Genomic DNA, 144,179 nt, shown 5'->3' on the forward strand with positions numbered 1-144,179 from the left:
AGAATACACATTCTTCTCAAGTGCTCATGGAACATTCTCCAGGATACATCATATCTTGGATGACAAATCAAGCCATGGTAAATTTAAGAAAATTGAAATCGTATAAAGTATCTTTTCTGACCACAATGCTATGAGACTAGATATCAATTACAAGAAAAACTCTGTAAGAAATACAAACACATGGAGGCTAAAAAACACACTACTTAACAACCAAGAGACCACTGAAGAAATCAAAGAAGGAATAAAAAAATCCCCAGAAACAAATGACAATGAAAACACGACGACCCAAAACCTATGGGATGCAGCAAAAGCAGTTCTAAGAGGGAAGTTTATACAAATACAATCCTACCTTAAGAAACAAGAAACATCTCAAATAAACAACCTAACGTTACACCTAAAGCAATTAGAGAAAGAAGAACAAAAAAACCCCAAAGTTAGCAAAGAAAGAAATCATAAGGATCAGATCAGAAATAAATGAAAAAGAAATGAAGGAAATGATAGCAAAGATCAATAAAACTAAAAGCTGGTTCTTTGAGAAGATAAACAAAATCGATAAACCATTAGCCAGCCTTATCAAGAAAAAAAGGGAGAAGACTCAAATCAGAATTAGAAATGAAACAGGAGATATAACAACTGACACTGCAGAAATACAAAGGATCATGAGAGATTACTACAAGCAACTCTATGCCAATAAAATGGACTACCTGGAAGAAATGGACAAATTCTTTGAAATGCACAACGTTTTGAGACTGTACCAGGAAGAAATAGAAAATATGAACAGACCAATCACAAGCACTGAAATTGAAACTGTGATTAAAAATCTTCCAACAAAACAAAAGCCCAGGACCAGATGGCTTCAAAGGTGAATTCTATCAAACATTTAGAGAAGAGCTAGCACCTGTCCTTCTCCAACTCTTCCAAAATATAGCAGAGGGAGGAACACTCCCAAACTCATTCTACGAGGCCACCATCATTCTGATACCAAAACAAGAAAAAGATGTCACGAAGAAAGAAAACTACACGCCACCATCACTGATGAACATAGATGCAAAAATCCTCAACAAAATACTAGCAAACAGAATCCAACAACACGTTAAAAGGATCATACACCATGTTCAAGTGGGGTTTATCCCAGAAATGCAAGGATTCTTCAATATACACAAGTCAATCAACGTGATACACCATTTTAACAAATTGAAAGAGAAAAACCATATGATCATCTCAATAGAGTCAGAGAAAGCTTTTGACAGAATTCAACACCCATTTAAGATAAAAACCCTCCAGAAAGTAGGCATAGAGGGAAATTTCCTCAACATAATAAAGGCCATATATGACAAACCCACAGCCAACATCGTCCTCAATGGTGAAAAACTGAAACCATTACCACTAAGATCAGGAACAAGACAAGGTTGCTCACTCTCACCACTATTATTCAACATAATTTTGGAAGTTTTAGCCACAGCAATCAGAGAAGAAAATGAAATGAAAGGAATCCAAATTGGAAAAGAAGGAGTAAAGCTCTCACTGTTTGCAGATGACATGATACTATACATAGAGGATCCTAAAGATGCTACCAGAAAACTACTAGAGCTAATCAATGAATTTGGTAAAGTAGCAAGATATAAAATTAATGCACAGAAATCTCTTGCATTCCTATACACTAATGATGAAAAATCTGAAAGTGAAATTAAGAAAACATGCCCATTTACCATTGCAACAAAAAGAATAAAATATCTAGGAATAAACCTACCTACAGAGACAAAAGACCTGTATGCAGAAAATTATAAGACACTGATGAAAGAAATTAAAGATGATACAAATAGATGGAGAGATATACCATGTTCTTGGATTGGAAGAATCAACATTATGAAAATGACTCTACTACCCAAAGCAATCTACAGATTCAATGCAATCCCTATCAAACTACCACTGGCATTTTTCACAGAACTAGAACAAACAATTTCACAATTTGTATGGAAACACAAAAGACCCTGAATAGCCAAAGCAATCTTGAGAACGAAAAACGGAGCTGGAGGAAACAGGCTCCCTGACTTCAGACTATATTGCAAAGCCACAATAATCAAGACAGTATGGTACTGGCACAGAAACAGAAAGATAGATCAATGGAACAGGATAGAAAGCCCAGAGGTTAAACCCACGCACCTATGGTCACCTTATCATTGATAAAGGAGGCAAGAATATACAGTGGAGAAAAGACAGTCTCTTCAATAAGTGGTGCTGGGAAAACTGGACAGCTACATGTAAAAGAATGAAATTAGAACACTCCCTAACACCATACACAAAAAATAAACTCAAAATTAATTAAAGACCTAAATGTAAAGCCAGACACCATCAAACTCTTAGAGGAAAACATAGACAGAATGCTCTATGACATAAATCACAGAAAGATCCTTTTTGACCCACCTCCTAGAGAAATGGAAAAATAAACAAATAGGACCTAATGAAACTTGAAAGCTTTTGCACAGCAAAGGAAACCATAAATAAGACAAAAAGACAACCCTCAGAATGGGAGGTAATATTTTCAAATGAAGCAACTGACAAAGGATTAATCTCCAAAAATTACAAGCAGCTCATGCAGCTCAATATCAAAACAACAAACAACCCAATCCAGAAATGGGCCAAAGACCTAAATAGACATTTCTCCAAAGAAGATACACAGATTGCCTAAAGACACCTGAAAGAATGCTCAACATCATTAATCATTAGAGCAATGCAAATCAAAACTACAATGAGATATCATCTCACACCAGTCCGAATGGCCATCATCACAAAATCTACAAACAATAAATGCTGGAGAGAGTGTGGAGAAAAGGGAACCCTCTTGCACTGTTGGTGGGGATGTAAATTGATACAGCCACTATGGAGAACAGTATGGATGTTCCTTAAGAAACTAAAAATAGAACTACCGTATGACCCAGCAACCCCACTACTGGGCATGTACCCCGAGAAAGCCATAATTCAGAAAGAGTCATGTACCAAAATGTTCATTGCAGCTCTATTTACAATCGCTAGGACATGGAAGCAACCTAAGTGTCCATCAACAGATGAATGAATAAAGAAGATGTGACACACATATACAATGGAATATTACTCAGCCATAAAAGGAAATGAAATGGAGTTATTTGTAGTGAGGTGGATGGACCTAGAGTCTGTCATACAGTGAAGTAAGTCAGAAAGAGAAAAGCAAATACCGTATGCTAACCCATATATATGGAATCTAAGAAGAAAGGAGCAAAGGTCATGAAGAACCTAGGGGCAAGACGGGAATAAAGACGCAGACCTACTGGAGAATGGTCTTGAGGATACGGGGAGGGGGAAGGGTAAGCTGGGACAAAGTGAGAGAGTGGCCTGGACATATATACACTACCAAACGTAAAATAGATAGCTAGTGGGAAGCAGCCGCATAGCACAGGGAGATCAGCTTGGTGCTTTGTGACCACCTAGAGGGGTGGGATAGGGAGTGTTGGAGGGAGGGAGATGCAAGAGGGAAGAGATATGGGGACATATGTATATGTATAACTGATTCACTTTGTTATAAAGCAGAAACTAACACACCATTGTAAAGCAATTATATTCCAATAACGAGGTTCAAAAAAATTCAAGTGGAGTTAGACTATAGTACTTATACTGATTTCCTAAATTTATTTCTAACTTGCTAAAATGAGATTTTTTTAAGACTTTTTATTTTGGAATAGTGTTGTATTTACAGAAAAGTTGCAAAGATAATACAGAGAGTTCCAGTGCACCCCTCATCTCACTTTGGGTTTCCTCGTTTGTTAACATTTTATATTACCATTGTATACTTGTCAAACCTCAGAAACTAATACTGTCACATTTACTATTAACAAAATTTCAGACTTTATTTGGATTTGACCAGTTTTTGACCTTTGACTCTTCTTTCTGTTCCATGATCCCATTCAGGGTGATAATTGCATTTTTATTTTTTAAGTATCTTACTAGCTTTATTTAGATGTAGTTGACATATAACATTATATAAGTTTAAGGTGTACAATGTGTAGATTTAATACACTTCTACATTGCAAAATGATTACCACCATAGCATTAGCTAACACCTCCATCTCATCATGTAATTATCATGCCTTTTTTGTGGTGAGAACATTTATTTTATTCTTATTCAAATTATTTTCCCAATTAGGTTGTTATAGAATATTGAGCAGAGTTCCCTGTGCTATACAGTAGGTCCTTGTTGGTTATCCATTTTAAATATAGCAGTGTATACTGAGTGAAGTGAGTCAGACAGAGAAAGAGAAATATTATATGATATTGCTTATATGCAGAATCTAAAAAAAAATGATAGAAATGAACTTATTTACAAAACAGAATTCAGACTCACAGACTTAGAGAATGAACTTATGGTTACCAGGGGGGAAGGGTGGTGGCGAGGGATAGTTAGGGAGTTTGGGATTGACATGCACACATTGCATTGAGTTGTCCTGTCTCTCTGTCCCCTCTGATCATGACAGTTTCCTCAGTCTATTCTCTTTTCATGACTGACTGTCTTGAGAAATATTAGGCACGTACTCTGTAAAATGTTCCCCAATCTAGGTTCGTCTGTTTTCTAATGACTAAACTGAGACAAAATGAGATTTTTCAGGGAACTAGCACTTGCTTAAGTAGTCACTTTTAGAAGCCCTTTTCTTTGTGTGCCATAAAAGCCTGTGAAATCCTTCTTAGTTTATTCAGCCCCTAGTCAGACCCCAAAATAAGATCCAGCAAGATTAAATCACAATTGCCATTTTTTATTTTAAACAGTTGTTATGATTTATTCAGGCACTCTTTCCAAGTTACAGTAGCTTTGAAAATGTTAGATGTTCTGGTTGTCAATTGGAATGGAATTGGGAGTGCTGCCAGCGCCCCTCAATTAAGCTGAATTGGGGGTGCCCGCCTTTTGCCAGCTCAGGTTGGCATTTTTCTGAGGCACTGAACCCTATTGCCATGCTCTGGGGGGGTCAAGATCAGACTCTGGAAATGTCTTTGGTCATCAAGAATCTGCTGTATGTGCTAGAGTTGCAGGAAAAATGTTATACAAATTCAGAGCTTCATCTACTAAATTTGTTTTCCTATTTAGCCATTTAAATCATTAATCAAATGAGCCACGTAAGCCACCCAAATGAATGTGGTTTTGAAAGAGATTAAGGATCTAAGTAGGGGCTGAATTTAAATGCTAACAGCATTAAATTAAGAGTCGGTGAGAGATAAGGACATTTACCATTTTGCCTGGCTCTACACCATTTACAGATACTTCCATTGCTGTGAGTGATTTTTATAATAGTGAATAAATAGAAGCCCTACATAAAAGTTCTCTTTAAATGCCAGAGAGATGAGTAATCTAAAGGTAAAGTTGTTTAAAGTCATTTTTGCAACAATACGGGGACAAATTTTCCATGGCCTCATTAGGCAGCTTAAGAATAGGACTTAGATATTATCAAGATTCTTTAGCTATATACACAGGACAGAAACACTTATTTAATGGCTTGGTAATCTATGTGTCAAATATGAAAGTAAAAAGAATGTTCCTTATGTTTAAAAATATATTGTATGTTCAGAAAAGAAATACATCATGGGAAGCAGATCCTCCTCTTTACATATTTACTGAAACTACATTTCCTTTAATAACGAGTCATTGATGTTGCACCTAATTTTTTATAATAATAATACTTTATTTTTACCAGGATTGAAGAATCCAAAACAAAACATGATTTGTGGCCTTTCTCTGGGTAGAAAACTGGGATTTCATTTGTAAAATAAGTAACTAAGAACAGATCATGTGCAAAGATTGGAGTATTGCATGTTAACTGGTGAAGAATAACTGAATTCCTTAGGAGTCAGAGCTTTTAGAGACGCTCTTCTGCATTCTGTGCCTTTAATTATATGACCTTCTCTTTTTTTTTATCCCTCCTTACTGTTTATAATGTAAATATTAGCTCCTACATTAAGGTCAGTAAGTTTTTAGAAGGGACCAAAGAGAAAAAATTTTATACTTACACAATGTTGAATTTATCATTTAATAATTTGACTTTATTGTAATATTTATTACTACCTTCCCTAACAATATAGTTTAACAATATAAAATTGTCATTATTGTGAATCAAAGTGATTGAATATATTAATAACTTTTAACTATTAATTCCAAAGGAAGACTTTAGGAAAACAGGGATCAGCTATTTGGTTAGTAAATAAAATTGTCACTTTGAAATCCACTTTACTTTAAAATATATGCTGATACTTGTTATACAAATTGTTTCTGAAAAAGACCTTAATAAAATTCAGTTCTTATGTTTTCTTCTGTGGGGCATTAAGGGAAACTTACCTTGTTTACTGTACATCAAATTAAAAAGTTAACAAAATACTACTTTACATACCGACTGTCAATAAACACAGTATGCATATGTTCTTAAAAAATAGGATTTAGACCTTTATAAACTTAAGTTAGATATTTTGGGTGAAATTTTAAAAAGAGCTTAGAGTCAAAAGTTTGTTTTCTATTTTGATAGTCATGAAATACTGGGAGATAAAAATGCTTTTATTAAAAACCATAATCATGTTATTATTTCTTTTTTACATTCTTGTAACTATTGCTAATTCTACCATCAAAATAGTTGAAACTAAATCTTTTTTATTTCCTCATTGACTTGCCATACTATCAAGCTCTCGATAAAGAAAGTAAAAAAGGGCCACATGGGTGAGAGAACAATCAGGGGCCTTGGAGTCAAACTGAACTGGGTTCAAATCCTGACTCAGCTACTTTGATCTGGAGCAAATCATTTAACTTCTGATTATCATGACATTTTTGAAATGGTGATAACTGCATCATAGTGTGTGACGAAGATTATATGATAAAATATACTGAAAATACTGAGCTCAGTTCTTAAAACAACGCCAATGTATATTGATTGTTTATCTATGCGATTTCTAAACTGCCCATCTGTTCAGCATAGAACTTCTGGGAAGAGCAGGTTAGAGATTTACTGAGCAATTGCTTCCCTGTGTGTCTTAGGGAGAGGGTCCAAGAGTGGAGGACATAGGCAGAACAGGTCTGAAGAGAGAAAAAATGAACTAAAATATTTAATAACTCATTAGAAAAAATGAGACTGTCCTCCACAGATTTTTGAATAAACTCAACCATATAAATATTTACTTTTCTAAAATGAAATAATCGCTGGTAAGAAAGTGAGTTCTAATGTCCATACTACCCAAGACAATCTATGGATTCAATGCAATCCCTATCAAACTACCAATGGCATTTTTCACAGAACTAGAACAAAATAATTTAAAATTTATATGGAAACACAAAAGACCCCGAATAGCCAAAACAATCTTAAAATTAAGAAGAACAGAGCTGGAGGAATCACGGTCCCTGACTTCAGACTACACTACAAAGCTACAGTAATCAAAATAGTATGGTACTGGCACAAAAACAGACACAGAGATCAATGGAACAGGATAGAAAACCCAGAAATAAAACCACACACCTATGGTCACTTATGACAAACAAGGCAAGAATATACAATGGAGAAAAGACAGAATCTTCAATAAGTCGTGCTGGGAAAACTGGACAGCTACATGTAAAAGAATGAAACCAGAACATTCTCTAACACCATACACAAAACTAAACTCAAAATGGATTAAAGACCTAAATGTAAGACTGAATACTATAAAACTCCTAGAGGAAAACATAGGCAGGACACTCTTTGACATAAATCATAGCAATATATTTTGGATGTCTCCTAGAGCAATGAAAACAAAAATAAACAAATGGGACCTAATTAAACTTAAAAGCTTTTGCACAGCAAAGGACACTATAAAAAAAATTAAAAGACAACCTGTGGAATGGAAGAAAATATTTGCAAGTGATACAACCAACAAGGGACTAATTTCCAAAATATACAAACAGCTCATACAGCTCAATATCAAAAAGAAAAAAAACACCAATCAAAAAATGGGCAGAAGACCTAAATAGACAGTTCTCCAAAGAAGACATACAGGTGGCCAAAAGGCACAGGAAAAGATGCTCAGTGCCACTAATTATTACAGAAATGCAATCAAACTGCAATGCAGCATCACGTCACACCAGTCAGAATGGCCAACATTAAAAAGTCTACAAATAATAAATGCTGGAGAGGGTGTGGAGAAAAGGGAACCCTGCTACACTATTGGTGGGAATGTAAATTGGTGCAGCCACTATGGAAAACAGTATGGAGTTTCCTTAAAAAACTAAAAATAGAGTTACCATATGATCCAGCAATCCCACTCCTGGACATATATCTGGAGAAAACTCTTAACTCGAAAAGATACATGCACCCCAATGTTCATTGCAGCACTATTTACAATAGCAAAGACATGGAAGCAACTTAAATGTCCATCAACAGATGAATGGATAAAGAAAATGTCATATATATATATATATGTGTGTGTGTGTGTACACACACACACACACACACATACACACACAATGGAACATTACTCAGCCATAAAAAATGAATGAAATAATGCCATTTGCAGCAACATAGATGGTCCTAGAGATTATCATACTAAGTGAAGTAAAAGTCAGAGAAAGACAAATATCTTATGGTATTGCTTATATGTGGAATCTAAAAAAAAATGAGACAAATGAACTTATTTACAAAACAGAAATAGACTCACAGACATAGAAAGCAAACTTATGGTTACCAAAGGGGAAAGTGGTGGAGGGATAAATTAGGAATTTGGGATTAACAGATACAGGCTACTACATATAAAATAGATAAACAACAAGGACCTACTGTATAACACAGGGAGCTATATTCAATATCTTGCAATGACCTATAATGGAAAAGAATCTGAAAATATATATACACATATATATGTATATGTATAACTGAATCACTTTGCTGCACACCTGAAACATTGTAAATCAACCACACTTTAATAAAAGAATAAAAATTACAAAAAAAGAGTACTAGTTTAATGGCAATCCTTGATAAGTGCTCAATATTTTACTTGATAAAATCAATGCACAGGTATAACTTACAGTCCTAGCTGTCTAATTGGATGCAAACATTATCAAAACCTAGAAGAAAAAATGTGTGTACACAGTTGAGATAAAGACTCCTAGCAACTGAGGGGTTGTTTGTTCCTTGAAGGAGTAGATTACGCCTTACTTTTTGTTATGTCCCTAGCACATAGCATAGTATCTGTCACATAATAGGCTCTAAGTAAATGTTCACTCAATTTGTGAATGACTAAACTTTGAGTCACTTGGTGACTCACTTAAACTTTGGTGAGTCTGAGGGCTTTATTCTTACTTGTTATTGTAAAGAAATAGTGGTCTAGCCTTGGAATTTGGGGGTGGCTTAGAATGTTCTCCATATTATCAAAATATATATATTCTTATAATTATTATGTTGCAATGACCAATGAGTCCTTTTATAATACAATGGGGCAAAATGGAATTTAAACAGTAAACAACCTAAACCAAGTATCAATATTTGTATGGAATTTTTATTTTACAAAGTGCTTTCAATATGTGATTTCTCTTATCACCTGAACATTTCTCTAAGGTAGTCAGATATCTTCATTTTAAAGATAGAGAACTTGAACTACAAAGAAAAGTAAGTGATTTATAAAGCCTTGCACAAAAGTAGCAATGGAACTGAACTTAATCTCTGGCTCAGCCCATGATGGTTCTCCTAACAGGGAGGTAGCATTAATATGTGACAATATACTAATGATCTATAATGGGAAAGAATCTGAAAATATATATACACATATATATGTATATGTATAACTGAATCACTTTGCTGCACACCTGAAACATTGTAAATCAACCACACTTTAATAAAAGAATAAAAATTACAAAAAAAAGAGTACTAGTTCAATGACAATCCTTGGTAAGTACTCGATATTTTACTTGATAAAATCAATGCACAGGTATAACTTACAGTCCTAGCTGTCTAATTGGATGCAAACATTATCAAAACCTGTGCATTCAATATAGCATTGAATCAAATGAATTAAGTATGCACCATGGCACCTTCGTAAACAGGATGGGAAGGAAATGACCTCTGTCTGTCACAGGGGAGGAAGGAAAGAATGAACATGGGAGAAAAGTGCAATAGTTTTCAAGAGGGCATGTAGACATCAGAGTACCTTTTTCATCATAACACTATTTGTATATTTAAACCATTCAGCAAAGTAAGATGGACCAGCTTGACCTGTGTCATTTCACCTAAAAACACATTACTCTGTGATGTTTTCATTTCCTATGTGTATTTGGCTCTCCCATTAGAGTGGAAACTTCATGAGGGTCAGAGGCTAGACCATACCACAATAAGAGTTCCTAAAGCATTCTCTACCCAGAAGGAATTCATTTATTTTTTTGTGAATGGGCAATATATACATTGGCAACAGTATGCATATGGCTAAGAACATGGGACTTAAAGTCAGATCTGTGTCTGAAACCGTGTTCTCTCAATCACTAGCTGTGTGACTTTGGGCAAGTCATTCCACCTCTGTGAGTCACGCTGTTATCTGTAAAAAGGGGGACGGTGATAAGACTTACTCCATAACTTTGTGGTGAGGATTAAATAACTTAATGCTTGTAAAAACCTAGCAGGATGCTGGGTACCTAACATGCACTCAGTAAATGTTTCAATACTGCAATACACTGAAATTTCAAGCTCAGTGAAGTTCTGGGGCTACATGCTGATCTCTGTAGATGTGGAGAAGAGACATTTGGTTGATTCCCAAAAACAAAGGTAGGTGCTAAGAGAACATTTAAAAAAGTGACCCAAAATATATTTTTAAAACAAACTTTTAATTTATCCCACATGCCATCTGGAATAGAGTAACAGAACAAAGAAAAAAAACATAGAAGCAGTGTGACTATCACTATAAATGATTATAAACAAAATCAGCTTGCAGACACAAGCTCACTGACTAAGAAAACCTTGTGACATGTCAAGGTTTACAAAAGAGTGAAGACTTGAGATTTGGCTGGTCACAGAGGGGACATTCAAAAAGAGGAATATGTGCAGTATTCTTTTTTGAGTAATTTTCCTTATTCCTAGAAACAAGTTTCTCACACAGTTATTATTTTAACAAAGTCCAGCCAGCTTATTTTCCAGTGTGTACTTGTTCCGAGATCTTTCATCTTTCAACGTATTTTCAGATCCTAATTGCTCCGATGAACAGGCTAAATGAATGCAATGATAGAGGTCCCTTAAAGTGAGAAAGAGAATACTAATTTGTTAAAAAGAAAATGACACATACTAAATGATCTCTATCATATTTCGAGTGATATTTATGAGAGAAAACTAGAGTCGAGCAACTGAAATGGTTTGTTCTACCCAAAAGTAGCAGAAAAATGAACAATCACAGAGCAAGTACTACAGGTACTACACATCAATTCAGAAGAGAATGTGATGCCAAAATAAGGTAATTATTCCACTGACAGTTCTCCTTTTGTGGCTTTAGTATTTACAGGAGCCAATTCATACAGCCTAAAAAGGCTGTGAACACTTGAATCCTGACTGTTCAGCTCTGGGGCTCAAGCAGAGGGACGCTAGCCACGCTCCTCTGCCACAGCCAGATGGGTCAGCTCCTTCAAGACACAAATGTTGATTCACAGCGCATCCTCGGTTTCTCCTTTGCTTCCTTCAGGGTCTGGGTTAAATTCTAATGGCGTGGACGACTCCTCCATTGGAATCGCATCTCCCTGCCTCCTGTCACTTTCCTTGGTCTCTGCATGGATCAAGTGTGGCAAGCAGTCCTGCTCCGAGTTACTCCAGACGTAGCCGGGTAAAGTCACGTGGTTGTCGGGCTGCCGGCTGGCCGTCTCGGCCGCTTTGCGGGAGATGAGCACCATGCGTGTGCTGGCCGCCGTCTGCGACTGGCTGCTGGTGCTGGGCGTCACGGTAGTGAGCACGGAGCCGTATCTGTGGCCGCCGCATGGGGGCGTCCTTTTCCAGTCCACAGAGAGATTCCACCGACTCCACATCTTCTTCACCTCAGACTGAACCTAAACCGTAAGGACCATATTGTGCATCAGAAACCATCAGAGATCCTGGAACCTTGTTAGATGGATGTCTGCCTGATTTCAATGATAGTAATAATCACTAAGGTTCCACTGTGCGCCAGGGACTTTATATATACAGTTGACCCTTGAAGAACACAGGCCTGAAATCCCCTATGACTTCACAATTGGCCTTCTATATCTGGGGTTCTGCATTGGTGGATTCAACCAACCCCAGATGGTGCAGTACTGTAGTACATATTGAAATGCAGCCAATACATATATCGGACTCATGGGAGAGGAAAAGAGGACATGGGGTTGGAGGAGAAAATGGGATAAATAGTGCCAGCTAAGGCTGTGGAAGGGCATGGAAGGTACTCAGCTGGAAATGTAACTGTAACACCATTCCTTCTGCATGGGCATACTGAAGGAGGGAAATTGAGAAAAGGATTGGATGGTGAAAAGTGGGTGCTGCAAGGGCATTCGTTGTAGGGTAGGGCTCTTGTTTCCATTCTTGCTGCTGAAGATTCAATTTTGCTATTGCAACTTTCCAGAAGGGAGCTTTTTGAAAGTTCCATTGGAAGCAGTGGAAACCTGGTAAGCTGATGTCATCTAAAAGATCGGTACCATTCTTTCTCTCCAGCCAACTCCTAAATGAACTGAAATTGTCCCATCACCATCTTGTAGTTTAAAAAATGTCAAAATGTTCTAATGGATTATTCCCAGGGAAAGTTATATTTGAGTTTCTTATAGAACTTGAAATAAAATATAAGTTGAAGCATTGACTGGAATATGAAGTTCACGGTCCTTCCAAGTATCAATCTGCATTCCAGTTAAGCTGGGTTTTTGATATCAAGGGTTGCAACTGAATTGACATTGAAAAGTGCTGGAAGAGGAAGACCTTGGCTTATTTACATGAATTCTTCCTTTCTCAAAATAATTTATGATTAAAATATCTCCCTTCTCTGTGTCCACTTTGTCCTGTAACCCCTGAGGATTCTAAAGAGATTCCGGTCACATTGCGATGGCCATTTATGAGCTTATTCGGAGCTAGACCTGCAGGAGGTATGAGGTTCCTTCAAACTTACCTCTCCATTGCAGTAGCAGTAGATGATAGACACAAAGAAACCCTGGAGGAGAAAATAGAATGTTTTAATTAATTAATTTTAATTATAAAGATCACAGCACTAAAGTGTCTTGTGCCACAATGCGTAAGTTGAAAAACTGGGTTCTTTTTTAATGATTCCTCCAGAAAATTATGCAAATTATCTCTCCTAATATTTCGAAATCCTTAAATATACATGAAATTTGTCTGAGATCTTTCCTTGGTATGAACTGAACCAAATAACTAAATAAAACACGCCAAGATACATGAAGAACTGGTTTTTGTTACATTTGTTTCATGTGTTGCCACCCCAGGACCACAGAACATCCCCCAGTCAGTAAGTGAAATTTTTACACTGTGAATGCTGGAAACTACAGACATAGGGTCTTATCAGGTGAAAACACACAGAAACTTTTTTTTCACTTGTTCAAAAATATTTATTGAGTTTATACAGTGTGAAATGCTCAGCATGACAGGGATAAACAACTTAATCAAGACAGACAAAGTCCCTGTTCTCTTAGGGCTTACATCCTAGTAGGAAATACGGATGGATAAAATATAAACAAATAGGGGCTTCCCTGGTGGAGCAGTGGTTGGGAGTCTGCCTGCTAATGCAGGGGACACGGGTTTGAGCCCTGGTCTGGGAGGATCTCACATGCCGCGGAGCAACTAGGCCTGTGAGCCACAACTACTGAGCCTGCGCGTCTGGAGCCTGTGCTCGGCAACAAGAGAGGCCGTGATAGTGAGAGGCCCGCGCACCGCGATGAAGAGTGGCCCCTGCTTGCCACAACTAGAGAAAGCCCTCGCACAGAAACGAAGACCCAACACAGTAAAAATAAATGAATTAATTAAAATATAAACAAATAGCCACAGGAGAAAAATGTAAGATGATAAGATAAAGGCCATGCAGGCAAAACAAGTGGTATTGAAAAAGAAGATGGAGAAGATCTATCAAAGGGGGAACTCAATGAAGACCTCCCTGAGGGGGAGACATTTAAGCTGGTTTGAGTGAGAAGAAGAAGCCAGGCCATGTGAATATTAGAGGGAAGAGCATTCCAGGCAAAGGAAACAGCAAGTACAAACCCCTGAGGCAGAAATGAACTTGAGGTACAGAAATTGTGGAAGAGCTAGTGTGGCTCAAACTTAGTGGGCATCAGGGAGCATGGTGTGAGGTGAGGTCACAGCCGGGCAGGCTCCCCGCCAGGGAGGGCTGTGCACACCAGGAAGCTGCGTTTGGATTTTATTCTGACTGGAATGAGAAGCCTCTGGATATGTTCAGCAGTTCAGTGACATTATCAGATTTATTTTTTTATTTTTATTTTATTTTTTATTTTTTTGCGGTAGGCGGGCCTCTCACTGTTGTGGCCTCTCCCGTTGCGGAGCACAGGCTCCGGACGCGCAGGCCCAGCGGCCATGGCTCACGGGCCCAGCCGCTCCGCGGCATGTGGGATCTTCCCAGACCGGGGCACGAATCCGTGTCCGCTGCATCGGCAGGCGGACTCTCAACCACTGCGCCACCAGGGAAGCCCTATCAGATTTATTTTTAAGATTCTTCAGACTATTGTATGGAGACTAGTTGAAGGCAGGAGGTGGCAGCAAAGGAGTAGCAGGAGGAAGAGTTAGGAGCGCCTGTAGCCTCCACGTGAGGGAAATGGTATCATGCTTTCAAATGAGATCAAATATAAGGAAGCAACCTCTTCCTCTTACTTGTCTCCCTTTCTCTTTTTTCCTCTCCCCTGCCTATCCCTTCTTTTGCTTTCATTGACTTTCCATACACACACACACACACACACACACACACACACGCACACGCGCGCACACACACACACACACACACACACACACACACAGATTCCTGCTTTGTAGGTGTCACGTATTTTACAACAATGTGCTTTCTTGTCTCATAGCCCAAGCTTGTCTGTGAGAAACAGCTCCTGCTGTGGTCGGAGGTTAACCTGACTGACCGCTGCAGGACAGAAATGCGCAGGTGCCAGAAAATAGCCCCTTTCCTGGCCCTTGGGAGACAGGTGCGTGAAAGCCAGAGGGAGGGGCAGAGGAAGGAAAAAAGCAAAATACAGGAATCAAATTACTAGTAGCACTCTCTACCTGAAAGGAGTTGAATAAGAGCTCACAGTGCATCCGGATCTCCCACCCAAGCCCAGCAAAGGAGTGGGGCAGGCACACGAACACGATGTAATGCACTCCAAAGACCAGCACCAGCACCAGCGTTGATTTGGCGAGTTTCCTGGAAGAGAATGGCAAGCCTTTTAATTAGTCAATGTAGAGTGCCTTTCCATAGAGACAGCTTGCTGGAAAACATAAAGCTTATTTAGCAGAGCTACCAGGGTCTGACGTTCCCCCATCTCTTTGGATCCACTGCTTCTGCTAGTTTTTTTTTCCTCTCCCTCTTCTTCCTGTCACTTCTATACTAAATCAGGTAGTTTATTCTCACTTCCCATGATTACTATCCCCTAAGTCTCTTTAATCTCATTTCCACTCTTCTTGCTTAAAGGATACTATTTTCATAAAATTGTAAAATGCCTTTTTTTTTTCTCTGTCCTAAGTCTTCTTTAACTTCTATGTTTGAGACTTAAAGAGGTACCACCTCCATCCTCAATAACTGTCTTTACTTTCACAGGCAGCATTTTGGCTTGTTCTGTTCATTTTAGAACCAACTACTTCCTGGTCTCTTCTTACACTTGGATCTTCATTTATCATTTCATATTTTCTTATGAGCTACATGTGGTCAATACCTCTTGCCTTCCCTAAATATTCTCTGTCAAATATTCTGTCTCAAATTATCTATAGTTGTAGGTTTGTTTGTTTGTTTACAAACTAAGCAATGTGACCTTTATTTCCTTTAACTGCTTCTTCATACACATTTTCTTGTGTATTTAGAGGAATCCCAGTTTCCAATATAATGGATTGACTTTAACATGGCCCCTAATGATTCCCAACCTTCTGGTATTTACATCCTTGTTAATCCTCTCTGCTTGAGTGTGGGCAGGACTTGGGACTTACTTCTAACCAATCAGTTATGGCCAAGATGGTGGGATGCCGCTTCTGTGACTATGTTGTCCGAGAGTGTAACATACATTTTAGTAGCAGACTCTCTCCCTTGTTTGATTCAGTGAAGCAAGTTGTGAGCTGCTCTACTGAGAGGCCCATGTGGCAAGGAGAGGTGGCATCTGACCAACCCAGCAAGAACATAAATCCTGTCAACAATCACGTGAGCTTAAGAGTGGATTTTTCCCCAGTCCAACCAACTGACATCCCAATTATATCCTTGTAAAGAGACCCAGAAGCTGAGGACCCAGCTAAGCCACGCCCAGATTTCTGACAAACCAACCATGAAATAGCCAGTGTGTTGTTTTAAAGCCACTAAGTTTGTGGTAATTCATTTTGCAGCAATAAAGAGCTAGTCTATGACGCAAGCACATCATTTTCTAGTTAGGTTTTGGTTTTTTTGCATTTTTTATCCAAGAAACAGCCAAATCAGGCTTCTTCTTTATTTCTCAAATATCCCTCTTTTTCTAAGAATCATTAATGCCCCAGTAATCTCAAATGATTATAATCTTCTTCCTTTCCTCACTAGTCTTTCTTTCAGTTTCTTTCTTCCTTTCCCCCTCCCTCCCTCTCTCCCTCTTTCCCTTTTTCTTTCTTTCTTTCTCTTTCTTTCTTTCTTTTTCTTTCTTTCTTTCTTTCTTTCTTTTCTTTCTTTCTTTCTTTCTTTCTTTTTCTTTCCTTCTCTCTCTCTCTCTCTTTCTTTCTTTCTTTCTTTCTTTCCCTACTTACTTATTATTTTTTTTTTTTGCAAATAAGCTGTCTATTCTGTCTTGGTTTAAAGATAATCCACTCTGTTCTCTCCAGAGTTTCTCAAATCTCTTGAGCAACTTTCTACTGAAAGTATAATTTCACATCATTCGGATATTCTAGAAATTAGTAGCTTTTATTCAGAACTATAGAAATAAGTAGCTTTTATTCAGAATGAGAGAAATAAGTAGCCTTGATTCAGAACTAGAGAAATAATTAGCTTTCAAACACCACTGCACTTTTTCATTTTATGAAGAATGAAAGGCTACTTATATTTTCCATTTTTTATCATCCTTTGACCTTTGTCTTCACCAATGGAATGTGACATGAGACAAGCTATTCTAGTATAGCACAGACCCTTCACTGTAAACACAGGCATGATTTTAATACTACCACTTGCAGCATATTGAAAATGACTGGAGCTAGCAGCTGATGGTTTGCTCATACTGTGCATCCTATTCTAGACTTCAGTCCATCTGTATCTGTACTCTTTTCTCCCTGACAGTAAATGCTGCCTACACGGTGCACGGGAATGATTCCACAAAAGACTTAGAGAACGTTTGTGAGAGAAGATCGAAATGTTGACTATGATTTCTTCCTTTCTGTGTCTGTGATAGCATTTCATGACAATGTGAGGCAAAAAGAAATAGATTCTTGTTTGGGGATTACAAAAACTAATCCACATGCACCTGACTAGTGGTGCATATGTTCAGGTGGATAGAAGCCACTTCCAAAACGATTCAGAACTTCCAAAATGATCATTGGGAGAAATGGACACATTCTTAAGACAGTTTGATAATGATTATAAATACTTAATTTGTCCTTTTCTTCAGCAAAGACTGAATAACAGACCTCCTTCAATCAGTACATTTGAAAGTTCTTAAAAATCAATATTTGGGAGGTACCAATTTGATGGGAAGATTGGAAACAATATAGCAAATACACTTTCTTGATTTTTTTCAGTTATGACATTATTTTAAGAAGGCAAGTGAAATTGTCAGCCAAGATCATCAACAAGAGATTACATAGTTACATAGGTTACATAGTTAATGGTAAAATCCCCGCTGCTAAGAACAGATTTTTAAAAATATACTTAGAATTTAAGCATATTGGGAAGGTTTGTTGTTATTTATATTTTCCTAAAATATATATACTTTTCTGATAAATAGCACAAGCACAGTTAAACCAAACGAAAATACACGTTCACAATTTAGTCTCTTAGAAACATTTCAGATCAACTGATATCTGTCCTTTACTCTAAATAGTAACCAAAATATTTCCTCTGATGGATGTATGTCCTGGAATTACCTGTATTGTTTTCTTGTGTCATGCCCAACCGCATTCGTCTCCCAAATTTTGGTAGCCAGAACTCTAACGGTATTCAGAAACAGAATAAAATTCAGCTGAAAGAGAAGATAATATTACAAAGAATTATTAAGTTAGTCTTCAAGTTGTTTGTAAAAATTTACGTAAATTGCACCTCTTTGTATTCAAAGACTGAACATTACCCATTCTGTAAATGTGAATGAGGAAATCTGAGGTAAGATATTGGAAAGATAGGGATTCTGGATTTGCCCTCATGAAAACACAGAGATAAAAGTTCAACAGCACTAGAAACTAGAAATACCAGAGGATAATCTGCCAGAATCCATGGGGAATTTCCAAACCAAAGTTTAGATGAACTTCTGTGGCAGACTTGCTGGATAAAGGATAATAGTTATTATACAAATGTAATTGACAGCCCTTTTTGAAATGAATTCCCAGCTTCTGTATCTATTTTAGGGAGAAGAATAATAGGGTTGCTTTGGGGATGATGTCTCTATTATGATGTATGAAAAGCACTGGGTGAAGTATACAAGGTTAAAAAAAAAAGCCAGGTAAGATGCTGTATAAGAAATAGTCTCAGTGTAGGCAATTAAATTGAGGTGTGGGAACCACCAGACAATCACATTCTGGCTTTAAAAAGGGGGAGGGAGGGCTTCCCTGGTGGCGCAGTGGTTGAGAGTCCGCCTGCCGATGCAGGGGACACAGGTTTGTGCCCCGGTCCGGGAGGATCCCACATGCTGTGGAGCGGCTAGGCCCGTGAGCCATGGCCGCTGAGCCTGCGCATCCGGAGCCTGTGCTCCGCAACGGGAGAGGCCACAACAGTGAGAGGCCCGCGTACCACAAACAAAAAAAAAAAAACAAAAAAAAAGGTGGGGGGAGGGAAGGGAAAGTATTGGTGGGATAAGACATTTTATGTCCAAGGGCCTCAAGGATCAGTGAAGAGGTCCAAAATGAAGAGGAAGAAAAGATCTCCAGGTCAGGGGTCATAAGGAGGTAGAAGCCCGAACCCCTTGGGTCCCTTAATTCAGGGAGATGTCTACAGTCCAGGAAGCGCTAGTACTTAGGAATAATGGAATTGTGGATTGCCAAGAGTGGCTTTCTGTTAATGCCAGAGCAACAGCTAGAAGAGAGGACCCATCAACTCTGCATTCCTGGGGATAAATTATCCTGCAGAGTCTCCAATCATTTCTGGAATTTGGAGAATTTTGGTATTGGGTGATTCATGTGCCCCACTGCCCAAACTAGTTGATTATCTGCATCAGCCCTTAATTCCAACCACCTTCTTGGCCATCCTACCACTGACTACCCCATAAGCAACTCTCACCAATTTCACAGCCTCCTATAAGAACTGGGGGCTGGCTTTTCAATAAGTGGTGCTGGGAAAACTAGACAGCTACATGTAAAAGAATGAAATTAGAACACTCCCTAACACCATACACAAAAATAAACCCAAAATGGATTAAAGACCTAAATGCAATGCCAGACACTAAAAAACTCTTAGAGGAAAACATAGGCAGAACACTCTATGACATAAATCACAGCAAGATCCTTTTTGACCCACCTCCTAGAGAAATGGAAATAAAAACCAAAATAAACAAATGAGACCTAATGAAACATAAAAGCTTTTGCACAGCAAAGGAAACCATAAACAAGATGAAAAGACTACCCTCAGAATCAGAAAAAATATTTGCAAACAAAGCAACTGACAAAGGATTAACCTCCAAAATATACAAGTAGCTCATGCAGCTCAATATCAGAAAAACAAACAACCCAATCCAAAAATGGGCAGAAGACCTAAATAGACATTTCTCCAAAGAAGATACACAGATTGCCAACAAACACATGAAAGGATGCTCAACATCATTAATCATTAGAGAAATGCAAATCAAAACTACAATGAGATATCATCTCACACCAGTCCGAATGGCCATCATCACAAAATCTACAAACAATAAATGCTGGAGAGGGTGTGGAGAAAAGGGAACTCTCTTGCACTGTTGGTAGGAATGTAAATTGATACAGCCACTATGGAGAACAGTATGGAGGTTACTTAAAAAACTAAAAATAGAACTACCATATGACCCAGCAATCCCACTATTGGGCATATACCCTGAGAAAACCATAATTCAAAAAGAGTCATGTACCACAATGTTCATTGCAGCACTATTTACAATAGCCAGCACATGGAAGCAACCTAAGTGTCCATCAACAGATGAATGGATAAAGAAGATGTGGCACATATATATAATGGAATATAACTCAGCCATAAAAAGAAACGAAATTGAGTTGTTTGTAGCGAGGTGGATGGACCTAGAGACTGTCATACAGAGTGAAGTAAGTCAGAAAGGGAAACACAAATACCGTATGCTAACACATATATGTGGAATCTAAAAAGAAAGAAAGAAAATGGTTCTGACGAACATAGAGGCAGGACAGGAATAAAGACGCAGACATAGAGAATGGACTTGAGGACACGGGGAGGGGGAAGGGTAAGCTGGGACGAAGTGAGAGAGTGGCACTGACATATATACACTACCAGATGTAAAACAGATAGCTAGTGGGAAGCAGCCGCATAGCACAGGGAGATCAGCTCGGTGCTTTGTAACCACCTAGAGGGGTAGATAGGGAGGGTGGGAAGGAGATGCAAGAGAGAGGGGATATGGGGATATATGTATATATATATATAGCTGATTCAGTTTATTAAACAGCAGAAACTAACACAAAAATATAAAGCAATTATACTCCAATAAAGACTAAAAAAAAAAAAAGAACTGGGGGCTGGGTCTTGAGCCCCATACCCTAGGGGAAGGACAGAGCTGTGCTGTGAAATTGTGGAAGAAGGATGTTTTCAGGTTAATAAGAGCTACTAGTTATTGAACACTGCCTAGTGTAAACGCTCACATAAATATGATACAGGAATTTTTATTATGCCTATTCATTATGAATGAAGAAACTCTAGCTCAAAGAGATTAATTGATTTGACCTAGACTACCCAGCTATCAGCTGGAATTTGAACCAGGCCTATGTGAGTCTGTATTGTGAATTCTTAACCACTACCTTTATTTTTTAATTAAATTTAACTTTTTATTTATTGAGGTAACATTAGTTTATAACATTGTATGTTTCATGTGTACAACATTTAGACTTCTGTATATACTACAGCGTGCTCACTACCAAAAGGTAGTTTCTATCCATCCCCTTTACCCATTTCGTCCTCCCCACACCTTTCCCTTCTGGTAAACACTACTGTGTTCTCTATATCTAGGTGTTTGTTTTTATTCGGTTTGTTCATTTATTTTGTTTTGGGGAGATATTGTTTTTGTTTTTATATTCCACATGTAAGTGAAATCATACAATATTTGTCTTTCTGATTTATTTCAGTTAGCATAATACCCTCAAGGTCCATCAGTGTTGTCACAAATGGCAAGATTTCTTCTTTTTATGGCTGAGTAGTATTTCATTGTGTCTGAATAGATAGATAGATAGATAGATAGATAGATAGATACAGATATAGATATATAGATACAGATATAGATATGGATATCATATCTTCTATACCCATTCAATGGGCACTTAGGTTATCTCCATATCTTGGCTATTGTAAAAAGTGCTGTGATGAATATAGGGGTGCATATACTTCGAATTAGTGTCTTTGTATTCTTCATATAAATACCTAGAAGTGGAATAGCTAGGTCATATGGTAGTTCTGTTCTTAATTTTCTGAGGAATCTCTATATTGTTTTCCATAATAGCTACACCAATTCACATTCCCACCAACAATATGTAGAGTTCTCTTTTCTCCACATCCTCTCCAACACCCGTTATTTCTCATTTTTCTTAATAATAGCCATTCCAATGGGCATGGAATGATATCTCATTGTGGTTTTTTTTTTTTTTTTTTTGCTGTACGCGGGCCTCTCATTGTTGTGGCCTCCCCCGTTGTGGAACACAGGCTCCGGACGCGCAGGCTCAGCGGCCATGGCTCACGGGCCCAGCCGCTCCACGGCATGTGGGATCTTCCCGGACCGGGGCACGAACCCGTGTCCCCTGCATCGGCAGGCAGACTCTCAACCACTGCGCCACCAGGGAAGCCCTCTCATTGTGGTTTTAATTTGCATTTACCAAATAATTAGTGATATTCAACATCTTTTTGTGTGCTCGTTTGCCATCTGTATGTCTATTCAGCTCCTCTACCCAACTTTTGTTGTTGAGTTGTGCAAGTTCTTTATATATTGTGGATATTAATCCCATTATTGGGTACAAGATTTGCAAATATCTTCTCCCATTTGGTAGGTTGTCTTTTTTATTGTTGATAGTTTCCTTTGCTATACAGAAGCTTTTTAGTTTGCTGTAGTCCCATTTGTTTATTTTTGCTTTTGTTTCCCTTGCCTGAGGACACGTATTCAGAAAGATATTACTAAGACCAATGCCAAAGAGTATGTTGCATATGTTTTCTTCCAGGAGTTTGTGGTTTCAGGTCTTACATTTAAGTCTAATCCATTTCGAGTTGATTTTTGTGTGTTGTGTGAGATAGTGGTCCACTTTCATTCTTTGGCATGTGGCTGTTCAGTTTGCCCAACACCATTTATTGAAGGGACCATCCTTTCTCCATTGTATATTCTTTGCCCCTTTGTTTTAAATTAATTGTCCATATATGTGTGGTTTTATTTCTGGTCTCTCAATTCTGTTCCATTTATCTGTGTGACGCTTTTTCTGCCAATACCATGCTGTTTTGATTACTATAGCTTTGTAATACAGTTTGAAATCAGGGAGTGTGACATCACCAGCTTTGTTCTTTTCTCTTGGGATTTCTTTGGCTATTCAGGGGTCTTTTGTTGCTCTATACAAATATTTGGATTTTTATATTCTAGTTCTTTGAACAATGTCCTTGGGATTTTGATGGGTATTGCACTGAATATGTATATTGCTTTAGGTAATGTAGACATTTTAACAATGTTACTTCTTCCAATCCATGAGCATAGAACATCTTTCCATTTCTTTGCATAGCCTTCAGTTTCTTTCAGGCTGTCTTATAGTTTTCAGTGTACATGTTTTTCACCTCCTTGGTTAAATTTATTCCTAGGTATTTTATTCTTTTTGTTGCAATTGTAAATGGGATTGTTTTCTTAATTTCTCTTTCTGCTAGTCCATTGTTAGTGTATAGAAATGCAACAGATTTTTGTATGTTGATTTGTATCCTGCAACTGTACTGAATTTGTTTATTAGTTCTAACAGGGTTTTTTGTGGAGTCTTCATGGGTTTTTATATATAAAATCATGTCATCTGCAAGTAGCATCAGTTTGACGTCTTCCTTTTTAATTTGGATGCCTTTTATTTCTTTTTCTTGCCTAATTCCTCTGACTAGGACTTCCAATACTATGTTGAATAAAAGTGGTAAGAGTGAGCATCCTTGTCTTGTTCCTGATCTTAGATAGCTTCCAGTTCTTCCCTGTTAGATGTGTTAGCTGGGATTATGATATTGTCATATATGGTCTTTATTATGTTGAGGTATGTTCCTTTTATACTTATTTTATTGAGAATTTTTATCATAAATGGGTGCTGAATCTTATCAGTTGCTTTTCCTGCATCTACTGAGATGATCATATGATTTTTATCTTTTATTTTGTTAATGTGGTGTATCATGACTGATTTGCAGCCATCGAATCATCCTTGAATCCCTGGAATAAATCTCGCTTGATTATAAGATATGATAATCTTAATGTACTATTGCATTCAGCTTGCTAATACTTTGTTGAGGATTTTTGCATCTAGGTTCATCAAAGATATTGGCGTATAAGTTTTGTTTTTGTGTGTTGTCCTTGGTGTCAGGGTAATGTCCTCATAAAATGAGTTAGAAAGCATTCTCTCCTCTTCAATATTTTGGAAGAGCTTGAGAAGGATAGGTAATAAATCTTCTGAGTGTTCGCTAGATTTCACCTGTGAAACCGTCTGGTTCTGGACTTTTGATTTTGGGGAGGTTTTGATTACTGTTCCAATATCCTTAATAGTGATCAGTCTATTACAATTTTTCTATTTATTCATGATTCAGCCTTGGAAGGTTGTATAATTCTAAAAATTTGTCCATTTATTCTATATTGTCCAATTTGTTGGCATATACCTGTTCATAATATTCTATTTTAATCCTTTGCATTTCTGTGACATCCATTATTATTTCTTCTCTTTCATTTGTGATTTTATTTATCAGAGCCTTCTCTCTTTTTCTAAGTGAATCTAGCTAAAGATTTGTTAATTTTTTTAAACATTTTCAAAGAAACAGCTCTTAGGTTCATTAATCTCTTCTGTTACCTTTTTAGTTTCTATTCATTTCTTTCCACTCTAATGTTTAGTATCTCCTTCCTTCAGCTGAATTTGGGCTTCATTTGTTTTTCTTTTCTAGTTCTTTTAGGTGTAAAGTTAGATTGTTTATATGAGATTTTTCTTCTTTCTTGAGGTAGGCCTGTATTGCTATAAACGTCCCTCTTTGTACCTCTTTTGCTGCATCTCATGGATTTTGGCATGTTGTATTTTCACTTTCATTTGTCTTAAGGTATTTTTAAATTTCTACTTTGATTTCTTCTTTGACTCAATATTTGTTCAGTTGCATGCTGTTTAGTCTCCACATATTTAAGATTTTTCCAGCTTTCTTCTTGTAGTTGATTTCTAGTTTCATCAGAAAGGGTGCTGTTATTTTTTTCAATCTTCTTAAATTTATTGAGACTGGTTTGGGTCCCAACTTTTGGTCTGTCCTTGAAAGTGTTCCATGTGCACTTGAGAAGAATGTGTATTCTGCTACATTTGGGTGGAATGTTCTGTATAAATCTACTAAGTCTACCTGGTCTAATGTTTTACAGCTGCTGTTTGCTTGTTAAGTTTCTGTCTGGATGATCTATCCATTGATGTAAGTGGGGTGTTAAAGTCCCCAACTATCACTGTGTTGCTGTCACTTTTTTCCTTTTGGTCTGTTAATTTCTTTATATATTTTGGTGATCATATGTTAGGTGCATGTTGGTGTTGTCCCCTTTATCATTATATAATGTCCATCTTTGTCTTTTGTTACCTCTTTTGGCTGGAAATCTATTTTGTCTGTTATGAGTATGGCTACATCCACTTTCGCTTGGCTGCCATTTACTTGGAGTATCATCTTCCATCCCTTCACTAGAGTTTATGTTTGTCTTTAAAGCTGACATAAGTCTCCTGGAGACAGCATTTCATTGGGTCATGTTTTTTTAATCCATCCGGCCACTTTGTGTCTTTTGATTGGTGAACTGAATCCATTTTCATTTTGAGTGATTATTGATAAATGAGGACTTAGCACTGCCATTTTATCTTTTATTTTCTAGTTGCTCTGTATCTCCATTATTTCTTTTTCCTTGTGTTTCTGACTGCCATTTTAGTTTGATGGTTTTCTATGATATTTTCTCAGTTTCCTGTTTTTTATGTTTCATGTCTCTGCTCTAGATTTATGCTTTCTGGTTACCATAATGTTTGTTTAAAATTCTCATAGATAAAATTGTTCTTTTTCTGCCGATAGCATCTTATCGTCATTTGACTACATGACTTCTGTACTTTCCTCTTCCATTTTTATGTTTCTGTCATCTCAAATTATCCCTTTATATGTTGTGAGTTTGTGACCAACTTGCAATAGCTATAGTTGTTTTTACTGCTTTTTTCCCCTTTAACCTCTGCGTTATTCTGACATAGAGTTGCAATTTTCTGATTCTACTGATCACTTTACTCAAAGTTTTGCACACTTTTACCTTTTCGTTTAGGAAGAACAGCCCCTTTCAACATTTCTTATGAGGCAAATCTGATACAAATGCACTCCCTCAGCTTTTGTTTGTCTGAGAAATTTTATTTCTCCTTCATATCTAAATGATAACTTTGCCAGAAAGAGTATTTCTGGCTGATAGTTTTTATCTTTCAATATTTTGAGTACATCATTCCACTCTCTCTTGGCTTGTAGAGTTTCTGCTGAGAAATCTGCTGATAGCCTAACTGGGGTTCCTTTGTAGGTTGCCAGTCTTTTCCTCTGGCTGCCTTTAAAATTCTTTGTCATTTATTTTGACAGCTTTAATATAATGTGTTGTGGAGAAGGTTTTTTCACATTGAAGTAATTAGTTGTTCTCCCAGCTTCATGGACTTCTATATCCAGTTCCTTCCTCAGGTTTGGAAAATTCTCTGCTCTTATTTCTTTAAATAAACTTTCTCCTCCCTTCTTCCACTCTTCTCCTTCTGGGATACCCATTAACATAATGCTGCTCTTCCTAATAGAGTCAAATAGTTCTCAAAGAATGTCTTCTTTTTTTAAGATTTTAATTCTCTCTTCCTTCTGTCCGTATCATTTCTAGATTCCTATCTTCAAGCTCACTAGTCTCTCTTCTATATCATCTGCTCTATTTCCAGTGCTTTCTTCATCTCATTTATCAAGTCCTTCAGGTCCAGAGTTTCCCTTTGGTTCTTTCTTAGAGTTTCAGTCTCTTTGGAAAAATATTCCTTCTGTTCATCAATTTTATTCCTGAGCTTATCGAACTGCCTTCCTGTATTTTCCTTTAGTTCACTGAGTTTCTTTATGACAGCTACTTTGAATTCTCTATCAGTAAGATTGCAATATTCTGTGGCTCTAAGTTTGGTTTTTGGAGAACTGTCACTTTCTTTTTGTGATACAGTGTTACCATGGTTCTTCATTGAGCTTGATGAGTTGTTCTTCTACCAGCATATTTGAAGTAGAGGACACCTTTCTTCTTTAGGTAAAGCTTTTTAAAAAAAAAAAACTTGATTCAAAAGATTCAACAGATTAGTAACTAGAGGCCTCTCTTGTTTTCCAGTAGGGGTGATATAGCACAAATTTTTGGTCACTTATCTGAGCTGCTTCTGGTTATATTTGAGCATCAGCATTTTCCACTCTCCACCACCTCTGTCAGAGGTGTCATCCATTGCCCTGGTTGTCGCTGCTTGTGCCTCTGGGGTCATTAATGCATTGCTGCTACTGGCATCACTACCTGGGACATTGGGTTGGTGGGTACTTCTGCTATGTCCATGGGCTCATGCTCCACTACCCCCGGCAGGGTGGGGAGGGTAGGTAGCCAGGGTCCCAGGTGTCCTTACCATGTCCAGGGTTGTCAGGCTCATAGGCACTGCCACTGTGGATAGGGGCAGGCAGGGGGAGCCAGAGTAATAGGCATCTCCATAACTGGAAGGACAGGGTCATAGGGCCACTGTCACTGTTGCCTGGATCTCTTTGGCCAGGGGCACCACTTTGGCTGGAGGGCTGGAGTCATATGTTCTGCTTCCCCTGATATTACCAGGTTCTCTGGGGCTGCAGGCTCAGTTACCATGGCTGAGGGTCCAGGATCATAGGCACCACCTCTGCTGTTCTGCCCAGTTCTGCCTCTTCCATGTGTTTCAGCCCACCCACCTTTAGATGTGTGGGATTCTCTGATGTCCTGCTGTGTTGAGCAAAGGCACCTTTGTTGAGTTATGGATGTTTTTACTGGTTGTAGATCGAAGGGGAAAGGGCACCTTTGTTGAGTTATGGATGTTTTTACTGGTTGTAGATTGAAGGGGAAAGGCAAAGAGAGTGCCACACACTGCCATGATGCTGATGTCACTCTTAACCACTATCTTATACTTTCGTTTCAGGAGGATAAAAACATGAGAGTTGAGGATTTTCATTCATCCTCACCCACTACAACACCTGATTGATGTCCACATAATCTTTTTCAATAAGAAGGTGAGAAACTACTACTTGTCTATCACATGAGTGCTACTTTCTATATGGCCAAACTTATTTCATGCTTCATTAATTCCTCTCTCCCTAAGACTATACTCCCTGGCAATACAAATGCAGCTGGGAGTGAAAATAGTGGGGAGTGATGCTGTGTAACTACTGTGTGAAGGACCAAGTGCTAGGAGCTGAAGCTGGCAGCGCTGTGGAAGCAATGTTAGCTGGGTATTGTCATTTGCCATTCCTTATTCCTGGAAAAAATAAAGAATTACAAATGGCTTCAGATGGGCCAACCTTAAACTCCGTCCATATTAAAATGCCCATGACCAGGGACTCTGTACTCAAGTCAGTAGACCATACTAAGTAAATACTGCAAACTCCCAGAAACTTATTAAAGAAGACACAAACCAATTAGTCCATAGGTTTTGTAACTCAAAGGACAGCAAAGTGGATTATGGAAAGAATTAAGAATTAAGAAAAATAGAACTTGCTGCCTTAAAAGATAGGTAAACAAAATACACACACACACATGCACACACACATATTGATACACGCAGTAACAGTTGAATGAATTTCCAAAAAATTATTATAAATAATTTAGGAAAGTATAGAATATAGGTTAACTAGAAACTAAGCTATTTACTACTTACTTACTATTCTAAGTGTTTTAGGTGAATTGACGCTTAGTCTTCACAGCAGCTCTATGAGATAGGCGTATTGCCCCCATTATACAAATGAGGAATCTGAGTCACAGCTTACACAAATTATGCATGATCACACAGCCAGCAAGCGTCAGAGCCCTAATTAGTCCCATGCAGCCTGGATGCATAGCATGGACTCTTAACCACTGCACCAAACTGCCCATAAAATAGAGTTAATAGCAGATTGAGATGGAGACAGAAAGTTTTTAAAGAGCAGGATGGGTTAAAAAAAGATTGTAAAGAATCTAACTTATAACCCAGTTTTAAAGTCAGTATTAGAAACCTAAACATTAGGTCTAACAGAGTAGGAAAGTGGATTTAGCAATTTAGAAGACACTCGAAGAATCTTCCCAAATGAAGGGATGAAGAACAAAGACCTCTGTGATGAGGGATAGATGCTTACATGGAGAGCATGGAATTCAGAGTCATTATGAAGATTATTTCTCTTTCTGAAGGAAGTGATAAATAGAACAAATCAATGAAGACATAAAAGAAAAAATCCTGCTCTAAAGAAAGATCCAAGTCTGCAGGAGGAAAAATGACTCTATATATGGGTAAATGGAATGAAAAAGAACAACACATTCTCGTGAGATTTTTTTAAAAATTTTAAGTGAAATATCATTCAAAGAGAAAAAAATCATTTAGAGAGTCCTTGCATATCTCAAGTAATCTTCTTGGAGGAAAAATTTTGCTTAAAGCTGTTAATAAGCCAGTAGCACATAGAATAAATTTTATGCAAGGGTGGTTTTAATAAGCCAGTAGTGCATAGAATAAATTTTATGCAAGTGTGGTTTTAAAATAATGCAAATATAAACATTAGAGTCTCTGTCAATTAAATTTTTAAAGATTTATTCAAAGTGAACCACAGATGAATTTCCAAGTCAAAATTTCAGCCATGAAACCTCTGGCTCCTCAGGCCATCTCAGAGACTGCTCCTAGAATCAGCTTTGCCTGGATCATTCGCCCTACTCCCTCCACTCTCTCACCCTTACTAGGACAGCTCATTCTCAGGATTTAAGCTGAATGTCACTTCTCAAAAGCTATTCCCCACACCCAAGCCCCACCACAGCACTCATCACATTTCAATGTCTGTCTCACCCACTATGCTTAAGTTTAAGGAGAAATTGATGCCTGTTTCCCCCATCTCATCCCCACTGCCTCACACAGCACCTGCCATGTTCTTGGTGTTTAATCAAGATTTGTTAAATGAGTGAATGAATAAATGAGTGAATGAAATGTGCACTCTCTAAACCCTACTTATATTGAGGTAAATCAGCATATCCCCCTTCAAGGTAGAATTTTCACTTCTAGGTGTTTATCACAAAAGACATAAGTAGAGAAAGAAGTCAAAATTTATGTACAAGAAATTCCACTGTTATAAAATATATTTAAAACTATCTATTTACACTTAAAAATTTCATCAATGCCTTTGGATACACGATGGGGAAGATTTGCTATCTCCCCTTTCCTGATGTTTCCTCCCAGGGAAAGTAGGTCAACTGATGTGCACTTCTGTTCTCCCTACTCCCTCTTACTGTCTCCAACCCTGGAGAAGATGGATTGAAGTATTTGATGAGTGAAAATGGGACAAATACTGAGTTTGCTTAACTCAGCCCATCCTTCTTTTCTTTGGGAGCTTGCAGTGAGCAGACTTTATCTGCAGCATCTCCAGGCTTAGGAGCCTGCCCCTCAGCAATATGTGCCTGGGTGGGCAGATCCTGCCTAATTATGGGGTTCTTCAACTGGCCCACTTGGCTAACAGACCGAAGATCACAACTTCCAACCCAGACTCTAACAGCTATAAGGGTTTTACTTTGTTTCTCTCTCTCCTCCTTTGTTTTATATCTCGACTTATTGAGAATCTGAGCAGCAAAGAGGGATGCTATGTATTAGCTGCCCTCAGAGATTCTCTGAATACATCACATCTCACCCCATATATTGGTTTCTTTTTCAATATCATGAACATGAGAAACATTTTTGCTTTGTTTATATGTGTATCAATTCTAAATGTTGAACATTTAAGTGATAGATAATAAACTCCTTAATCTATATCAGCTACTATAATTTGATTATCTGTATAATAGATATGAAGACAAAATATGTAGTTCACTTCTTATCCGTTGGAATTCAATTTATAAATTAGGGGTAAATGCTAGAGCTTTAATTTCACTCAAGGTTCTATAGTTGACTGATTTAGAAGAGGAAAGAGATTATGGAGCAGAGATTTTCCTCTGGGTAAAAAAAAAAAAAAATTGTATTTGTAATTCCATCAAAGATCAGAGATTAAATTTTATCCATTTTACTTAAAACTTCTCCCTTACCAGTCATCCCTCTCATGCTCCCTTCTTGTGCTTCATGATCGAGCCTCCTTTAATAACAACTGGGTGGAAATGAATCACTGACTCAACAGCAGCTGAGAAGCTTATGTTCTGTTTGTCCCCTTCTTTTCATATTTTATAAAATGCACTGGATATGATTTTTTAAACATATAGCTTTAGAATTCTTCTTAAAGGAATTTATTAGAAGTACCATCTTATTCCATCTGCCAGAATTCCCTGAGATATCCTTTGACAGGTACATGGAACAAAACATATATAAGAAAAAAATTGAAAGTCTGGAGCTCTCCATTTAATGCACTCTGAGTAGCATGCAGTCTCCTCAGGGGCCACTACTTAGTCATTCAAATTAGATCATTATTCATAGAATGAGCAAGCCCATGACAAACACCACAAACTACTTGTTGACCACAGACATTAGTCCTTAGCTTGGGTACACAGTGGTGCTGTAAGCCATGGTAGACATCTAAAAACAAGCAAATATACCAATAACAAGGAAGGAAGGAAGGAAGGAAGGAAGGAAGGAAGGAAGGAAGAAAGAAAGAAAGAAAGAAAGAAAGAAAGAGAGAGAGAGAGAGAAAGAAAGAAAGAAAGGGAAGAAGGAAGGAAGGAAGGGAAAGAAAAAGGGAAGGGGTAGGGAGGGAGGGAAAGAAGGAAAAGAAAGAGAAAGGTAGGGAGGAAGGGAGGGAGGAAAGGAGGGGAGGGGAGAGGGAAGGAGGGACAGACTATTGCCCTGTATTTTCCTAAAATCCATCAACATATATAAAGCAAACTATAAACTCTCACAGTTATAAGTTCTCTGTAGGGTTATTTAAAGCTCAAAAATCTCTGCAATAGTGTTGCCAGATCAACATCAGGCAAGAGCCCCCCCAGAATGCTTGCCAACATGGACATTTTTTGATTCTATGGCTTACTTTTGAGGAGTTACCAGAAAATGCACTACTGCCTATAGAAGAACAAGTACATAAATTCTAACGTCTCCATGAGTGACTGGCCCTGATTTCCAATTTCAGTGTCTTTAATAAATAAAAGCTTTGGGTTGATTTAAGACTGAATCTTGGATTTTCTATTTTACCACTCCCACGGTATAAACATTGCTTAGATGTATGTACCGTAAGAAAAGTAACTGGAAAAATTTCGACCCTCCAAGTATAAAAGATATATTATTAAATAGTAATACTTTAAAATTAGTAATTAAATTAGTAATACATTTACATTTTTATTGATGATATTTACCTTTTCTTGGCACCTTTAAAAAATAGTTCTTACTGCACATTTGCATTTTAGTTCAGCTAAGATGAAGCAACACATTGTATAGAGAAATATTTTGGGAGTTTGTGGTCTCTCCAAAGGAATGGATTTATATGAATTGAAGATATGGGCTTGACTCCTATCAAAAGAAGAAAAAAACATGGATTGCTGTCACCCTGCTCATGGTCACCAACTGCTGAAGCACTGATGTCCCTTTGTTGCTCACCTTAGTTTAACACTGTTTATGGTTGTTCCAAATTTAAATATTTATTTATTTGGCTGTGCTGGGTCTTAGTTGTGGCACGTGGCATCTTTGTTGTGGCGTGCGGGGTCTTTAGCTGCAGCATGCGGGATCTTTCAGGTGTGGCATACGGGATCTACTGCCCTCATCAGGGATCGAACCTGGGCCCTCTGCACTGGGAGAGCAAAGTCTTAACCACGGGACCACAGGGAAGTCCTGGTTGTTCCAATTTTAATGCAACTCTTTAATTCCTGTATCTTTCTTTGGAAGCCTGCATCAAGAAAATGACCTCTCATATAGAAATCTGAGGACCTTTAAAATATCATAATTGATGTCAGAGTCAGTCAGATAGAATTACGTACTTAAAAGTGAATAGCCAGGACTTCCCTGGTGGTGCAGTGGTTAAGAATCCGCCTGCCAATGCAGGGGACATGGGTTCGAGCCCTGGTCTGGGAAGATCCCACGTGTCGTGGAGCAACTAAGCCCGTGCGCCACAACTACTGAACCTGCGCTCTACAGCCCGCGAGCCACAACTACTGAGCCCACGTGTCACAACCACTGAAGCCTGCGCGTTATAGCCTGTGCTCCACAACGAGAAGCCACCGCAATGAGAAGCCTGCACACCGCAACAAAGAGCAGCCCCTGCTCACTGCAACTAGAGAAAGCCCGCGTGCAGCAATGAAGACCCAATGCAGCCAAAAATAAATAAATAAATTTTTTTAAAAAAGTGAATAGCCAATAGCTCTCTTAGATAGATTGCCATACCTCCAGACTAGATCATTTAATCCCCGTTCCTGATTTTTCCTTCCAGGGAAGGCAGCTCAACTGATGTGCATGTCTGTGCTCCTCAGTCCCCCATACTGTCTCCATCCCTGGAGAGGATGGGTTGACGTATTTGATGAGTGAATGTGGGAAGAATACCGAGTTTGCTTGACTCAGCCTATCCTTCTGCATCTTGGGAGCTTGCGGTGAACAGATTTTCTCTGCAGCATCTCTAGGGTTAGGAGCATCTTGTGCCTGGGGCACCATCCCCATAAGGCCAAAACCCAAATCTAATCAGATCACTATCCTGCTTAAAATCTTTCAATGTCTTATAATTTTAAGGAAAATTCCAATGTCCTTATAGCACAGAATACGAGTCCAATCATGATTCAACCCCCATCCACTTCCAGTCTGATCTCTTGCATTTTCCACAGATGCACCCATCCTTCCAGCCACAGAAAACATGACCTGTCCATTTACATCCTTAACGTTCCTGAACACATGACACATATCTGACCTCCCACAACCATGTGGACACTCACTGGTTACACTGGTCAGGCCTTTTTCAGTAACTCCAAATTTCATTGTCAAAGGAACTGATCTAGTTCAGCGTTTTCCAAGTGGCTTAGGGTGGCACCACAATGATTTTGGCCATATCAATATTATTCATCTACTATTATTTACTTAATACCCTTCTTCAAGCAATCCACTTTTATTAAATTATTAAAATTTAAATTTCATATCATTACCATCAGTGGAAAACCAATAGAAGCTGCTACAAGCAAGAGGCAACTGTAAAAATACAATGGAAACAAGTCATATGAAATTTTACCTAGACTGGGTTGCCTGTCCCCCACCTCCATCCCCCAAAGGAAGACACCACACACATTAGAAAAGTGTTAAAGACCAGTATCAAAATGAGACCTCCAAGATGTGTTCAGAAGGGTTGGAGAGGGACCAATATTCTCAATGTTAATTGATTTTACTTAATAACCTTGCACGTATGCACCAGGGTATGTGCTCTCACCCTGACAAACACTGGCAGAGCTTAAATTCAATTACCACAAACAGGGAAAACTGTGGGCTCTGGAACTACGCTGCCTGAACCTGACTCCGACTACAGCACTTTCTAAATGTATATACCTAAGCTAGTTGCATAACTGCTCTTGGACTCAAACCAAGAATAATAAAAATACCAATCTCAAAGTTGTTTGAGGGTTAATGAAGAAAATGTTTTGAGATAAAACATGAAGCAAAAAATGCACTCCAAAATATTTATTCATCAAATGATAAATAGAAAGAGATTTAACTCTGTCAAGGGACAAAAGAAAAGACATTTTGGTAAAAATGAAATTGAGCAGGGACTAGAAAGACCATTTGATCACACATCAGAGGATGATAAATGAAAGGATGGAGGGATGAAGCCGACTAATACAGGATGAAGGAAACAAGTAAAGACAAATACCACAGAGTTTCTGTTTTTCTTTTCCCTAACCTGTAATTCCAAGATCTCAGATTTCTACTAAGACCAAAGCTCTCTCCACCCCGTATTACTGGCCTCTTCAAAGACCATCTTGTAAATGTTCATGAGCAAATCTGCTCCATTTTACAATCTGTATTTTTATGTCTGTGGTTTTATTTCTCTTCAGCTATTATAGTCTCTTCTGGTTGACACCAGTGAAAACGTAGGTTCTTGGGTGTCAGGGGGCAGTGTCCCACTTGGTCGGGATTTATCACCTCTGCCAACTTCACCTTCACCACTTCTAATCCATTCTGCCCTGCCTGTGGCTTCTCCTGCTCTGTGGGCCAAGCACACTGTTCCTCCTAATGCTGCTCTGGGAGGCCCAGGACCAAAACAATGCTTCATGTCCCGTTGTCAATTAGGAAATATTCCTTTCATATTTTTTTAATAAATTTATTTATTTTTGGATACGTTGGGTCTTCATTGCTGCCACAGGCTTTCTCTAGTTGCAGTGAGCAGGGGCTACTCTTCCGTTGTGGTGTGCAGGCTTCTCATTGTGGTGGCTTCTCTTGTTGCAGAGCACGGGCTCTAGGCATGCGGGCTTCAGTAGTTGTGGCACGCGGGCTCAGTAGTTGTGGTGCACGGGCTTAGTTGCTCCACGGCATCTGTGATCTTCACGGACCAGGGATCAAACCCGTGTCCCCTAGGCAGGCAGATTCTTAATCGCTGTACCACGAGGGAAGCCCATTCCTTTCATATTTTAATGCTATATAGAACTTCAAATCATCTTCAAATCAACAGCAAGATGTTGAGGGTGAATAATTAATTATATTTAGAGACATTTATTTTCAGAACAAAAATTAATGTTTCAAATTACCCTAATTCTCTTAAACATAATTTTACCACATATGAACAAAACACAGAAAACCATCGTGCTACAATTTTAGATTCTATGATTCCAAAATCAAGTTGTTCCTTCCAAATTTGTACTAAAGTCTGTGATTATCTCCGAAATTCAATTCTCTTGATATGATTTCTTCAAGTTAGAACCTATGAACGCTCATCCATACTACGAAATGCAAGACTAAAAAACAAACAAACCTTTTATTCTAAAGTTAACATATAAAAAATTATCAATGTAGCCATCAAATTGAAAAGATTATTTTCCCATAACTTCAAATAAAATTTTGACATGCTTTGGAATGTTAAGTGAAAAGAACATGGTCCAAAAATGCAGGTTATAGTCTTTGTTTTGTTACACTGGCTGTGTGACCTTTATCTGTGTGGGCTTTAGTTTTCTTCTCTAGAAAATAAAAAGGTTGGTAAAATGGACTCAAAAGTTCTGTAATTATACTGGCTTTCTGCTCTTATTTCACTTCTTCCCTCTTACCGTGTCCCAGAATATTTACTTTGTATGCATGTTTTATTTTTTCAGCAAGTGTTTATTGAGTGTCCACTCTGTGCCAGGAAAATTACAAGGCATTAGAATATAGAAGTTGAGAAAAATATGGTTCTTGTTCACAAAAGCCTTTCAGTTTAGTGGGCAAGATGGACATTCAACAAACAATCAGAAGCATTATACTTGGTGATGATCTTGAGAAATAAAAACCTCACCGTGCTCTGCAGATTATAATAGGTGACCTAATTTTGATTGGGGGCAACAAGGAAGCCACAATGAAGAAGTGACATTTAAAGTGAGGAGTAGAAGGAAGCATATCCCAGCCTTCCAGGGGTACAGGGCAAAATGAAGAATAGTCTTGAGAGGGGCAGACATGGACAAGTTCAAGGAACCGAGAGGGAAACAACGAGGCTAAGGCAGAGAGCATAAAGGGGTGCAGGCATGAGTGACAGGGTCTCCTCTGGACTATCAGGGATGTTGGCTTTTATTATAAGTGCGGGATGTAAGCTTTTTATTATAAGAGCTCACATTATTTACTGTGAGCTCACTAGGTAGGGACATTGACCCTGAAATTAGAATCTGAGCTCCACCACTTACTAGCTGAGTGACCTTGGGCAGTTTCCTCATTTAGAGTTATTGGGAGGATTAGATCAATCAATGTAAATGAAGTGTTTAAAACAGTGCCCAATGGTGGTAAGCACTTTGCTGTGTATGTTGTTATTATTAGTATCATTCTTCCTGGCTTCAGGACACAGAAGAGCTCAGAGGAAGGAGTACTACACTCCAGGTGCTGAGACCAGGGCTCCAGGTGCATCTCTTCCCATACAGGCTGTTTCCACAGTAAAGTGAGGAAACCTTAAAAGGAACTGAGATAACCCTGAATTGTAATAAAGAAACAAAAAGGTAACTTTAAGTGAACAGAAAGGTGCTCTTGAATCTCTTCTCTGATTTTTGAGATTAAATGGATGTTGTAATATTGGAAAAATATTTAAGAATTCTTGCTTTGCATTGCTCATAATATTAGTTCTAGAAGACGAAAATGGCATCCCACCTAAGTTTCCTTCAAAATTTATTGAGTGTATCATCATTTCTGGTTCTCTTTCATCAATGGTGAATCTTTCAGAACCTCTATAATCACCTAACTGTACTGTTTCACATTGCAATTTAGAAACCTCAGCAAATAAACTTCTCATCCACACTGCTGATGTGAGTAACTAAGATCTGTAAATAAACAACAAAGCTTTGGATAAAATTAAAACTATTTCAGTGGAAAATGTCCTATGATTTACTTTTTTCTCCACTGTTCTTTGCTTCAATTCCTAATAATTTTACAAGGATCCCTTAGATTTTAATAAGCCCTTCCTTTTCATCAAAAGAAAACACAAACTTAATGTTCTTAAATTTGCCTCATTTTTATAATATTTAATTACCTCTTATTTTTCAATTCAAGTACAAGGTACTGAAGACACAAAAAGTATTAAGACATGGGTTATCCCTTTAAAAAGATGGTAGTAAGAGATGGAGGAGCAAACATAATAAAGGAGGAAGAGAGAGAAAGGAAAGTTAAAGGCCTGGAAATGCAGATAAGGTTAGCATATCAGGGCATAAAAGGGAAATCAGAGTAGTAAACCCCAGTTAATTTATAAAGTTAATTATCTTCTTTAAGTTTATTGATAATCTCTCAGGGATCTAGTTTATCACTAGGTTTGATGGGATGGTTTATCACTACATTAATACAGCAGCACTTCATTAAAATTAATATGAGTTTCTAAACTGAAGTCATTCATTCATTCATTTATCCACAATCCATTTTTTTAAATTTTATTGAAGTATAGTTGATTTACAACGTTGTGTTAATTTCTGCTGTATAGCAACGTGACTCAGTTATACATATATCTTCTTTTTCATATTCTTATCCATTATGGTTTATCATAAGATGTTGAATATAGTTCCCTGGGCTATACAGTAGGCACCTTGTTGTTTATCCATCCTATATACAATAGTTTGCATCTGTTAATCCCAAACTCCCAATCCTTCCCTCCCCCACCCCCTCCCCCTTGGCAACCACAAGTCTGTTCTGTATATTTGTGAGTCTGTTTTTGTTTTGTAGATATGTTCATTTCCACAATCCATTTTTGAGCTTCCCCTAAGACTTAGAATTGGGTCTAATTTGATAACAGGCTGCTGTAGCAAGGGTACAAACTGGCTTCTCTAAAACTTCTATACTTTATTTTCCCCTCTAAATATTTACATCAATGAGCTTCTGAAGTGAAGATTCCTCTTCAATCTCTTCTACCTTGCTATCTGCATTTTTCCTATGAGATAAATAAGCTTTTACCTGACTATCTGGATAGATCTTACAAAACCTCAACCACATTAATGGCTGTCCTTCTGGATCCATCATGCCAACATGCTGACACACCTTGTCCAAAAGAAAACAAAATGAGAAAAGTAAGAAACTGGAGAACAAAGAAAGACTGAAAAAATTGGTTAAAAATCAGGCTGCTACTATTTACAACAGCCAAGACATGGAAGCAACCTAAATGTCCATGAACAGATGAATGGATAAAGAAGATGTGGTGTGTGTGTGTGTGTGTATATATGTGTGTGTGTGTGTGTGTGTGTGTGTGTGTGTGTGTGTGTGTACATATATGTATATATATATATGTATACACACACACACAATGGAATACTATCCAGCCATAAAAAAGAATGAAATAATGCCATTTGCAGCAACAAGGATGGACCTAGAGATTGTCATACTAAGTGAAGTAAGTCAGACAGAGAAAGACAAGTATCATAGGATATCACTTATACGTGGAATCTAAAAAAATGATACAAATGAAAATATTTACAAAACTGAAATAGACTCACAGGCATAGAAACAAACTTATGGTTACCAAAAGGGAAAGGTTGGGGGGGCATAAATTAGGAGTTTGGGATTAACATATACACACTACTATATATATAATGGATAAACAACAAGGACCTACTGTATAGCACAGGGGACTATATTCAATATCTTGTAATAAACTATAATGGAAAAGAATCTGAAAAAGAATAGATAGATAGCTAGATAGACAGATAGATATAGATAGATATGTATTACTGAATCACTTTGCTGTACACCTGAAACTAACATAACATTGTAAATCAACTATACTTCAATTAAAAAATAGACAGAAAAAATCAGGCTGCTATATTACTTTCAAATTATTTAACATTTAATATTGGGACATCAGTCCTTTTTTAAAGACGTATATAATCTTGGGTTAATACATGAAAACCAGGAAAACACAAGGTGGTATAATTTCTTCATCAAACCACAGAGAAGCTAATACCATAAACTCTTCAGGGAAGGTCAAGAGTCAACATTTCTTTTTTTTTAATTTTTATTTTATATTGGAGCATAGTTGATTAACAATGTTGTTAGTTTCAGGTGCAGAGGAAAGTGATTCAGTTATACATATACATGTATCTATTCTTTTTCAAATTCTTTTCCCATTTAGGTTATTACAGAATATTGGTGAGTTTTGTTAGACACAAAGTGTGTGATTTTGTTTTCTTTTGTAACACAGACATAATATACAGGCAGATAAGTCCCATGCAATATGACTGCCAACTCTACTCTTTTTTGGACTAGACAGTCCAAAAGAGTATGGAATCCTCTTAACTCCTTGGGGAAAGTATGTGAAATAAAAGCTTTAGGCAATGTTTTATAATAAATCACACTATCATTTTTCTCTCTCGATAATTCCTCTGCTCTCTTGCTATTACATCTTTGCCCCCTCCTCCTACCTATTACCAGGTGATCAGGTGGTCAGAACTTTATAAAATAATGGCTGAAAAGGGGGAAGAGTTTAAGGACCGCCCCAACTGCTTGAACCTATAAATGCTCATAGATATTTTGAAGTCCCGGAATTTTCCCTACATGTTGGCAGATTAAAGGGAGGGTATGCGCTTTCTTCATGGATCGCAGTGTCAGCCATGAATAAGGGTCTGATCCCCAATCCAGACTTTCCCAACAGCTATTGCTGTAATGTGAGGTTTAGGAAACAAAGTGACAGACAAACTTTCTCTGGGTTTTAGCAGTAGTTTAATTATGCATCTTTTTCTTCTTTATTTAAACTATACAGGTTTTTAAACTTACCCCGATAGCTGCTAAGATTGGGGCTTGATAAATCCACTTGATGTCTCCCGCACTAAGTTCCCAGCATCTGAGACATGAAAAAGAACTTCCATTAAAGAATCAGCAAAGCAAATAAGCAGTGAGAGGTAACATTTTGTTTTACCAAAAATTCCAGACCCAGGTTTTTGATTAAGAAACAAGTAGACAGGGAAAAAAAAAATCTCCTAAAACACCCAAAACAGTAAAAAAAAAAAAAAAAAAAAAAAGTGTAACAGTCCTGGTTTCCATACTATTAGCTACTCCTTGGGGATAAGTAAAGTATTATAAATAGTGGTTTATTATTTTTATGAAAGAGTCAAAACTATGTTTCTAGAGCCACAAAAAAATTAGTCTTCTAAATGTGGTACCACTGATTCTTTATTTTTGTTATCACTGGAAAGATCCATGACAATTAAACCTTGTTGATAGAGAAAGTCCTCTCACTTTCAGAAGTTACTCCATTGGTTGTAGAACATTGACATTAGTACATTCTTATCCACAGAAATGCAACAGAAAACTGACAATCATGCAAATGATTCTTGTTGATAGGAATGTAGAAGAAAAGTGAATGCAAATGATTTTTGTCCATAGAAAGGAAAATTAGCTGTGTTTGGTGGAATGTAATTGCTCAGTGATCTGTGAATATTGACCAGTTTTTACATTTATTTGTAAAATTATTTCAGTGTACATATTACTAGATATAAACATGTAATTCTTTTATTTCTCCTTTGAACAAGTTACAACATCTTACTGGTTTCCTCATTAATTAGTGAGTTAAAAAAATCTTGATAGGTGCTCATTTTATATTTGCATTAGATCATGATTTTATCTTCTATTTTAAAAAGTTAGTTTTTAACAGTACTTAATAAAAACACTATTTGATTTACTTATTTGTTATATTTATTTTCTGCTTCCTGCTCACTCCAACTAGAATTTAAGTTTACATAGGCAGGGATCATTGTTGTTTTTGTTTTCTGTTACAAGTGCCTAGAACAGTACATAGCATGTAGGAGGTCAATAAACATTTGTTGAATTGAATTGAATTCAAAGTAAGTTAGACCCAACCTCACCCAATCTGGTTTGTGGTAAAGGTCTTACACTAGAATAAATGGAACAGAGTTGAGAAAAACTAGTTCCACTTGAAACTTTAATGTAGCACTTTAAATGGTTTTTTTAAATTAAAGATACATAAATAAAAGCCTTCAGTTTCTTTCTCCTTAGACAAAACCTAGCATTGATTGTGGCAACAGTAAATGAAATTTTATAAAGAAATTTTAATGATATAATGATAATTTTTAATTTCTGGATAATAAACTTATTAAGAAAGTTACTTTTAAATTAATGAACAAATTATGGATAATAAAAAGCTATTTCAACTATTCCTTGAAGGTAAAACATTTTCAGTACACATGTAATAACAACATATTTTTTAAATATAATTTTGTACATAGGCAATACATTCTCATTTCAAAAAACAAACTATATAAAAAGATAGACATTGAGACATCTCAGTCCTCCCCATGTTCCTGTATACCTCTGACCTTGCCTTTCTCCTTACAGGTAACATCTTTTATTACTTTATTGTATATGCTTTCAGTATTTCTTTATGCATATACAAACACATACAAATATTATAATCTTATTTTCCCCATCTTACAAAAATGCAATGTACACTCTGTTCTGTAACTTGCCCTTTCCTTTTAATAGTATATTTTTAATTTCTTTCCATATCAGTACCAAGAAGAGCTTAGTAGCCCAGCATTCCATTGGAAAGAGGTACCACAGTTAAATCAAACAGACCCCTAGACCAAAGTGTAATTCTGGTCCAGCCACACTGAAATCTGCAAAGTCAATGGGCTTGAAGTCAATGGGCTTGAAGACTGGAAATCTTGAAGAATGGAAATCAAACACAGGGACATTTCATACTTGCATACACCTTACTTGTTTACACATTATTGAACATTGCCCATATTATTTGTATGCATCTATTTTCCACATTGTTCAGCCAGACAAGAAAGATAAAAGTGTTAGAGTCGTGCAAAACATCTATCACACTACGCTAAAAAGGCTTCCCACTGTAAGGAAGTGGTACATATTGTGAGAATATAAATTGAACATTGATTCACTAAATTTTGGATTTCATAAATTTGGATTTCATAAATTTTCTTTTCAGCTTTGACATCTGGTAATATCTTCATAATCTTCCCTCTTTGCTTCAATGACATTTCATCGTGGTGTCTCCTAACACACTGGAATTCAATTACACAATTTCAGCTCTACAAAATACTTTTATCTGGAAGAAGGTCAAACCAGCTACTTCTAAAAACAGGAAAAACTTGACTTTGATCATTTTCAATGTCAAAGTTTCAAATTTGCCCTTTGATAAGAGGCAACTGAGGTTTCAGATATTTTAAAGAAAATGCTATTAATCCTTATTTTTCATTAATTGTTCAATGTCCCAGCTCACACCGTGTTTGTTAACATGGCTGAGAAACTACCCTCTGTCCAGATTTTTTAAAATAAATTTTAACACTCTAGGAAATGCAGGACTAAATGTCGGTAAAAACGTAGTTCTGAATGGTAGAGCATGAAACACAGTAGTCTGTATGCTGAATGGTAAAGCAGACAGACTAGAAGGTAGGATTTCCTGCAGCCAGGACTGGAAACAGGAAATGCATTGTTCCACCAGAGGGATCCAGGGAATTATATTGATTGAATACTGCATTGTCTCCACAACTCACACTCTGATAAGAGTAGAGGAAGTGAAGTTCCCTGAGAGCCATGCAGATTTCCTAGGAATGACGGAGTGTATCTTTTCTTGGTCCTTTCAATTGCAAGCCCTAAGGTTCCTGCTGGCATCTCTTATCTCCTTTGAATGAGCAGGGAAAAGGTAATAAGGTATCTTGCAAGGTGCTTTTGCTTTTGTAAGTAAAAACAAAATTATTCACTTTTTAAATCATTTGTCCCATCTAAACTACCCAACTATCTTACCCTACCTTAGTCAAATAACACTTTGATAGAATTTTAGAACTGGAAGAGACTTCTTTTGTATATTCTATAGAGTTTAGAGTACCTTCTAAAACTGGGTCTTATCTGCTTATCTCTAAATGTCCAAGATACAGAGAAAATCAGAGTTCTAGCTTTGAAAGGCCAGATCAGAAAAAGATAAATCGCAACTATAAGAGACATGAGCAGGGGCCCCATCTGTCCTTTGGAGGTGCTCCAAGTCTGCTCTCTCCACTTGAACTTTGTGACATGGCACTATACATAGGTCAGATGACGACACTCAAGAAAACCCACAAAAACTTTTTAACTTAGACAAGCTGAATTTCATGAAAAATCAAATCTGGCAATTATAAAATCATGCCATGAATGTGGTAATACAGTTTTATTTTCTATGCAAAATAAATATAAAATGACCCCTTAACCCAATTATCGCACTCAGATCAGGGCACTATAGAATTCAAGATTTTATTCTAACTAAGGTAGGAATAAATATTTTATGCAAAAGAGTCACATGATCTAACTTATATTTAATATTTTTACATTAATAGATCTGGTTTAGAGCAATATTTAGTATCAGTTGTATTTTTCAAAGTATTACGTACCTAATGGATTTTTTCTCAAAAATGATAAACATGTATTTCTTATTTTTTCAGCAAAGACTTATGATTATTAATGACTTAATATCTAGTTTATGATTTTTAAAAATGCAAGATAACTAAGAAAACTAATTAATTCAATATAAAATGTACTATGAATATATTTGCTTTCTTTCCTTGCTCAAGGCCTAGAATAGCTGTTGAATGGATGAATGCGTCAAAATTGCTCCAGGCTAGCTGTAGGCTTTGGAGATGTAACCTGATATCTCTGGGTCTCATTCTATGCATCTCTCAAATGTGGGGATTGGACCAAACAATGCCTTCCGTTCTACCTTCTCTAAAATTCCAAATCTAAGTGATTTGGTTACACATCTCAGGGTAAAATTATTTAGCATTATTTAGCACCTCTTTACTGACTCAACCTCCCTCCCTCCTTTAAGAAATCAAACAGCAATGCTGCAAGTTTTCTTTGAGATTTCCAATATCGCTGTGTAAATGTAACAATAATGATAACAATGTAGATAACGTTAACCCCCAATTGTCAACAAATCCAAATGGCATAAAGAGATAAAGTAAGTAAAAATAAAACCCTGCGGGACCCTACTGGGTACAAGCCCCTCTGTGTCCCCACTTCTTGTTTGTAGAAAAAAGCTCTAGTCTCCAAGGGTTTCCCCAAGTTCCAAAGAGCAGACTCAAACAGTTACTAATTAGTGAAGTGAGAAAATGCAGAAACAAAGGAAAAGCAGTCAAGCAAGAAAAGTAATAATAGCTTGAAGAGCAGAGTCACAGGACTCCTAGTTCCTCCTGAAGGGATACAGGTAACAATCTGATGCATATCTTGCATTGTTCTGCAGAAACTAAGACCCCTACCCTGTGGAGGATGTTGACTACATGCTGACCACAAGCATGTAGACCCTGGACTGGTTGGAACCAGAAAACTGATGATTAAGATTCCTAAAACATCACCTGGTTACTTCACCACCAACCAGTCAGAAGAATGTCCATGAGCTAACCATGCACCTATGACTCTCACTCCTAATGTTGCCTTTAAAAACCCTTGCTCCAAAGCAACAGGGAGTTAAGGTCTTTTGAGCATTAGTTGCCCATTCTCCTTGCTTTGCGTCCTGCAAATAAAAGCTGTACTTTTCCTCACTACAATCCAGTGTCAGTAGATTCGCTTTGCTGCTCATCGGGTGAGTGAACCCAAAGTTCAGCTCAGTAAAAATAATGCAAAGCTGCAACCTAAGTGTCCATCGACAGATGAATGGATAAAGGAGATGTGGCACATATATACAATGGAATATTACTCAGCCATAAAAAGAAACGAAATTGAGTTATTTGTAGTGAGGTGGATGGACCTAGAGACTATCATACAGAGTGAAGTAAGTCAGAAAGAGAAAAACAAATACCATATGCTAACACATATATATGGAATCTTAAAAAAAGATGGTTATGAAGAACCTAGGGGCAGGACAGGAATAAAGACTCAGACATAGTGAATGAACTTGAGGACACGGGGAGGGGGAAGGGTAAGCTGGGATGAAGTGAGAGAGTGGCATGGACTTATATATACTACCAAATGTAAAATAGCTAGCTAGGGGGAAGCAGCCACATAGCACAGGGAGATCAGCTTGGTGCTTTGTGACCACCTAGAGGGGTAAGATAGGGATGGTGGGAGGGAGGGAGACGCAAGAGGGAAGAGATATGGGGATATATGCATATGTACAGCTGATTCACTTTGTTATAAAGCAGAAACTAACACACCATTGTAAAGCAATTATACTCCAATAAAGATGTTAAAAAAAAAAGAGCAAAGCCAGTTAAGTTCTAGAACTGAGGGAAAGCTGATGAATGGGGAGTTCTGGAGCAAGGCTGCACCTAAAGATAATGATCTGTAGACTTCAGATTTGTGGAACAGTGGTAGTTCTTTGTAGAATTCAGGTGCTCACATAATGTGGCATTTTTTTCACTGCACAACTGACAAAATGCTTCTGAAGGAAATACTCAGTGACTCAAAACAAAGGTATGGGCTCAATGAAAAAAAGAAGCAAACAAAAAGGAGTTGCTGTCAGGAAATGTACACGATCTGTGGATATTAAACTGTATTCTGTTAACAGGGAAGAATGCTCAGCATTACTACATCTATAAGTTAAAAGTGTCTCTCTTAAATCGCCTTTTCATGTATCATAAGTGTATTAGTCTGCTCGGGCTGCCATAACGATGTAGTATAGACTGAGGGCTTAAACAGCAGACATTTGTTTTCTCACAGTTGGAGGCTAAAGTCTGAGGTCAAAATGCAAGGCACTGTCATCTTGCTGTGTACTCATAAAACCTTTACTTCATGTGCAGACACAGAGAGAAGGAGCTCCCTCGCGTCTCTTCTCATGAAGACGCTAATCCTATCATATCAGGGCCATACCCTTAGGATTTCATTTAACCTTAATTACCTCCTTAAGGGCCGTATCTCCAAATACAGTCACACTGGGGATTAGGGCTTCCCACATATGAATTTTGGGGAGACACAATTCATTCCAAGCAATAAGTTTGACCATGAAAGCAAAGAGCAGGCACTGAATGCTTCTCCATGCTCTCCTTTTCTTTCTTTGACTCACCATTACTAAAAACAGAAATAATATGAAAAAATGAATGTTTCAGTCTCCATTCATCATGTAGCATCCAAAGAGAAACAGACAACTGGGGGGCTAGTGATTCCCTAGGATGGATTCCACTTCTAATGTGCATTTGTTTTATCATTTAAGAATATTTAATTACGCTATAGAAGACAAGAGAACAAATGGGGTGGATTAAACCTACAGTTTGCATTAAATGTAGAGCACATGCATGTTAAGCACAGGTACTAAATATCTGGGGCAACTGAGCACTAAATATTCACGATGCGCTAAATATATAAGAGGCACAAAGTATCCCCAAATATGCAGGAAGTACTTGATAGTCTTGATGTCTTAATTCAGCCACTGATTGGTGGAACCCATGGCCACATATCCTTTGCCCAAATAACGCAAAAAAAACCCAGAGCTGCTCAGCAGGCTAAGTGGCAAGCTAGAGCCATGGCCAGGTGAACTCGCCCTTATATCTCTCTGAGACAGCAAGTGTGTGTCTCCAGCCCAAGGCACCTTCTGTCTGTGGGTCCCCTTGTTGCAACCACATTTCTGGTCCTCATAACCACACCATCAGTGGGGAAGGCTGATGTGGCAGAGAGAGTGAGAGAGAGACCGAGAGGAGATGTGAGCACTGCCTATCCCAGGACTCAGGTAGTGCAGTCCTTTCTGTGTGCATGGTATCCTAAGTGTGTTAACTTACCCATCTCTTTCCCTTTGCTTCTCACTGTATGTTTCAAATTGATTTCATAAACCATGGAGTTTATGACCATCCTAATCGGGTCTGTGAGTCTTTCTGTCCCATGACTCTGGGATGGATAGCTTGCTGGTAATGTATCAGAGGCTACAAGGTAATTTCCCACATAACGTCCCTAAAGGGCAATGTCATCAAGAACAGCAGCAAGTCTTGAGAAAATCCCAGGCTCTTGCTTTACCTCTTCTTGTTTCCACTCACCTTGCATCAGCCAGAGTTGCTCGTGCCACAGCCCAGGCTGTAACAAATGCCGCTGGGAACCCTGCAATCAGAAAAGGATTCAGACAATCAGAAAAGGATTCAGAGACCATATTTCTTTTGAGATTAAGGGATTTTTTCTTATATTCATCACATAAAAATATACTATTAAAAGGTGAGAGAGAAACACAGGCATGAAAAATGTTGCTATGTGAATATGAAAAGTCCACTTAATTTTCATCTTGTCCGTTTGAGAAGTTAGTGGTACACTGATGTTATTCGTTCTCAGAAGTCTGAAGATGAAGACTGGCTCTATTTTCCTTTGAAGGGTGTAAGGTTAAGCCATGTATGGAGGGGACTGAAGTTCCCGGGGTCAAAGGCAGGTGGTGGTCGGTGCATCCAACTTTGCCTCTTGAAATGCCGAAAGCCACATGCTTTCCAAGAGGAGTGAAGCAACAAGAGGGACTCATGAGAAGTGGCAGGAAGGCTGTTGTTCTAAAATACTCAAATTTTCTCATTCTAAAAGTTGAAGGCATAGAGAGGCTATACTGCAAGTTACAAAATTAGGAAGTTTTGATCAGTTTAGCCCTTCTTTTTTTGTTCGTATCGGCTCCAGACAGAAGCATTTGCAGGCACTGAAAGCTTAGCAAAGGGTGGTGCTATATTAATTTGATGATTTGAGCATGACATATTTGTCCTTCATAAACAATAAACACCTATGAGCTTGCAACATCAACTCTATTATACTGACTTTCCATGAGTCCTTTGCCCCCAGTAAAGGTTGACTGCTCAGTTCACGCTATACCTGGACTCTGACATCACAAAAAATCACAAACCATAACTTTTATGCAGCACTGCAATAGAAGATCAAAGGATTTAATGGATAACTCTTCATTATGTGGCCTTTTAGAAAGAAGTTTTAAAAAAAGGAAGAGAAACCATAGGAAGTACTTTACAAAGAGAGAAAAAAAATTGAACTCAGAACATTTTTTTAACACAATATTCTTTACCTTTTAAAAAACACATTTTTAAATTTTCAGATATATTTTCTAAGCAAAAATGTAAACATAAAAATAGATTCAGATGAAAAAAAAATTAAAATAAGGTGATATCCCACAAAAGGGAATTTCTTTGTTCTCCTTAGTGATCTAATTGAATTTAACCTCAGCCTGCCTGTGTGGCTATTTAATTTTATGACTCTATATTCCAATTTTATTTATTGTTTTTATATAACTCCTTTTTAAAAAATTCTGCTCGAATTCTATGTTCTAGGAAATTTTTGTCAAAAGAGATCTACCCAATTCTGTTTAATTCTTAGGTTCAGCTTGCTATTCTATCTATCTATCTAGTCCACCTATCCATCCATCTGTATAAACATATATCCACTAAGCACTTATTAAATGCCTTTTCATTTGTTAAGAACTGTTATAGTCTCAGAAGATTAAAAAAAAGAACAGAATAAACAATATCTCCATTTTCCTGAAACTTATATCCTGGTATGGGAGGCAAAATTAATAACACAACTTCAGTTATCAATTAGCGCTATGAAGAAAAAACAAGAATGATAACTATGTAATGGAGAGAGCATGGCTCCTTCTGACAGAATGGTTCAAAAAGGTCTGACATGGATCCCTTTGCTGTTCTACTGCCTTCGTTATCTTTAAAAAATGTCTGCCTTTGATCAAAATGTTCACATTTTCTCATTTGCAGGTCTTCATCTTCTGCTTCCTTTACAATCTCCTGATCAGGCAATTTCCTAAATGATGTTCTATATATAGAACATTGATTAATGGTGCTGGATTTGGAATTGTGTCTTAAATGATAATTATAGCAAATACTTTATATCAGACACCATGTCTTAATGAAATTGCTTTTCTCATCCTCTTGGAAGACCCTCATTCACAAGATGAGCACAGAGACAACCATAGAGGAATAAAGAATAGAAACCACCTTGAGGCTTTCTAAGAATTTTTGGTCACCAATCTTAGTATCACATTATTATGTAATTAAGAACATATAAACAAAGGGAAAAATCTTTGAAATCTAGACGTTATTTTCAATTTAAGTGTTACTTTAAGTAAATTTAATGTAAATTGGAATGTTATTCTATATTTGCATTTATCTTAAGAGCTGAGTTATTTTCATAAAATACATCAGTATAAATAAGTGATTCTGAGAGGGAGGCAATCTCTGGTCTCAGAATAAGTAGACTCGAGCTTTGGTGTGGCTTCATTACTATTCTCCCTTAAAATGAAGGTTTGGACTAATAGTAGTCAAAAAAACTTTAGCAATTAAACACTTTCTTCAAATAAAAACTTATTCTGCAGCCCACTGCATAAGCCAGAGATGCCTTGAAGCCAAAGTGGGGTAAAAGGGTCTTGCCATATTGGCCCATGTAATTTTATCTTGTTTTGGACACTTCAGAGTCTTCATAGAACCCAACCTCAGCCTTACCATCCTCCTGAAATGCTACTGTGGCATTGCAAAGTCATAGCTTGATCATAAAGTGTAGAGTTAACCCTAAAAATTAGAAACCCATCATGACATGGGGATTCCCAGATTTGCTACAGACATACAATGTCTTACCAGAAACCTTGATTCCCCTGGGAATCCAGTCTATGTTGACTGGTCAGACATGAAGCTCCAAGCTATGTATTCAGTTCCCTCTCTACTCACTGCAGGATGCTAGAATTTAGTATCTATCACTTGCTGATTCATTCTTTGAGGAACCTAGAAATTCGTCTATATAATTTTGATAGAATTGTTCTCAAGTCTCATAGGACTCTAAGGCCAATACTGAATGAGTCTTTCCTCTCTGTAAGGAAAACTGCAGAGCCTTTAAAGTTTTCCATTGTTACAAAGGTGAGTGTCTATTTATGAAACTTCAGAAGAGTTACCCTCCCCTGAGATGGAATTACTACAGTAAACAAAAGAAATCTTTAAAAAATATATCTAATTCATAGTCTAAAATCTGCTCTAGAAGAAGAGTAAGGCATTATGAAAAAGGACCAATCTAAAACAGAAGAGCTACAATAGAAAAGAAAATGTTTACTGAATTAAATATTGCCAGTGGGCAGAAACTGTAGAAGATCAATTGGTGGAGAGGAGGTGGAATCTTGAAACCGGGTGAACCCACAGAGATAAATCTACATGATGGTTACAAATATAAATTTGACTATAATTTATTTTCTTTTAAACAGATAATAACCTGTAGAATTTTTTAATGATAAGTAGTAAAACCCAAAATTACATCTTGAAGGTCTGGAAAAAGTAATAAGCAGGGAGAACCAAATTCCTTATCTTTCATAAAGTAGGGCCAAAATATAGATCTCTTATTGACTCTAATGGTTAAATATAATTTTAACTTTAAGATAACTTTAAGGTAGAATTAATAGTGACATTAAAAATCATAGGGCAAGGGAGAAACAGTTTTTCTAGATTTTTAAATTCAGCTTAAAGCAAACAACAAAGATTTTTAATTGTATAAAGGTGTCATATTGACTATCATAAATAATTTTATGAAGAACAGATTTTATAAATTAAATATTTTGAATATAATACATATGATGAGAATAGGCCTACAAAAAATAAAATAACCTAAAGGGTCAGACTCCATGCTTCTTGTGTGCTGGGACTTTAACATATACCTTGTATTTCAATTATATATGCTGCCAAATGGATGATCAAAAAACGTTTGCTGGATTGGAATAATTTTATACAGAGACAATAAAACTGGAAGTGTTTTCTGATTATTTTTCTCCTGATTATTTTAAGATAGTACAAAATATGAAAATATTCTACAAGAAAGCTTGGCAACAGGGACGTGACTACGTGGTATAACCAGGATAGGTGTTTTTATATGATAATACATACATTCTGGCATCTCATCTGACAGGTGAAAATTAAGAATGGCTGCTAATACAGAGGTAAATTATCACATTCAATAAGGATAAAGAAGCAAGAATGACACTTTTTTCCTATTATGTTGTATATTATATCCCCAGTACTTATTTACCTTATAACTGGAAGTTTGTTACCTTTTGACTGACCTTTTAAATATAGAATTAAATATATTTTTTAAATATGTAGTTGGAACCGAGAATAAAGTGTCTTATTCATGAGAAAATTGAGCAGGGATAGGAAAAATTAAGAAAATGGTTAGTTGAAAGAAAAGAAGCATAGTCATCATTAGAATTTGCCTTTACTCCTCTATACATCTTGTTTTGTGATAAAGATATACAAAAAGGTCATTTTAAATATCTGCCTTCAATTTACTAAGGCAGACATGGCATATGTTCCTCTTTAGGTGGTAATTTCCTTCCCTGCCAACTTATTATTAAGAACCAGCAAAATCAATGTAAATAATGCAACTCCACATATCATTACAAAGTGAGTAATAAAGTGCTGAGTATTTACCTAGCTGAAGAGAGCTTAAAGTTATAATAATTGGGTCCAAATGAACAACAAAGGAATCCAAGCAAATTCACTTCTCTAGTGAAGCCAATAAATCACTGGAAGAAAGTCTGAAACTGGGTTCACTATGGATTAGTCTAGCAAAGGATCCTCCAAAGCAGCTATAATGTTTTGATATTTATTTTTCTTATAGAAAGTTGGAAAAATGAGTTTGAAATAAAAATGATATTCTAAAATCATACTCTCAGTGTTGAGATAAGAGAAAAGAGTCTATTAATCAAATAGACTTGGATATTTACTTCAGTAGCAGAGAGAAATTCTTAAAAGAATATTACTATTTTGGGGGGCTGCCCTGGTGTCCGCCTGCCGATGCGGGGGCCGCGGGTTCGTGCCCCGGTCCGGGAAGATCCCACATGCTGCGGAGCGGCTGGGCCCGTGAGCCATGGCCGCTGAGCCTGCGCGTCCAGAGCCTGTGCTCCGCAACAGGAGAAGCCACAACAGTGAGAGGCCCGTGTACCGCAAAAAAAAAAAAAAAAAAGAATATTACTATTTTTTAATTATATATGCCCTAGCCTAGAGCATTTATTTTTTTGGAGTTGCAAAGAGAGAAGCCAGAAGACAGACCAACTATAGCACCATAACTCTGTAAATATTACTTGTTACTGTTTTAATTGTGGTTAATTACATAATATTGCATGTAAGATGCTTTTTGTAAAGTGATCTTCCATGTAGATACTACTTGCTTTCATGCATGTTCTTAAACCATTTGGTGAAATGAAGATTTCAAGTTGTGATGCTTCTCTACTGTAATTGTCACTCTTATGACAAAATTTTGTGGACAAATAATTAAAGTTGTAAAGGAAGGTGAGAACCTCATACTTGCATAGAAGCTCACTGGAACCCTCACTGTTTTTTTAATTCTCATTTTCAAAGACAGATTTGAAAACTAGTTTCCTGGGTTTCAGTGAGGCAAACTCCTGATTTTACAGAGCGACAGACTGAGTGATACAGCCCAAATAAGAGCTGACAGGGGAATTTGCTATCAAATCAATATGTAAATAAAGAAAAACAAGTTTATTACTAGTGTGACCAATGTCATAGAAAACCAAAAAATAAAATGGAACTCAGACAAATTCACTGTTGAATTTTCTATCAACATCTTTACTAACTTCTAGTAATTATGTGGGTACACAGATATAATTTTGCCTTGAACGCAAACTACCAAAAACTGTTGAGAAAATTTCCAAAGTACCCTAAACAAATAAAGTGTATCTTTTTTTATTTTAGTAACTGTTAGTCAAAGATAAGGGAGAGCCTAAAAACAAACCGCTTTCATAAATTTTTATTCACAACAATTATTATTTCATAATAAATATCGCTTGACAGTAAATTGACCCTTTGTCTTCTTAAAGGTTATTAACTAACAGGAAATTCAATATCCTTTACTTCATGTTTTCAAATGTTAAGACAATATTAAGACAAAACAGGCCAAAAAATTCTTATTTTGATGTGAAAAAAACCTTCAAATTTAATCTTGAGCCACTTAGTTGATTTTTTTCCCTGTGCTGAGCACGTCATAATTTGGATATTAAAATAGCAATTGTTAATATTGACACTTCTTAATTTTAACCACGTATGAGTTTTAATTTTTCTTAAATTATAACAAACAAACAACATCCTTTCTCCACATCACATTAAGTTAGTGCCTAATTCAGTAATCCCTCTAGTACTGACAAGGCATTTTTGGAATGTGAGCTGAATATCCTTTTTTTAAAATTATTTATGCCGCAAGTAATTTGAATTATTTCCTTCCAAAAGACATCCACGTAATTAGTTTGTAATTTGCATTGTTAAATGCAGTCAAGATGGTCCCATAAATTCCTTTCTGGCATTCTCATCATATGACCTAGAATTACAAATCAAAGGTGCATCATTATAGCTTAGAAATTCAAAAATCAAAATTTTTAGGATGAAATTATTGTTAAATCAAGATATTGACATAAGATACGATGAGCACAGCAGTTCTAAATGTGCATGGCTAACAAGGTATTTCCCCCAAAGAATCCTCTCAAGAATCTGGCCTAAGAACACTAACCCTAAGTTAAAAGTGAAAAGTTTGTTACCACTAGGAGGATTATAGACTTGATCTTAATACATTTCCTGAATAATTAAAGAGAAAGAAAGGATAAAGATAGAATAGGGAGGGATTCTTTCGGGAAAATGACAGAAAGAATGCTAATGACAGGCAAGACAGAAAGCCCTACAACCCATAATCCAGTTGAAAAGGAAAGGAGACAGAAATGCCTTACCCCAGCCTATCAAGGTGAAGCCCCACAGGTACTTGGTGTCCGAAAAGAACGCCACAAAGATTAAACTATGCAGATAGAGGCCTTCCACCAAGATCCAATAGTAGTTTGTAGCCAAGAAGTAAATAAACATCACAACAGCAATCTTGCACCCAATCTGTTACAAATAAACCAACATTGCACCATATTAGAATTCCTAATCGTACTGGTTCCAACATTAGACCACTAAAAAGCAGTTCCTCCATTTATTTTTTTATAATCTAATATCTCTTATACCTGGGAAGGCCAAGACTTTTGAAAGAGACCAGAACAAAGTTATTTTAACATAGCATTTCTAAGACTGCTGGCTTGATTCTATTTTTAAAATAAGATTTTTATTCCTTTAGGAGTTATAAGAAATCACTTTTCCTTAAGTTTTCTTGTTTATAAAAATACCTGATCATCAGAGAAAATTAGGAAAGTAAAGAAAAGCATAAAGAGGAAAACTTAACCATCATTCTACCATGAATTTATTTTATTCTGGTCTTTTTTATGCCCCAAAAGTTAATGGCTTAAAATGATAAACATTTAATATGTCTTATGAATCGATTGATTGGCTAGATGATTCTGCTGATTTGGGCAAAGCTCAGCTAATCTTGGCTAGGCTCACTCATAGAGGTCTACCCGCAACTGACACACCATCACACCTACTTCATTCTAGTTCATTTAAAAAGTCACAAAGCCAATCCAGAATTAGAATCAGCAGAGACAACAACGATCTACAGGGCAAAGGGCAAAGATACCAACAGCATTAATTCACACCATCAATACAATCAATCTATTCTACCTAATTTCCAGATATATTGCTTCAATGGTGATAATGCTTCTCATTAACTGAATTATTGGGTGATTCTACTTACTAAATAACAACAGGACATTTAAGAGCAGAATCAAGTACCATGGAATCTTATTTGGGAACAAGTCTTTGAGGCTACAATAAAGGAACTAAATGCCCTGGGTTTTTAAATCCCAAGCTCCTGGTCTTGCAGGTGGGCTTTTTACTTTTGAAAGTGGTGAGCCATGCAAGGGCTCATGGTGAAAACACTTACATATTGTGATTTGTCCACAGAAGGCACTTCTATGGAACTCTGTAGGTCATCTTGCATTATCAGGGACTGCAGCTCCTTTACTCCTATGTGAGCATGGACCACTCTGTCCTTGACAAAGATGCTCGCAGCTCTCAGCATGAAAGACACAAATAAATGCATGTGGATATAGTTCCTAGTACAATGCAATCGTCTATGGAGAGAAAATATTCAGTATTTAGATTTGAATAAAATTAGAAATGGAGAAAGAAAATACATAAATGAGCTCAAACTCCTCCCAAAAAAGAAGAAATAAATCTGAACAAAGACAGAAACAGTTGGGGTCAAAAACTAAAATGTAGCTTTTTGAGACTTAATTACAAATTTATCCTGATCAGCTACCATGGTTATCCAGATTATGCAGTGTTAAATATTATGCTACATTATACTATAGCATTACATTATACTATATATTAAGGTCATAAATAATCGATGGAGAACCACCTTGAACAGGGATAAGCCTTATTAAAACTGGAATGTTCACATTTTCAATATATTCTCTATATGAAAAAGTAAGATATTTTGATAGAATTACACAGTTTTATTTCCTAGGAATGTTAGAGAGAAAACAAGCTTCCTTTAATATAAAAAGCTTTGGAATTATAAAAGGATCTTAGACACAAGTTAAGTCAGTAACATACTCAGGAGTAGATATAGCAACTAGTACAGAAAGGTAACTCCAAAAAAAAAAGATTTCTTTTAAGTTTGATTAAAACAAAATCAAAAACACCAGGAAAAGGGATGTATAATCTGGTCAAAAGGCCCAGCTCTACCATTGCTTGACTATGAAAAAAGCTGAGCTTTCGTGTACAATGAACACACTGATACTACGTCTCTTCCTGAAAAGACAAAGTACTCAAGTATAAGGAAGTAAGAAATGTTTTAATCCAGAAGAAAAAGAAGAAATGTTTTAATCCAGTAATATATTTTTATATTTCATAATATAGAAAGAATCTACTGTTAAATACTCTGATAAACTATTATGTAAACTGAGGAATTATTACTTAGTCATTTGTATCCTCCTGAAATTTCATGTAACTCTTATTCTCATAAATATCTATCTATTATTTTGAACAACCACAGCTAACTTTGATGTAATGGAATGAACTCTGGATCCGAGTCAGAAGATGAAGGTTCTGTTTCCAGCTGGACCACCTATGACCTTGTGACTTTGAACACTGAGCTTCAGTTTCTTGTCTCTCAAATGAGATCATCCCTGCCAAGCCAACTTCACGAGGTTATTTTGAGGAACCCCTCTACAACCCCAGAAATGTGATCGTGTTACCCTTCTAGTTAAAAACTTCATTGGCTCCCTGTACACTACCTTATAAGACAAAATTCAAAGCCCTTGACAAGAGCCTGTAAAACCTAATGCTACAAAATCTAGTTTCTCCCTGGCCATTCCCATATGGCCACTCCTCCCTAGGCATCAAATGCTGCATTCATATGGGACCCTTCTATATTCCCTGTGTATACTCTGCTCCTTCGTGCCTCTGACCTTTGTACATTCTGTTCCCATCATTTGGAATGTGCCAAATTCCTTCTCATCATTCAGTATCAGCTCACACACCAGTTGTTCTGGGAAATCTCTCTCCCTTATCTTATTAGTTTTAGACTAGTTCCTTAGTATTCCCAAAGCCCTTTATGAAACCTGCATTACAGTACTAATAATATTTTAATTGATAATCATCTAATGTGTCAGTTTCTCTCAATGGTGTATATACTACTTTTCTGGTCTTCAACATATCTTAACTTGGCCTCCATCAATACCAAAAAGGGACTATCACATGATAGAGAAAAACGCTTGTTGAACCAATGGACTAGTAAATCAATAAAGCAAATGCTTTGGAAATATAAACTACACCACTATACCACTACTATATGAGAAACTGTTGGAAGTGGTTGGAATATTACAACTAGTCATTATTTATTAATTCAACAAACATTTACTGAGCACCAGGACATATCAAGTACCACTGAGAGTGCAGCAGTGAGCAAACAGAAAAAAATAAATGCCTACTCTTGTGTGGCTTTACATTCTAGAGGGAGAGACAAAAAATAAAAAGATAAATAAGTAAAACATCAGATAATACATTAGACAGCTATAAATCAGAGGAGAAAAGTAAACTAGGAAATAGGTATGAGAAGTTTCAAGGAAGAGAGGATTGTAAGATAATAGGAAACAAAATATAAAATTTTTCTTTTAGTTATAGTTTCTGTTAATTTCTAAATCCTCTGTTTCCATTTTCTAATGTATCATCTAACCTCATTCCTTCTTTTCCTGCATATAATTTAGCACTAAATTTTTTCAGTTGTACAATCTTAATTTAATATGTCTCAGAACTGTCCATTTCTATCCAATCCCCAAGGCCACTGCCCTAGGCCAGGCAACAGTCTTCTTGTCCTGATGACTCTACTAGCATCTTCCAAATGGGCTTCCTACCACCAGTTCACACTCCACCTTACAATGCACGTTCCATGTCACTCCTCTGCTTAAAATCCTTCATGGCTCCTCTCTGGCTCTTAGGGTGAAGTTCAGATTCCATATACAGGTCTCAATACCTTCCCAGGCTGCTTACCTCTCTAGCCTCAGTGTCCATCACCTGCCTACAGCAAAATTCTCAATTCTCAGATATTCCATGTTTTTTCTTGATCTAAACTTAGGTTTGGAACTCTCTCCTCAGTCTCCTCTTTTGGTTAAATTTTGTGTATACTCATGTGTCATTTGGGAAGTCTTCTCTCTTGTCCCTCCTCTGTCCTCCCAAATCACTATAAGCCACCTGAATCACAGCACTTCTCAAACTGTAAACTCATTGTTTTCTCAGCTATTTGTGTCACAAACCAGCTGCAAGCATCAGCCTATACACGTAGTTCACTGTTTTATCACCATATTGGCTTTCAAAATTCTGTGTTGACTTAGATTAAGTTGAATTGAATTAGACAAAAGTTTAAGTGGATAAAAATTAAACCACAGCAAAAGCAATAAATACTATTTATATATGATATCAAATCAATTAGAGACTATTTAAAATGAATTTCTGTCCTATGGCACCAAAATCACTTGGGAAAAGTGAAATAAGTCTTTACATCATGAGTGAAAATTTTTGTAACTCACTTGACAATAGTCTACATCACTTTGCAAAAATATACTACAATGCAGATCTATTGGCTTAATGGTTTCATACTGCTTTGATGCTTTAAGTTTTTAAACAAACAAACAACAAAGAAGAACCCTGAATTTTTCATCAAAAATAAATTGTCAAAGTCAAATAATTTTACACTACAAAGTCAAATAATTTTACACTAGGCTGAATTCAGAAACTTGTGTTTGGGAAAAGTATTTGGAGGTACAGATTATGAGAGGTCTGTGTCTTTGATGAATAAGAAACAGAACTACCCCTTCATGGAGAAAGTGACTGGGAATCACTCACCTGAAGTAACCAATGATGAGAATAGCCACAGCCAGAGATCCAAAGGAGACAGAGTAACCAATAGTGTACATGACATAGAGGCGTTCAAAGAATTCTTGCTGGAGGGCAACAGATTTAATCAGAAAAGCAGGTTTGAACAAATAATTTGATGTAGATAAACTTAAAAATCATGCTTTTAACCTCTTTAAAGATAGGCAACGTGTGACCACATTCGTATAATATACAGGTTATTTTTCTGGCCTTCCTTTTACTCCCTAAATTCAAGTCAGGGTTAAAGATATAATTAAAATATTTGGCATTTCTTCTTGCTTAAGTGAGGCCAAATTCAATGTTACAAAATTTACTTCATGTATTTTTACAGTGTTCGTTTTAACTAATTGGAACTGTATATCTAACATGTGATATTTGGAGTAAATAAAACACATATTACAGACTATTTTAAAACTGGTAAAAAAAAATATGTCACTTTTGGAATATTAGTTCTAGTTTTCTTTAGCTTTTTTATTGAGCTGTAGTTTACATGAAACAAAATGTGCAGATTTAAAATGAGCAGTTTGATGGGTTTTGACAAACCAAGTTCGTTGTGCCACTTGCTAGTCAAAAATCCACCCACCATCCACCCCCAGGTAACTACTGTTCCAATTTCTGTCACCACAAATTGGCTTTATCTGTTCATGTACTTCATATATTTCTCAACTGTTCTTATATTCCTTGGAATTATATAGTATATACTCTTTTTGTCAATATACTGTTTTGATATTCACTGATATTGTTGCATTAATCAATGGTTCATTCCTTTTTTTTTTTTTTTGTATTTTAAAATAACTCTAGATTCAAAAGAAGTGGAAAAGATAGTAAAAAGGGTCCTATGTACCCTTCACGCAGTATCCTCCAATGCTTACACCTTACATAAGTTCACTAAAATATCAAACCAGGAATTTGGCATTGGTGCAGTTCATGTGTTTACAGTTTTGTGTCATTTTATTACATATGAAAATTTTTGTAACCTTCTCTGCAATCAAGATACAGAACTATACCATCACACAAAGATGTTCCTTGTGCTGTTTCCTTTACAGTCATACCTACCCTGCTCCTCTCCACCATCCTTATCACCTGCCAAACATTAATCTGTTTTCTATCTCGATAATTTTGTCATTTCATAAATGTTATAGAAATGAAATCATACAGAACATGACCTTTGAGATTGGTTTTTTTCACTCAGAGTAATAACCTCAAGATGCATTCAAGTTGTTACACATACCAAGTTTGTTCTTTTTTATTGCTGCATAGTACTGCATGGTATGCATGTGACCTACATATACCATATTTGAAAAGAGTTTCAAACTTTGTAGATAACATACAAAGTTGGGTCATGTTTTTTATAGACTCTTTCAATCTCTGTTAATTGGTATATTAAGACCATTTGCTTTTAATATAATATTGATATGTTAAGGCTAAGTCCATCATTTTATATTTTTATTTTCTGTTATGTTTTTCATTTCTGTGTTTTGCTTTTCCTGCCATCCCTGGTTACTTGAACATTTTGTAGAATTCCATTTTGATTTATATTTTTGTATAGTGCTTTCGGTGGTGGCTCTCGGTATTACATTATGTAGCTTAATGTGGAAGATTTGATCATTGAATTTTCACCTTTCTTCTATTCTAATTAAACATTGAAAAGTATAAATCTTTCTCTACACTCTGCTTTTGCTGTTTCCCACAATTTTTTATATATATTGCGCTTTCATATTTATTCAGTTCAAACTTTTGCCATTGGTCACATAATTTCCAACTATTTATGAATTGTATACATATTTTAATTTATTTTCAATTAATTCTTTTGTGGTCAGAGAACATACTCCATAAGATTTTAATCTTGAGATTTACTGAAACTTGTTTTATAGCCCAGCATATGTTCTATCTTGATAAAACTTTGGTGAGTACTTTAAAAGAATGTAAATTTTGCAGTTATTGTGAATACTAATCTATAAATGTCAATTTATTCAAATTGTTTGAAATATATTCTATAGAAGGTTTTGTCCAATTGTTCTATCAATTACTAAGAAAATGGCATTCTTTAAAATGTCAACATGCTGTAATTTGGTTATTTCTCCCTTTAGCTCTGACAAATTTTGCTTCATGTAATCTGAAGCTCCTAAATGCATGTATATTTAGGATTATTTCCTCTTGGTAAATTGATTCTTTATAATTTGAAATGTCCCTCCCTCTTGGTAATTACATTTATCTGTATCTTTATAGTTAGAGTACATTTCTCAAAGACAGCAAACTACTGATTCATACTTTTATTATCCATTCTGACAACCTCTGCCTTTTAAGCGAAATGTTCAGTTCACTTACCTTGAATACAATCATTGCCATGGCTGGGTTTAAATCTAACATACAGGTATTTGCATTCTAAATGTCCTATCTCTTCTTTGTTCCTCTGTACCTACTTCCTTACCTTTTATTGGGGGGTAGGGGATGGGGAAATCAATCAAGTATTTCTTAGTATTTCACATGTGGGTTTGTCTTGTTTTGTTTTGGGGTGGGGGGCAGCTTAAGGGATCTTAGTTCCCTGACCAGGGGTTGAACCCTGGCCCTTGGCAGTGAAAGCTTGGAATCCTAACCACTGGAATGCCGGGGAATTCCCAAAACTTGTGTTATTTTTTAGCAGTTACTATAGAGACTTGGTTATGCATCTGAACTTATTAGAGCCTACATTTAAGTAATATTGAACTATTTCACCATATAAATAGAACTTTACAATCATGTACTCAATTTTGCTCCCCTAGCCTTTGTCCCTTTTAGATTTTGTTCTGCATAATTTATAAACCCCAGTAAGAGGCTATTATGTTTGCTTTAAGCAGTCAACAAATTTTAAATGAATTCAATTACAGATATAATGATAGATATAAACATAGCCATAAATAAGGATAGGTATATAGTTTTGTTTATTATTTTAGTCTGCTATTTTTATCCACATATACACCTGTTCTGGTACTCCTCATGCCTTTCTGACAATCTATGCTTCCATCTGGTATATTTCTCTCCTGCCTAGAGAATTTTTTTGAGCATTTCTTATACTGAAAGGCTGATGAAGATAACCTGTCTCAGATATTTTCTGTCTGAAAAATATCATTATTTTGCCTCTGTCTTAATGAATATTATCACTTTAAAGATATCATTCCATTGTATTCTGGCCTCCACTGTTTATTACTAAAACACAGCATCTTTTTAGTTGTTGCTCCCCTGAATATAATGTGCCCTTTTTCTCTCACTGCTTTTAAGATTTTCTTTTTACTTTGATTCACAGCAGTTTAACTATGATGTGTTTAAGTATGGTTTTCTTTTTATTTACCCTGCATAGGGTTTGCTGAATCTCTGGAACCTGTGGATTGATTTATTTCATCCACTTTAGAAAATTATGGGATATTGCCTTCTCAGATATTTATTTTGTCCTATTCTTTCCCTCTCTCTTTACCTCTAATTTCACATATGTTTAGACAATTACATATTATCTCACAGTCTCAGATGGTTCTGTTTCTTTAATTTATTTTTTCTCCTAATGCTTCAGTTGGGTAATTTTTACTGACCTCTCTTTAGGTTCACTGATTTTTATCATGCTGTGTCCAGTTTGCTGTTGAGCATATCAAATAACTTCTTCATTTTTTAATTGAATATTTCAATTCTACAATTTCCTTTTTCTGTAAGTTTTCATTTCTCTGCTGATTTTCCCACCTGTTTTATGCACCTTTTTCACTAAATCATCTAACATATTTATAATAATTATCAAGTCCTCATCTGCAAATTACAACATCTGGATCATCTGTTTCTTCCTGCTTTTGTTTTTACTCTAGATTTTGGGTCCTTACCTTGTAATTTTTTATTACACTACAGGCATTGTAGGTAAAAGAAGAGTAAGGACTGGAGCATGTAATATTAACAGCCTGAAAAGGGCAGTCCTCTTCCTCTACCAGGCTTCTTGGGTTGGGAGGACGGATTACTTTGTTTTTAAACTGGGATTGGGTTTGCTGTAGTGCTTTGGTTTTTTTGTTTTTATGATTCCCTTTATCCTGATTTTAGGTTTTGAGAGCAGATTCGAGACTTTTCCTTCAGCAGATTGTGGGATCTGAGCACCAGCAGCCTCTAGTGGCCAGTATATGGGTTTTAGTCCATCTGACAGTTTTCCAAGCCACAGAAGGACTCTTTCTGCTTTTTGAACCATCCATCAGCTTTGGAGCTGCTGGAAATTTCACTTTGCTCTCCAGCTCTGCCCTGGGCTTTCTGCATCTCAGAAGATGTCACTCCATTATGCTGCTCTGCTCCAGTTCTCAGCTAGCCACTGCCTTGCTTTGGAGCTGCTGGAAATTTCACTTTGCTCTCCAGCTCTGCCCTGGGCTTTCTGCATCTCAGAAGATGTCACTCCATTATGCTGCTCTGCTCCAGTTCTCAGCTAGCCACTGCCTTGCTTTGGATGAAGACATCATGTGCCTAGGAAAGATCTTTCTCAGCTCTCTTTTGTCAGGCTGCTGCCTTTCACTTAGTGAGATTTGTCATCTTGGGGGTCTGTCTCAGCTTTCCTGCCCTCCCCCTGGTCTATGAGCTGCAGCAGTCATGCACTTAAAGAGAGCCACAGATACTCCAAGAGATGTCTCTTAGCTCCTCTGTTCCATGCCATGCCTTCAGCTTACAACTCATTTTTATTGGAGTATAGTTGCTTTACAAGGTGTTAGTTTCTACTGTACAGCAAAGTGAATCAGCTATACATGTACATATATCCCCTCTTATTTGGATTTCCTTCCCATTTAGGTCACCACAGAGCATTGAGTAGAGTTCCCTGAGCTATACAGTAGGTTCTCATTCATTATCTATTTTAGGGCCTGAAACATTTTGATATTTTCTTTAGGTTAGAGTGACCTGGCTGAGATATATGCATATATACTTATAAATATGTGTCTGTTATATTATGTTTACATTACACTATATGATGCTACATTATTTATGTATAAAAATTCAAATTGGTAGTCAGTAACGTGATGCATGATTTTTTTCTTGGTTACCTATGAATGGCTACATCTCATCTCACTCTCATTCTGTGAGGGTCCTACGCACATCTTGGGAAATTTCTCTTGGCCCACCTGCTACACCCCAGCCTTTGGCACACTGGCTCTAGACACTCAGTGAAGGCTTATGGGAAAGAATTGGATGATGGGTAATAGCTCACTGTGACTGGGGTTCATTCCTTGGAATTCTAAGCCCTTATTCCAGTCCTTGTCTGATAAAAGTTGTTTTAAAAGTCTGGTTCTTTTCTTTTTACCCCCTTCCATAGCCTGGTTGCTCCTATTCTGGCGCAGAGCCAGGGATAAATGCAGCCATAGGTCTTTTCTCTCATAAGAAGGGCTTTCCCACTTCTGCAATTAGGTTCATTTAGATTTCTTGGCATCCTCAGCTTACTGATAGGTTTTTACAGATTATTAATTTTGTATCTTACTCAACTTATTCTTATTGTTGCAACTTCCCACATCCTGACTTTGTCTCTTGTTTCTTTTTTAAAACATTTATTACATATTATTTTCTCTTAATAAAATGTTAAACTTTTTATAGAACATATCTGGAAAATGTGTAAAATACAAAAAAGAGAAGGAAAAAAATTCCCTAATTCCCACCAAGCAAAAAGAAACACTGTATTTCATGTATTTCTTTTCACTCTATTTCTATGTATCATTTCCTACTGTTTTGAATATTTGCATTCCCAATTTATATACAAATTTATTATCTGATTTTTTTTTCCAGGTAACTGTATAACAAAGGAATTTCCCAAGACCACAAACTCTTTATACAAAATATATATTTGAGCTTATTTAACCATTTCTTCATTGGAAATTTAAATTCTTCAGAATATTCACTATAATAATTAATGGTTCAATGAACATTATTCCATTCAGTTCCCCCCACTTCAAATCTTTATGCTTGAATCTTAGAAGTATAATTTTAAGATCAAAGGATATGACCCCCTTGAAATTTCTTAATATATCTTGTTAAATTACTGTCCAAAAGTCCATATAACCTTTAGACATGAGATATATGGTAATTTCTACAGTATGCTACTATTTAAAATATCATACTCTAAAGAATTTAACAACCTCATGGCCCAGCATAAGAATTTTCTTGCTTTTTTTATTGAAAGTAATTAGCTCATTTTGTCAAGTCAATGATATGGAAATTATTTAAAGAACAAAACAATAGATGTTTTAAAAATCTTTACCTTCTGTCCCCTATAAAGATGTGGCATTTATTCTAAATGCACTTTTTCATTTTTACCTTTTTTTATGCAAAAACTCTGATTATAACCATTAATAATTAATATCTCATAAGTAATATCATTTTGCCCTACACTATATCAAAACTTTAGAAGGTATCCAGTTTTCTTATTAAAAGATATTTACATTCTTAAGTTTTCTCAAGTTATTGCTTAAGGGTTGTAAACAATAGAAAACACTCTTTATATTTTTGATTAAGGAGATAAATTACTTACACTAACAAAATCAAATTTTTCAGTTCACTTTTAAATCATGTTTATATAAAATAGTATATATTTTGGGTATTTCACCATCCTTAGCTATTTTGATTCTTGGAATACATAGTAATTAAAAAGAATGGTTGTAATATTCTGAATAGAGTTAAGTGTAAATAAAATCATGATATAATTTAATGGCCATTTAAAAGCTGTGAAGACTTGCCCTTATCATTTAATGCACAAATTCATAGCTGAGTATACTAACTATTGTGAATGTTTATTTATATCAATGAAATTGAAATTATTTTGAAGTAGTTTATATTAACTCATTGTTGGCTTTGGTTCCATTGTAGAGTACATAATTGCCTCCTCACATTGACTAATTTTATCTAAGAAGCATATCAACAATGAAATATAAAACTGAGGTCTTTTGGCAATTTACTAAAGAGTCATTAAGGTGGTAGTGATTTGTGCTAGAAAAAAAGTTAAGAAAAGAAGTTCTGACTATTAATGCAAAATCAAACAGGGACTTTCCTGGCAGTCCATTGGGTAAGACTCTGCACTTCCAATGCAGGGGGCGTGGGTCTGATCCCTGGTCAGAAAATTAAGATCCGACATGCTGCTCAGCACGGCCAAAAATAAATGAATCAAACGAAGAAAACTCCAACTTACCACTTCTGCCACTGCTCTCCTTCCCTCCCCACCAAAAAATAAATGTCATCAAGCATAAAGAAAAATGTCTAATGTTAGGAGAGTTATGTATTATGACTGTTCTTAGGATCCTCATAAAATCATTTATACATCAACTTACCATGTTCATTCCTAGCATCATATGCTTATAGCATCATGCATTTTACTGACGAGGTCTGCGTGATAGGAATTTAGGCATAACTTTTTTTTTTTTTTTTTTTTTTTTTTTTTTTTTTCGGAACGCGGGCCTCTCACTGTTGTGGCCTCTCCCGTTGCAGAGCACAGGCTCTGGATGCACAGGCTCAGCGGCTATGGCTCACGGGCCCAGCCGCTCCATGCCATGTGGGATCTTCCCGGATCGGGACACGAACCCGTGTCCCCTGCATCGGCAGGCGGACTCTCAACCACTGCGCCACCAGGGAAGCCCCTAGGCATAACTTTTAATCCACCACATATAACCTAAAAGTAACTATCTAGAAGTTTTTGAAATTTACATATGATTACCATACCGGAAACAGCACTGACCCTGCCATGATCCAGCTGTGTCACTTTGACCAACACTTAACTTTTGGTTCTGAATTGCCTCACACGTGTAAAATTAAGGTATTGTGTGAGAAGACCTATAAGACACCCCTTGCTCCTCTTTAATTCTGAAACTCTAATCGTTCATATACTAATGAAATCACCTGCTGGCAAATCTTATGATATGGAAAATACATCTCAAAAATACAAAGCTCCTCCAGGAACAGAGTGAGATGAGATGTAGCCATTCATAGGTAACCAAGAAAAAAATCATGCATCATGTTGCTGACTACCAATTTGAATTTTTATACATAAATAATGTAGCATCATATAGTGTAATGTAAACATAATATAATACAACAGACACATATTTATAAGTATATATGCATATATCTCAGCCAGGTCACTCTAACCTAAAGAAAATATCAAAATGTTTCAGGTCCTAAAATAGAGAACCTACTGTATAGCTGAGGGAACTCTACTCAATGCTCTGTGGTGACCTAAATGGGAAGGAAATCCAAATAAGAGGGGATATATGTACATGTATAGTTGATTCACTTTGCTGTACAGTAGAAACTAACACCTTGTAAAGCAACTATACTCCAATAAAAATTAACTTTTAAAAAATAAAATAAAATACTAACTTCTTAAAACAGGAAAAAAAAATGTTTCAGATCCTAGACCTTTCCTTAACTAGGTATCTGAAAAGATTCCAAACTTGCTTTTATCTTTTTTGATCTTTGTGTCATATAATATAAGGATTTTTGTAATAGTGGTTGACAATCAAGAATTGTATAAAGACTTTTGCTTTCCCTTAGGGGTTCACAAATACAAAGATACCATTACCTTTCCTATGCTGATATCTGGCTGCAGAAAGCGAAGGCAGTCTGAATAATTAGCCCATGTTTTATTTAAACTGTGCATAAAATCCCATGTTCCATTGGGGTTACAGTGTCGGAAAGCAACTCCTGTGAAGACATGAAGAAAAACACTGAGACTGCTCAGTTCTTGTAGAGTCCATTATAAAAAAAAATATATTTCTATTCCAAATTAATCATTTCAGAAAAATTCAATACCTTTATGATTGAAGTCATAAATATAAGGAGGGCATGGGACAGCCAACATTTTCCCCACTGTTCCTCTAGGCCAACAGATGAGTCCATCCCATTCTGGGAAACAATTTCCCTCTGATAAGGAAAAAAATTAGAAAGCAAATAAACAAAGATGCAGTTAGAAGCAGAGAATGAATGCATTCAAAATACAAAATTTCAGGTCACTGCCTATGTAAAACACAGGCACTGTAAAACAAATCGGTAGTTTTGGAAACTAGAATGGGGTAGATTTGATGCAAATACCCCAAAACTCATCCACCTAGCCTCATCAAAGGCCCATTGATAGGAACATTTGATTTGCATAAATTAAACATATTTTAGTGACTCCAATATATATGAGTTATAGCAATTAATATATAAGAAAGACACAGACCTACTAGAGAATGGACTTGAGGATATGGGGAGGGGGAAGGGTAAGCTGTGACAAAGTGAGAGAGTGGCATGGACATATATACACTACCAAATGTAAAATAGATAGCTAGTGGGAAGCAGCCGCATAGCACAGGGAGATCAGCTCGGTGGTTTGTGACCACCTAGAGGGGTGGGATAGGGAGGGTGGGAGGGAGATGCAAGAGGGAAGAGATATGGGAACATATGTATATGTATAACTGATTCACTTTGTTATACAGCAGAAACTAACACACCATTGTAAAGCAATTATACTGCAATAAAGATGTTTAAAAAAAGAAACATCAGAATTCATTGAGAACAATTTCTTTTTTATTAATTTTTATTGGAGTATAGTTGCTTACAATGGTGTGTTAGTTTCTGCTGTACAGCAAAGTGAATCAGCTACACCTATATGTATATCCCCTTTTTTTAGACTTCCTTCCCATTTAGGTCACCACAGAGCACTGAGTAGAGTTCCCTGTGCTGTACAGTAGGTTCTCATTAGTTATCTATCGGATAATATCGCTTATATGTGGAATCTAGAAAAAGGGTACAAATGAACTTATTTGCAAAGCAGAAATAGAGACACAGATGTAGAGAACAAACGTATGGATACTAAGGGGGGAAGGGGGCGGGGTGGGATGAATCGGGAGATAAGAACAATTTCTGTTCGTAAAAGTCTATCATAGTTGTAGCTACATTTTTTACCCTAGACTTTTTTTTAATTGCTGTTAAAACATGTGACACATGAAATAGATTGAGCTTCACAGGTAAGCTCCAAGATTTGGGTTTGCCCTTTTACCAATTACTAGTAATTTCTTTGAGTCTCACACTCATCTTACACAAAATTCTCAGAAACTCTACTCTCCTCGAGATGAATCCAGAACCTTATTACTTCTCACAATGTCCACTGTCAAACCCCTGGTCCAAGCCACCATATCTCCAGACTGAATTACTGCAGTGGCCCCCAATGGGTCTTCTTAATTCCATTCTTGCTCTCCTCTCATTTATTCTTCATACAATAGCCCCAAATCCTCCAAAGGCTTCCCATCTCACTCTGAGCAGAAGCCGAGTCTTTCCAAGGCCTAATGGCCCCTCAGGATCTTCTCTCTCCCCTGGCTTATTCCCCACTCACCCACCCCAGCCCATACTCCTTATCCCCTTTCCTACTATAGTTTTCACCTGAGCTCTCATCACCTTCCACTATTAAGTGTTATTTTATTATCATTTTCTTAAACCATAGGATTTAAGGAGCTTGAGGGTGAGGAATTTTGTCTGTTTTTTTAAATTAATTTTTATTGGAATAGCTGCTTTACAATGCTGTGACAGCTTCTACTGTACAGCAAAGTGAATCAGCTATACATATACATATACCCCTCTTGTTTGGATTTCATTCCCATTTAGGTCACCACAGAGCACTGAGTAGAGTTCCCTGTGCTATATTTTAGGTTCTTATTAGTTACCTATTTTATACATAGTATCAAGAGTGTATATATGTCAATCCCAATCTCCCAATTCATCCCACCCCCGCTTGCCCCTTGGTATCCATATGTTTGTTCTCTACGTCTGTGTCTCCATTTCTGCTTTGCAAATAAGATCATCTATACCATTTTTCTAGGTGCCACATATATGCATTAATACGTGATATTTGTTTTTCTCTTTCTGGCTTACTTCACTCTATATGACAGTCTCTAGGTCCATCCACATCTCTACAAATGGCCCAATTTCATTCCTTTTTATGGTTAAGTAATATCCTATTGTATATAATATACCACATCTTCTCTATCCATTCCTTTGTTGATGGACATTTAGGTTGCTTCCTTGTCCTGGCTATTGTAAACAGTGCTGCAATGAACATTGTGGTACATGACTCTTTTTCAATTATGGTTTTCTCTCAGTATATGCCCAGGAGGGGGATTGCTGGGTCATATGGTAATTCTATTTTCAGTTTTTTAAGGAACCTCCATACTGTTCTCCATAGTGGCTGCATCAATTTACATTCCCACCAACAGTGCAAGAGGGTTCCCTTTTCTCCACACCCTCTCCAGCATTTATTGTTTGTAGATTTTCTGATGATGCCCATTCTAACTGGTGTGAGGTGATACATCATTGTAGTTTTGATTTGCATTTCTCTAATGATTAGTGATGTTGAGCATCTTTTCATGTGCCTCTTGGCCATCGGTATGTCTTCTTTGGAGAAATGTCTATTTAGGTCTTCCACCCATTTTTTGATTGGGTTGTTTGTTTTATGGTATTGAGCTGCATGAACTATTTGTATATTTTGGAGATTAATCCTTTGTCAGTTGGTTCCTTTGCAAATATTTTCTCCTGTTTTGTTTCATGCGTTTGCCACTCTGTTTTTCAGGACTCCCCTCCATTAGTTGTGTATGAAACTTTCAAGAAGAGAGCCTATCAGCCATGTCATATTCCAACTTACCCAAAAGAGACTATTTTTCATGAGTGCTGTATTCATTTTCCATTGCTTCCATAACAAATTAGCACAAACTTAGCAGCTTCAAATACCCCAAATTTATTATCTCACTCTTTCTGTAGGTCAGAAGTCCGGTGAGCTCAGCCAGACCTCTGCTTATAGATTCACAAGGCTGAATCAACGGCTGGGCAGCACTGTGATGCTTTCTGAGGCTCTGGGGGAAAATCCATTTCCTTACTCATTCCAGTTGTTGGTAGAATTTACTTCCTTGTAGTGATAAGACTGAGGTTCCCATCTCCTTCCTGGCTGTCAGCTGAGGGCTATTCCCAACTTCTGAAAGCCACTTGCATTCCGTGGCTCATGGCCCCCTTCCTCCATCTTCAAAGTCAGCAAGGGAGATCAAGTCCTTCTCACATTTCAAGTCTCTCTTCCATTCTTTTTTTCCATTACTGACTATTCCGCCTTCCTCTTTCACTTTTAAGAACCCATGTGATTACATTAGTCCCATCCAAATAATCCAGAATAATCTTCCTATTTTAAGGTCCACAACCTTAATTCCGTCTGCAATGCCCTTTTGCCCTGTAATATAACATACACAGGCAGAACACCAGATATTAGGGTTTGGACATCTTTGAGGGGACATTATTCTGCTACCACAAGTACCATTACAGCTCTCTCAATTTTTTAGTTACCAACTACACTAACTGTAGCTGAGCATTTTTGTTATAGCTAACATTCGTTATGTCGAGTTGTCCAGTTTTGAATAGTCAGCATGATAGAACCTCATGCAAACACCGATTTCTACAGAAAAGAATTCAGCACAAACCTGAAATTAACTTGCTAGTGTCCACCATATCACATGGAAACAAGTACTTGATTTGCTTTGTGAATTGCTGAAGCAATAAGAAAAAGAAAATATCTTCCCTCACCACATTGTTCTCGTAGAAGAGAATGTTTCTTGGAAACAGCCTCACTTTGCTCTCATAATAAAAGCCTGGGCTTTACATATTGCAAGTAACCCAGGAACTCATTACGCTGGCTCCTGTTTCTGGTATATGGCTTCACCTACTTCTTTCCACCATGACATGCTTTCTGTGTGTTTATCTTCCTTCTTGTTTAAACAGAGTATAATGAATCAATCTCTTCCATAAACTTTGCACTAGATACTCTTCTACGTCTTGATAGCATTCCATATGGCTTCCCATCCATTCACTTTAACTTTAATAAGTCATGCATCCTTATTTATCTGGATCCAATCCTTTACCAGATACAGTATCTATGGTGCAATCTACATAAAATGGACCCAGACACATATTCCTGTGTTCTTGTAACTAGTTGTCCCTCTAAAATGTATGCTGCAATGTCGTGTGAGATTTTCTGACAAGAGTTGATCATGTGATGGACTAAGGTCTTCACAGAAGTCTAAAAGCCAATGATCAGTTTATTCTATAATTATGTAGTTTTTAAACTGCAATAAAGAACACTGCTGATATTTTCCTTATGCTTTAAAAGGAATCGTGTTTTTGTTCCCTAAAAGATACCAGTCCAAATATACATACAGTTAAATATCTAAAAAAACAACCCAATCAAAAAATGGGCATAAGACTTAGATAGACATTTCTCCAAAGAAGATACACAGATGGCCAACAGGCACAGGAAAAGATGCTCAGTATCACTAATTATTGGAGAAATGCAAATCAAAACCACAATTAGCTATCACCTTACACCTATCAGAATGGCTATCAAAAAGTCTACAAATAATAAATGCTGGAGACGGTGTGGAGAAAAGGGAACGTCCTACACTGTTGGTGGGAATGTAAATTGGTTCAGCCACTATGGAGAACAGTATGGAGGTTCCTTAAAAAACTAAAAATAGAACTACCATATGACCCAGCAATCCCACTCCTGGATGCACGCACCCCAATGTTCACTGCAGCACTGTTTACAATAGCCAAGACGTGGAAGCAACCTAAATGTCCATCGACAGAGGAATGGATAAAGAAGATGTGGTATATATATATAAAATGTAATATTACTCAGCCATAAAAAAGAATAAAATAATGCCATTTGCAGCAACATGGATGGACCTAGAGATTATCATACTAAGTGAAGTAAGTCTGACAGAGAAAGACAAGTATCATATGATATCCCTTATATGTGGAATCTAAAAAGATGATACAAATGAACTTATTTACAAAACAGAAATAGACCCACAGACATAGAAAACAAGCTTATTGGTTACCAAAGGGGCTTATTGGTTACCAAGGGGGATAGTGAGGTGGGGGTGGGAGATAAATTAGGAGTTTAGGATTAACATATACACACTACTATATATAAAATAGGTAAACAACAAGGACCTACTGTAGAGCACAGGAAACTATACTCAATATCTTGTAATAACCTATAATGGAAACAACATATATAACATAGATATATATATAAAACTGAATCACTTTGCTGTATACTTGAAACGAACACAACATTGTAAGTTAACTATACTTCAATTTTAAGAAATTTTAAAAAGTAAAATAGAATAGCATGTCCTTTAAAAAAAAAAAAGATACCATCCCACAAACAGACATATTTCAAAATTCAGAAAACCAACACTCCCCCAGAATAATGTTTCTGTAGATTGTAATCATCTCTCTGGTGGCTCTTTGACAAAGAGAATAATCAATATTCACAAAAGGTTGAAAAGATTGTGAAAGCCATGCCCTCATACAGCTAATACAGAGATCTTAAATAACATCTCTTTGATCATCATTTCACATTCTATGCGAGTAAATACTTTCATTATTTAGCAAGAAACTAATTAATTTCCTAATGAGTCACCAAACTCCCTTTATAAATTAACACCATTAATTACACTCCCTGTAATCTTCTGTGTGTGCCAGGACAAACTGACCATTAGTGAAACTTGTCAAACCATGAAATTTACACAGAGCAAACTAAAATTTGGAGAATATAACTTTGACTCTTTTCGGTTCTACAGTTACCCAAAACATAATACAACCATACAATTGTGAAATAAAACTGGGATCATTAATATTTTGGGTTTTGTTCTTAAATACCTAAATAGTTGTATAACGAGGTATTTGCATGTACGTTTTCTTTTCTTTCTTTCATAGATAAGAAGAAAAATTATATTTTATTTTTATTATAAAATTTTTTCAGAAATAAAACAGAGGATATTATATACCCACAATCTAGAATTTACAGTTGGTAATATTTTACCATATTTATTTCATCTAAATGAATGCTATGGTATTTTAAAGTAAGTTGCAGGCAGCATAACAGCTCACTCCTAAATATTCTGATATGCATCTCTCAATTTTAGAAGAATTTTAAAATGAAAACTTCTTAAATTAACTAGTGAATTCAAAATGTCATTTATCTTTTCACACTTGTAAAGTGAAGAAATGCTAAGTCAATTTACATATATAGACATTTTTCATTGAAAGGGAGATCAAAGTTCGTCCAGATTTAATTCTATCCTATTGTATGGAGAAAGATCTCAAAGAAAGTGCCTTTTCTCTTTTAATATTTATTCATCTACACATTTCACATGAGTTGCACCATCACAAATTTTAGATGTTACATAAGTTTACATCCAGATCTCTTACTCTTTTTAACTCTTGTGGTGTGTGACTGATTCCCAGTTGCTTGTCTTTGCCGACCCTATTCCCTCTGCCAGGAATGTCTTTTTACTTCCTCCTGTACACATCTAAATCCTACTCCTTTAATTTCAAGATTGCTCCTCCAGAAAGCTTTCTCTGATTCCTCCCTGATGAATTAAGATGCTTTTTCAGTGGTTCCATAGTTGTGATACCTCTGTTGTTACACTTACACACCATCTGAAAGGTGTCTACTTCCCTTATTAGATCATCATTCCCATGGGGTAAGGACAGACTTTGATTCATTTTTTCCAGTGCTTACTACAGAAGCACCACACTGTAGGCACATAATGTCTTTGCTGAACTGTTAAAGGGACAATAAAGATGACAATGTTGGACTAGATAGTCTCTAAGATGTCTTCCAGCTCAAAATTACATGAGACTTCATAGAAAATAGTTCATTTAGCCCTCCTAGATAACAATCTTTATAAATTCCTTCATGACAGTGTTGCTCTTTGTTAGTAGACCTACATGTTTGAGATATCAGGGTCAGTGTTCTTTAAAGGTAATGTAAGTGATTCCCTTTCCTGACATTATTAGTCTAGCCATTCAGAGAACTCTTTCCTAGTATAAGACACCTACAAAGGCTGAATTAATATAAAAACCTTCTTTGTTAAAACATGGCTTAGCTGGCTACAAATTAAAGGAATAAATCTGAGACCAGAAATTATTCCGTAGGATCAGTAGGCACTGCATTTGGGGCTTACATTAGAGGCCTCTACTGACTTATTGGCTAAGAGCCTGGATTTTGATTGTATTCTGGTAACAAAAGATGAGTCTGAGACCTGATGAAGTGGGAAACTGGACTGGAAACTCCTGTATAACTCCAGGATCCCCAAAATATGAACGCCTTAGTGAGTGAACAAGAAACAAAAGTATCTTTCAGAAAGAGATTGGCTTGTTTCACTCCTGGCTGCATTTAGAGTTGGACTAGGAAACAATGGAGAAAACGATTCTTCTCTGTCAATTTCTAACCACAAGCTCACATTCATGTGTGGTCTAATATGTGGTCTTAGTTTAAACTGGAAATAGATCAACAGTTCCACTAGGCACCTTGCAGAAAACAGAAATTTTGGAAGAGTACCTCATTACATGAATACCTTATAAGTTCTTTATCATAAGTCATTAGACACACAAGGAAATAAGCCCCCATGTGTGGTAGTCAGTATTGACAAGCAAAGTCTGTGGTTCTTTTAATAGCAAATGCAGAATATAAAATGTGTCTAAGAAGGAAAAAGAAAAGAGATTAAAATATTTAAGATAAGGAAACTATCAAAATTAAATAGGACGATCCCAAAAAACTGAAAAATAGAATAATCAAAATTAGCTTAATGGATGGAGTAAAGAGCCATTAGACAAAGCTGAACAAAGAGTTGGTGAACTGGAAAATATATTTGCAGAAATTAACAAAACAGCAGTAGAAAAACAAAGAATCATATAAGACATAAAGATACAAAGGGTAATGTGAGAAGTTCCCATACTTGTCTACTTAAAGTTCCAGAAACAGAGAATAGGAGAATAGGGGAGAGCAAATTTTCAAAGACAAAACAGCAAAACATTCCCACCACTGCAAAAAGACACAGAACCTTAGACTCCAGAAATCAAATGAACTCATACCTAGATACAGAATGAAACTGCAGAACATCAAAGTCAAAGAGAAACTCTTAAAACGAGCCAATGAGAAAAACAAATCACCAACAAAGACTGAGAACTGATTTGTCAACAACAACAATAGAAGCCAGGGTGGAAAAGTAAAACAATATCCTTAGGAGATAAAAGTAAACAATTCTCATCCAAGGATCATAAATCCAGAAAAAGTATCTCTGAAGATTGAGACTGAAATAAATACCTTTTCAGACAAACAAAAACTGAGAGAATTCACTATAAGTAGATTCCAATGTAAAGAAATCCTTTAAAAAGATGTATTTCGGGAACGGCTTCAAGATGGCAGAAGAGTAAGACGCAGAGATCACCTTCCTCCACACAAATACATCAGAAATACATCTACATGTGGAACAACCACTACAGAACACCAACTGAACACTGGCAGAAGGCCTCAGACCTCCCAAAAGGCAAGAAACTCCCCACGTACCTGGGTAGGGCAAAAGAAAAAAGAAAACACAGAGACAAAAGAAGAGGGACGAGACCTGCACCAGTGTGAGGTCTGCACCAGTGTGAAGGAGGAAAGGTTTCCGCACACTAGGGAAGCCCCTTCGCGGGTGGAGACGGTGGGTGGCGGAGAGGGGAAGCTTCAGAGCCACGGAGGAGAGCACAGCAACAGGGGTGTGGAGGGCAAAGCAGAGAGATTCCCGCACAGAGGATCGGTTCTCGGAACTCACCAGCCCGAGAGGCTCGTCTGCTCAGCTGCCGGGAAGGGTGGGGGCTGGGAGCTGAGGCTCGGGCTTCGGAGGTCGGATTCCAGGGAGAGGACAGGGGTTGGCTGCGTGAACACAGCCTGAAGGGGGCTAGTGCGCCACAGCTAACCGGGAGGGAGTACGGGAAAAAGTCTGGCGCTGCTTAAGAGACAAGAGACTTTTTCTTGCCTCTTTGTTTCCTGGTGCGTGAGGAGAGGGGATTAAGAGCGCCGCTTAAAGGAGCTCCAGAGACAAGCGCGAGTCGCAGCTATCAGCGTGGACCCCAGAAACGGGCATGAGACGCTAAGGCTGCTGCTGAAGCCACCAAGAAGCCTGTGTGCGAGCACAGGTCACTCTCCACACCGCCCCTCCCGGGAGCCTGTGCAGCCTGCCACTGCCAGGGTCCTGTGATCCAGGGACAACTTCTCCGGGAGAACGTACGGCATGCCTAAGGCTGGTGCAACATCACGCTGGCGTCTGCCGCTGCAGGCTCACCCCACATCCATACCCCTCCCTCCCCCCCGGCCTGACTGAGTCAGAGCCCCCAAATCAGTGGCTCCTTTAACCCCGTCCTGTCTGAGCGAAGAACAGACGCCCTCAGAAGACCTACATGCAGAGGTGGATCCAAATCCAAATCTGAACCCTGGGAGCTGTGCGAACAAAGAAGAGAAAGGGAAATCTCTCCCAGCAGTCTCAGGAGCAGCGGATTAAATGTCCACAATCAACTTGATGTACCCTGCATCTGTGGAATACATGACTAGACAACGAATCATGCCAAATTGAGGAGGTGGAATTTGGGAGCAACGATATATATTTTTTTCCCCTTTTTCTCTTTTTGTGAGTGTGTATGTGTATGCTTCTGTGTGTGATTTTGCCTGCATAGCTTTGCTTTTACCATCTGTCCTAGGATTCTGTCTGTCCGTTTTTTTTTTCTTTTTCATTCACTTAAAAAATTTTTTTTCTTAATAATTATTGTTTATTTTTATTTTAATAACATTATTTTATTTTACTTTATTTTATCTTCTTCTTTCTTTTTTTCTTTTTTTTTCTCCCTTTTATTCTGAGCCGTGTGGAGGACAAGCTCTTGGTGCTCGAGCCAGGCATCAGGGCTGTGCCACTGAGATGGGAGAGCCAAGTTTAGGACAAGGGTCCACAAGAGGCCTCCCAGCTCCACGTAATATCAAACGGCGAAAATGTCCCAGAGATCTCCATCTTAACGCCAAGACCCAGCTCCACTCAACGACCAGAAAGCGACACTGCAGGATACCCTATGCCAAACAACTAGCAAGATAGGAACACAACTGCATCCATTAGCACAGTGGCTGCCTAAAATCATAATAAGGCAACAGACACCCCAAAACATACCACCAGACGTAGACCTGCCCACCAGAAAGACAAGATCCAGCCTCATCCACCAGAACACAGGCACTAGTCCCCTCCACCAGGAAGCCTACATAACCCACTAAAACAACCTTAGCCACTGGGGACAGACACCAAAAACAACGGAAACTACAAACCTGCAGCCTGCAAAAAGGAGACCCCAAACACAGAAAGTTAAGAAAAATGAGAACACAGAGAACACACAGCAGATGAAGGAGCAAGGCAAAAACCCACCAGACCTAACAAATGAAGAGCAAATATGCAGTTTTCCAAAAAAAGAATTCAGAATAATGAGAGTAAAGATGATCCAAAATCTTGGAAATAGAAGGGAGAAAATACAAGAAACGTTTAACAAGGACCTAGAAGAACTAAAGAGCAAGCAAAGAGTGATGAACAACACAATAAATGAAATTAAAAATTCTCTAGAAGGGATCAATAGCAGAATAACTGAGGCAGAAGAACGGATAAGTGACCTGGAAGATAAAATAGTGGAAATAACTACTGCAGAGCAGAATAAAGAAAAGAGAATGAAAAGAATAGAGGACAGTCTCAGAGACCTCTGGGACAACATTAAATGCACCAACATTCAAATTATAGGGGTCCAAAAGAAGAAGAGAAAAAGAAAGGGATTGAGAAAATATTTGAAGAGATTATAGTTGAAAATTTCCCTAATATGGGAACGGAAATAGCTAATCAAGTCCAGGAAGCACAGAGAGTCCAATACAGGATAAATCCAAGGAGAAACATGCCAAGACACATATTAATCAAACTATCAAAAATTAAATACAAAGAACAAATATTAAAAGCAGCAAGGGAAAAACAACAAATAACGCATAAGGGAATCCCCATAAGGATAACAGCTGATCTTTCAGCAGAAATTCTGCAAGCCAGAAGGGAGTGACAGGAAATATTTACAGTGATGAAGGAGAAAAACCTACAACCAAGATTACTCTATCCAGCAAGGATCTCATTCAGATTCGATGGAGAAATTAAAAGCTTTACAGACAAGCAAAAGCTAACAGAATTCACCACCACCAAACTAGCTTTACAACAAATGCTAAAGGAACTTCTCTACGCAGGAAACACAGAGAAGGAAAAGACCTACAATAATAAACCTAAAACAATTAAGAAAATGGTAATAGGAACATACATATCGATAATTACCTTAGATGTAAATGGATTAAATGCTCTGACCAAACGACATAGACTGGCTGAACGGATACAAAAACAAGACCTGTATATATGCTGTCTATGAGAGACCACTTCAGACCTAGGGACACATACAGACTGAAAGTGAGGTGATGGAAAAAGATATTCCATACAAATGGAAATCAAAAGAAAGCTGGAGTAGCAAATCTCATATCAGACAAAATAGACTTTAAAACAAAGACTATTACAAAAGACAAGGACACTACATAATGATCAAGGGATCGATCAAAGAAGAAGATATAACAATTGTAAATATTTATGCACCCAACATAGGAGCACCTCAATATATAGGCAAATACTACCAGCCATAAAAGGGGAAATCGACAGTAACACAATCATAGTAGGGGACCTGAACACGCCACTTTCACCAATGGACACCTCATCCAAAATTATAATAAATAAGGAAACACAAGCTTTAAATAATACATTAAACAACATGGACTTAATTGATATTTATAGGACATTCCATCCAAAAACAACAGAATACACATTCTTCTCAAGTGCTCATGGAACATTCTCCAGGATAGATCATATCTTGAGTGACAAATCAAGCCTTGGTAAATTTAAGAAAATTGAAATTGTATCAAGTATCTTTTCCAACCACAAAGCTATGAGACTAGATAGCTATTACAGGAAAAAATCTGTAAGAAATACAAACACATGGAGGCTAAACAATACACTACTTAATAACGAAGTGATCACTGAAGAAATCAAAGAGGAAATCAAAAAATACCTAGAAACAAATGACAATGAAAACACAATGACCCAAAACCTATGGGATGCAGCAAAAGCAGTTCTAAGAGAGAAGTTTATAGCTATACAAGCTTACCTTAAGAAATAGGACACATCTCAAATAAACAACCTAAACTTACACCTAAAGCAATTAGAGAAAGAAGAACAAAAAAAAAAAATCCCAAATGTAGCAGAAGGAAAGATATCATAAATATCAGATAAGAAATAAATGAAAAAGAAATGAAGGAAATGATAGCAAAGATCAATAAAACTAAAAGCTGGTTCTTTGAGAAGATAAACAAAATTGAAAACGCATTAGCCAGACTTATAAAGAAAACAAGGGAGAAGACACAAATCAATAGAATTACAAATGAAAAAGGAGAAGTAACAACTGGCATTGCAGAAATACAAAGGATCATGAAAGATTACTACAAGCAACTATATGCCAATAAAATGGACAACCTAGAAGAAATGGACAAATTCTTAGAAATGCACAACCTTCTGAGACTGAACCAGGAAGAAATAGAAAATATGAACATACCAATCACAAGCACTGAAATTGAAACTGTGATTAAAAATCTTCCAAAAAACAAAAGCCCAGGACCAGATGGCTTCACAGGAGAATTCTATCAAGCATTTAGAGAAGAGCTAACACCTATCCTTCTCAAACTCTTCCAAAATATAGCAGAGGGAGGAACACTCCCAAACTCATTCTACGAGGCCACCATCACTCTGATACAAAACTCAGACAAAGATGTCACAAAGAAAGAAAACTCCAGGCCAATATCACTGATGAACATAGATGCAAAAATCCTCAACAAAATACTAGCAAACAGATTCCAACAGCACATTAAAAGGATCATACACCATGATCAAGTGGGGTTTATCCCAGGAATGCAAGGATTCTTCAATATATGCAAATCAATTAACGTGATACACCATATTAAAAAATTGAAGGAAAAAACCATATGATCACCTCAATAGATGCAGAGAAAGCTTTCGACAAAATTCAACACCCATTTATGATAAAAACCCTCCAGAAACTAGGCATAGAGGGAACTTTCCTCAACATAATAAAGGCCATATATGACAAACCCACAGCCAACATCGTCCTCAACGATGAAAATCTGAAACCATTTCCACTATGATCAGGAACAAGACAAGGTTGCCCACTCTCACCATTATTATTCAACATAGTTTTGGAAGTTTTAGTCACAGCAATCCGAGAAGAAGGAAAGGAAATAAAAGGAATCCAAATTGGAAAAGGAGTAAAGCTCTTACTGTTTGGAGATGACATGATACTATACATACAGAAAGCTAAAGATGCTATGAGAAAACTACTAGAGCTAATCAATGAATTGGGTAAAGTAGCAGGATACAAAATTAATGCACAGAAATCTCTTGCATTACTACTATACACTAATGATGAAAAATCTGAAAGTGAAATCAAGAAAACACTCCCATTTACCACTGCAACAAAACGAATAAAATATCTAGGAATAAACCTACCTAAGAGACAAAAGACCTGTATTCAGAAAATTATAAGACACTGATGAAAGAAATTAAAGATGATACAAATAGATAGAGAGATATACCATGGTCTTGGATTGGAAGAATCGACATTGTGAAAATGACTATACTACCCAAAGCAATCTACAGATTCAATGCAATCCCTACCAACTACCACTGGCGTTTTTCACAGAACTAAAACAAAAAAAATTCACAATTTGTTTAGAAACACAAAAGACACAGAATATCCAAAGCAATCTTGAGAAAGAAAAACGGAGCTGGAGGAATCAGGCTCCCTGATTTCAGACTATACTACAAAGCTACAGTAATCAAGACAGTATGGCACTGGCACAGAAACAGAAATATACATCAACGGAACAGGACAGATAGCCCACAGAGAAACACACACACATATGGTCACCTTACCTTTAATAAAGGAGAATATACAGTGGAGAAAAGACAGCCTCTTCAATAAGTGGTGCTGGGAAAACTGGACAGCTACATGTAAAAGAATGAAACTAGAACACTTCCTAACACCATACACAAAAATAAACTCAAAATGGATTAAAGACCTAAATGTAAGGTCAGACACCATCAAACTCTTAGAGGAAATCACAGGCAGAATGCTCTATGACATAAATCACAGCAAGATCCTTTTTGACGCACCTCCTAGAGAAATGGGAATAAAAACAAAAATAAACAAATGGGACCTAATGAAACTTCAAAGCTTTTGCACAGCAAAGGAAACCATAAACAAGACGAAAAGACAACCCTCAGAATGGGAGAAAAAATTTGCAAATGAAGCAACTGACAAAGGATTAATCTCAAAAACATACAAGCAACTCATGCTGCTCAATATCAAAAAAACAAACAATGCAATCCAAAAATGGGCTGAAGACCTAAACATACATTTCTCCAAAGAAAATATACAGATTGCCAACAAACACATGAAAGAATGTTCAACATCACTAATCATTAGAGAAATGCAAATCAAAACTACAATGAGATATCATCTCACACTGGTCAGAATGGCCATCATCAGAAAATCTACCAACAATAAATGCTGGAGCGGGTGTGAGAAAAGGGAACCCTCTTGTACTGTTGGTGGGAATGTAAATTGATACAGCCACTATGAAGAACAGTATGGAGGTTCCTTAAAAAACTAAAAATAGAACTACCGTACGACCCAGCAATCCCACTACTGGGCATATACCCTGAGAAAACCGTAATTCAAAAAGAGTCATGTACCAAAATGCTCATTGCAGCTCTATTTACAATAGCCTGGACATGGAAGTAACCTAAGTGTCCACTGACAGATGAATGGATAAAGAAGTAGTGGTACATATATACAATGGAATATTACTCAGCTATAACAAGGAATGAAACTGAGTTATTTGTAGTGAGGTGGATGGACCTAGAGACTGTCATACAGAGCGAAGTAAGTCAGAAAGAGAAAAACAAATACCGTATGTTAACACATTTATATGGAATCTAAAAACAGAAAAAAAAATGGTCAGAAGAACCCAGGGGCAAGACAGTAATAAAGATGCAGATCTACTAGAGAATGGACTTGAGGGTATGGGGAGGGGGAAGGGTATGCTGGGACAAAGTGAGAGAGTGGCATGGACATATATACACTACACTACCAAACATAAAATAGATAGCTAGTGGGAAGCAGCCGCATAGCACACAGAGATCAGCTCGGTGTTTTGTGACCACCTAGAGGGGTGGGATAGCGAGAGTGGGAGGGAGGGAGATGCAAGAGGGAAGAGATATGGAGACATATGTATATGTATAACTGATTCACTTTGTTATAAAGCAGAAGCTAACACACCATTGTAAAGCAATTGTACTCTAATAAAGATGTTAAAAAAATTAATTAAATAAAATACTATTAAAAAAAGATGGATTTCAGGAAGAAGAAAAATTATAAAAACATACAATTAAGATAAAACTATATGATAATAGCACATAATTTGGAAGCAAAGTATTTCAAAATGCTTTCATTATTTGAGAGAGGGAAGTTATTGATAACATTAAACTTTCTTAAATATACATGAAAAAATTCTAGGTTAATCACTAAAGAATTAAATATAACATATATCTTCCAAACTAGTAAAATAAGGACAGAAGTTTCAATCAATTCAAAAGAAGCCAACAGAAGGTGGAAGTGGGGAGTAGAAGGGACACACAGGAAGAGCTGGTGAAATTAAAAGCCCAAATAAGATGGTAAAATTAAATTCAAATACTGTATATTCATTACCATAATTAATGTAACTAGTTAAACTCTTCAGTTAATAGACAAAGCCTAACAGAATAACAAGAAGTCCACCTGTGTCTCCTTTATAAAAGATACTCCCCAAACATAAGTAAACAGAAAAGTTTAACATGAAATGAAATGAAAATGAAAATTTTCTGGCGATTGGTTTGCACAACAATGTGAATACACTTAACACTACTGAACTGTACATCTAAAAACATTTAGTATGATTAATTTAATATTATGTGTATTGTATAATAATTAAAGGTTTTTTAAGGATGGGAAAAGATGTGCAAGGCAAATACCAAAGAAGAAAGAACTAATGTTGTTTATTAAATATTATTATTTTAATATAATAATTTATATTATATATTAGTTAATATTTTTAACAGCTTTATTGGAGTATAATTGCTTTACAATTGTGTGTTAGTTTCTGCTTTATAAGAAATTGAATCAACAATGACTAATGAAATAATGATCACTTTGTCCATTATATGTAGAGTGAGACTAATTCCTGCCCAAATGGTCTCAATACACTGTATGTGTTTACATAAAAAAAAAAGAAATTGAATCAGCTATACATATACATATATCCCCATATCCCCTCCCTCTTGCGTCTCCCTCCCACCCTCCCTATCTCACCCCTCTAGGTGGACACAAAGCACCGAGCTGATCTCCCTGTGCTATGCAGCTGCTTCCCACTAGCTATCTATTTTACATTTGGTAGTATATATAAGTCCATGCCACTCTCTCACTTTCTCCCAGCTTACCTTTCCCCCTCCCGTGTCCTCAAGTCCATTCTCAACGTCTGCATCTTTATTCCTGTCCTGCCACTAGGTTCTTCATAACCCTTTTTTTTTTTTTTTTTAGATTCCATATATATGTGTTAGCATACGGTATTTGTTTTTCTCTTTCTGACTTACTTCACTCTGTATGACAGGCTCTAGGTCCATCCACCTCACTACAAACAACTCAATTTCATTTCTTTTTATGGCTGAGTAATATTCCATTGTATATATGTGCAATATCTTCTTTATCCATTCATCTGTCAATGGACACTTAGGTTGCTTCCATGCCTTGGCTATTGTAAATAGAGCTTCAATGAACATTGTGGTACATGATTCTTTCTGAATTATGGTTTTCTCAGGGCATATGCCCAGTAGTGGGATTGCTGGGTTGTATGGTAGTTCTATTTTTAGTTTTTTAAGGAACCTCCATACTGTTCTCCATAGTGGCTGTATCAATTTACATTCCCATCAACAGTACAAGAGAGTTCCCTTTTCTCCACACCCTCTCCAGCATTTATTGTTCGTAGATTTTTTGATGGCCATTCTGACTGGTGTGAGGTGATACCTCATTGTAGTTTTGACTTGCATTTCAGTAATGATTAGTGATGTTGAGCATTCTTTCATGTGTTTGTTGGCAGTCTGTATATCTTCTTTGGAGAAATGTCTATTCAGGTCTTCTGCCCATTTTTGGATTGGGATGTTTATTAGTTAATATTTAAAACAAAAGTAAACTAGAAATAAAGAAGGCTGCTTCATATCAATGGAATGTTTGATTTACTAGGAAGTATAACATTTATAAACTTGTATATACTCAATAACATATTTTCAAAATATATGAAGCAAGAAAATTCATCCTCAGAGTGGGATATTTTAAGATATATATATATATATCAGGAAAGAATAGGTCAAATAGATGAAAAATCATAGACACAGAATACATGAACCACACATCCAATAAGCTTAACCTAGTGGACACTATAAAACACTGTACTCAGAAACTGGACAGTACACATTCTCTTGAAGACCATATAGGATATTTATCAAAACTGACCCCAATATAAGCCATTAAGTCTCAACATACTTTTAAAAATTAGTATCATGCAGACCACATTCTCTGATCATAACCAACTGAGAAATCAATCACAATTTTTTTTTAAAGCATAGCTTTAAGGACATTATCTACTTCATTCAGATTGTTGGGAATTTAAAGAGTTCAGTAAGTAGCACCTCCCTCTTTTTAAAAAATGTCTTTGAATATATTCAACTATCAAGGCATTTCACTATATAAAACATTATAATCTTCCCACTACTCCAATTCAATAAATGACTTTACTCAGTGGCCCCATTTAGGACTGTGAGTGACCATCAGACCCCAAGGAACACAAGCCACAGGTCCCTGTGCAGCTGCAACAGTAGAGGCGCACAAGAGCACCAACACTACCACAAGCTCATCTGCAGCTTTGTAGTTTTGTTTTTGTAGTTTCCCACTTGAACTTGGAGCTAACTGAGAAATTACATAAGGAGTCAGGCAGATGAAGATAAAATAATCATTTTATTAAGCAGAAAGTTTTTTGGAGAACATGGTCTATGTATGTATCAATGGGCTTGCTTATGGGCTCCTTTGAGTTTTACATACTACCTAAAACTGCAGGTGATACCCACAAGTACAGAGCCTGCTCCTCCAAGCTTACTGCACAGTCAAGGGCAAAACAATATGCATGCTCTCTGCAGACAGACAGATCCCAAAGACAGGTCTGAGGGAGACACTGATGTGCACGTGCCCGGTCATTCTCAAACTCACAAACCAGGCAAGTCACTCATCCACAGGGAGCGAAGAGCTGGTAGGTTAAAGAGATGAAAAGAGCGTTATTCTGCTACACAGCTCTCCACATGGAAACATGGAATGATTGATGAGGAACTCCCTAATACTCACTAAGGAGGAAATTTGCATTTTTTGTGAAGACCAGTGTTCTCAGCATCTTTACCTCCTTCCTGGAGCTGGGCTGTGATGTTGAGTTCACACTGCACTTTAGCTTTCAGCACAAGGACAATCTGCTCTTCTATAGTAACAGTGCCGTCAGAATCCAGCTGTAGACATGAACAAAATACAAGCAGAGAAAAACATGCCTGTTACTTTTGTTTAAAGCCACGATACAATCTTTCATTATTTCACCTTCTAATATAATTAAAAATTAGTTTTGATGTGAAGCTATCTGAAATAGTTCTTTATCTGAATCAAAATTCAAAAATCCATCAATGCATAAGATTTTAGAATAATCATACTTTTACCCTGATTAGCCTAAAGGAAAAAAATCCCCTTTGTTAAAAGTTAAAAAACTCCAGAAATTTTTAATTTAATTAGGTAAGTCTAATAGACATAATATAATCAGAAAAAATAATAAACATATTGAAAATTTCCTGAAATGTTACAAAGACCAATATTTATTAATCCTCTTACAATATGTCAGTTATGGCACATAGAAAGGAGAAATGGACTAGAAGACTATGCTTAGCTCTACTGAAAATTTACCAGTGAAACAAATCATTCCATGTTTTGGGGCTTTGGTTTACTCATCTATGAAATAAGAGGGTTACACCAAATGGTCTCTAGTTAACTTTTTTCTATTGAGATATTATTGACAGATAACATAAGTGAGTTTAAGGTGTACTATGTAATGACCTGATACATTTATATATTGTGAAATGACTACCACAATAAAGTTAGTTAACACCTCCTTCCCCACATAATTACCTTTTGTGTGTGTGTGTGATGATAATATTTTAGATCTACTCTCTTAACTTTCAAGTATATAATAAAGTACTGTTAATTATAGTTACCATGTTATACACTAAATCCCCAGAACTTAGTCATCCTATAGCTAGAAGTCTGAATGCTTTGACCAACGTCTCCCTATTTCGCCCACCTCCCAGACCCTGGCAGCCACCATTCTACTCTCTTATTTCTATGAGTTCAGCCTTTTTGGGTTCCAAACAAGTGAGAACATACAGTATTTGTCTTTCTCTGACTTATTTCACTTAGCCTAATATGCTCAGAGTCAATCCATTTTGCACAAAAGGCAGGATTTCCTTCTTCTTTACAGATGAATAATATTCCTCTGTGTGTGTGTGTGTGTGTGTGTGTGTGTGTGTGTGTGTGTGTGTCACATTTTCTTTATCCATTCATCCATCCATGGACACTTAGGTTGTTTCCATGTCTTGGCAATTGTGAACAATGCTGCAATAAACAAGAGGGTACAGATATCTAAACTCTGAGATAGTGATTTCATTTCCTTTGGATATTATCCAGAAGTGAGGTTGCTGGATAATATGGTAGTTGTATTTTTAATTTTTTGAGAAACTCCATACTTTTTTCCAGAGTGGCTGTACCAATTTACATTCCCACCAACAGTGCACAAGGGTTCCCTTTTCTTCACATCCTTGCCAACATCTGTTGTCTCGTCTTTTTGATGATAGCTATTCTAACAAATGTGAGGTGATATCTCACTGTGGTTTTGAGTTACACTTCCCTGATGATTAGTGATGTATCTATTGACCATCTGTATGTCTTCCTTGGAAAAATATCTATCCAAGTCCTTTTCCCATTTTTTAATTGGATTGTTAATTTTTGCTGTTGAGTTGTATGAGTTCCTTATATATTTTGGATATTAACCCTTTATTAGATAGATGGTTTGCAAATATTTTCTCCCATTCCATAGGTTGCCTTCTAATTTTGCTGATTGTCTCTTTTGATGTGCAGAAGCTTTTTAGATTGAGGTAGTCTCAATTGTTTATTTTTGCTTTTGTTGCTTGTGTTTTTGGTGTCATATCCAAAAAAATCATTGCCAAGACCAATGTCAAGAAGCTTTTTCCCTGTTTTCTTCGGGTGGGTTTACAGTTTTGAGACTTACATTTAAGTCTTTAGCCCATTTTGAGTTAATTTTTGTGAGTGGTATAAAATAGGGGTCCAATTTCATTCATTTGTATGTGACTACCCAGTTTTCCTAAAACCATTTATTGAAGAGACTGTCCTTTCTCCAGTAGATATTCATGGCTCTCTTGTGAAAGATTAGTTGACCATGTATGTGTGAGTTTATTTCTGGGCTCCTGATTCTTTTCCATTGGTCTATGTGTGTTTTTATGCCAGAACTGTGCAGTTTTGATTACTATAGTTTTGTAATAAAGTTTGAAATCAGGAATTGTGATGCTTCTAGCTTTGCTCTTCTTTCTCCGGATTGCTTTGGCTCTTCAGAGACTTTTGTGATTTCACATGAATTTTAAGATTATTTGTTCTATTTCTGTAAAAAAAATGCCATTGTAATTTTTATAAGGATTTCACTGAATCTCTAGATGGCATTTGGTAGTATGGACATTTTAACTATATTAATTTTTCTGATCCATGGACATGGGATATCTTCCCCTTAATTTCTGTTTTCTTCAGTTTATTTCATCAATGTCTTGGAATTTTCAGTGTACAGATATTTACCCATTTTGGTTAAATTTATTCATTATCTTTTATTCTACTGTAAGTGGAACTGTTTTCCTTATTTCTTTTTCAGAAGTTTGCTGTTAGTGTATACAAACACAACTGATTTTTGTATGTTGATTTTGTATTCTGAAACTTTACTGAACTCATTTATTAGTTTTGATAGCATCTTTAGGGTTCTCTAAATACATGATCATAGCATGTTCCATTAAAGACAATTTTACTTCTTCCTTTCTGAGTTAGATGCCTTTTATTTCTTTTTCTTGACTAATTGCTCTGGCTAGGACTTCCAGTACTATGTTGAATAGGAATGGTGAGAGTGGGCACTTTTGTCTTGTTCCTGGTCTTAGAGGGAAAACTTTCAACACTTCATCATTGCATATGATGTTAGCTATGGTTTGTCCTTTTTGCATTAATACTGTGACTCTATAATGGTAAAATGCATCAACATATCCATTATCCATTTAATCAATATTTGTTAAATACTTTTTAATGTGAAAAATAATATGCTTAATATTTTATAGTAAAGATTTTCATTTTCAATTATTTTTATGTAGTACATTTTCTTCAAATAAAATACCTCATGAGAAAACCTCGTGTGTGTGTGTGTGTGTGTGTGTGTGTGTGTGTGTGTGTGTGTGTAAAATAACAGTACTTCCCTGGCTGAAACCTAGGAAGAGGCAACTGCAGAATCACACTGTCTCACTAATCTGTACCTTCCTTTATACCTGAACTTGCTCTGAAAAACCACAGGGCTTTTTAAAGCATTGTCAGAAAAAATCACTATCAATAGGAATAGAAAGATGTATAACAACATTTTATAGGACTCCAACACAATGCTTCTTTCTACTGGGTATCTTTCACTAGATACCATCATACATTTTCCCACCCTGGAGCATGTTTCTAACATATCACACGAATAATAAATGTTTGTTGGATGAATTCACCTAGATTTGGTTTTAACACTACTAGCATTAAAAAGAAATTCTATTATTGGAAAACTTCAATTTCAAAGAAATATCTTTTAAATATGATAAAACATTCATAAGCATGTGTTCAAAGTATGGTGCCTGGACCACCTGAATCTGATGCCTATGTAAAATGTAGATTCTTAGGCTGCACACCCACCCAGTGAATCAGAATTTTTTTCTGGAGGTAGAGGCTGGTAATTTTCATGTTTCACAGGAACCCCTGATTCTTAAACTTACTTTAATGGGTTTGAGAACAAACATATTTGAAGGTACAAGTTGATGATGAAGATCACGCTATTAGTCAAGGTTCATTCAGAGGAGTAGAACTATTAAGAGATTGAAATAGATTATAGATAAAAAGATAGAGGTAGAAATAGAAATAAAGCTAGAAATAGAATAAAGTATGTGTTACAGAGATTTGACCTATACAGTTGTGGGAGCTGGTTTAACAGTCTCCAGAAGGCTAATATTTTTGTCTGATGCTGAAGCTAGAAACCTGTAGGTCAGGAGTCAAAAAGAGAAGATGAGTGTAAAGAGAAGGAGAGTGAAAACAAGCTGGAACCATCAGCATGAGCTAGAAACCATGAGGACACACTGGAATCCATGGGAATTCTTGGTGCCTCCAACCTTCATGATGGGGGTGCCAAGCAGAAGAAGCCAGCACTCTCATCATGGACCTAAATATGTACTTTGCCAAGGAATCAGGTAAGTTAAAGGAGGACCCAGAGAAAGATGACATAGTTGCAGGCCTGGCTGCTATCCCTCTCCCATGAGATCAGCCAGCAGACAAGCAACAATGTCCATGAGATACAGAAGTGCCTGCTTTGACTATCTGAGTGTAAAAAACAAAATAGCTGCTGCTTCACCTTTGCCCTCAAACACTCATGAAAAAATGTCTCTTGTGGCTCATCTTAGCCAAAAATATGAAGGGAAGGGAATTCTGGGTAATACAGTTTAACATAGCCAAGCTGACATTACAAAGCCACCAAAATCCACATCTGTCAACTTGGCACCCATATACAGCTCTTTAAACCACACAATTTCCAGAAAACTCCATAACAAAGTCATGCTTCCATCTAACACGATACAATTCATTTGGTACCAAGAGTGATTCCAGAGGGACAGAATTTTAAGGAGGGAAAAATCTGTATTTGTCATCTATAGCTGTGTAACAAATTAACCCAAAACTGTGTGGCATAAAACACCAAACATTGTTTATCTCACAGTTTAGGAGAGGATTAGCTGGGTGCTTCTAGCTTAGAGTCTCTTATGAGGTTTCAGTCAAGAATTTACCCATAGATGCTATTAACTAAAGACTTGACTAGGACTGAAGGATCCACCTCCAAGATGGCACACTCACATGGCTATTGTCAGGGGGCCTCAGTTCCTCAGTAGCTGATGCTTCTCTCCATTTGAGTGCTTGAGTGTCTACAACATGACAACTGGCTTCCTACAGAGTAAGTGATTCTAGAGAGAAAAAAGGAGAAAGCTTCGATGTCTTTTATGATCCAGTCTCAGATATCACTTACAGTCAGTCCCATCAGATTCTACTGGTTAAAAGCAAGTCACCAACTTTCATTCCAGGGGAGAGGAATTAATCTCTACCTCTTAAAGAAAGGTATCAAAATATCTATAAATATATTTTTTCTTTCTTTAAAAAAAATTTTTGAGGTAATATAAACATTTTTATTGAGATAATATTGGTTTATAACATTATATGTTTCATGTGCACAACATTATATTTCTAATTCTGTATATCCTATAATGTGTTCACCACCAAAAATTTACTTTTCATCTGTCACCATACAGTTGATCCTTTTTTTTTTTTTGGCTGCATTGGGTCTTCGTTGCTGCACATGGGCTTTCTCTCTGGTTGTGGTGAGTGAGGGCTACTCTTTGTTGTGGTGCACAGGCTTCTCATTGTGGTGGCTTCTCTTGTTGCAGAGCATGGGCTCTAGGCGTGTTGGCTTCAGTAGTTGCGGCACATGGGCTCAGTAGTTGTGGCACGCAGGCGCTGAGGTGCGTGGGCTTCAGTAGTTGCGGCATGCGGGCTCAGTAGTTGTGGTGCACGGGCTCTGGGTGTGCAGGCTTCAGTAGTTGTGCATGCACGGGCTCAGTAGTTGTGGCTCATGGGCTCTAGAGCACAGGCTCAGTAGTTGTGGTTCATGGGCTTAGTTGCTCCGCGGCATGTGGGATCTTCCTGGGCCAGGGATTGAACACGTGTTCCCTGCATTGGCAGGCAGATTCTTGACCACTGCACCACCAGGGAAGTCTCCAGTTGATCCCCTTTATCCATTTTGCCCTCTCCCTGCCACTTCCCCTTGATAACCACTACTCTGTTCTTTGTAGCCATGTATTTGTTTTTGTTTGGTTTGATTTTTTTTTCTTTTTATTTTCCACATATGAGCAAAATCAAAAGGTATTTATCTTTCTCTGTCTGACTTATTTCATTTAGCATAATACCCTCAAGGTCTGTGATGTCACAAATGGCAAGATATTTTTAAACAATCACAATTTTCTGCAGGTGGTCATCTGTTTTCTAGAAAGAGAATACTGAAAATTATGTTTTCTGTGGATTTGTTAACAATAATAGGGTCCAGAGCTTTGAATTTCTGTTTTCTGATAGGGACTTAGAGATTCTTTAATCAAATATGATAATAAAACCTATCAATTTACCTAAATTGATAGCCTCTCAATGATACAATCCTTTGCCAACCCCAAATCTTTAATATCAGGCTGCAAATAAAATTATCCTCTAGAATTGTTCTTTAAGGAAAGTGGGAAAACGAATCTTTTAATGTTGTGCAATAAGACATTATGGACTGAACATTAGAAATAGAAAGATGTTTACACTACTAGCTATAGGAAGTACACTTAGAGATTATTGATCATTATGATTTTAAATGACATAAAATTATAGACTGGCAGGTTAAACTGAAATGAAGGATACAGAAAGAATATCTATCATAAGAACTAGTTTTAGCATCAAAAAATTGCCTTATTCCTGAAAATTATGAATTTATTATTTATTATTTTCTAATGTATTTGTAATACAAAGAGTAGATCAGTAAAAAGGTATGTAGTTTAAAGATTTCTGGATAGTAGTCATAGTTCAATGCCCATATTTATTTTAATGTGAAAGGAGAAAATAAAACTAGTTTTGGGGATTGGAATACACACCATAATTTAGGTATCAGGCTAACACAATGCAGATTCTGAGTTAAAAGCAGCTACATTAAAAGTGAGCCATAAAAATCTCACTTATCGGGCTTCCCTGGTGGCGCAGGGGTTGAGAGTCCGCCTGCCGATGCAGGGGACACGGGTTCGTGCCCCGGTCCGGGAGGATCCCACATGCCGCGGAGCGGCTGGGCCCGTGAGCCATGGCCGCTGAGCCTGTGCGTCCAGAGCCTGTGCTCCGCAACGGGAGAGGCCACAACAGTGAGAGGCCCGCGTACCGCAAAAAAAAAAAAAAAAATCTCACTTATCAAAAAGGGAGAACAAAATGGAAAGAGACAAGCCAAGTGAATGGGCCAGGAGGAAAAACTGACTTCTTCCCATCTATTATCTAGAAACACTCAGGCACCATTCAAATTGGTTGGCTTTATTTTTATTTTATTTTAATTTTTTCTGGCTATTTTTTCAGTTCAATAGTTACTTTCTTTTACTTCAATCCCAGAAAACACTGGGTAATCTGTGAGCAAGTTTCAGAACTATAAATTTGATTCAGAGAAATCTGACCTCAAATATTAAACATGAACATTTCAAATCACCCCTTGTACCATTTTTACCTGAACAAATTCATTTTTGTTTCCTTTTGTGCAGATGTAGCCTTTTTACTGGGATAACCTTTTCAGGCACATAATCATCAAATAAACTACAGCTTCTAAAGATAATTTTGTTCTAAAAAATGTGGCCAGTTTAACCAGGAGCAAGTTTGATTAGCGTGTGCTAACTGATGACCTGTTAAATTGATTTTTAGTCATTTCAAATGAGAGTAAGAAACTGTTTCCTTTATATTGTTTTCTCTTCTGCCTTTGTTACAGAAACAAGTGTTCTTTACCATAGAGGGACATTAAAATCACAGTGTACTTAAAAGAGAAGAACAGTCTTCATATTCAATGTCTATTACTCCAAAAGCAAAATTGCATCCAAAACAAAGTGGTACATTTAGAAAAACAGATGTTAGCAATTTTTCCTGGGCAAGTGATCATTTACAATTTGAAAGTAAATGTTAAATTTCAATCTGTCACATATTTGACGACTAAAAGAAGCCGTAATTTGATCATGTATATTTTATTAAAAGTACGTAGTTATCTTTATATATATTAATTGTTACTGCCAGTACATGTGAATCTTCATAATTACAATATTCACATATGTTCCATTTTCAAACAACCATGAATCCATAAATTAGATGTAGTATACAAAAAGAAGCATTCTGGAATTTCTACTTCTGGCATTGATGGAGTATATGCATTTCCTTCTATTCCTCCCAATGAGTACAACTAAAAACTCTGGACATTATATATAAAATGAACATAAGATGAATCTGAAAAGTGGAGAGCAAAATATAGACCAGCTAAAGACCTCAGATCCTGAAGAACAATACTGTGGTAAATGCTCTGGGTTTTCTTTTTATCTCATATATTCCCAACTTGGAGTTGGAGAAAGTGGGCAACTCTGAAATATCAACAAGTGCTGGCCAAAAAAAAAAAACAGGCCTCAAGAAAACCCTGCTCTCTATAGCAAAGAAAGGAAAGGGGCAGCCTGACAAGACAGAAAACTTTTAGACAATAACAGATTAATCCAAGCCAAACACCACAGAAAAACTGCAGTCCTACCCCAACCCATACCTACCAAGGCCAAGTGGAGAGCCTAGACTTCCATCCTTGCCAGGCTGTAAGGAGGGGTCCCTACACCCTCCCCAGAGTGGTTTCAGAGCAAAGTAGAGGGTCGGTACTCCTACCCACAGTGGTCTGTAACAAGGCCCTTCACATCCCTGGTATCAGTGGAGATTACATGGGGAGCCTAGACTTTCACCCCGAGCTGGCAGTAACGAGATGCCCCTACATCCCCTGCACTGGGGTGGTGTCAGAGAAGACCTAGTGGAGAGTCAGTCTAGTAACAATGAGGCTACCCCACTGTAGTGTTGGTGAAGACCACATGGGGAGCAGAATTCACACCCCCACCCAGCAGTAACAAGGAACTCTCCAACTTGAGTGCAACAGATGCTGGCTGGGGAACCTCAACTTCTACCTCCACTGAGCGGTAACGAAGAGATGCCCCCATTTCCTCAGTTATATTAATACCAGATAGTTGACTTCTGAGCAAACTACCAGAGACCAAGAGGGACATTATATAATAATAAAAGGGTCATTCCCCCAAGACATAGCTATCCTAAATGCGTACACATCAAAAAAGAGAAAAACATGTGAAGCAAAAACTGATAGAAGTGACAGAAATAACAGACAATTCCACAATTATAGTTGGAAACTTCAATACTCCTCTCTCAACTGATAGAACTAGACAGAAGATCAACAAAGATACAACTCAACCAAGAGGATCTAATAAACGTTTATAGAACACTTCACTCGACAATGCAGAATACATATTCTTTCCAAGTGCTCACAGAATAGATACCAAAGCAGACCATATCCTGGGCCATAAAACAGATCTCAACAAGTTTAGAACTGAAATCATACAGAATATGATCTCAGCCCGCAGTGGAATCAAACTAGAAATCAATAAGAGAAAAATACCAGGAAAATCTCCAAACATTGGAAACTAAACACACTTTTAAATAATCCTTGGGTCAAAAAGAAAGGCTTAAGGGAAATTTTTTTTTAATGCATTGAACTGAATGGAAATGAAAATACAACATATCAAAATGTATAGGACACAGATAAAGCAATGCTGAGAGAAATTTATAGCACTAAATACCTATATTACAAAAGAAGAAAAGTCATATATCAACAACATAATCTCCCACCTCAAGAATAAAATAAAACCAAAGAAAATAAAAGGAAGGACACAATAAAGATAAAAACAGAAATCAGTGAAATTGAAACAGCAAAACAATATAGATTATCAATGAAACAAAGAGCTGGTTCTTTGAGAAGGCAATAAAGTTGATAAACTTCTAGCAAGCAGACAAAGAAGAAAAAGAGCAGACATATTAAATTATAGAAATGGAGAACAGATTAGCGGTTGCCAGGGGTTGAGGAGGAGTGAGGAGTGGAAAGGAGGTGGGTGTGGCTATAAAAGAGCAACAGGAAGGATTCTTGTTGGGATGGAAATGTTCTGTATCTTGACTATATCAATGTTAATGTGTTATCTGTGTATTGTGCTATAGCTTTATAAGATGTTACCCTGGGGGAACCTGGGTAAAGGATACACAGTTCTCTTTGCATTTTTTTTTTTACAACTGCATGTGAATCTACAATTATCTCAAAAGTTAATTTTTCAAAAAAGAATTATTTTGTCCTAATTTTAAAAAACACAATATGTAAAAACATTACCTCATTCTAGTAAATGAAGATTTGCCACAAGGTGGTTGTAAAAAACAAAGGTAAGTGAGAATTGTTCAAATATGATTATTTTATAATTTTGCAAAAACATTTCTCATAAAGTGAAGTTTCTTTAATGTTTAAAAGTCCTCTTAGAAAGTTACTATAACATTCATATATCAAATTAGACTGTAATTTGGAAAGGATTAAAAGAATATGTTTATTGAATTCTGCTGAGGAACGGGATCTGGACAGCTGCTGACCCTCAGAGCGAGGCTGATAATCAGCTCATAGGACATAAATTTTAAAAAAGAATACGTTTAAAGAGAATGAATTCCCTTGGAGGCGACATTCTATTTTCCATAGTCCATGAGAAGGATGAGCTGGCCTAATATAAAGTATTTTGCTTGTAATTTAGGGTTTCTCGTATACTCTAGAATTGATTGCCAAATAATAAATCCATTTTATTAACTCTCTAATCCATGTTTTCACACAGGCCTCAAAAGAGTTCATATATACCTATTAATGTTTTATTTTACATTCTTAAATGCTGCTGTCACTCTCAAGAGTATGATTCCCTTGAGAGTGGCCAAAGTTTTCATATTGTAAAGGGAGTTTGAAAATGAAACATGTTTTTAATTATTTAGAATGTATTGTCTGTAATATTCAGTTAGAATAGAGACAGGAATCTGCCATAATAAACTGATAGTTTGGGGGAAAATATTATTGAACCACCCACCTTTAATTCAATCACCAGCTATGGAAGTGTTCCCCCAATTTGTCCTTTTTTTAATTCAAAGAAAAACAAGCAATATGTATAAAATACAAGCATAAATACCATAAAAACCACAAAAGTGTCCATACTTCTCAAGTTTTATAATCCTTTCATAAACTGACCTCTAACCCAGAACTAAGTCTGAAGACCAGGCCATTTTGCACATTTGGCTGTATAAAATTCCCCATGACCCTGTTCATATGAGAAGCAAATTAAAAGCAGTTTAAGAATAAAATGTATCTAAATGAATTTTTTTATAAAACAGAAACAGACTCACAGACATAGAAAACAAACTTACCGTTACCAAAGGGGAAAGTGGTGGGGAGGGATAAATTAGGAGGTTGGGATTAACATATACACACTATTATATATAAAATAATCAACAAGGACCTACTGTATAGAACAGGGAACTCTACTCAATATTCAGTATTAATCTATATGGGAAATGAATCTGCTGTACACCTGAAACTAACACAACATTGTAAATCAACTACAATACAAAATTTTTTTTAAAATTTTAATAAAAAAGAATTTCTTTAAAGAATAAAATGTGTCTATCTACACCATGGCTCAGTAACAGTTAAGATGACAGCATTCGGAATGCGATCACATAGAGCTGTCATCCTGCACACCTATTATTCATTCTTTCTCTTTCATTTCAACCACATGAATTTATTGTAGGTATTTATAGACCTCCAATTAATAATTAGAATCAAAGCACAGTTAATTCTTTTAAGAGTCATATAATGATTATAGAAATGGAGAACAGATTAGTGGTTGCCAGTTATTGGGGGAGCATGGGAGGCAAGAGAGGAGAGGGAAGTGGTTGTGGCCATAAAAGGGTAGCAGGAGGGATTCCTGTACTGAAACTGTTCTATATCTTAGCTGTGGTGGTGGTCACGTGCATCAACATGTAATAAAACTGCATAAAACAAAATACACAAATAAATGAGTATATGTAAACCCAGTGAGATCTGCATAAAGTAGGTGGATTATATCAATGTCAATTTCCTGCTTGGGATATTGCACTGCAGTTATGACAGACGTTACCAACGGGAGAAAATGTGTGAAAGGTATACAATATCTCTGTATTACTTCTTTTCTTTCTTTTTTTTTTTTTTTTTTGCAGTATGCAGGCCTCTCACGGCTGTGGCCTCTCCCGTTGCAGAGCACCGGCTCTGGACACACAGGCCCAATGGCCATGGCTCGTAGACCCAGCTGCTCTGTGGCACGTGGGATCCTCCTGGACCGGGACACAAACCCGCATCCCCTGCATCGGCAAGCAGACTCTCAACCACTGAGCCACCAGGGAAGCCCTCTTTTTTTTTTTAATTTTTGAATTTTATTTTATTTACTTTTTTATACAGCAGGTTCTTATTAGCTATCCATTTTATACATATTAGTGTATATATGTCAATCCCAATCTCCCAGTTCATCACACCACCACCCCAACCCCTGCCACTTTCCCCCCTTGATGTCCACACGTTTGTTCTCTACATCTGTGTCTCAGTTTCTGCCCTGCAAACTGGTTCATCTGCACCATTTTTCTAGGTTCCACGTATATGCATTAATATACAATATTTGTTTTTCTCTTTCTGACATACTTCACTCTGTATGACACTCTCTTATCCATCCATGTCTCTACAAATGACCCAATTTTGTTCCTTTTTATGGCTGAGTAATATTCCTTTGTATATATGTACCATATCTTCTTTATCCATTCATCTGTCAAGGGGCATTTAGGTTGCCTCCATGAGCTGGCTATTGTAAATAATGCTGCAATGAACATTGGGGTGCATGTGTCTTTTTGAATTATGGTGTTCTCAGGGTATATGCCCAGTAGTGGTATAGCTGGGTCATATGGTAGTTCTATTTTTAGTTTTTAAGGAACCTCCATACTGTTCTCCATAGCGGCTGTATCAATTTACATTCCCACCAACAGTGCAAGAGGGTTCCCTTTTCTCCACACCCTCATCACCATTTGTTGTTTGTAGATTTTCTGATGATGCCCATTCTAACTGGTGTGAGGTGATACCTCACTGTAGTTTTGATTTGCATTTCTCTAATAATTTGTGATATGTTGAGCAGCTTTTCATGTGCTTCTTGGCCATCTGTATGTCTTCTTTAGAGAAATGTCTATTTAGATCTTCTGCCCATTTTTGGATTGGGTTGTTTGTTTTTTTTAATATTGAGCTGCATTAAGCTGTTTATATATTTTGGAGACTAATCCTTTGCCCATTGATTCGTTTGCAAATATTTTCTCCCATTCTGAGGGTGGTCTTTTCGTCTTGTTTGTAGTTTCCTTTGCTTTGCAAAAGCTTTTAAGTTTCATTAGGTCCCATTTGTTTATTTTTGTTTTTATTTCCATTACTCTAGGAGATGGATCAAAAAAGATCTTGCTGTGATTTATGTCAAAGGGTGTTCTTCCTATGTTTTCCTCTACGAGTTTTATAGTGTCCAGTCTTACATTTAGGTCTCTAATCCATTTTGAGTTTATTTTTGTGTATGGTGTTAGGGAGTGTTCTAATTTCATTCTTTTACATGTAGCTGTCCAGTTTTCCCAGCACCACTTATTGAAGAGACTGTCTTTTCTCCATTGTATATCCTTGCCTCCTTTGTTATAGATTAGTTGACCAGAGGTGCATGGGTTTATCTCTGGGCTTTCTATACTGTTCCATTGATCTATATTTCTGTATTTGTGCCAGTACCATATTGTCTTGATTACTGTAGCTTTGTAGTATAGTCTGAAGTCAGGGAGCCTGATTCCTCCAGCTCCGTTTTTTTCCCTCAACACTGCTTTGGCTATTCGGGGTCTTTTGTGTCTCCATACAAATTTTAAGAGTTTTTTTCTAGTTTTGTAAAAAATGCCATTGGTAATTTGATAGGGATTGCATTGAATCTGTAGATTGCTTTGGGTAGTAGTATTTTAATTGGATTTGTCCTTTACTTGTCTTTAAATATTAGTACTGTTATTAGTCATATACAATTGTATATCAGTTGTGTATTTATTGTAAATTATACCTTCCTCTTTGGTATTTTTTTAATCTTGGATTTACCACTATACAATTCTAACATTTAACTTTCTTCCTGATTAAGTTTCCAGGGTAAATGTTTAGTTAGCCCTTTGACCTTAACCTTTCTGGAAAATGAGGAAACTGGTACACTTTTACTCTCTCTCAAGTTTTATCTACACCCAAGTATTTATTTCTGCCATACGTAAGTTTTAACAGCTAGTTGAGCAAAAGTCCCTTATTTATGCAATTTTTCCATATTGATTACTAAAGATTAAATTTTAGTCCAATTAGGAAAAAGAAATCTGTTGGCTTTGATTGAAACTACACTTAAATGATGAACAGTTATATGCCAACAAATTAAACAGCCTAGAAGAAATGAATAAGTTCCTAGAAACATACAACTGACCACTACTGGATTAGGAAGAAATAGAAAATCTGAAATGACCAATTTTAGTAAGGAGATTGAATCAGTAATTAAAAACCTCCCAACAAACAATAGTCCAGGACTCGGTGGCTTCTACCAAGCATTAAAGAAAAATTAATACCAATCCTTCTCAAACTCTTTCAAAAAACAGAAGATGAAGAAATACTTCCAAACTCATTTTACAAGACCAGCATTACCCTTATATCAAAACTAGATAAGAACACTACAAGAAAAGAAAATTACAGGCCAACATCCTTGATGAACATATATGTAAATATCCTCAACAAAATATTAGCAAACTGAATTAAACAATATATTAAAAGGGTCATACATCATGATCAAAGGATTTATTCCAAGGATACAAGGATGGTTCAGTATCTGCAAATCAATCAATGAGATACATCACACTAACAAAATGAAGGACAAAAGTCATATGTGATCATCTCAATAGATTCAGAAAAAGCATTTGACAAAATTCAACATCCATTCATGATAAAAACTCTAAACAAAATGGGTACAGAGAGAACGTACCTCAACATAATAAAGACCATATATGACAAGCCCACAGCTAACATTATACCCAAAGGTGGAAAACTGGTATATTTAAAATAGATAACCAATAAGAACCTACTGTATAACACAGGGAACACTGCACAGGGAACCTAAATGGGAAAAGAATTTGAAAAAGAACAGATACATGTTTATGTATAACTGAATCACTTTGTTGTACACCTGAAACTAACACAACATTTTTAATCAACTATGCTCCAATATAAAATAAAAAATTTAAAAAATAAAGTCAATAGAAACCTGAAAAAAATAAACCTAATTACTTGCTAAAAACAAAACAAAGGTGAAAAGCTGAAAGCTCTTCCTCTAAGGTCAAGAATGGCCACTCTTGCCACTTTTATTCAACATACTACTGGAATTCCTAGCCAGAGCAATTAGGAAAGAAAAGAAAGGAAAGGCATACAAATCAGAAAGGAAGAAGTAAAACTGTCTCTATTTTCAAATGACATATTATATATAGCAAACCCTAATGACTCCACCAAAAAAACTGTTAGAATTAATAAACAAATTCAATAAAGTTGTAGGATACAAAATTAATACACAAAAATCTGTTGCATTTCTATACACTAATAATGGATTATCAGAAAGAAAAATATTTTTTAATCTCATTTACAATTGCATCAAAAATAATAAAATACTTAGAAATAAATTTAACAAAGGATATGAAAAACCTCTACACTGAAAACTATAAGACATTAATGAAAGACATTGAAGAAAACACATATAAATGGAAAGATATTTCATGCTGATGGATCAGAAGAATTAATATTGTTAAAATGTCCATACTACCCAAATAATCTACAGATTCAACGCAATCCCTATCAAAATTTCAATGGCATTTTTCATAGAAATAGAAAAAATTTTTCTAAAATTTGTATGGAATCACAAACGACCCTACATAGCTAAACCAGTCTCAAGAAAGAAGTACAAAGTTGGAGACATCACACGTCCTGATCTAAAACTATATTACAAAGTTATAGTAATCAAAAAAGTATGGTACTGGAAGAAAAACAGATACAAGATCAATGGAACAGAACAGAGCCCAGAAATAAACCCACATATATATGGTCAACTAATTTTCAAGGATAGTGTCCTCAATAAATGGTGTTGGGAAAACTGGACATGCAAAAGAATGAAAATGGACCACTATCTTACACCATATACAAAAATAAACTCAAAATGGATTAAGGTCTTGAAGGCAAGACCTGAAACCATAAAATTCCTAGAAGAAAATATACAAAGTCAGCTCCTTTACATCAGTCTTGGCAGGTGTTTTTGTTTTGTTTTGTTTTGTTAATTTGACACCAAAAACAAAGGCAACAAAAGCAAAAATAAACAAGTAGGACTACATCAAACTAAAAAGCTTCTGTACAGCAAAGGAAACCATCAACAAAATGCTATTTCACCCCTACATATATGTTTATATTTTATACAATCAAATGAGTTATGGAGAAAAAGGTGGAAGGACACATATTACCTGAGTGGGATGGGGACGGTGGAATGGTGGTGAGAGGAAAGAAGGAGGAAAAGTGTGTGTCAAACAGAAAAAAAAGTCATTTTTTGGAAAAATATGTACTGTATGTCAAATGAAAAAGTAACATATAAAGTTTCATTTATAACATAACTGAAAGTATGTATTCATTGGATATGTGCATAGCCAAAGACTAAATGAGAATGTAGGCAGATTTTGTCTTGGATTCCTATTATGTTTACATACTAATTTCAATAAAGTTCTTTCTAAAAGTTAAAACTATATTGATAATTTGAAGAAGTCTGAATCCCTAATATATTAAAGATCAAAACCTTCTACTCTTTACAAATAAAAAATGAAACCCAGAGTTTAGCCACTTATCTATGGTCACCCAGCTCAGTCATAGTAAAATGTGCACTAAAAGCCAAGTTTCCTGTCTCCCAAGGAAATGTTCTCACACAGGACTGATTCTGTCATTCAAGCCTGTTCGATAATGTGCTGCACTATGACAGAGTCCATCTCATGTGGAAAGGAAAGCAGACAATAATTAGCACTATCAAAACTGTGTTGACAGAAAGACAAATAGTATATGATCTCACTTATATGTGGAACCTAAAAAGTCAAACTCATGGAACCAGAGACTAGAATGGTGGTTACCAGGGGCTGTGGGGTGGGGAAAATGTGGAGCTGACGGTCAAAGGGTACAAATTTCCAGTTATAGGATGAATAAGCTCTGGGGAGCTAACCTAGAGCATGGTGACTAGAGTTAACAATACTGTATCTATACTTGAATTTTGCTAAGAGAGTAGTTTTTGTTTGTTTGTTTTTGCCACACTGCACAGCCTGTGGCTCTTAGTTCCCTGACCAGGGATTGAACCCAGAAGTCCTAACCACTGGACCACCAGGGAATTCCCACTAAGAGTAGATCTTAAGTGGTCTCATCACACACACACACACACACACACACACACACACACACACACACACAAAAGATAACTATGTGAGGTGACGAATGGGTTACTTGACAGTGGTAATCATTTCACGATATATAGAGATATTAAATCACCAAGTTGTACACCTTTTTGCAAATCACATTATATAATATAAAAAAGAATAAAATAATAAATAAATAAGCCACTCCTCACACACACACACACAGTGTTGACCTTTGTGGGGACATAACAAATCATCAAGAAGATCATTTCCTTCAGGCAGTAGGCAACCAGAATTTGAGTTACAGAAAAATCACACTACAGGCCAAACTGCAGTGTCCAATATGCCATTTATAATTGGTGTTACCACCCCAGGCAACACATCTGTCATGTGGCACAGTTGTAGGATCCTGGGAAAGAGTAGTGGCTTAGAAAATTAACATGTTTGGTATTATATCATCAGCAGTGAAGAGAATAATTTTGAGCAAAAGCAATGAAGTAAAATCACCATTAATAGGTCAACAAACTATAAGGTAAAGTTTCACATAGTAGAAACACTGTGCACTCATTAGCTATAAAAATTGTGCATGTTTATTAAGCGAATAAAGAAAAATTACAATGAGAACTTGTAAATTAAACAATGTTCTAAGGCCTCTCAAAAAAGGTGTGAATAAAACTTTGGTTTCCCTAATTTCTGATATAGTGATATCAGAAACAGCTAGTTTTCCATCAGACAACAGCTAGTTTTATGAACGAAAAAGAGGAGGCCAAGATGTAACAGTTCTTAGATAGCTGAGTGAATAATAGGAGAAAAAAGGAGGAAAAGGTAGGCTGTATTGAGCAGTTTAGTTAATAGATTGGGAATGATAAAGGGGTTCTGAACAAGTAAGAAGTGAAAGTCTATGGTCTTACTGTAGGTAAAGTAAAACTGCTGGGGGAGGTCATCGAGAGGACATGACCACAGGTAGAGCCGAGGGCTGGACCCAGGCAATCAGAGGCTCCTCACCCCCTCCCCTGCCCTTGGAATGCACACTCTGTCCACTGTTCCCACAGTGAGAGCTGTTTTCATGGACGCAGCCTTGAGAGAACATGTTGTTGAGACCATCTGGATGGTACACGTGACTGAACCTACGTAAGGCCTCTATATCAACTTATAAGATGGTGGCAGGTGAGTGTGGAGATCTCCTCATCTTGCTGCTGCCCAAGACAAGCTTCATATTAAGTTCCCTTGCTTATTAAACCTGCCACCTACCAATGTGGAGTGATCTGCCTCTTTCTTCCATCTCTCCTTGCCCTCTGTGTACAGGAGCCAGTTTCACATTTTACTGGGGGAGCTCCTGAGGTTTTGAACCAACAAAACTTAACCCACTAAGGGCAAAAAGGGGGGTACTATATTTGATAACATTGTGAGAGATCAGGGTAACTTGGGACACAAACCTTGGAGAGACTAGGGGGAGAGACACAAGAGGCTACAATTCAACAATAAGATGTTTTGTCAAGTTGATTTCCTCTCCCAAAGGAACCATCATCACTCAAAGGCTGGTTTAAACATTAACTCAAATTTAGAAACATTTACGAAAATGCTGAACGTGCTCTGCTTGTAAACGTGAGCATGTATTTCACTATATTTATATTTCCAGTGACTATCACATTGTCTGGTGCATGAGAGACCATCAAAGTATCAATACTTGCCGATTGGAACTGTCATGAATAAAAAGTTATGGGGTTTTTTGTTTCGGTTTTTGTTTTTTTTAATTAGATAGGATACTTTTTTTTTTTTTTGCGGTACGCGGGCCTCTTACTGCTGTGGCCTCTCCCGTCGCGGAGCACAGGCTCCGGACGCACAGGCTCAGCGGCCATGGCTCACGGGCCGAGCCAACCCGCGGCATGTGGGATCCTCCCAGACCGGGGCATGAACCCGCGTCCCCTGCAGCGGCAGGCAGACTCTCAACCACTGCACCACCAGGGAAGCCCTAAGATACCTTTTTTTTAGACAGCTTTTTTGAGGTATAATTGATATACAAAGAGCTGCACATATTTAATGTGTGCAATTTGATGAGTCTGGACATGTGCAAATACTCCTAGTACCATCACCATGATCAAAATAAAAGATGTAGCCAACATCTCCCAAAGTGTACTTCTGACCCTTTTGTTAGTTTTCGGTTTTTTGTAGTAAGAACAGTTAACATGAGATCTACCCTCTAAACAAATTTTAGGTGCACTAAGTGTCAAGAAAAAAAAAACTAAGAAAGCTAAGGGGGAAAAAAAAGTGCACCATATTGCTAACCATGGGCCTTGTGTTGAATAGCCAATCTCTAGAACTTAGTCATCTAGCATGGCTGAAATTTTAATGAGAAGACGTTAATAGGTAAGTTATTCTTTGTTTTCCCATATCTACAGAATTAAAGCACAGATCTTATGTAATTTCAGCATAAGACTGTGCCAACAATATGCTTAACTAGATAACATAAGGAAATTTCTTGGTGCACATATCTGACTCCATAGGTAGAGCAGGCTTCAGGAGAATGGGAGAATGTAAAATTCATGAGGGCAGGGATTTTCAGTTTTGCATTTTTTTTTCACTTACTGTACCACTTGTCCTTGTTTGCCACAAAATTGGTAAGAAATAGAGTGGATTTTGGAGAGGCAATAAAAGTGCTCATTACCTTCCTCATAAGATTGTTGTGAGGATTAAAGAAAATAATGCATAGAGATGCCTAATTAAATGCCTTTATATAGTGAACACTGTAAAAATGTTAACTATTACTACTGCTATTATCACCAAGCCTATACTTTTATTACATTCTAAATATATTCGACCAAAATAAACTTAGTGAAGTAAAAAGAAAAAGAAAAAAAAAAAAAAGGCTGAACATAAGAAACCTTTGGCAGAGGTTTTCCCAGCTCTAGTTGAGTATCTACCATTCACACTGCAAAAATGTGGAAGTCAAAGACAGACAAGATATATTAGAAAGAAGGAAAAGGAACAGATCCTGCAGGGAGGGGAGACAGAAGTCATGAGCAGAGGCCAAGAGCTCCTTTTTGCAGTAGTGGCAATCTTGTCTCCTCCCATAGAGTGAAAGCTCCTTGGAGAACAGAGCCATCTCTTAACCACTTTCAGAACCTGCACAATGAACATAATACTTAGTAATGCAGTGCAATTTTATTGAATTAAAAATGAGAAGTCTGGGGCTTCCCTGGTGGCGCAGTGGTTGAGGGTCCGCCTGCTGATGCAGGGGACACGGGTTCGTGCCCCAGTCCGGGAAGATCCCACATGCCGTGGGGCGGCTGGGCCCATGAGCAATGGCCGCTGAGCCTGCGCGTTCGGTGTGCTCCGCAACGGGAGAGGCCCGAGTACCGAAAAAAAAAAAAAGTCCTGGGGAAAACGAATTTTCACTGGGGGCAACTCCTCATGTTCACAGAAATGCCTTCGGCCAGTCATCTACTCATTCTACACTGATTGTTCTGGTTTAGCACTGAGGAGTGTTGAGAGTATTTATTTCAACAGTATTCGTTGAATCCTCCCAAGGGCAAGATACTGTGGCAAAAGGTAGACATAAAAGAAATTCAAGCCATGGATCTTGCCTGGGGGTAGGTCAAGGGGTACAATGTGGCTCTCAGACTACACTATAACCATGAGTGGTAAGAAATGCAATAAACTCACAAACAAAATGTTATAACTAAATATTACCAATCTGATGGGAAACAGAGTATGCTGTGTCTTTGGAATGATTTTAAAAGGCATTCTTGAGGATGCAGGAAAGCCCCACGTATCTACTCACGATTTCTTCCAGTTTTTAGGTATCTCTAAGCTCAATTAATCAACATGAAATTGTGCTTAAGTTTTGTTTAGATAACTACCAAAAGCTTCTGAATATTGTGTCTTACAGACTTTATTCATCTAAGAAATGAGATGCCAGAATATATGTTGAGAGGAGACGTCCTGCCTTGGTACTCATTACATGCACGAGTGGCTTGCTAAAGGCAGACTCTATTACAGTGTAAACAGAAGAATATTCAAGCTTAGGCATATCTCATGGCCACAAAATTGCATTGTTAAATACAGTCTCTGCTGTCAAAAAAAATGTATTTTAAAAAAATAACTGAGAAACTTTTTTTTTTTTTTTTTTTTTTTTCCACTACGCGGGCCTCTCACTGTTGTGGCCTCTCCCGTTGCGGAGCGCAGGCTCCGGACGTGCAGGCTCAGCGGCCATGGCTCATGGGCCCAGCCGCTCCGCGGCATGTGGGATCCTCCCAGACCGGGGCACAAACCCGCGTCCCCTGCGTCGGCAGGTGGACTCTCAACCACTGCGCCACCAGGGAAGCCCACTGAGAAACTTTTTATCATGGGAAACAGAACTAACCTGATTATAAAAGTAAGGAAAGTGACAAGCAGTATAAACTATTCTCATCTCGGAAATTTCAGCCAGTTTGCAATTTGATGTAAATGGTTTCATAAAAGAGAGGCAGTTTTACCTTAATTACCTTAATTATACATATAAGTTTCTTCCAATCTTCTCATATAAATATTTGGCCAAATAGTATTTTTTAATTTAAAATCAGAACACAATTTTTAATGTGTAATTAATGCCATTTCAATCAACCAAAATATTCATAATCTCTGCAGGACCAAGAAAACTTGGGAACTACATTTTATTACAGAGAAATGTTTATTTTACTTGACTAAATGTTCATTTATTCAAGTGGTGTTTATGATTCCTTGCTCTGTGCTGGCCATTTGGGATACAAAAAGGAGCAAAAACAAGTACAGCCTTTGCCTTCATGAAAAGTGCAGTCTAGAAAAGGAGAAAGAGTAATTACACCATGATCACAGAAAATGTTAAGTTACAACTCTGAAAAATGCTACAAGAGAAAGTAAGATATACAGGGTTCTGAGAGCTTATTGTAAGGACATTTTTGCCTTACTGGGTAAGCCAGGCTTTCCTGAATAAGGTACACATGAGCTGATATCTAGAAGACAAACTGGAAATTAACTTGGTGATGCACACAGGGGAAAGAATCCAGGGAAATTCTTGAGAGAGGGCAGACAAGGGACTGAAAAGTTGGCCAAATAACAACATTTTTGTTTGTTTGCTAGACATTTGAATTTGTTATCCTGTATCTCATAATAACAAAAGTATTTGACTTAGTTGCTAATTTAAGAAGCAATATATAATAATCCTTCTACCTATGATTATGAAAACACTTACCAATATTTAATGAGCATCTACTGGTACCATTCACTCTAGAAAAATGATTAAGAATCAGTTCCTGCCCTCAAGTAGTCCAATACCTGTGACAGGAGCTCAATACAACAAATATGACAGTTTTTAAAGAAATAACGTATCATTTGTGACTTAAAAATTATACATGTTGTCATTCAAAAGTTCTATACTAGCCTTACATTTAACAACTTAACAAAATTAGCAATGATGTTACTTCTATTAAAAACCTAGAGCAACTATCATACTTAATGATAAATCTTTAGAAGCATCCCACTGAAGTAATAAGCAAGGTAAGATGCCCACAATAATTACTGTTATCGTTCAACTTTATATGGAATTTCTAGCTAATGTAATGTAAGAAAAAAGATAAAAAGAAATAACAGATAAAGGCTACAAATAAACTTATCTACAAAATAGAAACAGAGTTACAGATGTAGAAAATAAACTTACGGTTACCAAGGGGTAAAGGGGGGGAGGGATAAATTGGAAGATTGGGATTGACACATACACACTATTATATATAAAATAGGTAACTAATAAGGACCTACTGTATAGTACAGGGAACTCTACTCAATACTCTGTAATGGCCTATATGGGAAAAGAATCTAAAAAAGAGTGGATATATGTATATGTATAACAGACTCATTTTTCTGTACACCTGAAACTAAGACAACATTGTAAATCAACTATACCCCAATAAAAATTACAAAAAAATAAAATAAATAAAGTATTCAAAACAAAAAAGATGTACCTTCTAGAAATTCATGAAATACTAGTTCTCATAGTCCTGATCTATACAAAGTGAACAAAATAAAATCTACACTATTGGGCTATAATCTGAGATAAATAATATGACGGTAAAACACAGTCACAGATGAAGTGCTCAGTAACTGTTTGTTATTAATGTTATTATTGTAAATAGAAGTTATCTCTAAAAAAAAGAAAGAACAGATACAGATATTGGAGAAAATTGTTACTGTTCAGGAATAAACTTCATAGGTATGAATCAATAAATAAAAATAATAGAGATTCTCTATACCAACAATAACTAATTTAAAATGTGATAGAAATTATGGTAATGATGATGATGACGACAACACTGATGGCTGACACGTACAGTGAGCAAACTCTGTTACAGGCACTACATTAAATGCTTCTCCTGAGGTTTTCATGTAATACACATGTCAAAAAAAAATAACTTGCATTAGGTCATCCCATTTTTTTCCTATTTTTCACCCCATTTTTTGGGAAGAAGAAACTGAGTTTTTGAGATAAGTAATAGCATGAGAATAGGAAACACAGATTCCAAATTCAGTTCCGATTAGAAGGTCCATAATCCTGACCGTTTTGTGTAGTTCCCTCTTCCTCCAGAAAGCCATGATTTACTTTCTTTGAGAGTCTATAAAATTCTATCATCCAGTGGACTAACTGGCAAGCTCAACATTTAGCCTGCTAGTTTGTCAGTTATTAAGACAAGAGATCTCTGGAAACACCCAACTCCCTCAGGGTTGCTTTACCAGCAGCTCTCTTTCCTCCATCTTTGTGACCAGATATAGGTTCCACTGCATCATTGGTACCCAGGGCAGTCATCTCTGATCCTTAGAATAGAATGACATTTTTTCAATTAAAATTGGAGTAGGGCTTCCCTGGTGGCACAGTGGTTGAGAGTCTGCCTGCCGATGCAGGGGACACGGGTTCGTGCCCCGGTCCGGGAAGATCCCACATGCCGCGGAGCGGCTGGGCCCGTGAGCCATGGCCGCTGAGCCTGCGCGTCTGGAGCCTGTGCTCCGCAACGGGAGAGGCCACAACAGTGAGAGGCCCGCGTACCGCAAAAAAAAAAACAAAAAAAACTGGAGTAAATGATCAGAGACTTGAGTACCAAGTGGGATCAAAGAAGATGAATAAAAGAAATACAAATTACCTTAATCAAACATTTATGGAGAACTACCACTCAAAGGCACCATGCTAATTGTCACAGAGGGTTCCAAATTGCTTATTAGCCCCTTTTCCCCTGTGAATTTACAATTCAGGGGTAATCTTATAGAAAACCAATCTGCATGTCTTTTTTCAAACTAGTTAGCCAACCCTTTTAATTCCACGATACTCTCACTGAGAATATCATTCTTTCATGTGGTTTCAAGTACTCCCTATTTAAAAAGGGATGATGCTAAATCCAGAGCTTCTCTTAAACTCCATAATCCAATATCCAACCATCTCCTAAATATCTCACAGGCTCCACCAACTCAGCTTATCTAAAAATCTAACTCATCGATGATACCTGCCCCAACCCACTCTTCCTTCAGCTGAATGTACCTTCTACCTCTCGAATCCATCTGCCTCCCTGCATCTCCACTTCTACAAGGACACACCAGTGATTATAAGACTGCTGCAACTGCCTTATGATTAGCTGTACTGTCTTCAGAACGACTTCTTCAAAGGAGGAGATAGATGTTAATCAAGGACTCATTAATAAATGGCAAACTATAAAATCTATCAGCATTATGAATAAAATGTCCTATTGCTATCTGAAGGAGTTGGGTTCTGAAAAAGAAAGCATAAGGAATAGACGGAAGAGTGTTGCAGGCAGAGGGAATAGCCTTGCAAAATTCACATACACACACACACACACACACACACACACACACACCTTTGAAAAGCCTTCACTTACCCCCAATCTTGTTTAGAAACTATCTCAATCTAATAATCATTCCATTAAAAAGCTCTTTACTAATTGGCTGATAGAAGGAAAGAGCTGACATTTTCATTATCAGACACCTTAAGGCTTTTGTTGTTTATATGTTTTTAATTTTAATACTCTCACATTCTATGAGATAAATGTCATTATTGCCCCCATTTTATTTATTTATTTATTTGTTTATTTATTTTTGGCAGAGTTGGGTCTGTGTTGCTGTGCATGGGCTTTCTGTAGTTGTGGCGAGCGAGGCCTACTCTTTGTTGCGGTGCACGGGCTTCTCGTTGCAGTGGCTTCCCTTGTTGCGGAGCAGTGGCTTCCCTTGCTGGGGAGCACCAGCTTTACGTGTAAGGGCTTCAGTAGTTGTGGCACGTGGGCTCAGTAGTTGTGGCTCGTGGGCACTAGAGCGCAGGCTCAGTAGTTGTGGCGCACGGGCTTAGCTGCTCCGTGGCATGTGGGATCTTCCCAGCCCAGGGCTCGAACCCGTGTCCCCTGCATTGGCAGGCGGATTCTTAACCACTGCACCACCAGGGAAGCCCTATGTCTTCATTGTTAAGTCTACCAATAATGGCTTGTTGGTAATTCCATTTATTATCACCACAATTTCCAATACAGCATGTTGGTTTATTTGATTGATTGATTATCTATCCCCTTGCATCTCTATACCCCACTCCTCCTTCTCTACCTTCCCATACACAACCATTTACGTGAAATATATATACAAAATATTAACTAAATATGTTGCTACAATATGTATTGCTGTTTTATGTGCATGTATTTGAATGTACGTAAATGGTGATATACATCTCATTGTTTCTGTGCTGTATCTCAGCCTATTTTAAGGATCTCATTCATGCTGCTTTGTGTACATTGAATCCATTGCTTTTTATTGCTGCCTGTTACCCCACTGAACACCCAGATTGTTCCCAGCTCTCTAACACCACAGAATTACTGCAATAACCATTATGGACTTGTGTGAGAAATTCTTGGGGAAATAGACCCAGGGTGGATATTGCTGAGAAAGAGCATGTGTGTACACATAATCCAGCTAGTCAGTGCCCAGCTGATCTCCACAATGAGGGCATCAGTCTGAGGGGTGGGTTCAGGAGCAGAAGGCCCCATGTGACTCATGGCTACTCTACTTGTTAGCTGTGTGATCCAAGAATGCTACCTAACATCTCTTAGCCCCATTTTCTCATTTATAAAGCGTGAACAATTTACAGTGCCTAGCTCATAAAGTTACTGTGAGAATTAAAGGAAATAATGATAAAGTGCCTACCACAGTATGTGGTATGTGGTCATCATTTTCTTCCCACCCAGTAAGAGATTTCTGACTTTCCAGGAGACCCTGAATTGCCACACTGGAAGGTCAGTAAAGCCCATCCTCCTAACTGCACAGAGGAAGAATGGAGAGATCAAGTTTCATGCCTGAGGAGGCTGTATGTTATCAGAGGAGGGATCTGAATGCAGCTTTCCGGGCCCCCAGGCCAGTGTTCCTTCCCCTGTACCAGAGTGTCCACGGTGGCGCTGGGATTCCACTCAGGCAAAAATGAGTAATAACTAGAAAACGAAACCTGCCCTGCGTTGGCATCTGCTCACACCTGATACTCTATGGAACTGAGGTACTTCCACTCAGTATGTCACGAGCTCCTGGGAACTTTTTCCAGTTGTGGTGGTGGATTTGTACTCACTTCCTCTCACACACTGTCTGACAGCCACACTGATCTGCAGCCCTGGAGCCTGGAGAAGGTGCCTGCATCGCGTGGCGTCAGCCCATTCTCAAACCCAGCAAAACCAGTGCTGTTCCTGGATAACTTTGTAAGGGAGGGAACAGCCATGGAGGTACACCCCTGAGACAGTCCTTCTAGAAGGAACCAGCTACCTGTCTGGAAGGAGTGCAGTTGGCTGACAGCCTCCAGCTGCCGTGCTTTCAAGCATCTGTCTCAGCTCTGGATCTCAGTCAACAATCATACAAAAAACCCTAGCCGATGACTGAGCACAGTGGAAGAACCAGGACGTGGCCATTTCTTCACCATGTGGGATGCCTATGATGGGCAACCTTTGCCCCCGAGCTCTCCATGGGGCTGGCCAAGACTTTGTCAGGTTTGCAGCCCAGTCTGAGGCTCTCCTTGTCCAATCCTGCTTCCTCACCCTGTTACCTTTCTCAGGTTTTACCCTCCAATAAAGAAAATACTACACATATTCACACAGTTGTCCTCACTCTGACTCTAGGAACTGCATTGCTGGGCTCTTCAATGATGCCTGACGCATGAATTCATGGCTTTTGAACTGTGCACTGAGGCAAAGGCAGCATCTTCACCAACCAAAAACCACAGGGATATTTAAAACAATTCCAAGTACTAGCCTATGTTGCCTATTGTGTAATGTAATCCAACGTTTGCCAGATAGTAAACATTTATTCTACACAAGCTCATTCTGCTTGGACGAGTTTCCTTTGTTGTTCTATCAATATATTACATTTTTTAATATGTGTCTTTGCTGGGAATGAAGAAACTGAAGATCAAAGAAGGTGTCAGCGTGTCAACGTAAATCACTTTAATGTAACCTTCAGATTTTGTTTAGAGTGCCAGAAATCTAACGTATTATCACAAACTCATTTCACATAATTCTTAATCTATAAATATAAATGGAAATGGGTTTTAAGCAATGGGCCTTAACCAGAGGCGATTTTGCCTCCCAAGGGACGTTTGGCAATAGCTGGAGACGTTTTTGGTTACCACAAGGCAGGGGTTGGGAGCTGCTGCTGGTTTCTGGTGGAGAGGACAGGAATGCTGCTAAATATCCTGCAATGTACAAGTCAGCGCCCATAACAAAGAATTATATGGCCCAAAATGTTGAGAAACCTTGGTTTAAAATCATAGAAAAAGCGTTCAATGTCCTGATTGTTTTTTTGAAAGCTAAATATTCTTCCCATAATCGCACAGTGATTTTCTTCTCCATTGTACTAAACAATGTCTCTCTATTTCCTTAGAAAAAGTAATCTGGAACGCTGAATAAAATAAATGGCTAGAGGTCACTTGTCCCTTATACAAGGAAGGGGAGTTTTCAAGCATATTATCCAAATATCTTATGAGAGAGAAATGCAGGAAATACATTAGAGATCACCCGAGCTCTATAACTGTCACCAAATTCTTAAGAGTTTTTCCAGTCATTCATAATTCCTTTTGTTACCTTGGTGAAATTGTTCAGGTTAGAGCATACTCTACTTTTGAGCATTCACTGACCATCTTATTAGTCAATGTATAACACACATCGTTTGATTTTTTTAACATATTAAGTTCACTTGAAATATCCTGGTCATATTACATAAAGCCCAGTATTTAGGAGAACACCTATTTCTATTAACGTATGTAGCTATGTGGTTAAAAAAACAAAACAAAAAAACCTGCACGTTTAGAATAACAAATTTAAACTGGCCATTTGAAAGCCAAGAACATAGTATTAAGTTTAGACAGTACCAGTACATAAATTAATGCCTTAATTTTCTCATGGGGAAAGAATTTAAAAAACCTAATTTGGGGCTTTATTTGACGGTCAAAGTGCGCCCCCTCCCGAACAGAAAAGAGAAATAACGTTGATTTCCATTTAAAGTTACAGGGCTCTTAAACTGCATTACACTACAAGCAACTCTGTCTAGCTCATCTAAAAAGCTGAGTGTAAATCCTACATTTTATTTGACTCAAAAAAATGTGAGGATGAATTGCGCATTAGAAAGGGTCCATTGTGAAAGATCACCCAGAAAATCTCTAAACGATATTAGCAGTACGAAAATGACAACTACCATTTAGTCTAAACATAACTCAGCTTTAACAAGTTATATGTATTTTTCTATCTAGTCTCCTCGCTTTAATGATACGTGATTCTGTAACAGGAAGAGTCAATTATCCTTTCAGACAGTGGTCACAAACAATCCTAGAAATTTAAGTTCTCAAAAGTGACGGTAGGGCTTCCCTGGTGGCGCAGTGGTTGAGAGTCCGCCTGCCGATGCAGGAGACACGGGTTCGTGCCCCGGTACGGGAAGATTCCCACAAGCAGCGGAGCGGCTGGGCTCGTGAGCCATGGCCGCTGAGCCTGCGCGTCCGGAGCCTGTGCTCCGCAACGGGAGAGGCCACAACAGTGAGAGGCCCGCGTACCGCAAAAAAAAAAAAAGGGGGGGACGGTAAATTGCCAGCAGACAAAAAATAATTTGAATTAATTAAACGGGGATCAAGGAGACTAAGAGTAAGAAAAGTTCTTCACCTCTCAACCCTCCTGACCCAGAACCCCGTTGTTCATAAATATCCTAGCTCCACTAAATGCCTGTCAAACCTTGCCGGGTGTACTTGTGTGTGTGTCTGTCTCTCTCTGAGTGTGTTAGTGCGTGAATGTGTAAGCGTCAGCGCCCGCGCGCGCCTTGGTCTCGGCCGCCCTAACGTTGAACACCGGCCGGAGGCTCCGGGAAGCAGGTGCCGTGGAACAGGGGCTCTTACCTGGGCTCTGGCGAGGAGGCAGCCGCCGAGCAGCAGCCACCCCCAGAGGTGGGGTCCGGCCATACCCGAGCCAGCCCGAGCGAGGAACAGGGACACTCTTCCCGAAGCCCGAAGAAAGATTCACACTCGCAACTTGGCCGGCGCGAGGCAAACTTGTGGCCGGGAGCGCGGCGCAGCTGGGGTGTCGGGCTCGAGGCTACTAGTCGGGGATGCCCGGGGCCAGGCTGTCCGAGCCCCGTGCCTTTCGGTCTCCGTTCTGCCGCGCGGAGGCTCGCGCCTTGGTTGCTACTTCCGGGGAGAGCTGCTCGAGTCCCGGCCTTGACTCGCGGCTCCAGCGCCCAGTGGATCCGTGCGCGCCCGGAGTGGCTGCAGGGGCGGCGGGGAGGCGCTCGCGCTCCTCTTCCGAGTCTCTCTGTCCCGCAGCCCGGGGTATCGAGGGCGACAGATCCAGAGCGCTGCTGCCGTCACCGCCGACTCACACTGTCTCTTCCTCCCTCCACTCTGTCCCAGGTTCCAACGCCCTGTCTCTAGGGAAGCCCTGGGTCGTCGGGGAGAGTCCGAAAGTTCCCTCCTGTCCAGACGCGCGCTGACCACTAGCCACCGCGACCTGGACAGTGTGGTTAAAGGTTTCCGAGGCCAGGCGCATTCTCCATCCAGGGCTCTGGGCTCAGCAGTCTCTACAGCGCTAAAGTTCTCTGATTGCCGTTCTCTTAACCACTGTAATAATACTGTGCGTGCGTGCGTGCGTCTGTCTGTGAATGAAGGAGAGAGAGAAAAAGATTTTGCTCCAGCAGAAATCTCTGGGTCGAAACATTTGGGGATCGTTTTATATTTTGGATCCATGCATTTAAAAAAAAGACAACTATTTAATATTCTTTAACAGTTTTTTGTGTGTGAACGCCTTCGTTTGACACAAAGTCTTTTTCTTTATTTTTCTTACAGGCATAATCATCAAGGTGCCAGAGACCTTGCTTCACAGACATTGAGTTGAAGAATATACAGTCTCCGAGGATCTGATACAGTTGGGAAGGAATGAGTCCCATAGATGAAACACAAAAATTCCCTCACCTCCTCGGATTTGACATTTGTCACCATTGGTTTTCATTTGAGTGCCAAAGTGAAAACTGGGTTTGTTTTTAAAACAGATAACTAATGACTGGCCAGGTCTAAAACAGGAGAAATAAATGACTTTTATTTCTAATTCTATGTCTGAAAAAGTTCACTCCTATCTCTATTTTTATTGTTTATAGTACAGATATTTATTATAAACAATTTCATGTGCTTTTTGAAAGTAGCAAGATCTAAATAAGGGGTGCTCAACCCCCAGGGCTGCGGACCGATAGCGGTCAGCGGCCTGTTAGGAACCTGGCAGCACAGCAGGAGGTGAGCGGCTGGTGAGTGATGGAAGCTTCATCTGCTGCTCCCCATCGCTCGCATTATATGCATTTCCTTTCATTTCAATAGTGATTTAAACAGGAAGTACAAATAAATGTATCTTCTCTGTTCACTTTTTTTGGAAACTCAAGGGAAAGATATATTTAAAAATTCTTAGTCACATTTTTTATTATAATACATATTCGAAGAGAAAATTTTGCAAATGCATAAAGTCACACAGAGGAAAATAAAATCCAAACAAATTTCTCTACCTAATCTTTTGTCTACTCATAATTATTTGGAATTAAGATTGGCCTTGTACTGTACATACCATTTTTTTTAATAGATCTTTACTGGAGTATAATTGCTTCACAATACTGTGTTAGTTTCTGTTGCACAACAAAGCAAATCAGCCATATGCATACACATGTCCCTATATCTCCTCCCTCTTGCGTCTCCCTCCCACCCGCCCTATCCCACCCCTCTAGGTGGTCACAAAGCATGGAGCTGATCTCCCCGTGCTATGGGGCTGCTTCCCACTAGCTATCTGTTTTACCTCTTGTATATGTGTCAATGCCACTCTCTCACTTTGTCCCAGTTTACCCTTCCCCCTCCCCGTGTCCTCAAATCCATTCTCTACGTCTGCATTCCTGTCCTGCCTCTAGGTTCTTCAGAACCTTTTTTTTTTTTTTAGATTCCATATATTTGTGTTAGCATACAATATTTGTTTTTCTCTTTCTGATTTACTTCACTCTGTATGACAGAGTCTAGGTCCATCCACCTCACTACAAATAACTCAATTTCGTTTCTTTTTATGGCTGAGTAATATTCCATTGTATATATGTGCCACATCTTCTTTATCCATTCATCTGTGGATGGACATTTAGGTTGGTTCCATGTTCTGGCTATTGTAAACAGTGCTGCAGTGAATACTGTGGTACATGACTCTTTCTGAATTACAGGTTTCTCAGGGTATATGCCCAGTAGTGGGATTGCTGGGTCATATGGTAGTTCTATTTTTATTTTTTTAAGGAACTTCCATACTGTCCTCCATAGTCGCTGTGGCAATTTACATTCCCACCAACAGTGCAAGAGGGTTCCCTTTTCTCCACACCCTCTCCAGCATTTATGCGTGGGTTTATCTCTGGGCTTTCTATCCTGTTCCATTGATCTATATTTCTGTTTTTGTGCCAGTACCAAACTGTCTTGATTACTGTACCTTGGTGGTATAGTTTGAAGTCAGGGAGCCTGATTCCTCCAACTCTGTTTTTCGTTCTCAAGATTGCTTTGGCTATTTGGGGTCTTTTGTGTTTCCATAAGAATTATAAAATTTTTTGTTCTAATTCTATGAAGAATGCCATTGGTAGCTTGATAGGGATTGCACTGAATCTGTAGATTGCTTTGTGTAGTATAGTCATTTTCACAATATCGATTCTTCCAATCCAGGAACATGGTATATTTCTCCATCTGTTTATGTCATCTTTGATTTCTTTCATCAGTGTTTTATAGTTTTCTGACTACAAGTCTTTTGCCTCCTTAAGCAAGTTTATTCCTAGGTAATGTATTCTTTTTGTTGCAGTGGTAAATGGGAGTGTTTTCTTAATTTCTCTTTCTGATTTTTCATTGTTGATGTATACGAATGTCAGAGATTTCTGTGCATTAATTTTGTATCCTGCAACCTTACCAAATTCATTGATTAGTTCTAATAGTTTTCTGGTGGCATCTTTAGAACTCTCTATGTATAGTATCATGTCATCAGCAGTGACAGTTTTACTTCTTATTTTCCAATTTGTATTCCTTTTATTTCTTTTTCTTCTCTGATTGCTGTGGCTAGGGCTTCCAAAACTATGTTGAATAAGAGTGGATAGAGTGGACATCCTTGTCTTGTTCCTGATCTCAGTGGAAATGCTTTAAGTTTTTCACCATTGAGTATGATTTTTGCTGTGGGTTTGTCATATATGACCTTTATTATGTTGAGGTAAGTTCCCTCTATGTCCATTTTCTGGAGAGTTTTTATCATAAATGGGTGTTGAATTTTGGTAAAAGCTTTTCTGCATCTATTGAGATGATCATATGGTTTTTATTCCTTAATTTGTTAATGTGCTGTATCACATTGATTGATTTGTGTATATTGAAGAATCTTTGCATCCCTGAGATAAATCCTGCTTGATCATGGTGTATGATCCTTTTAATGTGTTGTTGGATTCTGTTTGCTAGTATTTTGTTCAGGATTTTTGCATCTATGTTCATCAGTGATATTGGTCTATATTTTCTTTTTCTGTGATATCTTTTTCTGGTTTTGGCATCAGGGTGATGGTGGCTTCATAGAATGAATTTGGGAGTGTTTTTCCCTCTGCAATTTTTTAGAAGAGTTTGAGAAGTATGGGTGTTAGCTCTTCTCTAAATGTTTGATAGAATTCACCTGTGAAGCATCTGGTCCTGCACTTCTGTTTGTTGGAAGATTTTAAATTATAGTTTCAATTTCATTACTTGTGATAGGTCTGTTTATATTTGCTAATTCTTCCTGGTTCAGGAAGAATTGTACCTTTCCAAGAAAATTGTACCTTTCCAAGAATTTCTCCATTTCTTCATGGTTGTCCATTTTATTGGTATATAGTTGTTTGTAGTAGTCTCTTATAATCCTTTGTATTTCTGCAGTGTCAGTTATGATTTCTCCTTTTCCATTTCTAATTTTATTGATTTGAGTCCTCTCCCTTTTTTTCTTGATGAGTCTGGCTAAGGGTTTATGAATTGGGTTTACCTTCTGAAAGAACCAACTTTTAATTTTGTTGATCTCTGCTATTGTTTTCTTCATTTCTATTTCATTTATTTCTGCTCTGATCTTTATGATTTCTGCTCTGATCTTTATGAACTTTATGATTTCTTTCCTTCTCCTGACTTTGGGTTTTCTTTGTTCTTCTTTCTCTAGCTGTGTTAAGTGTAGGGTTAGATTGCTTATTTGAGATTTTTCTTGTTTCTTGAGGTGAGGTTGAATTGCTATAAACTTCCCTCTTAGAACTGCTTTTGCTGCATCCCATAGGTTTTGGGTCATTTTGTTTTCATTGTCATTTTTTTCTATGTATTTTTTAAATTTCTTCTTTGATTTCTTCAGTGATCTCTTGGATAAAATTTTCTGAGTCTTGATTTGTGACCCAAGATGTGATCTATCCTGGAGAATGTTCCAGGTGCACTTGAGAAGAAAGTGTATTCTGCCACTTTTGGGTGAAATGTTCTATAAATATCAATTAAATCTATCTGGTCTATTGTGCCATTTAAAGCTTGTGCTTCCTTACTTATTTTCTGTTTGGATGATCTGTCTATTGATGTAAGTGGGGTGTTAAAGTCCCCTACTATTATTGTGTTACTGTCGATTTCTCCTTTCATGGTTGTTAGCATTTGCCTTACGTATTGAGGTGCTCCTCTTTTGGGTGCATAAACATTTATAATTTTGTATCTTCTTGGATTGATCTTTTGATTATTATGTAGTGTTCCTCCTTATCTCTTGTGACAGTCTTTACGTTAAAGACTATTTTATCTGATATGAGTATTGCTACTCCAGCTTTCTTTTGATTTCCATTTTCATGGAATATCTTTTTCCACCCCTTCACTTTCAGTCTGTATGTGTCCCTAGGTCTGAAGTGGGTCTCTTGTAGACAGCATATATATGGGTCTTGTTTTTGTATCCATTCAGCCAGTCTGTGTCTTTTGGTTGGGTCATTTAATCCGTTTACATTTAAGGTTATTATCGATATGTATATTCCTATTACCATTTTCTTAATTGTTTTGGGTTTGTTTTTGTGGGTCTTTTTCATCTCTTGTGTTTTCCACCTAGAGAAGTTTCTTTAGCATTTGTTGTAAAGCTGGTTTGGTGGTGCTGAATTCTCTTAGCTTTTGCTTGTCTGAAAAGCTTTTGACTTCCCCATCAAATCTGAATGAGATCCTTGCTAGGTAGAGTAATCTTGATTGTAGGTTTTTTCTCTTTTATCACTTTAAGTATATCCTGCCACTTCCTTCTGGCCTGCAGAGCTTCAGCTGAAAAATCAGATGATAACCTTATGGGGATTCCTTTGTATGTTATTTTTTGGTTTTCCCTTCCTTCTTTTAATATTTTTTCTTTGAATTTAATTTTTGTTAGTTTGATTAATATGTATCTTGGTGTGTTTTTCCTAGGGTTTATCCTGTATTGGACTCTCTGTGCTTCCTGGACTTGGGTGACTATTTCCTTTCCCATGTTAGGGAATTTTTAACTATAATCTCTTCAAATATTTTCTTAGACCCTTTCTTTTTCACTTCTTCCTGTGCGACCCCTATAATTTGAATGTTGGTGCATTTAGTGTTGTCCCAGCAGTCTCTGAGATTGTCTTCAATTCGTTTCATTCTTTATTCTGCTCCACGGCAGTTATTTCCACCATTTTGTCTTCCAGCTCACTTATTCATTCTTCTGCCTCAGTTATTCTGTTATTGATTCCTTCTAGTGTATTTTTCATTTCAGTTGTTGTTTTGTTCATCTCTGTTTGTTTGTTCTTTAGTTCTTCTAGATCTTTGTTAAACACTTCTTGTATTTTCTCAGTCCATGCCTCCATTCTATTTCCATGATTCTGGATCATCTTTACTATCGTTACTCTGAATTCTTTTTCAGGTAAATTGCCTATTTCCTCTTCATTTATTTGGTCTTGTAGGTTACCTTACTCCTTCATCTGTGACATATTTTTTTCTCATTTTATTTATTTATTTAATGAGTGGGATTTTCTTCCTGCCTTACTGGTTGTTTGGCTTGAGGCTTCCAACACTGGAGTTTGTAGGCTGTTGGGTAGAGTTAGGTCTTGGTGCTGAGATGAGGAACTCCATGAGACCTCACTCCAATGCATATTCCCTGGGGTCTGAGGTTCTCTGTCTAAGGCTCCAGCAGTTCAGACTCAGAGCTCCCACCACAGGAGCTTCAGCCTAACCCCCAGCTCATAAACCAAGATCCTGCAGCTGCATGGGGCTAAAAAAAAAAAAAAAAAAAGAGAGAGAGAGAGAGAGAGAGAACAATAACAAAGTAAAAAATAAAATTAGACTAGGAAACTAACAGATGTGTTAGAAAGAATACAAAAATAAAAATATAGATGAATCAACAAATGGAAGGTACATCAGTACCACAATAGTAAAAAAGAGGAGGAGGGAAAAGGAAAAAAATGGGAGGAAAGGCCTCAGCTGTGGAGGGCGAGGCCTAAGCAATGGCGAGGTTTGGGTGGTGGGCAGGGCCTATGCTTAGGACCCACAGGGCTGGAAAATGCCCTGGGGGGCTGGGAGGAGGGGGAGTTAGGCTCAAGGAACAGAAGGGGCCCAGGCATGCCCCCTACCCCTGGTCTCAGAGGGCAGGGGACCTCACCTGGGAGCCCAGCAGGTTTCCTGGGCTCAAGTGGGCAGGGAAAATGCCCTCCTCTCCTCTCCTGCTCCTCCCAGAGGGCGCTTTCCACCTGCCTCTCCTGATCTCTCCGGCCTCCCTCCTATACGCCCAGGACCAATGCGGCCAGGGAGGAGGGGCGGCCTTGGAGGGCAGGGGACCGGCCTGGGAGCTCATCAGGCTCCCCGTGCTGGAGTGGGCAGGGCAAACGTCCTCTGCTCCTCTCCAGCTTTTCCCAGAGAGTCCCTCCCGCCTGCCTCTCCTGATCTCCCCAGCCTCGGTGGTGCCAATCCTGTCTGACATCCACTTCTCCTCTCCTCTCTGTCCCCCCACATCCTACCTGTTCACTTTGGGGTTCCTCCCATCTCCTTGGGCATCAGAGTCCCCCACCAACGGCCGGCAGGTGCCCTAGTTGTGGGGAGACACTAACTCTGCATCTTTCCACACCACCATCTTGACTCCTTGTACATAACATTTTTTAAAGAATGAAAAACAGACTCAATAAGAATGTTCAGTTGGGTGGCTTTTGTTATTTAATTTTCTATACTTTCTGTGTATTATATGATAAAGCATTCTGGAAACAAAAAGTTATTAAATATTCTAGAAACAACAAAACAACTGGGATGACTATCCTTGAACATGTATTTTTATGTAAATCATTGAATATTGTCTTAAATTTTTAAATCAAAAATTTTGTAAAAAGATATGCTCAACTTTAAGGCTTATTGTAGATATTTATAAACTGAACTTGTTTATGTTCATTGTGAAGCATTTCCTTACTTTCTTGCTTTCACTGGTATCATTTTTTTAGAATCTTGTCCATTTCGCAAAGATGACATGTCCTTATTTTTTTTTTATAAATTTATTTACTTATTTATTTTTGGCTGTGTTGGGTCTTTGTTGCTGCACTCAGGCTTTCTCTAGTTGCAGTGAGTGGGGGATGCTCTTCGTCGTGGTGCGTGGGTTTCTCATTTTTGTGGCTTCTCGTGTTGCGGAGCATGGGTTCTAGGTGCATGGGCTTCAGTAGTTGTGGCACGCAGCCTCAGTAGTTGTGGTTCACGGGCTCTAGAGCGCAGGCTCAGTAGTTGTGGCACATGGGCTTAGTTGCTCCACAGCATGTGAGATCTCCCCGACCAGGGCTCGAACCCATGTCCCCTGTATTGGTAGGCGGATTCTTAACCACTGCACCACCAGGGAATTCCCGACGTGTCCTTATTGTTTTACTTTCATTTTTTAGTTTATTAATAAGGTTGAGTATTGCATACATTTATTGGCCAATTGTGTCACTTCTTTTCAAAACTTATTCTTGCCTCTTGAGGGAAGAAATGAAGTGGCACACAGCTTGAAGGCAGAAAGCCTGGGTTTGAATTCTATCTCTGCCATTCCTAGCTGTGTAACCCTGGGGAAAATTACATAATGTCCTTCCTTTTTCTTAATCTCCTCAATTGTAAAATGGAGAAAATAAGAGTACCTCCCTCAAAAGTTTGTTGGAAAAGTTAAGTGAGTTAACAAACATAAGCACTAAGAACATATCTGGTTCAGCGGAAATGCTCAATAAATGTTAGCTATTGTAATTAGTATTGTTTTATTTACTATTACTATTATTAATGATTTTAGTCTTGTGACCATACTGTGTGAATGGGCAAAGGACTGTGGTGAGTTTGAGTGATTCTTACTTATGTAGAAAAGTATTATTTCTATTTAGAATATTAAGTCTTTTTCTGTTATAAATACCAAAATGTCCTTTCAATTTTGTTTCTAGCTTAATTTAAAACGTCTTAATCAGTGCAGAAGTTTTTTTTTTTAATTTTATGGATCTAAATCTATCAATCTTTTATAGTTTCTTTCTTAGTTTTTAAGCCAAGAAAGCAATTGCATTCTAAAAATTAGAACATCTTTTCATCAGATATTTTTCTGTTTTTTTACTATTTCGTAATTTTACATTTAACATTTTAAAGTATTGACTTTTTTTAAATGGTGATTTAACCATTTTCCCAAGTACCTAACCAGTTAACACAGCATCATTTATTAAAGAATCCATCCATTTAATGAGGAAGATATTTTGAAGAAATGTGGAGAATGAACTTTGCTGATGGCTCTAAAATCACAACTTCGGCTCCACATAAGGCCGCTATGCTAGAAGACGTTTAGAGCATCTGTCCATTTTATCCAGGGTGGAATCCCATTCATCAAATCCAGATGTCAAAAGCCCCTACCAAACAGTTGGCAATGTTTCTTCTGAGTATCTGAATGTTAGATTTGGAGAGCTGTAAGAAATTAGCCCTCTGAAGGCCCAGTCTTGAAGACTTTCTGGCTGGAACTCAGGAAGCAGGCAGATAGCAGCAGGAAAAAGCCTGGCCATTTAAACACAGTTATTGGTCAGTTACCCCAGAAGAGAAAAGGTGCTCCACAAGGAAAGGGCTTCTGTCTGGACCCCAGAATGATGTTCAGTGGTTCGTATGCAAGTGGTTACCTGTGTGTTTCATCTGGAAAGGTTGTTATTAGTAATAACGACTCGCCTTACAATGTTTGTGTGAGAATTAAACGAGATAATGACAACGTCAAGAAAGTTTTACCAGTTGCACAGAATTACACATATGATAGTAAGTTTGGTATTTACAGAATACTTTCATGTACACTGTCACACTCAACTTGTAATTGTTAATATGCAAAGCCTATTATAAAATACTTAGTAATTAATTGGTAGCTTAAGAGAAAATAATGAAAAGGAAGCAACAGCAAATCCTAAAATATTCCTACTGAGAATTAAAGAAAACAATTAATTAATTCAGAGCCTACCTTAGTCAAGATAAAGCCAAAGAAAATTAAGAATTTGAACACTTATGTGCCTGTCCACTTCCTCTCTCTTTTCTTTTAATTTTTTAAAATTTTATTGACGTATAGTTGATTTACAATGTTGTGTTAATTTCTGCTGTACAGCAAAGTGACTCAGTTATATATAGGTATTCTTTTTCATATTCTTTTCCATTATGGTTTATCACAGGATATTGAATATAGTTCCCTGTGCTGTACAGTAAGACCTTGCTGTTTATCTGTCCTATATATAATAGTCTGCATCTGCTAATCCAAAGCTCCCAGTCCTTCCCTCCCCAACCCCCTCCCCCTTGGCAACCACAAGTCTGTTCTCTATACCTGTGAGTCTGTTTTTGCTTCATAGATATGTTGATTTATGTCATATTTTAGATTCCACAGATAAGAGATATCAGAATGGCCATCGTTAAAAAGTCTACAAATAACAAATGCTGGAGAGAGTGTGGAGAAAAGAGAACCCTCTTATACTGTTGGTGGGAATGTAAATTTGTGCAGCCACTATGGAAAAACAGTGTGGATTTTTCTCAAAAAACTAAGAATAGAGTTGCCATATGATCCAGCAATCCTACTGCTGCGTATATATCCAGACAAAACCCTAATTTGAAAAGATATATGCACCCCTATGTTCATAGCAGCACTATTTACAATAGCCAAGACATAGAAACAACCTAAATGTCCATTGACAGATGAGTGGATAAAGAAGATGTGGTACGGGCTTCCCTGGTGTCACAGTGGTTGAGAGTCCGCCTGCCAATGCAGGGGACACGGGTTCGTGCCCCAGTCTGGGAAGATCCCACATGCCGCAGAGCAGCTGGGCCAGTGAGCCATGGCCGCTGAGCCTGCATGTCCGGAGCCTGTGCTCCGCAACGGGAGAGGCCACAGCAGTGAGAGGCCTGCGTACTGTAAAAAAGAAAAAAAAGATGTGGTACATATATGTAGTGGAATATTACTCAGCCATCAAAAAGAATGAAATAATGCCCTTTCCAGCAACATGCGTGAACCTAGAGATTATCATACTAAGCAAAGTAAGTCAGAAAGAGACAGACAAATACCACTTCCTCTCTGTTAAATCTACATTTGCCCTGGCTTGTTAAATACCCAATATTTTTCTTTCATTTCTTGAATAATTAGATGAGAATGTCTTTCCCAAAAGCTAACTAATGGCTCAGCTCAACCTTCCCTCCAAGACTTCTGCCCTCTGTTCCCTCTTTATATTCTCTATCTATAGAGGTTTTAAAACTTGTCCCCAAAATTCTTTGAAACTCTTCCCTTCTTGCAGGAAGTGAGGGATAGTCTCTGTCTCCTCCCCTTGATTCTGTGACTGCTCAACCTATAAAATACAGTGGAAGTAAACCTTAGCTTTAAGAAACTGGCAGCTTCCACTTCTAAGGACTCAATTTCACTCTTGGAATTTAGCCTCCACGCTCTGTGGAAGTCCAAGAAGCCCACAGAGAAACTCACATGGAGACAACTAAGGATCTTAGCTCTCAACCCTAACTGATATTCCAGTCAACAGCCAATGCCAAGGCAGCCATATGAGTGAGCCATGTCAGAAATGGATCCTCTAGCCCAAGTTGAGGTTCCTCAGCTAATGCTGTGGGGAGCAGAGATGAGCCCTGCCCAAGTTACAGATTTCTGAGCTAATGAATGGTTATAGTTACTTTAAGTCATTGCATTTGGGGTTGGCAGGTTATGCCGTAGCCATAACCAAACACTACCATGCCATCTAACTGCTACTCCTGTGGCCTCGCGAACTCACCTACCAAAGTTTATATGGAAGGCAAAAGACCCAGAATAGCCTACACAATATTGAAGGAGGAAAAAAGCTGGAGGACTGATGCTATCTGATTTTAAAACTTACTAAAAAGCTATAGTAATCAAGACAGTGTGGTAATGGTGAAAGAACAGACAAATATATCAACGGAACAGAATAGAGAGCCCAGAAACAGACCCACATAAATACAGTCAACTGATCTTTGACAAAGGAGTAAAGGCAATACAATAGAGCAGAGACAGTGTCTTCAACAAATGATGCTGAAACAATGAGACATCCACACGCAGAAAAAAAATGAATCTAGACACAGGCTTTATACCCTTTACAAAAATTAACTCAAAATGGATTACAGTCCTAAATGTAAAATGCAAAACTATAGAACTCCTAGAAGACAACATAGGAGAAAACCTGATGACCTTGGGTATGGTGATATCTTTTTAGATACAACACCAAACATCCATGAAAGAAATAATGGGTAAGCTGGACTTTATTAAAATTTAAAAACTCTGCGCTGCAAAAGACAATATCAAGAGAATTAGAAGAGGGAAAAAATATTTCAAAAGACACATTTGATGCAGGACTGTTATCCAAAATATACAAAGAAGTCTTAAAACTCAGCAATAAAGAACAAACAACCCAATTTAAAAATGGGCCAAAGACCTTGACAGTTACCTCACAATGGCAAATAAGCAAATGAGAAGGTGCTCCACAGCATCATTAAGGAAACGCAAATTAAAGGAACAAAGAGATGCCACTGCATACCTCTAGAATGGCCAAAATCTGGAACACAAAATTGAAGCCATGCATGTGTGGGACAGGAGGTATAAGAGAAATCTCCGTACCTTTTTCTCAAGTTTGTTGTATACCTAAAACTACTCTTTACAAAATTAAATCTTGAAAAAAATCTTATCTAGCTGATGGCATAAGATATGAGAATAATTTGGTTCCATTGTTAGTTCACTCGTGACCAGAATTCAATCCTGACCAAGTACTGACTGGACAGGTGACCCCCTCTGTCCTTTTAACTCTATTTTTGTCTTTCCAAAATCTACTGGCTTTCTCAGAGTTGTCTTCTGTCCAGAATTTATAAGAACTATGATTCTTCTCTAGAAATGACACAGAATATTGGAATTTGAAAAACCTTTCAACTTCTTCCCAATACTTAAATTGCCCCTACAAATCTAAGGCTGTATTTCCTCAATAAGAATAATTCAAGTGATGAAAATCTTACTAATTCAGTAGGTAGTGAGATTTACACGGAAAACAACTGATTGGACTAGCCAATGCCATGGATTCAATGGCTACAGCTGGCTATAACAATAGCCATATAACAATAACTATATGGCTATAACAATAACTCATATTTTATAACTCATATTTTATAGTGTTGTATAAAAATCTTACAAACTTTACAAATTCCCTTCAAAAATTCATACCTTGCAAAATATTTGTGTCAGCAAAATATCCTGGTCCTTCAAACAAGCAAATAGTTAGGTAAACTAAGGGGCCCATTTTAAAGATGGTACCCATTTAGCTGAGGAAACTGCAACTCGAAAGAAGCTAAGTGACTTGCAGAAGAATACACAGCAGCAAGTAAGGACTTAAGCTTTGGTCTTCTATTTTCACATTTATCACTTTTCGTACTATCCTATCCTACCTTTATATGACGCACCATTTAGCATTCGTATAGAACTTCGCAGATCTACTAAGTGCCTTCTCCTTCATTTTCTCATTTCTCCCACAAAGATAATTTCCTATTAGAATCACATTTTTAAAGCTATTCTTCTTAAACTGCAGGATTAGTCACATCTCAGACAGTATGACATATCTCTGACTGATTTATTTTCAGTCTTTCAACACAAGGGGCCATATGCTCCCAAGAATGTACCAAATACCACTAAAAAGAGAAATTTAACCTAGATAAGAAAAGGAATGATAACTTGGGGATAGATTAGGAAAGAACATTGAAAATTTCCAACTAGTTATTCCTCTAGTTCTTAAAAAAAAAAAAAAAGATGCAAGAACCCTTGAAAAAGATAATTTGGCTAAGATTTTTAAGACTTAGGGAGCATAACAGTTTGTTAGCAGTTTATACTCAGTACTTTCTAGACACAGAAGCTCACGGTAAGAAGTAAATGTTGATAAAAACAAAGAAGGAGGACATATGGTTTGTGTCCTAAAGAATTTATATGACAAAGCAAAAATATCAACATAGACGAAATAAGGTATTATAGAAGTAGCTACAGGCGGCGGAGTGAGGGAATGATCACTCTGAGGTTTAAAAGGCTGAGGTTACTTTAAAGGTTCTAGGAGGCGGGAAGATATGCAAAGCTCCTTAGGTGATATGACGGATGGAGAAGGTGTTTTATGTGTTTTGTATGGCATGAGCTTACCAAGAAGCTGGATGTATTACATATTATATATTATAAATTTCTAATCTGTATAAGAAACCACGAAGAAAACTGCCTTGTTGGTAAGAATGGGAAGGTGAGAAGCAGCAGGGGCTGGGAGTCCCTCCTTCTGGGCTAAGATATGGAATGTGGAATGGCATGGCAGCCAGTCATACACCAAGGGAAAGTTGAGACATGAAAATGTCTTTATAGGAAAAGCATTCTGTTCGCTCTGTGTAGAGCACTGAGGAGTAGCCAGGGTATTGTGTAAGAGGTCCACGTGCAATAATAACAACACACCAAGCACTGTGTTAAGTACTAGAGCTTCAGACAGAACAATCTCATCCTGTCTCTGATGTGGTCCCAAGAGGGAGCAGTGGACGCAGTGGAAGCCCACTGCACCCTGTGTGGGTGAGAGAAGGTTTCTAGGGGAAACATGGGAACTGAGTGTGAAGAACGGCTACATGTGAGTCAACACAGGGGAGGGATGCTGAAGAGGACATTCAAGGCAGGGAGCAAAGTCTGCTTAAAGGGAAGGAGATCGGGGAGAGCATGATGGAACATGAGTGTGAGAAGGAAGGGGAAGTGCAGCTGCAAGTCCTGAGGATGAAAATGACAAGCAGGAAAATACAGAAGAAAGGGCAGAGCTGAGAGAAAACTTGAAAGAAAATATTAACAGGACTTGGTCACCGACTGGCACTGGAAGATAAAAGGGATGATGGGGTTTTAAAAAGTCCCAAGTTTTGCAAGTCTTAGGGACGTAAAGAATGGGCATAGTGTTGGCTGTAATGGAAAGGTAGGAAGGGTACTGTTTTGAGAGGGAAGGGAAGCTAATCTTGACTTTCCTCATATTAAATTTCAGGTAATATTAGAAATAGAGGTGGCAGGTGGGGAAGAATTTGGGGATTGAAGAGAATATGAAATTGGAGAGTGGGGCTAAGATGAGCGCTAGAGCCACATTTAGGAATCGTCCAGATACAGGTGGAAGCCGAGACCACCTGTGCAGGAATTACTTGAAGAAACTCAAAGTAATGAGAATATAAATTATTTTCTCATAGAACTTGTACACACACATCTAATACATAGAGTATAGCATAATTCTGTTGTATGCCTCCTTCAGACGTTTGGAGTATAATTAACAAATGAGCAGGATGTTGGTAAACTAGCTCTACTGACTCTCACGTATCAATATCCAGTTGGTTTCTAATCTGGAACTATGAGGTCAACACTTGTCAAACATTTATTAAGATGCACTATGAAATGTGCGTTTATTCTCTCCATAAAACTTTTTTGCTTGTACGGAAAAGTTCAAGAGATACAAATATCTGTGCAGACGTCAAATATCTTTTGATAAAAGACTATCTTGATTAGTTGAATTATAATACGCATACACTGTATTTCCAATAAGACATAAATAGGCTTTAGAAATTAAAGAAACTTGATAGAGCCATTATATACAGAACTCTAGCTGACCTGATTTGCAAAATGTTTAAAGTTAAGTTATTGTCTAATCTTTTCAGATCTAATAATTTTCCCTAAATTAAAATAAATCAATGGGATCTGTATAAAAAGTTATAGATAATGTAATAAACCTAATACCAAAATAACCACTAACATAAGTTATTCTGAACCATCCATTAGTGACCTGCGTAATGCTATCTTTAATAGGTTAACAGGTTAAACTAGACATCTAAAAAATAAGGAGGCTTTAATGAGAAATTCAAATTGCTCTTGCCATTCCTGAAAGTAAAAGAATATCCCTTCACAGAGTAAATAGCCATAGCCTTTCATTTTAGGTGGTCCCAAGGATAGGTACCGATGACTAGCCCAATAACTGGGCAGATTTTTTTGGCAGGTACTTCTCAGGATATTATAATATTACAAAAGAGAAACGTCTACTAAAGTCAATTCTACCACTTACCTTTTAAGGAATTCGGACCTCACTAGTTAGAATTCATATTTTGTTTTATTTGCAATAAACAAGTACTGTACTAGCCTCTGGACATACAACTACTATAATACAATATTTATTTTCGTAAGCTATAAAAAGCAACATTGGGCTTCCCTGGTGGCGCAGTGGTTGAGAATCCTCCTGCCGATGCAGGGGACACGGGTTCGAGTCCCTGTCCGGGAAGATCCCACATGCCGCGGAGCGGCTGGGCCCGTGAGCCATGGCCGCTGAGCCTGCATGTCCAGAGCCTGTGCTCCGCAACGGGAGAGGCCACAGCAGTGAGAGGCCCGCGTACCTAAAAAAAAAAAAAAAAAAAAAAGCAGCATATCTGCAAAGACAAAATAGGTTAAATAACTCAAGGAAGCAGTCTGAGATTTAGCAAGAGATTCATTTTCCAGATGATTTAACTGAAGATCTGTTGAAATAAAGTTTTATTTTCTATGAGGTAATTAATGAAGGTTTAAGGCTCCAGAAAAAGTGAGCGTCATTATAAAGGGCTGGAGGAATATTAACATAGAGGTTTGCATCTCTACTTCAGATGCTGGAAAGGAAAAGGTAAGCAGCAAGCCTGTGAACTTTTCTCTGTCAGAGGGAGAAAAAACCTCAAATCTCTTTGTGAAGATGCTGTATTGGAGTGGGGGGCGGGGAATCCCACAATCTTCACTCTGGATGAATTGCTAGAAGGACTCCTAGGACACAGAAGCTATTATATGTGTGGTTACAATTCATTACAAAGAAAGCATACAGATTAAATTCAACATAGGGAAAAGGCACATGGGGTAAAATTCAGGAGAAGCCAAGCACAAGCTTCCAGGTGTCTTCTCCCAGTGGAGTTGCACAGACTTTAATTCTCTCAGCAGTGATGCATGCAAAGCACTGCCGACCAGGGAAGCTCACCCAAGCATTAGTGTCCAGGGTTTTTACTGACCGCACCTACTCCATCCTCCCGCTAACTCAAGCCAAAACAGATGCTCAAACATAGATCCTTAGGGGGGCTTCCCTGGTGGCGCAGTGATTGAGAGTCCGCCTGCCGATGCAGGGGACACGGGTTCGTGCCCCGGTCTGGGAGGATCCCACATGCCGCGGAGCGGCTGGGCCCGTGGGCCATGGCCGCTGAGCTTGCGCGTCCGGAGCCTGTGCTCCGCAACGCGAGAGGCCACAATAGCGGGAGGCCACAACAGGGAGAGGTCCGCGTACCGCAAAAAAAAAAAACATAGATCCTTTTTTTTAGCATAAACTATCTGGTCAAGTCAGCAAGGTCTCAGGCATACAAAAATACTTTCATCCAGCAGAATATTGCCAGGGCTCAGAGCTTATCTCTCACGAGTCACCCAAGGGCCAATCCTGAAGACCTGGCCTTTTGCGGGAATGTGAAGGAAGAGATCCACCCAGGCCTGCTGAGCTAACCCTGCACACGTGTTAATGACCAGACTTCCCAATAAAGATACAAATGGTATTTACTAGGAATGGAAAGATAATGGGGAGAGATCCATATCTGTAAAATGTTGTTAGGAGGATATATCTTGACTATGTTATGTTGTTTATTATAAATAAACTTAGAATTTACAGATTTATGGGTGATATAGTTTGCTACAAAATGAGATGACCATGCAAAGTTAATCAACAGGGTGTGAAGAAGAGATGTTTCATAACCAGAATTACACCCTTTGTTTGAACAATGTCTCTGCATACATTGCTTAGAAAGAAACCCGTCTGTTTAATCTAAAACCAAAGCTCATTCTACTGCAGGAGATTAGGGACATTTTCAGAGGGACATTTGCTGAGAGGTATCAGACTTCTCCAAGAAAAGATTATTTTATTTGTGCCTGGTGTTTGCCTGATCTTTTGAACCATTAGCCAAGTTTGGTGCTGGTTAAGAGCTAGAATTCAAGAGAGTCTAATTTGAAAATTCAAGCCTCTGCTGTGTTATCACCAGGACATGGGTCAACGAGACAACTCTTCTCTGCTTTAAGACACATTGTTCTAGGTATGAATCAAATGGCACAAGATCAAAATAGCAAGTAAATTGGTAATATAACAACTTTGGGAAAGACAGAGGTCCCTTTAAATACTCTTAGCGGAATGTTCTCATCGCATTCCCAAACCACATCCATACACCCAATGTATGGGCTCTAAAATGACTCTCTCTAAATAAAAATATGTCCCTAAAGAAGCTTTTCCTTTTGAACCCAAGAGTGTGATTGTCTTCCTTCTCCCTTTTTTTGTGTCTAAGATTCGATGTCTAAGGACACACATTTAACTCCTCCACTAAATCACAATGGTAATTGGAAATGGGTGAAGCACTGACGGCAGCTGCTACAAAAAACTAAACACTTCCAACCAACCAGCACTGTGAGTCCACGGTGAGCTTGTTGTTCCATTTCTTGCATAAAACATGTGTGTGCCTTTCACGGCCATTCTGGCATCAGATCCTTGAAGAGAATTCCAAAGAGTTCTAAGTGTGACGTGGACTCTGTATATTGAAAATTAAGAAACATCACTATTTTGTTATAGATAATGAAGATATATCTGTTATGGGACTTAAAATATTTCATTCTGAGAGAAAAAGAAACTAATATTTTTGAACAAAATGCCTAGGGTAGTAAATTCATTTTTGGCCATGATTTCTGTGGCTTACAGAATATTAAAAATCCAAAAAACTAATTTTCTATTCTTTGACTTTATTTTTAGGCTGGATGATAAATTGCTTTCTAGTAATAAATCACATGTATTATTACTACTATTATTCATTGAATAATAAATACTTTCAATTAATATCTTCTGATATGTGGTATTTGGAAACCAAGAAAAATATGACTACACTCTCAAAGACAGGACTAAAAGCACATTGTTTATCTTTCCAAAAAAAATTTATTGAACACCTACTGTGTGCCGGATGCTTTTAGGTTGTGGCAATACCATAGTTTTTTGGGTTTTGGTTTTTGTTTTTTAACATCTTTATTGGAGTATAATTGCTTTACAATGGTATATTAGTTTCTGCTTTATAACAAAGTGAATCAGCTATACGTATACATATATCCCCATATCTCCTCCCTCTTGCGTCTCCCTCCCACCCTCCCTATCCCACCCCTCTAGGTGGACACAAAACACCGAGCTGATCTCCCTGTGCTATGCGGCTGCTTCCCACTAGCTATCTATTTTACATTTGGTAGTGTATATATGTCCATGCCACCCACAGTTTTTTAGAATCAGGAAAAAATCTTTCTTCAAGGATCTTAAAATTTTGCTCATTGATAGTCTGCAATAAAACATCAGTGTTTGGCGCACTGTGTTAGAGGTAATAGCAGAGCCAGTTTAACCGTGATTCACGACTTCCCCTTCTGGGTCATGTACAGCCTAGACTTGGCAAGAAGGTGCTATTCCAGGTCTACATACCCACAGCAACCTGCAAACTAACAGGAGCTAAATCCTATTTGCATGCTAGAAATTAAAAGATGCCTTTCATCATCAGTCCTCCAGTGCTTCTGTTATCTTTTGACATTTATGAGAGTTAATAAACTGCCATGGTTTCTGCAAATACAACTGGCAGTAATCCACAATTGATTGAGTTAATTATGCAGAACAGTTGTCAAGAGCTAAAAATAATGTGAAGGAAGAATTTTAATGAAACGGTGCATAATGCTATAGAGCTGCACAAAAGAGTGTAGACAGTTTATTTGCAAATTTTCCCTAATAAACTGCGCGTGTGTGTGTGTGCTTGTTTTTAATGTATCATTCTATAAAGTATAGCATATTCCTAACATTCAGAGTAATGAAAAATAAATTTTTAGAAATTCAGTCTTTTCCAATAGCTTGACTGTATAATACTTTCTGATGTTTAAATTCTGATATAATGAAAGCATCTTCTCATGATGAATGCCCATTTATTATTAATCATAATCTTTTTAAAATTTATTTATTTAGTTATTTATTTTTGGCTGCATTGGGTCTTCATTGCTACGTGCAGGCTTTCTCTAGCTGTGGCGAGTGGGGGACTACTCTTCATTGCGGTGTACCTGCTTCTCGTTGCGGTAACTTCTCTTGTTGCGGAGCACAGGCTCTAAGTGTGTGGGCTTCAGTAGTTGTGGCACGCAGGCTCAGTAGTTGTGGCTCGAGGGCTCTAGAGCACATGCTCAGTAGTTGTGGCACACAGGCTTAGTTGCTCCACGGCATGTGGGATCTTCCCAGACCAGGGCTCAAACCCGTGTCCCCTGCATTGGCAGGTGGATTCTTAACCACTGTGCCACCAGGGAAGTCCATAATCATAATCATTTGATTCTAAGATAAAGGGGGCAAAGATGTTGATGCTAAGGTTACTTTATTCAATTCAACATATTCATTAAAGGTTCAAATATTCTTTCGTTGCTTTCTTATTATGTGTGTGCTATGCTGCAAGGAACCTGGGCTACAGGATATTCATTGCTTACATCCATGAGTTCTTACCAGGTATCAGACCCTGGGTGAGTAGCATGATAACCAAACACCAGAAGAAGCAGAGTTTCAGGGATTTGGGCAGTGAATTTGCGTGTGTCGTATCCTAATGGTTTGGCCATCATTTTTGACAGTTTTCTTTCTAAAGTCGTGTTTATTTCACCACTTCTACTTTGTCTATTCCAGAGCAGTTACTCTTACTTGATATTTCAAATCACACAATCCGTAAACATGTATTTCATTCAAAGATAGAGGATTTGAGGAGTTGCAATAGCTAGATACCAACACAGAGTAGGTAGATAGATAAATATAACCTAACAGTTTACCCCAAGTCTTGATGGAATGGGACTCATGAGTGGACACAACAGAAGAAAGAGATCTCATGGCAGTGTTGAGGGATGGCATGAAATGTTACCCAAGATGAGACCTTCCTGAAAGTATGTGTGAAATTCTAACTTTAGTGGTGTTAGGTCCAATGCAATTGGTCTTAAGCTGTTGCAAGTTCATCCTGACCTCATCTACTACTATGTAGCCTATCTCCCCAAGGAGTTTGTGAACTGGCTTTGAGTGCAAGAGCCCTGCACCCAAATCCAGGTTCTGTCAGTGCCAGAATCATCTGTGATCCTAGAATAAGTTATTTAACCCTTAAGCACCAGTTTCCTGCTTTTTGTAAAGCAAAGCAGAGGAGAACGATACCTATATCAGAGATTTGTTGCAATGATGGAATCCGTGACTGAGACGGATGTGGTCACTCCCCTTCAGAGAATAGTCAAGTAAAAAGATTACAATACCTCTAAGTACACTAGTATGATGGTAGAATAAAAAAGCAAAATCTCCCCAATGTCATTTTGACTCAGTCATTTTCATTATGGAAAATGATCTAATTGCAAAGAACAGAGCCACACTTTTAAAAGGGGATAAAATTCTAATATGATTAAGTGGCTCTCATTTCTGAAGCCCCAGGCATTTGTCCTATAGGAATCAAAGCAGCAGAGTCAGGAGGTCCGGCGATTGGGAAGGCAGGGACAGAGAATGTACCGGAGGGAGACTTTTAGGAGGGTGCGTAGTGTTGTAAGTCAGGAACTGCTTGTTGGATTAACGTTTTAACTTAAAATTCTACCAATTATTAATTAGGTTTTAAATATAGAATATAAATTCTTAAAATTTTTACCTTACTTGTTATGGGCTGAATGTTTGTGTACCCCCAAAATTCATATGTTGAAGTCCTAACCCCTAATGTGATGGTATTTGGAGGTGGAGTTTGGAGCTCTCTTTCTGCCATGTGAGGGTACTGCAAGAACCCTAACCTTGAACTTCCCAGCCTCCAGAACTGTGAGAAATAAATGTCTGTTATGTAAGCAACCCAGCCTGTGGTATTTTGTTACAGCAGCCTGAACTAAAACATCATACAAATAAATTGTTATGCTTCTTAGCAGGTTCTCTTTTTCTGTGGCTCTCTCTGCTTGTCTCTCTCCAACTGTCTCACTAATTATTGATTGATGGCAGTGTGCCAAGTGCTCAGAGCTTCACAAGTATCAATTTATTTAAGCCTCACAACTCATTATTGTATTGATATAGATACAGTCCAGATGTATATGAAATATAGATGTAATTATACAGTTGTCTGTATGTATGTCAATACTGTATCTACAGCCATCTGTAGCATCTGGGTGTATCTACATTTAAATCCATGGATCACAACACAGACTCAATGTGTAACACATACACAATGTATACACACATTCATGTGAGTTATATGAGCACGACTCATCAGGGATTAATTAACCTGTGATGTCCAGAAGATGAATATGATGAAGGATATAAGTCTAAATCTCACTTTCTCTTAAATAAGGTAACTGGGACACCTTCTTTGCCAGATATATGAAACAAATGAAAGATTTGATGATTCAGATCTTTTCAAGGATTCTGCATTTGAAGAGACATAGTAAAATCAAGAGTGGAGAACAGTACATAGTAAAATCAGGAGTGGAGAACAGTAATCTAGCTACTTAAACTGATTACTAACAGAACATGGTAGAAATGAAAGCCCAGATTTCTGGGTCTCTGAGTCAGTGTTGGCATGGTGAGTTTTTTCATATGTGTGTTTCAGGAGGGAAGAGTTGCTTGGTTTAATATGAAAAAAACTTCTTTTTCTTACAGAAGAACTTTTTTCTCAGTTTAACTCTATTGTCCTGGTAGTTGGTAATTTTGGCAGTAAGTTATCGGTCAAATTTGTTTCTTTATCTTCCGGGTGTAGGTCTTCACAGGTCTTTTACTATGAAGTTGGGAGAATTCACATCAAGGCTGAAAGCCTGATTCCATTTCAAATCCAGAGCCCTACATATAAATTTGACCCTGGAGACTGATTGGTAATATGTGGTTGAAAATTAGAGAATGAACCACTGCAAAAAACACTACAGCCCAGGAGAGAGTTGCAGTGTTTCCCGATCTTTACATTACCCTGACACCTCTTAACCTCACCAGGGTTTCTTTCAGTGACCACAGAGCTTTATGTAGCAAAGCCTAGAAGTGGAAATGCTGGGTCAAAACATAAAAATATTTTAGAAGTTTCTATTATGTGCATCAATTTGTGCTCCCAAAATGTGTGTTGATTTGCAACCCTATCCATAAAATGTACGCAACAATTTTAAAAGTATTAATTTGAGAGGCAAAATCGCATTTTAACTTGCATTTCTTTGACTATTAATGAGGGAACATTTTTGACGTGTTTATTAACCACTTTCACTGCTTGGTTTTTAAATGACCTGTTCATGTCCTTTACCTAACAGGCCATCTGAAAATAATCATAGCACATGTCCAAATAAAGAACATGGTTTCTTGGAACAGATTGTTTCTCTGTATTTTTTAAAGAAAGGTATTAAATGAAAGCATTATTATCACTATCAGGTTAACAATTGTAACTTGGAGAATGACAAGTACACAGAAAATTTCTCTATCCAGTATTTTAAAGCAAAGGCTTTTATTTCTTTTCTAAGAAGGGAGTGCAGGATGGGATGATTCCCTGAGTCTCAGCACAAAATTGATAGTGAACTGTTTTCATTGTGGATCATTACCACCATCCCTCACACCCAGACTTTAAGTTCAAGCTATTAGCTATCGACATGTTCCCCATTCATTACTTCAACCAAATGTTGTATTTCTAGACTGTTTTCCTGGGACCGTTTACAGTCTAGAAGAAATTTAGATAAAGAGGCCAAAAATAATCACATTTTTCTATGCTGCACAATATGGCCAGAATATATAACATTTTAGAGAGTTGTTAGCGTTCACTGAATAGTGTCTGAGTTTCACAAGGACATTTCAACATTTAAGCAATTCTACCTTTTGCAACAATTCTACCAGGAAATTTAAGGAATTCCTTACATCTTCTAAAGTGCCTTGGGGTCCGTGACAACGTTATTATTTCTCCTTGGCCGTATATACCGCTCCCATTGTAAATCTCTGCCTTGTAGCTACACGAGAGCAGTTAAGCAGAGATGCCCGATTGTTGGAGGAGGTCATCAAGAGGACGTGACCGATACCTGACATATGAGCTGCACCTGGACAATCGGAGGCTCCCCACCCTCCGTTCCCATAGCCGGAGCCATTTTCAAGGACACAACCTTGAGAGAGCAATGTTATTGAGACCATCTGGACACTGAACTTAGATAAAACCTCTATCTCAACTTTTAAGATTCCGGCAGGCAGGTGCAGAGATCTACTTCTTGTGGCCGCCCAAGACAAGCTTCATATGTAAGTTCCTTTGCTAATTAAACCGGCCACCTACCAATCTTTGTTCTCTCGTTGCCCTCCATGTCCACGGGCCGGTTTCAGATTTCACCCAGGGAGCTCCTAAGGTTCTGAAACAACACAGATACACCCTTACTTCATATCCATGATCTTTCAAAAATTTCTGCCCAAAGTTTAAGTATCAATTGGTATATGCTGTACAAATAATAAAAGGAAAATCATCCTTGCTTTATATCCAAATTACACTTAAAAAGAAAGAAAAATATTTAGCACCTTACAATCTCTAACTACTTCCCCTGGAGTAGTTTTCTCACTGATGAATTTCTAGAGAACATAACAGCGTGACTGTAAAACAGTCTTGGCACAGGAATTGAGGGTTTGGGCCACCCCTAGATCTACCCGTTAGTGTGAAACAGAAAGAGTAAACTGGTTAGTGCCCAGGTGCAGTTCTTAGGCAGACTAGACTAATAATAATGATAAGTCAGAGCCCCAGGTCTCCCAAGGGGACAGTAATGGGAAGGCAGAGCAAGGAGCTTAGAGTGGAATCGATGCTGAAGGCCCAGCTTTAGGATCCAGGGCACACTAACAGCACAGAATGAACCTCAGAGAATAACAGAGCGTACTGGCCAGTGCTGGGCTGATAAACCCCAGGATGAGTTGGCAGCTGGGGGTGACCTGTATGGCCAACCAGAGATCTGTAAGTCCAGAGTAATATCAAAATTTCCTTGAAGTAGCTTAAGTTCTTCCCGCCTCTGTCTGATGGTTCAGTAACTAGAGCGGAAAAGGGCCTAAAGCCTGAAGACTGCCTCTAAAGGTGAGGCGTTCAGGAGATCAGACTCAACAGTGAGATGGGATGGGCAGTTTTCCAAGCCAAGTTTCCCATGTACCTGCTCCATCCACACTCTCCGTGTATTACCTGGACAATTCCTACATTGATGGGGAAGCTTTTTGATTCTCTAAGCTGGTGGATATATAGCATCCAAAGAGCTAGCCTATTTCTTCTTTTAAAAATCAAGTATGGTAAAAGCATTTTGGAAAGCAGTTGGGCAATTTATCATCTTAAACATATGCTTATCATAGGACCTAGCAATTCTACGACGATGTATTTAGTTAATAAGGTAGCTATTATCACCCCCATTTTATAAACAAGCCTCCATGAAGGGTAAGTGATTTGCCCAAAGTCACAGAGTTAATGAGTGATGGGAGCTGAAATTGGTATTTAGGGGCATGTTCCCTCTACCAAGCCTGGCATTCCATTACACATGGCACCTCCTCAAAAAAAAGAAAGAAAGATTTTTATTCCAAGTTTGGTTTAGGAGAAAAGTAGTCAAAAAATGAAACACTTTTTAAAAAATAACTCATTATTAAGAAAAGTGTATTTTTCTGAATATTTCCATCATAGTGATTTTAATAATACCATTCACATGTTTCTTGTTTTATTAAAATATATGAATATTTACGGCTTCCCTGGTGGCGCAGTGGTTAAGAGTCCGCCTGCCGATGCAGGGGACACGGGTTCGTGCCCCGGTCCGGGAAGATCCCACGTGCCGTGGAGCGGCTGGGCCCGTGAGCCATGGCCGCTAAGCCTGCGCATCCGGAGCCTGTGCTCCGCAACGGGAGAGGCCACGGCAGTGAGAGGCCTGCGTACCGCAAAAAAAAAAAAAAAAAAAAAAAAAAAAAAAAAAAATATATATATATATATATATATATATGAATATTTAATATGTCCAATCAATTGTTTATGGTGCTGACTTCATAAAAATGGGGCCTGTATGATTATTACTAAATAGTTCGCTAGAGTTTTTACGGAAATCAATTTCTCATTTCAAGGCTGATTTGGGAAAGAATGAAACATGCTCACTTGGTTAAATGTCATGAGTTAAACAAGACTATTATTTTCCTGGAAAACATTACATTCATATCCAATTTGTTTACTAGCATAGAATATAGGTCTGTAGAACTTATCTTTAGTAATTTCTCTATTCTCTGGATATAAACATAAACCTGATTAGAGAATAAAGAAACCTAAATAGAATAAAGAATAAATAAAGAATAAAGAAATTACTAAAGATAGGTTCTATGGATCTATAATATTATGCAGCAAACAAATTGGAAATGAATATAAAATTTGTTTTTCTGGGGGGAAAAACAAAATGATTATACACTTTGATTAATATAAATAGGCCAGAATTTTACCTCTAATGTAAGACAGAACCACACAGGGCTTGTGAGGGCTGGCAGTGTATCAGAATAAAAATCATGACTGCACCGAAGAAACTTTTTTATATCCTTTGTAGTAACAACTAGTTAGACTCCAAAGAGCATAGCTGAGAGGTACTGTAAGGTACCTCTGAGAGCTGTAAGGTACTGCTGGCAATACTCCTGTTTGAGAGGAAGTAGCTATTATTGAATTTTATTGAAACAGAAATAACTTTTCACCGAAATAAAAGTTATTCTTTATATGTGAGTTATTATTTTCAGTAAGTGAAGATCTGCCAGTAAAATGAGTCAAGAAAGAAAACTAACAAAGAAAAACTACCAAAATTTATAGAATCATAGGTCAGGCTCTGTTTAGAACTTCCATGACCTTAATTTAGCAATAAATGCTTGCCTGTGAATTCAGGCTTAAATTAAATTCATAGGAGCCTAATACAAATCCAGCAACAATCCTTAAATAATCTGGCTACTTTCTTGCCTTCCTGTATTTTTCCATGTCCTTATGAAATTCTTGAGCTTTCATGAAGAGGCCATTATATTTCCCGCATGTATACTTATAGTTTTTTACTAGTTATAACATTTATTCATATGAAAGGTCTGGGTTAATCATTTAAAAATATTTACTAAATGCTTTTAAATAGGAACTGGGAGAAAACCCATATTGTCAGGTGCCCCGTAAATTCAGTGCCACCTGGAAACTCCTGAATGGCCCACTGAGTTGGCTTGATAACTTAATTAAATTAAACCAAAACAGATCTGGATTCTGTTAAGAGCTCAAGTAAGTCTTAGGCACTAAGGAAGGATACCAGCTATGCCTATGAGACCAAACATGTCTGAATAACAGTTTTTCCCCCATTTGAATCTGAATTCCTGGTTTTATGTGTACAGACAGACCATTTTAAAAAAAAGGAATAAAAAAAAGCACATGTTCTCAAGCCCCTGAGGAAAGGGGAGGCATTAGGTGCTGAAGACAATCATCTGTCAAATGTACCTTAGACACTTGAAAGAGGCATTTTCCATTACAGGGGTGGGAATGGGAGCACATAATAAGGGAAGATGGAAGGGGGACTGGGTACCGCAGAGAACAGAGCTCGTATATGTGAATATGACCAAGGCATGTGCTAAATATTATGAATGAAGAAATAAAATGCTACGTCACTGAGTGGAACCTAGATTTTAATTGATGATTCAGATTTCTTTTTTCTTATTCTTACTTAATTGCCTGTGTCGGCTGGGGAGCAAGTCCAAAAATAATAGCAAAACCCTGTGGGTCCTCTTACGAATCAATTTACAGACTGTAAATGAGCTTCTGCTGATCAATTCTCGTCGTAACATGAAATTTCGACTTCAAACAAGGACAAGTTTTACAACCATATTTAATCTTCAATCAAACAAAACCTATCTGATGAAAATCACATATTTGGAGTCCTAATTTTATTTGTATGTACAAAATACGTTAAAATCTAACAGCAGGGGTTTAAATAAGAACTAGTCTAAAATAATATGGATAATAAAATTTCTTCTCAAGCTTGCCGGGTTGGTTTTCTTTGTACTACTTCTTAGAGTGCTCATTTACATTAAAAAGCATAGTAGTTCAAGTTATGCCATTTAACACTATATTATTTTGGCAAAAATGCAAGCATTACTGACTGAAAAACATAAAACAACATGGTGAATTTGGCATGCTGCTACAATGTGTGATATGGCAATGGAGGTATCAATAATTCCTTCTAGAATTATTAGCGCCTAATAATTAGGCATTAGACTCTCACAAGCTGTAAGGAGCCGGCTATTCCCAGGTCACCCAACAGGCATTTGTTACATATGCGCAGGAAAAAAGCGGGAAACGCTCGGACCTATGTGGGCTTCACGGAGAGCTAGAAAAGTCATTCTTATTCACGCGGAACTGTCAACTTTCACAACTCAAAGATGTGCCGGAGACACGAACGTCTAGTCATCCCATCAGAAGCCAGCTCTCTCTAACTCCTTCTACTGAGCCCACAACACTCACGACTCAGCTTCCCTCTCAGTTTCTCCCTCTGACGTACCATCCCGGCTGACACACGCAGTCCCATGTTCTACTGCCTTCCCCGGGACATCCAAACGACCGAGAGAGAGAATTTGGCTGGATCCATTAGACACTATCCAACATGGAGCGTCTCTATTGGACTGAGTCCTCAAA

At 37.5% G+C, this 144,179-nt stretch overlaps 1 protein-coding gene across 1 annotated transcript; it reads right to left on the bottom strand.

The window, feature by feature from the left end:
- Nucleotides 1-9,504: 9,504 nt before the first annotated feature.
- On the bottom strand, nucleotides 9,505-116,486 carry PTH2R (parathyroid hormone 2 receptor). Its single transcript, XM_019939015.3, has 13 exons — nucleotides 115,890-116,486; nucleotides 86,322-86,424; nucleotides 67,574-67,684; nucleotides 67,344-67,465; nucleotides 58,769-58,866; nucleotides 55,302-55,491; nucleotides 54,217-54,370; nucleotides 47,498-47,558; nucleotides 40,305-40,371; nucleotides 18,261-18,355; nucleotides 15,246-15,384; nucleotides 13,123-13,164; nucleotides 9,505-12,040 (listed from the first exon to the last, which is right to left on the bottom strand). The coding sequence occupies exons 1-13, from the start codon at nucleotides 115,950-115,952 to the stop codon at nucleotides 11,645-11,647; spliced, it is 1,641 nt and encodes a 546-aa protein (XP_019794574.1). The 5' UTR covers nucleotides 115,953-116,486; the 3' UTR covers nucleotides 9,505-11,644.
- Between the last annotated feature and the right edge of the window lie 27,693 nt (nucleotides 116,487-144,179).

This window comes from Tursiops truncatus, chromosome 7 (genome assembly GCF_011762595.2).
Source record: "Tursiops truncatus isolate mTurTru1 chromosome 7, mTurTru1.mat.Y, whole genome shotgun sequence".
NCBI classification, from domain to species: Eukaryota; Metazoa; Chordata; class Mammalia; order Artiodactyla; family Delphinidae; genus Tursiops; species Tursiops truncatus.

What these genes read in the sequence shown, in the direction of transcription:
- PTH2R (XM_019939015.3), bottom strand. Translation starts at nt 115,952, where the DNA reads ATGGCCGGACCCCACCTCTGGGGGTGGCTGCTGCTCGGCGGCTGCCTC. An exon ending in GCAACTCTGGCTGATGCAAG is followed by an intron (nt 40,372 to 47,497) that starts GTGAGTGGAAAC and finishes TTCATGTCTCAG; the next exon opens with ATGCTGGGAACTTAGTGCGG. An exon ending in GACACAAGAAAACAATACAG is followed by an intron (nt 15,385 to 18,260) that starts GTAATTCCAGGA and finishes ATTCTCTTCCAG; the next exon opens with GAAACTCGCCAAATCAACGC.